This window comes from Salvelinus alpinus, chromosome 2, assembly GCF_045679555.1.
Source record: "Salvelinus alpinus chromosome 2, SLU_Salpinus.1, whole genome shotgun sequence".
NCBI lineage: Eukaryota > Metazoa > Chordata > Actinopteri > Salmoniformes > Salmonidae > Salvelinus > Salvelinus alpinus.
In genome coordinates this window covers 119,969,537-120,107,090 of record NC_092087.1, presented here as the reverse complement: position 1 = coordinate 120,107,090, position 137,554 = coordinate 119,969,537, and the positions used below count along the sequence as shown (strand labels likewise).

The following is a 137,554-nucleotide window of genomic DNA, read 5'->3' as shown; positions in this document are numbered from 1 at the left end:
CAGGTCCAATCTGAAGGGTGACTGAAAGCACAATGGATAGAAATCATAAACTGTTGAGAATAAATCTTCTAAAAGTAAGTCTCACAAGTGATAAAAAAAACGTTTGTTCATTCTGGGGCTAACTCTCTTGATATGTAATGAGGCTATCTTCTTGGTAGTATAACCTATATGCTGTAAAAACAGATTGATATGATTTATAGTTGGAAAAGTGGGCATAATTAATTGAGGGCTAAGATTAAATGTATTTCCTTATGTTCATATACCCCAGGCTGGGACGCTCCAAGCTAGTGCTGGAGAGCACGTAATTCAGACAGATGTCCATTCCGCTGGCCATGATGGACTAAGCCTGCCAGCCCTGGTAGACTGCCCCCAGGACAGCCCTCGAAAGGTAAGAAACAGCTTTTAGTTCTGTTGCAAAACGTCTGGTTGTAAAGGAGGCCAGTTGGTTGCAATCTAGTAATATGACGGGTTGAAAACCAGTTTAAAACGAGATAATAACGCCATTACGACACATGGACCACCTACCAGTTAGAACTAATAGTATTGGAATTCAGATTTTAATTCTGATTGTAATTCTAAGGTTATGATGTATAGTTGGAAAAGTGGGCATAATAATGGAGGGCTTAAGTTAAATGTATTTCCTTATGTTCCTATACCCCAGGCTGGGACCCTCCAAGCTAGTGCTGGAGAGCAAGTGTTCCAGACAGATGTCCATTCCGCTGGCCATGATGGACTAAGCCTGCCAGCCCTGGTAGACTGCCCCCAGGACAGGCCTCGAAAGGTAAGAAACAGCTTTTAGTTCTGTTGCAAAACGTCTGGTTGTAACGGAGACCAGTTGGTTGCAATCTAGTAATATGACGGGTTGAAAACCAGTTTAAAACGAGATAATAACGCCATTAAGACACATGGACCACCTACCAGTTAGAACTAATAGTATTGGAATTCAGATTTTAATTCTGATTGTAATTCTAAGGTTAAGCCTTATGTGACATGTCACTCAGTACCATCATGCCTATGGTGAAAAATGCGGTTTCTATGGTGATATGATTTCCCCACTGTTGTTATTTGCCTCAGAACCTTGTGCCGAAGCCCCCGCAAGGCCCCAGGCCCAGCCGAGAGACCAATATAGCAAAGGCAGAAAAGAAGGCCAGAGAGGCTATCAAGGCTAGAAGGGCTAGGGAGGCTAAGGCAGGGGTGAAAAAACTAAGCCGCCAAGTAGTTGGTGTGTTGGCACTGCCTCAAACTCTTCTATCTCGAACAACCAGTTACAGTGAGTATTGATCTCCACTTCCAAAATACTTGGATTTATTGATAGAATTCTAAAACGATATATGGTGGAAGGATCAACTAATGTCTATGATCCTCTTTCTGTAGGTGTCCTGCCAGCTATCAAGAAGGGCACTAAAGTTACTAAAATGGAGACAACAGGTGGGTGTTGGTGACACAGTGTTTGTTCCTGATTATACAACTTCAATAGAATCGTTTCCGTGGTTACTAGCTTGTTCGGTGGTAATTCTGACTGTCTTCTGTTTCAGAACTCCTATGTCCCTTGACACCTGATGGGGAGATAATGATGACGACCACCCATGCAGCACGGGCAGCTCCTTCCCAGACCCTGGAAGAAGAGGTGGGGGGAGCTGAGGTCTCCGAGATGAGTGACAGCTCCCTGATGCCCACCAAGAACAGGCAGGACTCCCTGGAGAAGATTCCCTGCCTCCTACCAGGCAAGGAGGACATCCTCCTTCGCAGCACTCCCTGTGCCACGGTCATGAGCCCCCAGACTCTGAAGTTTATTCTCCATGGCATCATGTGCCGACTGGAGGCCTCAGACTCCCCCCAGACAAGGAGGGCCAATGACCCCTTCAGGCTGATGAAGGATCTCTTTGTGGAGGTCCAGCATGCCCTGAAGAATGCTGACATCTCTGTCGTCTTTGGCCTGGAGGAGAGCATCCAATTCAGTGGGGAGGATGCGGTGAAGGCCATCGTGAAGACTGCGGCTAAAAGATTGTCTCTGCGTTCGGACTCCAACCGGGCCCAACTGCGTGCCGCACGCTCTGGTAGCGAGGGAGCCATCGGGTGCATGGCGGACACCATCACACAAGTCATAGATGACTATTCAGAGAACTGGAGTTCCGACGGCCATTTTGGAGCCAGGAGGAGCCGTGCTAGTGGGAGATCACACTCCTCAACCTCCTCAAGGAGTGACGTCACCCTCACCGAGGAGCTCCTGGCTTGGAGGGAAACCCTAGAAGAGGACCTAGAGGAGATGGCTGATGACAGCACTGGTTTGGAAAAGACCAGTGTAAGCTCAGCCATCACTGAGAAGTCCCAGGTAATTAGCTACCTTGCTGAAAGCACCAAGCCCATCAGCAGCGCCCTCTCCACAGACCTCAAGGACATCACCTCCACACAGGTGAGACAGCCAAGAACCAGTAGATCGTTTAGTTATTTGGGCTGTTTGATTGTGAGGCATCAACTCATTTCTGTTTCTCTCTCTACTAAGAAGAAAGAGAAGGAAGAGGCTATGAAGAAAGAAGTGAGGAAGTCAGGAAAGAAGAAGCGAGGAAATAACAAGGACCAGAAGAAGAACAAGGTGTCTCCTCTTGGCAATGATAGTAAGTCCTCATTTCTGTCAGTCAGCATGTGCATCTGTCTTCAGCACACTATTGTAATGTAAGGACGGGAGACTATGATGAAGTTATCAGGGTCTTATTCATTAGCCACTAAATGGAAGACAACGGACTAAAACAGGGAGGAACTTTCTTGAACTTGCCAATAACAAATGCTTGTTTTTGTTTTCCGTTTCAAAATATTTTGCTACTGTGTACCCTAATGAACACGACCCTGATTTCATGCCCTGTTCTCTGTCACCTGTTCAGGTATTGTCGCTGCAGATGAGCCTAAGAAAAAACAGGCTCTCCTCCCGCGGATCACTGGCAAAACTATTTTGCTTCCCCTGCAAAAAAAACTGCAAAAAGTAACTGTGCAGAAGACGAGTTTGGGTAAACCCTGCTGCCACCTCCCCCAACCCATTTTCTAAAAAAAACTCTCAAAGCCAACAGAAGAGGGAGGGAGACAACACCCCCTACTCACAACTCATTTTATTACACCCCATTTAATTCAATAAACACAACTTGCAGCTATTTTGATCTTCTTCTTGTTGAGTTTTTTTTTACAGACCTACCTGCATGCTATAGATTCTTAAAGTCAATTTGCAGTCTACTGTCTACTACAGTATCATTGTTATGAGTATGTTCACTGTGCCAGTCATTATAGCCAGTATAGGCTATAATAATGCCCTAACCTAATTGCAATTGACATAATAAGAGTTACATTTGAATAATTAAAATAGATTTCATTCGATTAGATGAGTTTATTAGTCACATACATAGGGGTCGCAGATGTAATTGCAGGGTACAGTGAGATTCTTAAGATCTGAACTCCAACAGTGCAGGTCAAAAAGATAAGTGAATGAAACAATAATAACAATAATAATAATATGCATAATATATACATATTTATTTACAACATTTACAAACCAACAGCCTGCATTCATCCAGTTTGTATAAAGTATGATAGATGTGTGACATGAAGCTATATGGGGCATTTTGGGCATAGGCATAACAATGACTGTCTTGGACAAATAGACATCTGGCTTAAAACATTTATTCATTCATGGGCAATATGTGTGCCTGCCCTGATCATATCAGCTTACTACATCTGTCTTCCCTCACCAAACCCACCAATGATTTGATTTATTTGACTATAATCATTTGATTGGTCCATATTATTGACACTAAATAGATGTTACGTTAACCGTAGCTGTTAAAAGTCCAATAGTGGGAGTGTGCAGACTGATGACGGCGCGACTTTAATTTCGGACTATTTCAGTTATGACCAACAGAGGGCAACATTTATCCATAAAATACGACAAAACCTCACTGAACCAAAGTGAATTGGGTTACATTGTAAACATTTTTTAGATATCGAATGTGATCAGAAACAATGCATTAATTTCCCGGAGTGGTCGCTCTGTGCTTTTGTAGTTGACGTAATAGAAGCCTGTGACGTAAACGAACTCAAGAAAACGTTCAGTGCGCTACTTTTGGCTCAGTTGAGTTGATGCTTTGCAAAGGACAGTCATCCCCATGTTCAAATAAATCACTTTGAGTGGACAAAGGAAAAATTCTGTGTGAGTACAGCAAAATTGGCCAAGATGTTGTAAAAAAAAAAGTGAAATGTATTTTAAAATGTATTTGTTTATAAAAAAAATGTCAGGTCCAATCTGAAGGGTGACTGAAAGCACAATGGATAGAAATCATAAACTGTTGAGAATAAATCTTCTAAAAGTAAGTCTCACAAGTGATTAAAAAAAATGTTTGTTCATTCTGGGGCTAACTCTCTTGATATGTAATGAGGCTATCTTCTTGGTAGTATAACCTATATGCTGTAAAAACAGATTGATAGGATTTATAGTTGGAAAAGTGGGCATAATTAATTGAGGGCTAAGATTAAATCTATTTCCTTATGTTCATATACCCCAGGCTGGGACGCTCCAAGCTAGTGCTGGAGAGCACGTAATCCAGACAGATGTCCATTCCGCTGGCCGTGATGGACTAAGCCTGCCAGCCCTGGTAGACTGCCCCCAGGACAGCCCTCGAAAGGTAAGAAACAGCTTTTAGTTCTGTTGCAAAACGTCTGGTTGTAAAGGAGGCCAGTTGGTTGCAATCTAGTAATATGACGGGTTGAAAACCAGTTTAAAACGAGATAATAACGCCATTACGACACATGGACCACCTACCAGTTAGAACTAATAGTATTGGAATTCAGATTGTAATTCAGATTGTAATTCTAAGGTTATGATGTATAGTTGGAAAAGTGGGCATAATAATGGAGGGCTTAAGTTAAATGTATTTCCTTATGTTCCTATACCCCAGGCTGGGACCCTCCAAGCTAGTGCTGGAGAGCAAGTGTTCCAGACAGATGTCCATTCCGCTGGCCATGATGGACTAAGCCTGCCAGCCCTGGTAGACTGCCCCCAGGACAGCCCTCGAAAGGTAAGAAACAGCTTTTAGTTCTGTTGCAAAACGTCTGGTTGTAACGGAGGCCAGTTGGTTGCAATCTAGTAATATGACGGGTTGAAAACCAGTTTAAAACGAGATAATAACGCCATTACGACACATGGACCACCTACCAGTTAGAACTAATAGTATTGGAATTCAGATTTTAATTCTGATTGTAATTCTAAGGTTATGATGTATAGTTGGAAAAGTGGGCATAATAATGGAGGGCTTAAGTTAAATGTATTTCCTTATGTTCCTATACCCCAGGCTGGGACCCTCCAAGCTAGTGCTGGAGAGCAAGTGTTCCAGACAGATGTCCATTCCGCTGGCCATGATGGACTAAGCCTGCCAGCCCTGGTAGACTGCCCCCAGGACAGGCCTCGAAAGGTAAGAAACAGCTTTTAGTTCTGTTGCAAAACGTCTGGTTGTAACGGAGACCAGTTGGTTGCAATCTAGTAATATGACGGGTTGAAAACCAGTTTAAAACGAGATAATAACACCATTAAGACACATGGACCACCTACCAGTTAGAACTAATAGTATTGGAATTCAGATTTTAATTCTGATTGTAATTCTAAGGTTATGATTTATAGTTGGAAAAGTGGGCATAATAATGGAGGGCTTAAGTTAAATGTATTTCCTTATGTTCCTATACCCCAGGCTGGAACCCTCCAAGCAAGTGCTGGAGAGCAAGTGTTCCAGACAGATGTCCATTCCGCTGGCCATGATGGACTAAGCCTGCCAGCCCTGGTAGACTGCCCCCAGGACAGCCCTCGAAAGGTAAGAAACAGCTTTTAGTTCTGTTGCAAAACGTCTGGTTGTAACGGAGGCCAGTTGGTTGCAATCTAGTAATATGACGGGTTGAAAACCAGTTTAAAACGAGATAATAACGCCATTACGACACATGGACCACCTACCAGTTAGAACTAATAGTATTGGAATTCAGATTTTAATTCTGATTGTAATTCTAAGGTTATGATGTATAGTTGGAAAAGTGGGCATAATAATGGAGGGCTTAAGTTAAATGTATTTCCTTATGTTCCTATACCCCAGGCTGGGACCCTCCAAGCTAGTGCTGGAGAGCAAGTGTTCCAGACAGATGTCCATTCCGCTGGCCATGATGGACTAAGCCTGCCAGCCCTGGTAGACTGCCCCCAGGACAGGCCTCGAAAGGTAAGAAACAGCTTTTAGTTCTGTTGCAAAACGTCTGGTTGTAACGGAGGCCAGTTGGTTGCAATCTAGTAATATGACAGGTTGAAAACCAGTTTAAAATTTGATAATAACGCCATTAAGACACATGGACCACCTACCAGTTAGAACTAATAGTATTGGAATTCAGATTTTAATTCTGATTGTAATTCTAAGGTTATGATTTATAGTTGGAAAAGTGGGCATAATAATGGAGGGCTTAAGTTAAATGTATTTCCTTATGTTCCTATACCCCAGGCTGGAACCCTCCAAGCAAGTGCTGGAGAGCAAGTGTTCCAGACAGATGTCCATTCCGCTGGCCATGATGGACTAAGCCTGCCAGCCCTGGTAGACTGCCCCCAGGACAGCCCTCGAAAGGTAAGAAACAGCTTTTAGTTCTGTTGCAAAACGTCTGGTTGTAACGGAGGCCAGTTGGTTGCAATCTAGTAATATGACGGGTTGAAAACCAGTTTAAAACGAGATAATAACGCCATTACGACACATGGACCACCTACCAGTTAGAACTAATAGTATTGGAATTCAGATTTGAATTCTGATTGTAATTCTAAGGTTAAGCCTTATGTGACATGTCACTCAGTACCATCATGCCTATGGTGAGAAATGCGGTTTCTATGGTGATATGATTTCCCCACTGTTGTTATTTGCCTCAGAACCTTGTGCCGAAGCCCCCGCAAGGCCCCAGGCCCAGCCGAGAGACCAATATAGCAAAGGCAGAAAAGAAGGCCAGAGAGGCTATCAAGGCTAGAAGGGCTAGGGAGGCTAAGGCAGGGGTGAAAAAACTAAGCCGCCAAGTAGTTGGTGTGTTGGCACTGCCTCAAACTCTTCTATCTCGAACAACCAGTTACAGTGAGTATTGATCTCCACTTCCAAAATACTTGGATTTATTGATAGAATTCTAAAACGATATATGGTGGAAGGATCAACTAATGTCTATGATCCTCTTTCTGTAGGTGTCCTGCCAGCTATCAAGAAGGGCACTAAAGTTACTAAAATGGAGACAACAGGTGGGTGTTGGTGACACAGTGTTTGTTCCTGATTATACAACTTCAATAGAATCGTTTCCGTGGTTACTAGCTTGTTCGGTGGTAATTCTGACTGTCTTCTGTTTCAGAACCCCTATGTCCCTTGACACCTGATGGGGAGATAATGATGACTACCACCCATGCAGCACGGGCAGCTCCTTCCCAGACCCTGGAAGAAGAGGTGGGGGGAGCTGAGGTCTCCGAGATGAGTGACAGCTCCCTGATGCCCACCAAGAACAGGCAGGACTCCCTGGAGAAGATTCCCTCCCTCCTACCAGGCAAGGAGGACATCCTCCTTCGCAGCACTCCCTGTGCCACCGTCATGAGCCCCCAGACTCTGAAGTTTATTCTCCATGGCATCATGTGCCGACTGGAGGCCTCAGAGTCCCCCCAGACAAGGAGGGCCAATGACCCCTTCAGGCTGATGAAGGATCTCTTTGTGGAGGTCCAGCATGCCCTGAAGAATGCTGACATCTCTGTCGTCTTTGGCCTGGAGGAGAGCATCCAATTCAGTGGGGAGGATGCGGTGAAGGCTATCGTGAAGACTGCGGCTAAAAGATTGTCCCTGCGTTCGGACTCCAACCGGGCTCAACTGCGTGCCGCACGCTCTGGTAGCGAGGGAGCCATCGGGTGCATGGCGGACACCATCACACAAGTCATAGATGACTATTCCGAGAACTGGAGTTCCGACGGCCATTTTGGAGCCAGGAGGAGACGTGCTAGTGGGAGATCACACTCCTCAACCTCCTCAAGGAGTGACGTCACCCTCACCGAGGAGCTCCTGGCTTGGAGGGAAACCCTAGAAGAGGACCTAGAGGAGATGGCTGATGACAGCACTGGTTTGGAAAAGACCAGTGTAAGCTCAGCCATCTCTGAGAAGTCCCAGGTAATTAGCTACCTTTCTGAAAGCACCAAGCCCATCAGCAGCGTCCTCTCCACAGACCTCAAGGACATCACCTCCACACAGGTGAGACAGCCAAGAACCAGTAGATCGTTTAGTTATTTGGGCTGTTTGATTGTGAGGCATCGACTCATTTCTGTTTCTCTCTCTACTAAGAAGAAAGAGAAGGAAGAGGCTATGAAGAAAGAAGTGAGGAAGTCAGGAAAGAAGAAGCGAGGAAATAACAAGGACCAGAAGAAGAACAAGGTGTCTCCTCTTGGCAATGATAGTAAGTCCTCATTTCTGTCAGTCAGCATGTGCATCTGTCTTCAGCACACTATTGTAATGTAAGGACGGGAGACTATGATGAAGTTATCAGGGTCTTATTCATTAGCCACTAAATGGAAGACAACGGACTAAAACAGGGAGGAACTTTCTTGAACTTGCCAATAACAAATGCTTGTTTTTGTTTTCTGTTTCAAAATATTTTGCTACTGTGTACCCTAATGAACACGACCCTGATTTCATGCCCTGTTCTCTGTCACCTGTTCAGGTATTGTAGCTGCAGATGAGCCTAAGAAAAAACAGGCTCTCCTCCCGCGGATCACAGCCACCCTGGCAAAACTATTTTGCTTCCCCTGCAAAAAAAAACTGCAAAAAGTAACTGTGCAGAAGACGAGTTTGGGTAAACCCTGCTGCCACCTCCCCCAACCCATTTTCTAAAAAAAACTCTCAAAGCCAACAGAAGAGGGAGGGAGACAACACCCCCTACTCACAACTCATTTTATTACACCCCATTTAATTCAATAAACACAACTTGCAGCTATTTTGATCTTCTTCTTGTTGAGTTTTTTTTTACAGACCCACCTGCATGCTATAGATTCTTAAAGTCAATTTGCAGTCTACTGTCTACTACAGTATCATTGTTATGAGTATGTTCACTGTGCCAGTCATTATAGCCAGTATAGGCTATAATAATGCCCTAACCTAATTGCAATTGACATAATAAGAGTTACATTTGAATAATTAAAATAGATTTCATTCGATTAGATGAGTTTATTAGTCACATACATAGGGGTCGCAGATGTAATTGCAGGGTACAGTGAAATTCTTAAGATCTGAACTCCAACAGTGCAGGTCAAAAAGATAAGTGAATGAAACAATAATAATAATATGCATAATATATACATATTTATTTACAACATTTACAAACCAACAGCCTGCATTCATCCAGTTTGTATAAAGTATGATAGATGTGTGACATGAAGCTATATGGGGCATTTTGGGCATAGGCATAACAATGACTGTCTTGGACAAATAGACATCTGGCTTAAAACATTTATTCATTCATGGGCAATATGTGTGCCTGCCCTGATCATATCAGCTTACTACATCTGTCTTCCCTCACCAAACCCACCAATGATTTGATTTATTTGAATATAATCATTTGATTGGTCCATATTATTGACACTAAATAGATGTTACGTTAACCGTAGCTGTTAAAAGTCCAATAGTGGGAGTGTGCAGACTGATGACTGCGCGACTTTAATTCCTGACTATTTCAGTTATGACCAACAGAGGGCAACATTTATCCATAAAATACGATAAAACCTCACTGAACCAAAGTGAATTGGGTTACATTGTAAACATTTTTTAGATATCGTATGTGATCAGAAACAATGCATTAATTTCCCGGAGTGGTCGCTCTGTGCTTTTGTAGTTGACGTAATAGAAGCCTGTGACGTAAACGAACTCAAGAAAACGTTCAGTGCGCTACTTTTGGCTCAGTTGAGTTGATGCTTTGCAAAGGACAGTCATCCCCATGTTCAAATAAATCACTTTGAGTGGACAAAGGAAAAATTCTGTGTGAGTACAGCAAAATTGGCCAAGATGTTGTAAAAAAAAAAGTGAAATGTATTTTAAAATGTATTTGTTTATAAAAAAAATGTCAGGTCCAATCTGAAGGGTGACTGAAAGCACAATGGATAGAAATCATAAACTGTTGAGAATAAATCTTCTAAAAGTAAGTCTCACAAGTGATTAAAAAAAATGTTTGTTCATTCTGGGGCTAACTCTCTTGATATGTAATGAGGCTATCTTCTTGGTAGTATAACCTATATGCTGTAAAAACAGATTGATAGGATTTATAGTTGGAAAAGTGGGCATAATTAATTGAGGGCTAAGATTAAATCTATTTCCTTATGTTCATATACCCCAGGCTGGGACGCTCCAAGCTAGTGCTGGAGAGCACGTAATCCAGACAGATGTCCATTCCGCTGGCCGTGATGGACTAAGCCTGCCAGCCCTGGTAGACTGCCCCCAGGACAGCCCTCGAAAGGTAAGAAACAGCTTTTAGTTCTGTTGCAAAACGTCTGGTTGTAAAGGAGGCCAGTTGGTTGCAATCTAGTAATATGACGGGTTGAAAACCAGTTTAAAACGAGATAATAACGCCATTACGACACATGGACCACCTACCAGTTAGAACTAATAGTATTGGAATTCAGATTGTAATTCAGATTGTAATTCTAAGGTTATGATGTATAGTTGGAAAAGTGGGCATAATAATGGAGGGCTTAAGTTAAATGTATTTCCTTATGTTCCTATACCCCAGGCTGGGACCCTCCAAGCTAGTGCTGGAGAGCAAGTGTTCCAGACAGATGTCCATTCCGCTGGCCATGATGGACTAAGCCTGCCAGCCCTGGTAGACTGCCCCCAGGACAGCCCTCGAAAGGTAAGAAACAGCTTTTAGTTCTGTTGCAAAACGTCTGGTTGTAACGGAGGCCAGTTGGTTGCAATCTAGTAATATGACGGGTTGAAAACCAGTTTAAAACGAGATAATAACGCCATTACGACACATGGACCACCTACCAGTTAGAACTAATAGTATTGGAATTCAGATTTTAATTCTGATTGTAATTCTAAGGTTATGATTTATAGTTGGAAAAGTGGGCATAATAATGGAGGGCTTAAGTTAAATGTATTTCCTTATGTTCCTATACCCCAGGCTGGGACCCTCCAAGCTAGTGCTGGAGAGCAAGTGTTCCAGACAGATGTCCATTCCGCTGGCCATGATGGACTAAGCCTGCCAGCCCTGGTAGACTGCCCCCAGGACAGGCCTCGAAAGGTAAGAAACAGCTTTTAGTTCTGTTGCAAAACGTCTGGTTGTAACGGAGACCAGTTGGTTGCAATCTAGTAATATGACGGGTTGAAAACCAGTTTAAAACGAGATAATAACACCATTAAGACACATGGACCACCTACCAGTTAGAACTAATAGTATTGGAATTCAGATTTTAATTCTGATTGTAATTCTAAGGTTATGATTTATAGTTGGAAAAGTGGGCATAATAATGGAGGGCTTAAGTTAAATGTATTTCCTTATGTTCCTATACCCCAGGCTGGAACCCTCCAAGCAAGTGCTGGAGAGCAAGTGTTCCAGACAGATGTCCATTCCGCTGGCCATGATGGACTAAGCCTGCCAGCCCTGGTAGACTGCCCCCAGGACAGCCCTCGAAAGGTAAGAAACAGCTTTTAGTTCTGTTGCAAAACGTCTGGTTGTAACGGAGGCCAGTTGGTTGCAATCTAGTAATATGACGGGTTGAAAACCAGTTTAAAACGAGATAATAACGCCATTACGACACATGGACCACCTACCAGTTAGAACTAATAGTATTGGAATTCAGATTTTAATTCTGATTGTAATTCTAAGGTTATGATGTATAGTTGGAAAAGTGGGCATAATAATGGAGGGCTTAAGTTAAATGTATTTCCTTATGTTCCTATACCCCAGGCTGGGACCCTCCAAGCTAGTGCTGGAGAGCAAGTGTTCCAGACAGATGTCCATTCCGCTGGCCATGATGGACTAAGCCTGCCAGCCCTGGTAGACTGCCCCCAGGACAGGCCTCGAAAGGTAAGAAACAGCTTTTAGTTCTGTTGCAAAACGTCTGGTTGTAACGGAGGCCAGTTGGTTGCAATCTAGTAATATGACAGGTTGAAAACCAGTTTAAAATTTGATAATAACGCCATTAAGACACATGGACCACCTACCAGTTAGAACTAATAGTATTGGAATTCAGATTTTAATTCTGATTGTAATTCTAAGGTTATGATTTATAGTTGGAAAAGTGGGCATAATAATGGAGGGCTTAAGTTAAATGTATTTCCTTATGTTCCTATACCCCAGGCTGGAACCCTCCAAGCAAGTGCTGGAGAGCAAGTGTTCCAGACAGATGTCCATTCCGCTGGCCATGATGGACTAAGCCTGCCAGCCCTGGTAGACTGCCCCCAGGACAGCCCTCGAAAGGTAAGAAACAGCTTTTAGTTCTGTTGCAAAACGTCTGGTTGTAACGGAGGCCAGTTGGTTGCAATCTAGTAATATGACGGGTTGAAAACCAGTTTAAAACGAGATAATAACGCCATTACGACACATGGACCACCTACCAGTTAGAACTAATAGTATTGGAATTCAGATTTGAATTCTGATTGTAATTCTAAGGTTAAGCCTTATGTGACATGTCACTCAGTACCATCATGCCTATGGTGAAAAATGCGGTTTCTATGGTGATATGATTTCCCCACTGTTGTTATTTGCCTCAGAACCTTGTGCCGAAGCCCCCGCAAGGCCCCAGGCCCAGCCGAGAGACCAATATAGCAAAGGCAGAAAAGAAGGCCAGAGAGGCTATCAAGGCTAGAAGGGCTAGGGAGGCTAAGGCAGGGGTGAAAAAACTAAGCCGCCAAGTAGTTGGTGTGTTGGCACTGCCTCAAACTCTTCTATCTCGAACAACCAGTTACAGTGAGTATTGATCTCCACTTCCAAAATACTTGGATTTATTGATAGAATTCTAAAACGATATATGGTGGAAGGATCAACTAATGTCTATGATCCTCTTTCTGTAGGTGTCCTGCCAGCTATCAAGAAGGGCACTAAAGTTACTAAAATGGAGACAACAGGTGGGTGTTGGTGACACAGTGTTTGTTCCTGATTATACAACTTCAATAGAATCGTTTCCGTGGTTACTAGCTTGTTCGGTGGTAATTCTGACTGTCTTCTGTTTCAGAACCCCTATGTCCCTTGACACCTGATGGGGAGATAATGATGACGACCACCCATGCAGCACGGGCAGCTCCTTCCCAGACCCTGGAAGAAGAGGTGGGGGGAGCTGAGGTCTCCGAGATGAGTGACAGCTCCCTGATGCCCACCAAGAACAGGCAGGACTCCCTGGAGAAGATTCCCTCCCTCCTACCAGGCAAGGAGGACATCCTCCTTCGCAGCACTCCCTGTGCCACCGTCATGAGCCCCCAGACTCTGAAGTTTATTCTCCATGGCATCATGTGCCGACTGGAGGCCTCAGAGTCCCCCCAGACAAGGAGGGCCAATGACCCCTTCAGGCTGATGAAGGATCTCTTTGTGGAGGTCCAGCATGCCCTGAAGAATGCTGACATCTCTGTCGTCTTTGGCCTGGAGGAGAGCATCCAATTCAGTGGGGAGGATGCGGTGAAGGCTATCGTGAAGACTGCGGCTAAAAGATTGTCCCTGCGTTCGGACTCCAACCGGGCTCAACTGCGTGCCGCACGCTCTGGTAGCGAGGGAGCCATCGGGTGCATGGCGGACACCATCACACAAGTCATAGATGACTATTCCGAGAACTGGAGTTCCGACGGCCATTTTGGAGCCAGGAGGAGACGTGCTAGTGGGAGATCACACTCCTCAACCTCCTCAAGGAGTGACGTCACCCTCACCGAGGAGCTCCTGGCTTGGAGGGAAACCCTAGAAGAGGACCTAGAGGAGATGGCTGATGACAGCACTGGTTTGGAAAAGACCAGTGTAAGCTCAGCCATCTCTGAGAAGTCCCAGGTAATTAGCTACCTTTCTGAAAGCACCAAGCCCATCAGCAGCGTCCTCTCCACAGACCTCAAGGACATCACCTCCACACAGGTGAGACAGCCAAGAACCAGTAGATCGTTTAGTTATTTGGGCTGTTTGATTGTGAGGCATCGACTCATTTCTGTTTCTCTCTCTACTAAGAAGAAAGAGAAGGAAGAGGCTATGAAGAAAGAAGTGAGGAAGTCAGGAAAGAAGAAGCGAGGAAATAACAAGGACCAGAAGAAGAACAAGGTGTCTCCTCTTGGCAATGATAGTAAGTCCTCATTTCTGTCAGTCAGCATGTGCATCTGTCTTCAGCACACTATTGTAATGTAAGGACGGGAGACTATGATGAAGTTATCAGGGTCTTATTCATTAGCCACTAAATGGAAGACAACGGACTAAAACAGGGAGGAACTTTCTTGAACTTGCCAATAACAAATGCTTGTTTTTGTTTTCTGTTTCAAAATATTTTGCTACTGTGTACCCTAATGAACACGACCCTGATTTCATGCCCTGTTCTCTGTCACCTGTTCAGGTATTGTAGCTGCAGATGAGCCTAAGAAAAAACAGGCTCTCCTCCCGCGGATCACAGCCACCCTGGCAAAACTATTTTGCTTCCCCTGCAAAAAAAAACTGCAAAAAGTAACTGTGCAGAAGACGAGTTTGGGTAAACCCTGCTGCCACCTCCCCCAACCCATTTTCTAAAAAAAACTCTCAAAGCCAACAGAAGAGGGAGGGAGACAACACCCCCTACTCACAACTCATTTTATTACACCCCATTTAATTCAATAAACACAACTTGCAGCTATTTTGATCTTCTTCTTGTTGAGTTTTTTTTTACAGACCCACCTGCATGCTATAGATTCTTAAAGTCAATTTGCAGTCTACTGTCTACTACAGTATCATTGTTATGAGTATGTTCACTGTGCCAGTCATTATAGCCAGTATAGGCTATAATAATGCCCTAACCTAATTGCAATTGACATAATAAGAGTTACATTTGAATAATTAAAATAGATTTCATTCGATTAGATGAGTTTATTAGTCACATACATAGGGGTCGCAGATGTAATTGCAGGGTACAGTGAAATTCTTAAGATCTGAACTCCAACAGTGCAGGTCAAAAAGATAAGTGAATGAAACAATAATAATAATATGCATAATATATACATATTTATTTACAACATTTACAAACCAACAGCCTGCATTCATCCAGTTTGTATAAAGTATGATAGATGTGTGACATGAAGCTATATGGGGCATTTTGGGCATAGGCATAACAATGACTGTCTTGGACAAATAGACATCTGGCTTAAAACATTTATTCATTCATGGGCAATATGTGTGCCTGCCCTGATCATATCAGCTTACTACATCTGTCTTCCCTCACCAAACCCACCAATGATTTGATTTATTTGAATATAATCATTTGATTGGTCCATATTATTGACACTAAATAGATGTTACGTTAACCGTAGCTGTTAAAAGTCCAATAGTGGGAGTGTGCAGACTGATGACTGCGCGACTTTAATTCCTGACTATTTCAGTTATGACCAACAGAGGGCAACATTTATCCATAAAATACGATAAAACCTCACTGAACCAAAGTGAATTGGGTTACATTGTAAACATTTTTTAGATATCGTATGTGATCAGAAACAATGCATTAATTTCCCGGAGTGGTCGCTCTGTGCTTTTGTAGTTGACGTAATAGAAGCCTGTGACGTAAACGAACTCAAGAAAACGTTCAGTGCGCTACTTTTGGCTCAGTTGAGTTGATGCTTTGCAAAGGACAGTCATCCTCATGTTCAAATAAATCACTTTGAGTGGACAAAGGAAAAATTCTGTGTGAGTACAGCAAAATTGGCCAAGATGTTGTAAAAAAAAAAGTGAAATGTATTTAAAAATGTATTTGTTTATAAAAAAATGTCAGGTCCAATCTGAAGGGTGACTGAAAGCACAATGGATAGAAATCATAAACTGTTGAGAATAAATCTTCTAAAAGTAAGTCTCACAAGTGATAAAAAAACGTTTGTTCATTCTGGGGCTAACTCTCTTGATATGTAATGAGGCGATCTTCTTGGTAGTATAACCTATATCCTGTAAAAACAGATTGATAGGATTTATAGTTGGAAAAGTGGGCATAATTAATTGAGGGCTAAGATTAAATCTATTTCCTTATGTTCATATACCCCAGGCTGGGACGCTCCAAGCTAGTGCTGGAGAGCACGTAATCCAGACAGATGTCCATTCCGCTGGCCGTGATGGACTAAGCCTGCCAGCCCTGGTAGACTGCCCCCAGGACAGCCCTCGAAAGGTAAGAAACAGCTTTTAGTTCTGTTGCAAAACGTCTGGTTGTAAAGGAGGCCAGTTGGTTGCAATCTAGTAATATGACAGGTTGAAAACCAGTTTAAAATTTGATAATAACGCCATTAAGACACATGGACCACCTACCAGTTAGAACTAATAGTATTGGAATTCAGATTTTAATTCTGATTGTAATTCTAAGGTTATGATGTATAGTTGGAAAAGTGGGCATAATAATGGAGGGCTTAAGTTAAATGTATTTCCTTATGTTCCTATACCCCAGGCTGGAACCCTCCAAGCAAGTGCTGGAGAGCAAGTGTTCCAGACAGATGTCCATTCCGCTGGCCATGATGGACTAAGCCTGCCAGCCCTGGTAGACTGCCCCCAGGACAGCCCTCGAAAGGTAAGAAACAGCTTTTAGTTCTGTTGCAAAACGTCTGGTTGTAACGGAGGCCAGTTGGTTGCAATCTAGTAATATGACGGGTTGAAAACCAGTTTAAAACGAGATAATAACGCCATTACGACACATGGACCACCTACCAGTTAGAACTAATAGTATTGGAATTCAGATTTGAATTCTGATTGTAATTCTAAGGTTAAGCCTTATGTGACATGTCACTCAGTACCATCATGCCTATGGTGAAAAATGCGGTTTCTATGGTGATATGATTTCCCCACTGTTGTTATTTGCCTCAGAACCTTGTGCCGAAGCCCCCGCAAGGCCCCAGGCCCAGCCGAGAGACCAATATAGCAAAGGCAGAAAAGAAGGCCAGAGAGGCTATCAAGGCTAGAAGGGCTAGGGAGGCTAAGGCAGGGGTGAAAAAACTAAGCCGCCAAGTAGTTGGTGTGTTGGCACTGCCTCAAACTCTTCTATCTCGAACAACCAGTTACAGTGAGTATTGATCTCCACTTCCAAAATACTTGGATTTATTGATAGAATTCTAAAACGATATATGGTGGAAGGATCAACTAATGTCTATGATCCTCTTTCTGTAGGTGTCCTGCCAGCTATCAAGAAGGGCACTAAAGTTACTAAAATGGAGACAACAGGTGGGTGTTGGTGACACAGTGTTTGTTCCTGATTATACAACTTCAATAGAATCGTTTCCGTGGTTACTAGCTTGTTCGGTGGTAATTCTGACTGTCTTCTGTTTCAGAACCCCTATGTCCCTTGACACCTGATGGGGAGATAATGATGACGACCACCCATGCAGCACGGGCAGCTCCTTCCCAGACCCTGGAAGAAGAGGTGGGGGGAGCTGAGGTCTCCGAGATGAGTGACAGCTCCCTGATGCCCACCAAGAACAGGCAGGACTCCCTGGAGAAGATTCCCTCCCTCCTACCAGGCAAGGAGGACATCCTCCTTCGCAGCACTCCCTGTGCCACCGTCATGAGCCCCCAGACTCTGAAGTTTATTCTCCATGGCATCATGTGCCGACTGGAGGCCTCAGAGTCCCCCCAGACAAGGAGGGCCAATGACCCCTTCAGGCTGATGAAGGATCTCTTTGTGGAGGTCCAGCATGCCCTGAAGAATGCTGACATCTCTGTCGTCTTTGGCCTGGAGGAGAGCATCCAATTCAGTGGGGAGGATGCGGTGAAGGCTATCGTGAAGACTGCGGCTAAAAGATTGTCCCTGCGTTCGGACTCCAACCGGGCTCAACTGCGTGCCGCACGCTCTGGTAGCGAGGGAGCCATCGGGTGCATGGCGGACACCATCACACAAGTCATAGATGACTATTCCGAGAACTGGAGTTCCGACGGCCATTTTGGAGCCAGGAGGAGACGTGCTAGTGGGAGATCACACTCCTCAACCTCCTCAAGGAGTGACGTCACCCTCACCGAGGAGCTCCTGGCTTGGAGGGAAACCCTAGAAGAGGACCTAGAGGAGATGGCTGATGACAGCACTGGTTTGGAAAAGACCAGTGTAAGCTCAGCCATCTCTGAGAAGTCCCAGGTAATTAGCTACCTTTCTGAAAGCACCAAGCCCATCAGCAGCGTCCTCTCCACAGACCTCAAGGACATCACCTCCACACAGGTGAGACAGCCAAGAACCAGTAGATCGTTTAGTTATTTGGGCTGTTTGATTGTGAGGCATCGACTCATTTCTGTTTCTCTCTCTACTAAGAAGAAAGAGAAGGAAGAGGCTATGAAGAAAGAAGTGAGGAAGTCAGGAAAGAAGAAGCGAGGAAATAACAAGGACCAGAAGAAGAACAAGGTGTCTCCTCTTGGCAATGATAGTAAGTCCTCATTTCTGTCAGTCAGCATGTGCATCTGTCTTCAGCACACTATTGTAATGTAAGGACGGGAGACTATGATGAAGTTATCAGGGTCTTATTCATTAGCCACTAAATGGAAGACAACGGACTAAAACAGGGAGGAACTTTCTTGAACTTGCCAATAACAAATGCTTGTTTTTGTTTTCTGTTTCAAAATATTTTGCTACTGTGTACCCTAATGAACACGACCCTGATTTCATGCCCTGTTCTCTGTCACCTGTTCAGGTATTGTAGCTGCAGATGAGCCTAAGAAAAAACAGGCTCTCCTCCCGCAGATCACAGCCACCCTGGCAAAACTATTTTGCTTCCCCTGCAAAAAAAAACTGCAAAAAGTAACTGTGCAGAAGACGAGTTTGGGTAAACCCTGCTGCCACCTCCCCCAACCCATTTTCTAAAAAAAACTCTCAAAGCCAACAGAAGAGGGAGGGAGACAACACCCCCTACTCACAACTCATTTTATTACACCCCATTTAATTCAATAAACACAACTTGCAGCTATTTTGATCTTCTTCTTGTTGAGTTTTTTTTTACAGACCCACCTGCATGCTATAGATTCTTAAAGTCAATTTGCAGTCTACTGTCTACTACAGTATCATTGTTATGAGTATGTTCACTGTGCCAGTCATTATAGCCAGTATAGGCTATAATAATGCCCTAACCTAATTGCAATTGACATAATAAGAGTTACATTTGAATAATTAAAATAGATTTCATTCGATTAGATGAGTTTATTAGTCACATACATAGGGGTCGCAGATGTAATTGCAGGGTACAGTGAAATTCTTAAGATCTGAACTCCAACAGTGCAGGTCAAAAAGATAAGTGAATGAAACAATAATAATAATATGCATAATATATACATATTTATTTACAACATTTACAAACCAACAGCCTGCATTCATCCAGTTTGTATAAAGTATGATAGATGTGTGACATGAAGCTATATGGGGCATTTTGGGCATAGGCATAACAATGACTGTCTTGGACAAATAGACATCTGGCTTAAAACATTTATTCATTCATGGGCAATATGTGTGCCTGCCCTGATCATATCAGCTTACTACATCTGTCTTCCCTCACCAAACCCACCAATGATTTGATTTATTTGAATATAATCATTTGATTGGTCCATATTATTGACACTAAATAGATGTTACGTTAACCGTAGCTGTTAAAAGTCCAATAGTGGGAGTGTGCAGACTGATGACTGCGCGACTTTAATTCCTGACTATTTCAGTTATGACCAACAGAGGGCAACATTTATCCATAAAATACGATAAAACCTCACTGAACCAAAGTGAATTGGGTTACATTGTAAACATTTTTTAGATATCGTATGTGATCAGAAACAATGCATTAATTTCCCGGAGTGGTCGCTCTGTGCTTTTGTAGTTGACGTAATAGAAGCCTGTGACGTAAACGAACTCAAGAAAACGTTCAGTGCGCTACTTTTGGCTCAGTTGAGTTGATGCTTTGCAAAGGACAGTCATCCTCATGTTCAAATAAATCACTTTGAGTGGACAAAGGAAAAATTCTGTGTGAGTACAGCAAAATTGGCCAAGATGTTGTAAAAAAAAAAGTGAAATGTATTTAAAAATGTATTTGTTTATAAAAAAATGTCAGGTCCAATCTGAAGGGTGACTGAAAGCACAATGGATAGAAATCATAAACTGTTGAGAATAAATCTTCTAAAAGTAAGTCTCACAAGTGATAAAAAAACGTTTGTTCATTCTGGGGCTAACTCTCTTGATATGTAATGAGGCGATCTTCTTGGTAGTATAACCTATATCCTGTAAAAACAGATTGATAGGATTTATAGTTGGAAAAGTGGGCATAATTAATTGAGGGCTAAGATTAAATCTATTTCCTTATGTTCATATACCCCAGGCTGGGACGCTCCAAGCTAGTGCTGGAGAGCAAGTGTTCCAGACAGATGTCCATTCCGCTGGCCATGATGGACTAAGCCTGCCAGCCCTGGTAGACTGCCCCCAGGACAGGCCTCGAAAGGTAAGAAACAGCTTTTAGTTCTGTTGCAAAACGTCTGGTTGTAACGGAGACCAGTTGGTTGCAATCTAGTAATATGACGGGTTGAAAACCAGTTTAAAACGAGATAATAACACCATTAAGACACATGGACCACCTACCAGTTAGAACTAATAGTATTGGAATTCAGATTTTAATTCTGATTGTAATTCTAAGGTTATGATTTATAGTTGGAAAAGTGGGCATAATAATGGAGGGCTTAAGTTAAATGTATTTCCTTATGTTCCTATACCCCAGGCTGGAACCCTCCAAGCAAGTGCTGGAGAGCAAGTGTTCCAGACAGATGTCCATTCCGCTGGCCATGATGGACTAAGCCTGCCAGCCCTGGTAGACTGCCCCCAGGACAGCCCTCGAAAGGTAAGAAACAGCTTTTAGTTCTGTTGCAAAACGTCTGGTTGTAACGGAGGCCAGTTGGTTGCAATCTAGTAATATGACGGGTTGAAAACCAGTTTAAAACGAGATAATAACGCCATTACGACACATGGACCACCTACCAGTTAGAACTAATAGTATTGGAATTCAGATTTTAATTCTGATTGTAATTCTAAGGTTATGATGTATAGTTGGAAAAGTGGGCATAATAATGGAGGGCTTAAGTTAAATGTATTTCCTTATGTTCCTATACCCCAGGCTGGGACCCTCCAAGCTAGTGCTGGAGAGCAAGTGTTCCAGACAGATGTCCATTCCGCTGGCCATGATGGACTAAGCCTGCCAGCCCTGGTAGACTGCCCCCAGGACAGGCCTCGAAAGGTAAGAAACAGCTTTTAGTTCTGTTGCAAAACGTCTGGTTGTAACGGAGGCCAGTTGGTTGCAATCTAGTAATATGACAGGTTGAAAACCAGTTTAAAATTTGATAATAACGCCATTAAGACACATGGACCACCTACCAGTTAGAACTAATAGTATTGGAATTCAGATTTTAATTCTGATTGTAATTCTAAGGTTATGATTTATAGTTGGAAAAGTGGGCATAATAATGGAGGGCTTAAGTTAAATGTATTTCCTTATGTTCCTATACCCCAGGCTGGAACCCTCCAAGCAAGTGCTGGAGAGCAAGTGTTCCAGACAGATGTCCATTCCGCTGGCCATGATGGACTAAGCCTGCCAGCCCTGGTAGACTGCCCCCAGGACAGCCCTCGAAAGGTAAGAAACAGCTTTTAGTTCTGTTGCAAAACGTCTGGTTGTAACGGAGGCCAGTTGGTTGCAATCTAGTAATATGACGGGTTGAAAACCAGTTTAAAACGAGATAATAACGCCATTACGACACATGGACCACCTACCAGTTAGAACTAATAGTATTGGAATTCAGATTTGAATTCTGATTGTAATTCTAAGGTTAAGCCTTATGTGACATGTCACTCAGTACCATCATGCCTATGGTGAAAAATGCGGTTTCTATGGTGATATGATTTCCCCACTGTTGTTATTTGCCTCAGAACCTTGTGCCGAAGCCCCCGCAAGGCCCCAGGCCCAGCCGAGAGACCAACATAGCAAAGGCAGAAAAGAAGGCCAGAGAGGCTATCAAGGCTAGAAGGGCTAGGGAGGCTAAGGCAGGGGTGAAAAAACTAAGCCGCCAAGTAGTTGGTGTGTTGGCACTGCCTCAAACTCTTCTATCTCGAACAACCAGTTACAGTGAGTATTGATCTCCACTTCCAAAATACTTGGATTTATTGATAGAATTCTAAAACGATATATGGTGGAAGGATCAACTAATGTCTATGATCCTCTTTCTGTAGGTGTCCTGCCAGCTATCAAGAAGGGCACTAAAGTTACTAAAATGGAGACAACAGGTGGGTGTTGGTGACACAGTGTTTGTTCCTGATTATACAACTTCAATAGAATCGTTTCCGTGGTTACTAGCTTGTTCGGTGGTAATTCTGACTGTCTTCTGTTTCAGAACCCCTATGTCCCTTGACACCTGATGGGGAGATAATGATGACGACCACCCATGCAGCACGGGCAGCTCCTTCCCAGACCCTGGAAGAAGAGGTGGGGGGAGCTGAGGTCTCCGAGATGAGTGACAGCTCCCTGATGCCCACCAAGAACAGGCAGGACTCCCTGGAGAAGATTCCCTCCCTCCTACCAGGCAAGGAGGACATCCTCCTTCGCAGCACTCCCTGTGCCACCGTCATGAGCCCCCAGACTCTGAAGTTTATTCTCCATGGCATCATGTGCCGACTGGAGGCCTCAGAGTCCCCCCAGACAAGGAGGGCCAATGACCCCTTCAGGCTGATGAAGGATCTCTTTGTGGAGGTCCAGCATGCCCTGAAGAATGCTGACATCTCTGTCGTCTTTGGCCTGGAGGAGAGCATCCAATTCAGTGGGGAGGATGCGGTGAAGGCTATCGTGAAGACTGCGGCTAAAAGATTGTCCCTGCGTTCGGACTCCAACCGGGCTCAACTGCGTGCCGCACGCTCTGGTAGCGAGGGAGCCATCGGGTGCATGGCGGACACCATCACACAAGTCATAGATGACTATTCCGAGAACTGGAGTTCCGACGGCCATTTTGGAGCCAGGAGGAGACGTGCTAGTGGGAGATCACACTCCTCAACCTCCTCAAGGAGTGACGTCACCCTCACCGAGGAGCTCCTGGCTTGGAGGGAAACCCTAGAAGAGGACCTAGAGGAGATGGCTGATGACAGCACTGGTTTGGAAAAGACCAGTGTAAGCTCAGCCATCTCTGAGAAGTCCCAGGTAATTAGCTACCTTTCTGAAAGCACCAAGCCCATCAGCAGCGTCCTCTCCACAGACCTCAAGGACATCACCTCCACACAGGTGAGACAGCCAAGAACCAGTAGATCGTTTAGTTATTTGGGCTGTTTGATTGTGAGGCATCGACTCATTTCTGTTTCTCTCTCTACTAAGAAGAAAGAGAAGGAAGAGGCTATGAAGAAAGAAGTGAGGAAGTCAGGAAAGAAGAAGCGAGGAAATAACAAGGACCAGAAGAAGAACAAGGTGTCTCCTCTTGGCAATGATAGTAAGTCCTCATTTCTGTCAGTCAGCATGTGCATCTGTCTTCAGCACACTATTGTAATGTAAGGACGGGAGACTATGATGAAGTTATCAGGGTCTTATTCATTAGCCACTAAATGGAAGACAACGGACTAAAACAGGGAGGAACTTTCTTGAACTTGCCAATAACAAATGCTTGTTTTTGTTTTCTGTTTCAAAATATTTTGCTACTGTGTACCCTAATGAACACGACCCTGATTTCATGCCCTGTTCTCTGTCACCTGTTCAGGTATTGTAGCTGCAGATGAGCCTAAGAAAAAACAGGCTCTCCTCCCGCGGATCACAGCCACCCTGGCAAAACTATTTTGCTTCCCCTGCAAAAAAAAACTGCAAAAAGTAACTGTGCAGAAGACGAGTTTGGGTAAACCCTGCTGCCACCTCCCCCAACCCATTTTCTAAAAAAAACTCTCAAAGCCAACAGAAGAGGGAGGGAGACAACACCCCCTACTCACAACTCATTTTATTACACCCCATTTAATTCAATAAACACAACTTGCAGCTATTTTGATCTTCTTCTTGTTGAGTTTTTTTTTACAGACCCACCTGCATGCTATAGATTCTTAAAGTCAATTTGCAGTCTACTGTCTACTACAGTATCATTGTTATGAGTATGTTCACTGTGCCAGTCATTATAGCCAGTATAGGCTATAATAATGCCCTAACCTAATTGCAATTGACATAATAAGAGTTACATTTGAATAATTAAAATAGATTTCATTCGATTAGATGAGTTTATTAGTCACATACATAGGGGTCGCAGATGTAATTGCAGGGTACAGTGAAATTCTTAAGATCTGAACTCCAACAGTGCAGGTCAAAAAGATAAGTGAATGAAACAATAATAATAATATGCATAATATATACATATTTATTTACAACATTTACAAACCAACAGCCTGCATTCATCCAGTTTGTATAAAGTATGATAGATGTGTGACATGAAGCTATATGGGGCATTTTGGGCATAGGCATAACAATGACTGTCTTGGACAAATAGACATCTGGCTTAAAACATTTATTCATTCATGGGCAATATGTGTGCCTGCCCTGATCATATCAGCTTACTACATCTGTCTTCCCTCACCAAACCCACCAATGATTTGATTTATTTGAATATAATCATTTGATTGGTCCATATTATTGTCACTAAATAGATGTTACGTTAACCGTAGCTGTTAAAAGTCCAATAGTGGGAGTGTGCAGACTGATGACTGCGCGACTTTAATTCCTGACTATTTCAGTTATGACCAACAGAGGGCAACATTTATCCATAAAATACGATAAAACCTCACTGAACCAAAGTGAATTGGGTTACATTGTAAACATTTTTTAGATATCGTATGTGATCAGAAACAATGCATTAATTTCCCGGAGTGGTCGCTCTGTGCTTTTGTAGTTGACGTAATAGAAGCCTGTGACGTAAACGAACTCAAGAAAACGTTCAGTGCGCTACTTTTGGCTCAGTTGAGTTGATGCTTTGCAAAGGACAGTCATCCTCATGTTCAAATAAATCACTTTGAGTGGACAAAGGAAAAATTCTGTGTGAGTACAGCAAAATTGGCCAAGATGTTGTAAAAAAAAAAGTGAAATGTATTTAAAAATGTATTTGTTTATAAAAAAATGTCAGGTCCAATCTGAAGGGTGACTGAAAGCACAATGGATAGAAATCATAAACTGTTGAGAATAAATCTTCTAAAAGTAAGTCTCACAAGTGATAAAAAAACGTTTGTTCATTCTGGGGCTAACTCTCTTGATATGTAATGAGGCGATCTTCTTGGTAGTATAACCTATATCCTGTAAAAACAGATTGATAGGATTTATAGTTGGAAAAGTGGGCATAATTAATTGAGGGCTAAGATTAAATCTATTTCCTTATGTTCATATACCCCAGGCTGGGACGCTCCAAGCTAGTGCTGGAGAGCACGTAATCCAGACAGATGTCCATTCCGCTGGCCGTGATGGACTAAGCCTGCCAGCCCTGGTAGACTGCCCCCAGGACAGCCCTCGAAAGGTAAGAAACAGCTTTTAGTTCTGTTGCAAAACGTCTGGTTGTAAAGGAGGCCAGTTGGTTGCAATCTAGTAATATGACGGGTTGAAAACCAGTTTAAAACGAGATAATAACGCCATTACGACACATGGACCACCTACCAGTTAGAACTAATAGTATTGGAATTCAGATTGTAATTCAGATTGTAATTCTAAGGTTATGATGTATAGTTGGAAAAGTGGGCATAATAATGGAGGGCTTAAGTTAAATGTATTTCCTTATGTTCCTATACCCCAGGCTGGGACCCTCCAAGCTAGTGCTGGAGAGCAAGTGTTCCAGACAGATGTCCATTCCGCTGGCCATGATGGACTAAGCCTGCCAGCCCTGGTAGACTGCCCCCAGGACAGGCCTCGAAAGGTAAGAAACAGCTTTTAGTTCTGTTGCAAAACGTCTGGTTGTAACGGAGACCAGTTGGTTGCAATCTAGTAATATGACGGGTTGAAAACCAGTTTAAAATTTGATAATAACGCCATTAAGACACATGGACCACCTACCAGTTAGAACTAATAGTATTGGAATTCAGATTTTAATTCTGATTGTAATTCTAAGGTTATGATTTATAGTTGGAAAAGTGGGCATAATAATGGAGGGCTTAAGTTAAATGTATTTCCTTATGTTCCTATACCCCAGGCTGGAACCCTCCAAGCAAGTGCTGGAGAGCAAGTGTTCCAGACAGATGTCCATTCCGCTGGCCATGATGGACTAAGCCTGCCAGCCCTGGTAGACTGCCCCCAGGACAGCCCTCGAAAGGTAAGAAACAGCTTTTAGTTCTGTTGCAAAACGTCTGGTTGTAACGGAGGCCAGTTGGTTGCAATCTAGTAATATGACGGGTTGAAAACCAGTTTAAAACGAGATAATAACGCCATTACGACACATGGACCACCTACCAGTTAGAACTAATAGTATTGGAATTCAGATTTGAATTCTGATTGTAATTCTAAGGTTAAGCCTTATGTGACATGTCACTCAGTACCATCATGCCTATGGTGAAAAATGCGGTTTCTATGGTGATATGATTTCCCCACTGTTGTTATTTGCCTCAGAACCTTGTGCCGAAGCCCCCGCAAGGCCCCAGGCCCAGCCGAGAGACCAATATAGCAAAGGCAGAAAAGAAGGCCAGAGAGGCTATCAAGGCTAGAAGGGCTAGGGAGGCTAAGGCAGGGGTGAAAAAACTAAGCCGCCAAGTAGTTGGTGTGTTGGCACTGCCTCAAACTCTTCTATCTCGAACAACCAGTTACAGTGAGTATTGATCTCCACTTCCAAAATACTTGGATTTATTGATAGAATTCTAAAACGATATATGGTGGAAGGATCAACTAATGTCTATGATCCTCTTTCTGTAGGTGTCCTGCCAGCTATCAAGAAGGGCACTAAAGTTACTAAAATGGAGACAACAGGTGGGTGTTGGTGACACAGTGTTTGTTCCTGATTATACAACTTCAATAGAATCGTTTCCGTGGTTACTAGCTTGTTCGGTGGTAATTCTGACTGTCTTCTGTTTCAGAACCCCTATGTCCCTTGACACCTGATGGGGAGATAATGATGACGACCACCCATGCAGCACGGGCAGCTCCTTCCCAGACCCTGGAAGAAGAGGTGGGGGGAGCTGAGGTCTCCGAGATGAGTGACAGCTCCCTGATGCCCACCAAGAACAGGCAGGACTCCCTGGAGAAGATTCCCTCCCTCCTACCAGGCAAGGAGGACATCCTCCTTCGCAGCACTCCCTGTGCCACCGTCATGAGCCCCCAGACTCTGAAGTTTATTCTCCATGGCATCATGTGCCGACTGGAGGCCTCAGAGTCCCCCCAGACAAGGAGGGCCAATGACCCCTTCAGGCTGATGAAGGATCTCTTTGTGGAGGTCCAGCATGCCCTGAAGAATGCTGACATCTCTGTCGTCTTTGGCCTGGAGGAGAGCATCCAATTCAGTGGGGAGGATGCGGTGAAGGCTATCGTGAAGACTGCGGCTAAAAGATTGTCCCTGCGTTCGGACTCCAACCGGGCTCAACTGCGTGCCGCACGCTCTGGTAGCGAGGGAGCCATCGGGTGCATGGCGGACACCATCACACAAGTCATAGATGACTATTCCGAGAACTGGAGTTCCGACGGCCATTTTGGAGCCAGGAGGAGACGTGCTAGTGGGAGATCACACTCCTCAACCTCCTCAAGGAGTGACGTCACCCTCACCGAGGAGCTCCTGGCTTGGAGGGAAACCCTAGAAGAGGACCTAGAGGAGATGGCTGATGACAGCACTGGTTTGGAAAAGACCAGTGTAAGCTCAGCCATCTCTGAGAAGTCCCAGGTAATTAGCTACCTTTCTGAAAGCACCAAGCCCATCAGCAGCGTCCTCTCCACAGACCTCAAGGACATCACCTCCACACAGGTGAGACAGCCAAGAACCAGTAGATCGTTTAGTTATTTGGGCTGTTTGATTGTGAGGCATCGACTCATTTCTGTTTCTCTCTCTACTAAGAAGAAAGAGAAGGAAGAGGCTATGAAGAAAGAAGTGAGGAAGTCAGGAAAGAAGAAGCGAGGAAATAACAAGGACCAGAAGAAGAACAAGGTGTCTCCTCTTGGCAATGATAGTAAGTCCTCATTTCTGTCAGTCAGCATGTGCATCTGTCTTCAGCACACTATTGTAATGTAAGGACGGGAGACTATGATGAAGTTATCAGGGTCTTATTCATTAGCCACTAAATGGAAGACAACGGACTAAAACAGGGAGGAACTTTCTTGAACTTGCCAATAACAAATGCTTGTTTTTGTTTTCTGTTTCAAAATATTTTGCTACTGTGTACCCTAATGAACACGACCCTGATTTCATGCCCTGTTCTCTGTCACCTGTTCAGGTATTGTAGCTGCAGATGAGCCTAAGAAAAAACAGGCTCTCCTCCCGCGGATCACAGCCACCCTGGCAAAACTATTTTGCTTCCCCTGCAAAAAAAAACTGCAAAAAGTAACTGTGCAGAAGACGAGTTTGGGTAAACCCTGCTGCCACCTCCCCCAACCCATTTTCTAAAAAAAACTCTCAAAGCCAACAGAAGAGGGAGGGAGACAACACCCCCTACTCACAACTCATTTTATTACACCCCATTTAATTCAATAAACACAACTTGCAGCTATTTTGATCTTCTTCTTGTTGAGTTTTTTTTTACAGACCCACCTGCATGCTATAGATTCTTAAAGTCAATTTGCAGTCTACTGTCTACTACAGTATCATTGTTATGAGTATGTTCACTGTGCCAGTCATTATAGCCAGTATAGGCTATAATAATGCCCTAACCTAATTGCAATTGACATAATAAGAGTTACATTTGAATAATTAAAATAGATTTCATTCGATTAGATGAGTTTATTAGTCACATACATAGGGGTCGCAGATGTAATTGCAGGGTACAGTGAAATTCTTAAGATCTGAACTCCAACAGTGCAGGTCAAAAAGATAAGTGAATGAAACAATAATAATAATATGCATAATATATACATATTTATTTACAACATTTACAAACCAACAGCCTGCATTCATCCAGTTTGTATAAAGTATGATAGATGTGTGACATGAAGCTATATGGGGCATTTTGGGCATAGGCATAACAATGACTGTCTTGGACAAATAGACATCTGGCTTAAAACATTTATTCATTCATGGGCAATATGTGTGCCTGCCCTGATCATATCAGCTTACTACATCTGTCTTCCCTCACCAAACCCACCAATGATTTGATTTATTTGAATATAATCATTTGATTGGTCCATATTATTGACACTAAATAGATGTTACGTTAACCGTAGCTGTTAAAAGTCCAATAGTGGGAGTGTGCAGACTGATGACTGCGCGACTTTAATTCCTGACTATTTCAGTTATGACCAACAGAGGGCAACATTTATCCATAAAATACGATAAAACCTCACTGAACCAAAGTGAATTGGGTTACATTGTAAACATTTTTTAGATATCGTATGTGATCAGAAACAATGCATTTATTTCCCGGAGTGGTCGCTCTGTGCTTTTGTAGTTGACGTAATAGAAGCCTGTGACGTAAACAAACTCAAGAAAACGTTTAGTGCGCTACTTTTGGCTCAGTTGAGTTGATGCTTTGCAAAGGACAGTCATCCTCATGTTCAAATAAATCACTTTGAGTGGACAAAGGAAAAATTCTGTGTGAGTACAGCAAAATTGGCCAAGATGTTGTAAAAAAAAAAGTGAAATGTATTTAAAAATGTATTTGTTTATAAAAAAATGTCAGGTCCAATCTGAAGGGTGACTGAAAGCACAATGGATAGAAATCATAAACTGTTGAGAATAAATCTTCTAAAAGTAAGTCTCACAAGTGATAAAAAAACGTTTGTTCATTCTGGGGCTAACTCTCTTGATATGTAATGAGGCGATCTTCTTGGTAGTATAACCTATATCCTGTAAAAACAGATTGATAGGATTTATAGTTGGAAAAGTGGGCATAATTAATTGAGGGCTAAGATTAAATCTATTTCCTTATGTTCATATACCCCAGGCTGGGACGCTCCAAGCTAGTGCTGGAGAGCAAGTGTTCCAGACAGATGTCCATTCCGCTGGCCATGATGGACTAAGCCTGCCAGCCCTGGTAGACTGCCCCCAGGACAGGCCTCGAAAGGTAAGAAACAGCTTTTAGTTCTGTTGCAAAACGTCTGGTTGTAACGGAGACCAGTTGGTTGCAATCTAGTAATATGACGGGTTGAAAACCAGTTTAAAACGAGATAATAACACCATTAAGACACATGGACCACCTACCAGTTAGAACTAATAGTATTGGAATTCAGATTTTAATTCTGATTGTAATTCTAAGGTTATGATTTATAGTTGGAAAAGTGGGCATAATAATGGAGGGCTTAAGTTAAATGTATTTCCTTATGTTCCTATACCCCAGGCTGGAACCCTCCAAGCAAGTGCTGGAGAGCAAGTGTTCCAGACAGATGTCCATTCCGCTGGCCATGATGGACTAAGCCTGCCAGCCCTGGTAGACTGCCCCCAGGACAGCCCTCGAAAGGTAAGAAACAGCTTTTAGTTCTGTTGCAAAACGTCTGGTTGTAACGGAGGCCAGTTGGTTGCAATCTAGTAATATGACGGGTTGAAAACCAGTTTAAAACGAGATAATAACGCCATTACGACACATGGACCACCTACCAGTTAGAACTAATAGTATTGGAATTCAGATTTTAATTCTGATTGTAATTCTAAGGTTATGATGTATAGTTGGAAAAGTGGGCATAATAATGGAGGGCTTAAGTTAAATGTATTTCCTTATGTTCCTATACCCCAGGCTGGGACCCTCCAAGCTAGTGCTGGAGAGCAAGTGTTCCAGACAGATGTCCATTCCGCTGGCCATGATGGACTAAGCCTGCCAGCCCTGGTAGACTGCCCCCAGGACAGGCCTCGAAAGGTAAGAAACAGCTTTTAGTTCTGTTGCAAAACGTCTGGTTGTAACGGAGGCCAGTTGGTTGCAATCTAGTAATATGACAGGTTGAAAACCAGTTTAAAATTTGATAATAACGCCATTAAGACACATGGACCACCTACCAGTTAGAACTAATAGTATTGGAATTCAGATTTTAATTCTGATTGTAATTCTAAGGTTATGATTTATAGTTGGAAAAGTGGGCATAATAATGGAGGGCTTAAGTTAAATGTATTTCCTTATGTTCCTATACCCCAGGCTGGAACCCTCCAAGCAAGTGCTGGAGAGCAAGTGTTCCAGACAGATGTCCATTCCGCTGGCCATGATGGACTAAGCCTGCCAGCCCTGGTAGACTGCCCCCAGGACAGCCCTCGAAAGGTAAGAAACAGCTTTTAGTTCTGTTGCAAAACGTCTGGTTGTAACGGAGGCCAGTTGGTTGCAATCTAGTAATATGACGGGTTGAAAACCAGTTTAAAACGAGATAATAACGCCATTACGACACATGGACCACCTACCAGTTAGAACTAATAGTATTGGAATTCAGATTTGAATTCTGATTGTAATTCTAAGGTTAAGCCTTATGTGACATGTCACTCAGTACCATCATGCCTATGGTGAAAAATGCGGTTTCTATGGTGATATGATTTCCCCACTGTTGTTATTTGCCTCAGAACCTTGTGCCGAAGCCCCCGCAAGGCCCCAGGCCCAGCCGAGAGACCAATATAGCAAAGGCAGAAAAGAAGGCCAGAGAGGCTATCAAGGCTAGAAGGGCTAGGGAGGCTAAGGCAGGGGTGAAAAAACTAAGCCGCCAAGTAGTTGGTGTGTTGGCACTGCCTCAAACTCTTCTATCTCGAACAACCAGTTACAGTGAGTATTGATCTCCACTTCCAAAATACTTGGATTTATTGATAGAATTCTAAAACGATATATGGTGGAAGGATCAACTAATGTCTATGATCCTCTTTCTGTAGGTGTCCTGCCAGCTATCAAGAAGGGCACTAAAGTTACTAAAATGGAGACAACAGGTGGGTGTTGGTGACACAGTGTTTGTTCCTGATTATACAACTTCAATAGAATCGTTTCCGTGGTTACTAGCTTGTTCGGTGGTAATTCTGACTGTCTTCTGTTTCAGAACCCCTATGTCCCTTGACACCTGATGGGGAGATAATGATGACGACCACCCATGCAGCACGGGCAGCTCCTTCCCAGACCCTGGAAGAAGAGGTGGGGGGAGCTGAGGTCTCCGAGATGAGTGACAGCTCCCTGATGCCCACCAAGAACAGGCAGGACTCCCTGGAGAAGATTCCCTCCCTCCTACCAGGCAAGGAGGACATCCTCCTTCGCAGCACTCCCTGTGCCACCGTCATGAGCCCCCAGACTCTGAAGTTTATTCTCCATGGCATCATGTGCCGACTGGAGGCCTCAGAGTCCCCCCAGACAAGGAGGGCCAATGACCCCTTCAGGCTGATGAAGGATCTCTTTGTGGAGGTCCAGCATGCCCTGAAGAATGCTGACATCTCTGTCGTCTTTGGCCTGGAGGAGAGCATCCAATTCAGTGGGGAGGATGCGGTGAAGGCTATCGTGAAGACTGCGGCTAAAAGATTGTCCCTGCGTTCGGACTCCAACCGGGCTCAACTGCGTGCCGCACGCTCTGGTAGCGAGGGAGCCATCGGGTGCATGGCGGACACCATCACACAAGTCATAGATGACTATTCCGAGAACTGGAGTTCCGACGGCCATTTTGGAGCCAGGAGGAGACGTGCTAGTGGGAGATCACACTCCTCAACCTCCTCAAGGAGTGACGTCACCCTCACCGAGGAGCTCCTGGCTTGGAGGGAAACCCTAGAAGAGGACCTAGAGGAGATGGCTGATGACAGCACTGGTTTGGAAAAGACCAGTGTAAGCTCAGCCATCTCTGAGAAGTCCCAGGTAATTAGCTACCTTTCTGAAAGCACCAAGCCCATCAGCAGCGTCCTCTCCACAGACCTCAAGGACATCACCTCCACACAGGTGAGACAGCCAAGAACCAGTAGATCGTTTAGTTATTTGGGCTGTTTGATTGTGAGGCATCGACTCATTTCTGTTTCTCTCTCTACTAAGAAGAAAGAGAAGGAAGAGGCTATGAAGAAAGAAGTGAGGAAGTCAGGAAAGAAGAAGCGAGGAAATAACAAGGACCAGAAGAAGAACAAGGTGTCTCCTCTTGGCAATGATAGTAAGTCCTCATTTCTGTCAGTCAGCATGTGCATCTGTCTTCAGCACACTATTGTAATGTAAGGACGGGAGACTATGATGAAGTTATCAGGGTCTTATTCATTAGCCACTAAATGGAAGACAACGGACTAAAACAGGGAGGAACTTTCTTGAACTTGCCAATAACAAATGCTTGTTTTTGTTTTCTGTTTCAAAATATTTTGCTACTGTGTACCCTAATGAACACGACCCTGATTTCATGCCCTGTTCTCTGTCACCTGTTCAGGTATTGTAGCTGCAGATGAGCCTAAGAAAAAACAGGCTCTCCTCCCGCGGATCACAGCCACCCTGGCAAAACTATTTTGCTTCCCCTGCAAAAAAAAACTGCAAAAAGTAACTGTGCAGAAGACGAGTTTGGGTAAACCCTGCTGCCACCTCCCCCAACCCATTTTCTAAAAAAAACTCTCAAAGCCAACAGAAGAGGGAGGGAGACAACACCCCCTACTCACAACTCATTTTATTACACCCCATTTAATTCAATAAACACAACTTGCAGCTATTTTGATCTTCTTCTTGTTGAGTTTTTTTTTACAGACCCACCTGCATGCTATAGATTCTTAAAGTCAATTTGCAGTCTACTGTCTACTACAGTATCATTGTTATGAGTATGTTCACTGTGCCAGTCATTATAGCCAGTATAGGCTATAATAATGCCCTAACCTAATTGCAATTGACATAATAAGAGTTACATTTGAATAATTAAAATAGATTTCATTCGATTAGATGAGTTTATTAGTCACATACATAGGGGTCGCAGATGTAATTGCAGGGTACAGTGAAATTCTTAAGATCTGAACTCCAACAGTGCAGGTCAAAAAGATAAGTGAATGAAACAATAATAATAATATGCATAATATATACATATTTATTTACAACATTTACAAACCAACAGCCTGCATTCATCCAGTTTGTATAAAGTATGATAGATGTGTGACATGAAGCTATATGGGGCATTTTGGGCATAGGCATAACAATGACTGTCTTGGACAAATAGACATCTGGCTTAAAACATTTATTCATTCATGGGCAATATGTGTGCCTGCCCTGATCATATCAGCTTACTACATCTGTCTTCCCTCACCAAACCCACCAATGATTTGATTTATTTGAATATAATCATTTGATTGGTCCATATTATTGACACTAAATAGATGTTACGTTAACCGTAGCTGTTAAAAGTCCAATAGTGGGAGTGTGCAGACTGATGACTGCGCGACTTTAATTTCGGACTATTTCAGTTATGACCAACAGAGGGCAACATTTATCCATAAAATACGACAAAACCTCACTGAACCAAAGTGAATTGGGTTACATTGTAAACATTTTTTAGATATCGTATGTGATCAGAAACAATGCATTAATTTCCCGGAGTGGTCGCTCTGTGCTTTTGTAGTTGACGTAATAGAAGCCTGTGACGTAAACGAACTCAAGAAAACGTTCAGTGCGCTACTTTTGGCTCAGTTGAGTTGATGCTTTGCAAAGGACAGTCATCCTCATGTTCAAATAAATCACTTTGAGTGGACAAAGGAAAAATTCTGTGTGAGTACAGCAAAATTGGCCAAGATGTTGTAAAAAAAAAAGTGAAATGTATTTAAAAATGTATTTGTTTATAAAAAAATGTCAGGTCCAATCTGAAGGGTGACTGAAAGCACAATGGATAGAAATCATAAACTGTTGAGAATAAATCTTCTAAAAGTAAGTCTCACAAGTGATAAAAAAACGTTTGTTCATTCTGGGGCTAACTCTCTTGATATGTAATGAGGCGATCTTCTTGGTAGTATAACCTATATCCTGTAAAAACAGATTGATAGGATTTATAGTTGGAAAAGTGGGCATAATTAATTGAGGGCTAAGATTAAATCTATTTCCTTATGTTCATATACCCCAGGCTGGGACGCTCCAAGCTAGTGCTGGAGAGCACGTAATCCAGACAGATGTCCATTCCGCTGGCCGTGATGGACTAAGCCTGCCAGCCCTGGTAGACTGCCCCCAGGACAGCCCTCGAAAGGTAAGAAACAGCTTTTAGTTCTGTTGCAAAACGTCTGGTTGTAAAGGAGGCCAGTTGGTTGCAATCTAGTAATATGACGGGTTGAAAACCAGTTTAAAACGAGATAATAACGCCATTACGACACATGGACCACCTACCAGTTAGAACTAATAGTATTGGAATTCAGATTGTAATTCAGATTGTAATTCTAAGGTTATGATGTATAGTTGGAAAAGTGGGCATAATAATGGAGGGCTTAAGTTAAATGTATTTCCTTATGTTCCTATACCCCAGGCTGGGACCCTCCAAGCTAGTGCTGGAGAGCAAGTGTTCCAGACAGATGTCCATTCCGCTGGCCATGATGGACTAAGCCTGCCAGCCCTGGTAGACTGCCCCCAGGACAGGCCTCGAAAGGTAAGAAACAGCTTTTAGTTCTGTTGCAAAACGTCTGGTTGTAACGGAGACCAGTTGGTTGCAATCTAGTAATATGACGGGTTGAAAACCAGTTTAAAACGAGATAATAACACCATTAAGACACATGGACCACCTACCAGTTAGAACTAATAGTATTGGAATTCAGATTTTAATTCTGATTGTAATTCTAAGGTTATGATTTATAGTTGGAAAAGTGGGCATAATAATGGAGGGCTTAAGTTAAATGTATTTCCTTATGTTCCTATACCCCAGGCTGGAACCCTCCAAGCAAGTGCTGGAGAGCAAGTGTTCCAGACAGATGTCCATTCCGCTGGCCATGATGGACTAAGCCTGCCAGCCCTGGTAGACTGCCCCCAGGACAGCCCTCGAAAGGTAAGAAACAGCTTTTAGTTCTGTTGCAAAACGTCTGGTTGTAACGGAGGCCAGTTGGTTGCAATCTAGTAATATGACGGGTTGAAAACCAGTTTAAAACGAGATAATAACGCCATTACGACACATGGACCACCTACCAGTTAGAACTAATAGTATTGGAATTCAGATTTTAATTCTGATTGTAATTCTAAGGTTATGATGTATAGTTGGAAAAGTGGGCATAATAATGGAGGGCTTAAGTTAAATGTATTTCCTTATGTTCCTATACCCCAGGCTGGGACCCTCCAAGCTAGTGCTGGAGAGCAAGTGTTCCAGACAGATGTCCATTCCGCTGGCCATGATGGACTAAGCCTGCCAGCCCTGGTAGACTGCCCCCAGGACAGGCCTCGAAAGGTAAGAAACAGCTTTTAGTTCTGTTGCAAAACGTCTGGTTGTAACGGAGGCCAGTTGGTTGCAATCTAGTAATATGACAGGTTGAAAACCAGTTTAAAATTTGATAATAACGCCATTAAGACACATGGACCACCTACCAGTTAGAACTAATAGTATTGGAATTCAGATTTTAATTCTGATTGTAATTCTAAGGTTATGATTTATAGTTGGAAAAGTGGGCATAATAATGGAGGGCTTAAGTTAAATGTATTTCCTTATGTTCCTATACCCCAGGCTGGAACCCTCCAAGCAAGTGCTGGAGAGCAAGTGTTCCAGACAGATGTCCATTCCGCTGGCCATGATGGACTAAGCCTGCCAGCCCTGGTAGACTGCCCCCAGGACAGCCCTCGAAAGGTAAGAAACAGCTTTTAGTTCTGTTGCAAAACGTCTGGTTGTAACGGAGGCCAGTTGGTTGCAATCTAGTAATATGACGGGTTGAAAACCAGTTTAAAACGAGATAATAACGCCATTACGACACATGGACCACCTACCAGTTAGAACTAATAGTATTGGAATTCAGATTTGAATTCTGATTGTAATTCTAAGGTTAAGCCTTATGTGACATGTCACTCAGTACCATCATGCCTATGGTGAAAAATGCGGTTTCTATGGTGATATGATTTCCCCACTGTTGTTATTTGCCTCAGAACCTTGTGCCGAAGCCCCCGCAAGGCCCCAGGCCCAGCCGAGAGACCAATATAGCAAAGGCAGAAAAGAAGGCCAGAGAGGCTATCAAGGCTAGAAGGGCTAGGGAGGCTAAGGCAGGGGTGAAAAAACTAAGCCGCCAAGTAGTTGGTGTGTTGGCACTGCCTCAAACTCTTCTATCTCGAACAACCAGTTACAGTGAGTATTGATCTCCACTTCCAAAATACTTGGATTTATTGATAGAATTCTAAAACGATATATGGTGGAAGGATCAACTAATGTCTATGATCCTCTTTCTGTAGGTGTCCTGCCAGCTATCAAGAAGGGCACTAAAGTTACTAAAATGGAGACAACAGGTGGGTGTTGGTGACACAGTGTTTGTTCCTGATTATACAACTTCAATAGAATCGTTTCCGTGGTTACTATCTTGTTCGGTGGTAATTCTGACTGTCTTCTGTTTCAGAACCCCTATGTCCCTTGACACCTGATGGGGAGATAATGATGACGACCACCCATGCAGCACGGGCAGCTCCTTCCCAGACCCTGGAAGAAGAGGTGGGGGGAGCTGAGGTCTCCGAGATGAGTGACAGCTCCCTGATGCCCACCAAGAACAGGCAGGACTCCCTGGAGAAGATTCCCTCCCTCCTACCAGGCAAGGAGGACATCCTCCTTCGCAGCACTCCCTGTGCCACCGTCATGAGCCCCCAGACTCTGAAGTTTATTCTCCATGGCATCATGTGCCGACTGGAGGCCTCAGAGTCCCCCCAGACAAGGAGGGCCAATGACCCCTTCAGGCTGATGAAGGATCTCTTTGTGGAGGTCCAGCATGCCCTGAAGAATGCTGACATCTCTGTCGTCTTTGGCCTGGAGGAGAGCATCCAATTCAGTGGGGAGGATGCGGTGAAGGCTATCGTGAAGACTGCGGCTAAAAGATTGTCCCTGCGTTCGGACTCCAACCGGGCTCAACTGCGTGCCGCACGCTCTGGTAGCGAGGGAGCCATCGGGTGCATGGCGGACACCATCACACAAGTCATAGATGACTATTCCGAGAACTGGAGTTCCGACGGCCATTTTGGAGCCAGGAGGAGACGTGCTAGTGGGAGATCACACTCCTCAACCTCCTCAAGGAGTGACGTCACCCTCACCGAGGAGCTCCTGGCTTGGAGGGAAACCCTAGAAGAGGACCTAGAGGAGATGGCTGATGACAGCACTGGTTTGGAAAAGACCAGTGTAAGCTCAGCCATCTCTGAGAAGTCCCAGGTAATTAGCTACCTTTCTGAAAGCACCAAGCCCATCAGCAGCGTCCTCTCCACAGACCTCAAGGACATCACCTCCACACAGGTGAGACAGCCAAGAACCAGTAGATCGTTTAGTTATTTGGGCTGTTTGATTGTGAGGCATCGACTCATTTCTGTTTCTCTCTCTACTAAGAAGAAAGAGAAGGAAGAGGCTATGAAGAAAGAAGTGAGGAAGTCAGGAAAGAAGAAGCGAGGAAATAACAAGGACCAGAAGAAGAACAAGGTGTCTCCTCTTGGCAATGATAGTAAGTCCTCATTTCTGTCAGTCAGCATGTGCATCTGTCTTCAGCACACTATTGTAATGTAAGGACGGGAGACTATGATGAAGTTATCAGGGTCTTATTCATTAGCCACTAAATGGAAGACAACGGACTAAAACAGGGAGGAACTTTCTTGAACTTGCCAATAACAAATGCTTGTTTTTGTTTTCTGTTTCAAAATATTTTGCTACTGTGTACCCTAATGAACACGACCCTGATTTCATGCCCTGTTCTCTGTCACCTGTTCAGGTATTGTAGCTGCAGATGAGCCTAAGAAAAAACAGGCTCTCCTCCCGCGGATCACAGCCACCCTGGCAAAACTATTTTGCTTCCCCTGCAAAAAAAAACTGCAAAAAGTAACTGTGCAGAAGACGAGTTTGGGTAAACCCTGCTGCCACCTCCCCCAACCCATTTTCTAAAAAAAACTCTCAAAGCCAACAGAAGAGGGAGGGAGACAACACCCCCTACTCACAACTCATTTTATTACACCCCATTTAATTCAATAAACACAACTTGCAGCTATTTTGATCTTCTTCTTGTTGAGTTTTTTTTTACAGACCCACCTGCATGCTATAGATTCTTAAAGTCAATTTGCAGTCTACTGTCTACTACAGTATCATTGTTATGAGTATGTTCACTGTGCCAGTCATTATAGCCAGTATAGGCTATAATAATGCCCTAACCTAATTGCAATTGACATAATAAGAGTTACATTTGAATAATTAAAATAGATTTCATTCGATTAGATGAGTTTATTAGTCACATACATAGGGGTCGCAGATGTAATTGCAGGGTACAGTGAAATTCTTAAGATCTGAACTCCAACAGTGCAGGTCAAAAAGATAAGTGAATGAAACAATAATAATAATATGCATAATATATACATATTTATTTACAACATTTACAAACCAACAGCCTGCATTCATCCAGTTTGTATAAAGTATGATAGATGTGTGACATGAAGCTATATGGGGCATTTTGGGCATAGGCATAACAATGACTGTCTTGGACAAATAGACATCTGGCTTAAAACATTTATTCATTCATGGGCAATATGTGTGCCTGCCCTGATCATATCAGCTTACTACATCTGTCTTCCCTCACCAAACCCACCAATGATTTGATTTATTTGAATATAATCATTTGATTGGTCCATATTATTGACACTAAATAGATGTTACGTTAACCGTAGCTGTTAAAAGTCCAATAGTGGGAGTGTGCAGACTGATGACTGCGCGACTTTAATTCCTGACTATTTCAGTTATGACCAACAGAGGGCAACATTTATCCATAAAATACGATAAAACCTCACTGAACCAAAGTGAATTGGGTTACATTGTAAACATTTTTTAGATATCGTATGTGATCAGAAACAATGCATTAATTTCCCGGAGTGGTCGCTCTGTGCTTTTGTAGTTGACGTAATAGAAGCCTGTGACGTAAACGAACTCAAGAAAACGTTCAGTGCGCTACTTTTGGCTCAGTTGAGTTGATGCTTTGCAAAGGACAGTCATCCTCATGTTCAAATAAATCACTTTGAGTGGACAAAGGAAAAATTCTGTGTGAGTACAGCAAAATTGGCCAAGATGTTGTAAAAAAAAAAGTGAAATGTATTTAAAAATGTATTTGTTTATAAAAAAATGTCAGGTCCAATCTGAAGGGTGACTGAAAGCACAATGGATAGAAATCATAAACTGTTGAGAATAAATCTTCTAAAAGTAAGTCTCACAAGTGATAAAAAAACGTTTGTTCATTCTGGGGCTAACTCTCTTGATATGTAATGAGGCGATCTTCTTGGTAGTATAACCTATATCCTGTAAAAACAGATTGATAGGATTTATAGTTGGAAAAGTGGGCATAATTAATTGAGGGCTAAGATTAAATCTATTTCCTTATGTTCATATACCCCAGGCTGGGACGCTCCAAGCTAGTGCTGGAGAGCACGTAATCCAGACAGATGTCCATTCCGCTGGCCGTGATGGACTAAGCCTGCCAGCCCTGGTAGACTGCACCCAGGACAGCCCTCGAAAGGTAAGAAACAGCTTTTAGTTCTGTTGCAAAACGTCTGGTTGTAAAGGAGGCCAGTTGGTTGCAATCTAGTAATATGACGGGTTGAAAACCAGTTTAAAACGAGATAATAACACCATTAAGACACATGGACCACCTACCAGTTAGAACTAATAGTATTGGAATTCAGATTTTAATTCTGATTGTAATTCTAAGGTTATGATTTATAGTTGGAAAAGTGGGCATAATAATGGAGGGCTTAAGTTAAATGTATTTCCTTATGTTCCTATACCCCAGGCTGGAACCCTCCAAGCAAGTGCTGGAGAGCAAGTGTTCCAGACAGATGTCCATTCCGCTGGCCATGATGGACTAAGCCTGCCAGCCCTGGTAGACTGCCCCCAGGACAGCCCTCGAAAGGTAAGAAACAGCTTTTAGTTCTGTTGCAAAACGTCTGGTTGTAAAGGAGGCCAGTTGGTTGCAATCTAGTAATATGACGGGTTGAAAACCAGTTTAAAACGAGATAATAACGCCATTACGACACATGGACCACCTACCAGTTAGAACTAATAGTATTGGAATTCAGATTTTAATTCTGATTGTAATTCTAAGGTTATGATGTATAGTTGGAAAAGTGGGCATAATAATGGAGGGCTTAAGTTAAATGTATTTCCTTATGTTCCTATACCCCAGGCTGGGACCCTCCAAGCTAGTGCTGGAGAGCAAGTGTTCCAGACAGATGTCCATTCCGCTGGCCATGATGGACTAAGCCTGCCAGCCCTGGTAGACTGCCCCCAGGACAGGCCTCGAAAGGTAAGAAACAGCTTTTAGTTCTGTTGCAAAACGTCTGGTTGTAACGGAGGCCAGTTGGTTGCAATCTAGTAATATGACAGGTTGAAAACCAGTTTAAAATTTGATAATAACGCCATTAAGACACATGGACCACCTACCAGTTAGAACTAATAGTATTGGAATTCAGATTTTAATTCTGATTGTAATTCTAAGGTTATGATTTATAGTTGGAAAAGTGGGCATAATAATGGAGGGCTTAAGTTAAATGTATTTCCTTATGTTCCTATACCCCAGGCTGGAACCCTCCAAGCAAGTGCTGGAGAGCAAGTGTTCCAGACAGATGTCCATTCCGCTGGCCATGATGGACTAAGCCTGCCAGCCCTGGTAGACTGCCCCCAGGACAGCCCTCGAAAGGTAAGAAACAGCTTTTAGTTCTGTTGCAAAACGTCTGGTTGTAACGGAGGCCAGTTGGTTGCAATCTAGTAATATGACGGGTTGAAAACCAGTTTAAAACGAGATAATAACGCCATTACGACACATGGACCACCTACCAGTTAGAACTAATAGTATTGGAATTCAGATTTGAATTCTGATTGTAATTCTAAGGTTAAGCCTTATGTGACATGTCACTCAGTACCATCATGCCTATGGTGAAAAATGCGGTTTCTATGGTGATATGATTTCCCCACTGTTGTTATTTGCCTCAGAACCTTGTGCCGAAGCCCCCGCAAGGCCCCAGGCCCAGCCGAGAGACCAATATAGCAAAGGCAGAAAAGAAGGCCAGAGAGGCTATCAAGGCTAGAAGGGCTAGGGAGGCTAAGGCAGGGGTGAAAAAACTAAGCCGCCAAGTAGTTGGTGTGTTGGCACTGCCTCAAACTCTTCTATCTCGAACAACCAGTTACAGTGAGTATTGATCTCCACTTCCAAAATACTTGGATTTATTGATAGAATTCTAAAACGATATATGGTGGAAGGATCAACTAATGTCTATGATCCTCTTTCTGTAGGTGTCCTGCCAGCTATCAAGAAGGGCACTAAAGTTACTAAAATGGAGACAACAGGTGGGTGTTGGTGACACAGTGTTTGTTCCTGATTATACAACTTCAATAGAATCGTTTCCGTGGTTACTATCTTGTTCGGTGGTAATTCTGACTGTCTTCTGTTTCAGAACCCCTATGTCCCTTGACACCTGATGGGGAGATAATGATGACGACCACCCATGCAGCACGGGCAGCTCCTTCCCAGACCCTGGAAGAAGAGGTGGGGGGAGCTGAGGTCTCCGAGATGAGTGACAGCTCCCTGATGCCCACCAAGAACAGGCAGGACTCCCTGGAGAAGATTCCCTCCCTCCTACCAGGCAAGGAGGACATCCTCCTTCGCAGCACTCCCTGTGCCACCGTCATGAGCCCCCAGACTCTGAAGTTTATTCTCCATGGCATCATGTGCCGACTGGAGGCCTCAGAGTCCCCCCAGACAAGGAGGGCCAATGACCCCTTCAGGCTGATGAAGGATCTCTTTGTGGAGGTCCAGCATGCCCTGAAGAATGCTGACATCTCTGTCGTCTTTGGCCTGGAGGAGAGCATCCAATTCAGTGGGGAGGATGCGGTGAAGGCTATCGTGAAGACTGCGGCTAAAAGATTGTCCCTGCGTTCGGACTCCAACCGGGCTCAACTGCGTGCCGCACGCTCTGGTAGCGAGGGAGCCATCGGGTGCATGGCGGACACCATCACACAAGTCATAGATGACTATTCCGAGAACTGGAGTTCCGACGGCCATTTTGGAGCCAGGAGGAGACGTGCTAGTGGGAGATCACACTCCTCAACCTCCTCAAGGAGTGACGTCACCCTCACCGAGGAGCTCCTGGCTTGGAGGGAAACCCTAGAAGAGGACCTAGAGGAGATGGCTGATGACAGCACTGGTTTGGAAAAGACCAGTGTAAGCTCAGCCATCTCTGAGAAGTCCCAGGTAATTAGCTACCTTTCTGAAAGCACCAAGCCCATCAGCAGCGTCCTCTCCACAGACCTCAAGGACATCACCTCCACACAGGTGAGACAGCCAAGAACCAGTAGATCGTTTAGTTATTTGGGCTGTTTGATTGTGAGGCATCGACTCATTTCTGTTTCTCTCTCTACTAAGAAGAAAGAGAAGGAAGAGGCTATGAAGAAAGAAGTGAGGAAGTCAGGAAAGAAGAAGCGAGGAAATAACAAGGACCAGAAGAAGAACAAGGTGTCTCCTCTTGGCAATGATAGTAAGTCCTCATTTCTGTCAGTCAGCATGTGCATCTGTCTTCAGCACACTATTGTAATGTAAGGACGGGAGACTATGATGAAGTTATCAGGGTCTTATTCATTAGCCACTAAATGGAAGACAACGGACTAAAACAGGGAGGAACTTTCTTGAACTTGCCAATAACAAATGCTTGTTTTTGTTTTCTGTTTCAAAATATTTTGCTACTGTGTACCCTAATGAACACGACCCTGATTTCATGCCCTGTTCTCTGTCACCTGTTCAGGTATTGTAGCTGCAGATGAGCCTAAGAAAAAACAGGCTCTCCTCCCGCGGATCACAGCCACCCTGGCAAAACTATTTTGCTTCCCCTGCAAAAAAAAACTGCAAAAAGTAACTGTGCAGAAGACGAGTTTGGGTAAACCCTGCTGCCACCTCCCCCAACCCATTTTCTAAAAAAAACTCTCAAAGCCAACAGAAGAGGGAGGGAGACAACACCCCCTACTCACAACTCATTTTATTACACCCCATTTAATTCAATAAACACAACTTGCAGCTATTTTGATCTTCTTCTTGTTGAGTTTTTTTTTACAGACCCACCTGCATGCTATAGATTCTTAAAGTCAATTTGCAGTCTACTGTCTACTACAGTATCATTGTTATGAGTATGTTCACTGTGCCAGTCATTATAGCCAGTATAGGCTATAATAATGCCCTAACCTAATTGCAATTGACATAATAAGAGTTACATTTGAATAATTAAAATAGATTTCATTCGATTAGATGAGTTTATTAGTCACATACATAGGGGTCGCAGATGTAATTGCAGGGTACAGTGAAATTCTTAAGATCTGAACTCCAACAGTGCAGGTCAAAAAGATAAGTGAATGAAACAATAATAATAATATGCATAATATATACATATTTATTTACAACATTTACAAACCAACAGCCTGCATTCATCCAGTTTGTATAAAGTATGATAGATGTGTGACATGAAGCTATATGGGGCATTTTGGGCATAGACATAACAATGACTGTCTTGGACAAATAGACATCTGGCTTAAAACATTTATTCATTCATGGGCAATATGTGTGCCTGCCCTGATCATATCAGCTTACTACATCTGTCTTCCCTCACCAAACCCACCAATGATTTGATTTATTTGAATATAATCATTTGATTGGTCCATATTATTGACACTAAATAGATGTTACGTTAACCGTAGCTGTTAAAAGTCCAATAGTGGGAGTGTGCAGACTGATGACTGCGCGACTTTAATTTCGGACTATTTCAGTTATGACCAACAGAGGGCAACATTTATCCATAAAATACGACAAAACCTCACTGAACCAAAGTGAATTGGGTTACATTGTAAACATTTTTTAGATATCGTATGTGATCAGAAACAATGCATTAATTTCCCGGAGTGGTCGCTCTGTGCTTTTGTAGTTGACGTAATAGAAGCCTGTGACGTAAACGAACTCAAGAAAACGTTCAGTGCGCTACTTTTGGCTCAGTTGAGTTGATGCTTTGCAAAGGACAGTCATCCCCATGTTCAAATAAATCACTTTGAGTGGACAAAGGAAAAATTCTGTGTGAGTACAGCAAAATTGGCCAAGATGTTGTAAAAAAAAAAGTGAAATGTATTTTAAAATGTATTTGTTTATAAAAAAAATGTCAGGTCCAATCTGAAGGGTGACTGAAAGCACAATGGATAGAAATCATAAACTGTTGAGAATAAATCTTCTAAAAGTAAGTCTCACAAGTGATTAAAAAAAATGTTTGTTCATTCTGGGGCTAACTCTCTTGATATGTAATGAGGCTATCTTCTTGGTAGTATAACCTATATGCTGTAAAAACAGATTGATATGATTTAAAATTGGAAAAGTGGGCATAATTAATTGAGGGCTAAGATTAAATCTATTTCCTTATGTTCATATACCCCAGGCTGGGACGCTCCAAGCTAGTGCTGGAGAGCACGTAATCCAGACAGATGTCCATTCCGCTGGCCGTGATGGACTAAGCCTGCCAGCCCTGGTAGACTGCCCCCAGGACAGCCCTCGAAAGGTAAGAAACAGCTTTTAGTTCTGTTGCAAAACGTCTGGTTGTAAAGGAGGCCAGTTGGTTGCAATCTAGTAATATGACGGGTTGAAAACCAGTTTAAAACGAGATAATAAAGCCATTACGACACATGGACCACCTACCAGTTAGAACTAATAGTATTGGAATTCAGATTGTAATTCAGATTGTAATTCTAAGGTTATGATGTATAGTTGGAAAAGTGGGCATAATAATGGAGGGCTTAAGTTAAATGTATTTCCTTATGTTCCTATACCCCAGGCTGGGACCCTCCAAGCTAGTGCTGGAGAGCAAGTGTTCCAGACAGATGTCCATTCCGCTGGCCATGATGGACTAAGCCTGCCAGCCCTGGTAGACTGCCCCCAGGACAGGCCTCGAAAGGTAAGAAACAGCTTTTAGTTCTGTTGCAAAACGTCTGGTTGTAACGGAGACCAGTTGGTTGCAATCTAGTAATATGACGGGTTGAAAACCAGTTTAAAATGAGATAATAACACCATTAAGACACATGGACCACCTACCAGTTAGAACTAATAGTATTGGAATTCAGATTTTAATTCTGATTGTAATTCTAAGGTTATGATTTATAGTTGGAAAAGTGGGCATAATAATGGAGGGCTTAAGTTAAATGTATTTCCTTATGTTCCTATACCCCAGGCTGGAACCCTCCAAGCAAGTGCTGGAGAGCAAGTGTTCCAGACAGATGTCCATTCCGCTGGCCATGATGGACTAAGCCTGCCAGCCCTGGTAGACTGCCCCCAGGACAGCCCTCGAAAGGTAAGAAACAGCTTTTAGTTCTGTTGCAAAACGTCTGGTTGTAACGGAGGCCAGTTGGTTGCAATCTAGTAATATGACGGGTTGAAAACCAGTTTAAAACGAGATAATAACGCCATTACGACACATGGACCACCTACCAGTTAGAACTAATAGTATTGGAATTCAGATTTTAATTCTGATTGTAATTCTAAGGTTATGATTTATAGTTGGAAAAGTGGGCATAATAATGGAGGGCTTAAGTTAAATGTATTTCCTTATGTTCCTATACCCCAGGCTGGGACCCTCCAAGCTAGTGCTGGAGAGCAAGTGTTCCAGACAGATGTCCATTCCGGTGGCCATGATGGACTAAGCCTGCCAGCCCTGGTATACTGCCCTCAGGACAGCCCTCGAAAGGTAAGAAACAGCTTTTAGTTCTGTTGCAAAACGTCTGGTTGTAACGGAGGCTAGTTGGTTGCAATCTAGTAATATGACGGGTTGAAAACCAGTTTAAAACGAGATAATAACGCCATTAAGACACATGGACCACCTACCAGTTAGAACTAATAGTATTGGAATTCAGATTTTAATTCTGATTGTAATTCTAAGGTTATGATTTATAGTTGGAAAAGTGGGCATAATAATGGAGGGCTTAAGTTAAATGTATTTCCTTATGTTCCTATACCCCAGGCTGGGACCCTCCAAGCTAGTGCTGGAGAGCAAGTGTTCCAGACAGATGTCCATTCCGCTGGCCATGATGGACTAAGCCTGCCAGCCCAGGTAGACTGCCCCCAGGACAGGCCTCGAAAGGTAAGAAACAGCTTTTAGTTCTGTTGCAAAACGTCTGGTTGTAACGGAGGCCAGTTGGTTGCAATCTAGTAATATGACAGGTTGAAAACCAGTTTAAAATTTGATAATAACGCCATTAAGACACATGGACCACCTACCAGTTAGAACTAATAGTATTGGAATTCAGATTTTAATTCTGATTGTAATTCTAAGGTTATGATTTATAGTTGGAAAAGTGGGCATAATAATGGAGGGCTTAAGTTAAATGTATTTCCTTATGTTCCTATACCCCAGGCTGGAACCCTCCAAGCAAGTGCTGGAGAGCAAGTGTTCCAGACAGATGTCCATTCCGCTGGCCATGATGGACTAAGCCTGCCAGCCCTGGTAGACTGCCCCCAGGACAGCCCTCGAAAGGTAAGAAACAGCTTTTAGTTCTGTTGCAAAACGTCTGGTTGTAACGGAGGCCAGTTGGTTGCAATCTAGTAATATGACGGGTTGAAAACCAGTTTAAAACGAGATAATAACGCCATTACGACACATGGACCACCTACCAGTTAGAACTAATAGTATTGGAATTCAGATTTTAATTCTGATTGTAATTCTAAGGTTATGATTTATAGTTGGAAAAGTGGGCATAATAATGGAGGGCTTAAGTTAAATGTATTTCCTTATGTTCCTATACCCCAGGCTGGGACCCTCCAAGCTAGTGCTGGAGAGCAAGTGTTCCAGACAGATGTCCATTCCGGTGGCCATGATGGACTAAGCCTGCCAGCCCTGGTATACTGCCCTCAGGACAGCCCTCGAAAGGTAAGAAACAGCTTTTAGTTCTGTTGCAAAACGTCTGGTTGTAACGGAGGCTAGTTGGTTGCAATCTAGTAATATGACGGGTTGAAAACCAGTTTAAAACGAGATAATAACGCCATTAAGACACATGGACCACCTACCAGTTAGAACTAATAGTATTGGAATTCAGATTTTAATTCTGATTGTAATTCTAAGGTTATGATTTATAGTTGGAAAAGTGGGCATAATAATGGAGGGCTTAAGTTAAATGTATTTCCTTATGTTCCTATACCCCAGGCTGGGACCCTCCAAGCTAGTGCTGGAGAGCAAGTGTTCCAGACAGATGTCCATTCCGCTGGCCATGATGGACTAATCCTGCCAGCCCTGGTATACTGCCCTCAGGACAGCCCTCGAAAGGTAAGAAACAGCTTTTAGTTCTGTTGCAAAACGTCTGGTTGTAACGGAGGCTAGTTGGTTGCAATCTAGTAATATGACGGGTTGAAAACCAGTTTAAAACGAGATAATAACGCCATTAAGACACATGGACCACCTACCAGTTAGAACTAATAGTATTGGAATTCAGATTTTAATTCTGATTGTAATTCTAAGGTTATGATTTATAGTTGGAAAAGTGGGCATAATAATGGAGGGCTTAAGTTAAATGTATTTCCTTATGTTCCTATACCCCAGGCTGGGACCCTCCAAGCTAGTGCTGGAGAGCAAGTGTTCCAGACAGATGTCCATTCCGCTGGCCATGATGGACTAATCCTGCCAGCCCTGGTAGACTGCTCCCAGGACAGCCCTCGAAAGGTAACAAACAGCTTTTAGTTCTGTTGCAAAACGTCTGGTTGTAACGGAGGCTAGTTGGTTGCAATCTAGTAATATGACGGGTTGAAAACCAGTTTAAAACGAGATAATAACGCCATTAAGACACATAGACCACCTACCAGTTAGAACTAATAGTATTGGAATTCAGATTTTAATTCTGATTGTAATTCTAAGGTTATGATTTATAGTTGGAAAAGTGGGCATAATAATGGAGGGCTTAAGTTAAATGTATTTCCTTAATTTCCTATACCCCAGGCTGGGACGCTCCAAGCTAGTGCTGGAGAGCAAGTGTTCCAGACAGATGTCCATTTCGCTGGCCATGATGGACTAAGCCTGCCAGCCCTGGTAGACTGCCCCCAGGACAGCCCTCGAAAGGTAACAAACAGCTTTTAGTTCTGTTGCAAAACGTCTGGTTGTAACGGAGGCCAGTTGGTTGCAATCTAGTAATATGACGGGTTGAAAACCAGTTTAAAACGAGATAATAACGCCATTACGACACATGGACCACCTACCAGTTAGAACTAATAGTATTGGAATTCAGATTTTAATTCTGATTGTAATTCTAAGGTTATGATTTATAGTTGGAAAAGTGGGCATAATAATGGAGGGCTTAAGTTAAATGTATTTCCTTATGTTCCTATACCCCAGGCTGGGACCCTCCAAGCTAGTGCTGGAGAGCAAGTGTTCCAGACAGATGTCCATTCCGGTGGCCATGATGGACTAAGCCTGCCAGCCCTGGTAGACTGCACCCAGGACAGGCCTCGAAAGGTAAGAAACAGCTTTTAGTTCTGTTGCAAAACGTCTGGTTGTAACGGAGGCCAGTTGGTTGCAATCTAGTAATATGACGGGTTGAAAACCAGTTTAACATGAGATAATAACGCCATTAAGACACATGGACCACCTACCAGTTAGAACTAATAGTATTGGCATTCACATTTTAATTCTGATTGTAATTCTAAGGTTATGATATATAGTTGGAAAAGTGGGCATAATAATGCAGGGCTTAAGTTAAATGTATTTCCTTATGTTCCTATACCCCAGGCTGGGACCCTCCAAGCTAGTGCTGGAGAGCAAGTGTTCCAGACAGATGTCCATTCCGCTGGCCATGATGGACTAAGCCTGCCAGCCCTGGTATACTGCCCTCAGGACAGCCCTCGAAAGGTAAGAAACAGCTTTTAGTTCTGTTGCAAAACGTCTGGTTGTAACGGAGGCTAGTTGGTTGCAATCTAGTAATATGACGGGTTGAAAACCAGTTTAAAACGAGATAATAACGCCATTAAGACACATAGACCACCTACCAGTTAGAACTAATAGTATTGGAATTCAGATTTTAATTCTGATTGTAATTCTAAGGTTATGATTTATAGTTGGAAAAGTGGGCATAATAATGGAGAGCTTAAGTTAAATGTATTTCCTTAATTTCCTATACCCCAGGCTGGGACGCTCCAAGCTAGTGCTGGAGAGCAAGTGTTCCAGACAGATGTCCATTTCGCTGGCCATGATGGACTAAGCCTGCCAGCCCTGGTAGACTGCCCTCAGGACAGCCCTCGAAAGGTAACAAACAGCTTTTAGTTCTGTTGCAAAACGTCTGGTTGTAACGGAGGCTAGTTGGTTGCAATCTAGTAATATGACGGGTTGAAAACCAGTTTAAAACGAGATAATAACGCCATTAAGACACATAGACCACCTACCAGTTAGAACTAATAGTATTGGAATTCAGATTTTAATTCTGATTGTAATTCTAAGGTTATGATTTATAGTTGGAAAAGTGGGCATAATAATGGAAGGCTTAAGTTAAATGTATTTCCTTATGTTCCTATACCCCAGGCTGGGACCCTCCAAGCTAGTGCTGGAGAGCAAGTGTTCCAGACAGATGTCCATTCCGCTGGCCATGATGGACTAAGCCTGCCAGCCCTGGTAGACTGCCCCCAGGACAGCCCTCGAAAGGTAAGAAACAGCTTTTAGTTCTGTTGCAAAACGTCTGGTTGTAACGGAGGCTAGTTGGTTGCAATCTAGTAATATGACGGGTTGAAAACCAGTTTAAAACGAGATAATAACGCCATTACGACACATGGACCACCTACCAGTTAGAACTAATAGTATTGGCATTCAGATTTTAATTCTGATTGTAATTCTAAGGTTATGATTTATAGTTGGAAAAGTGGGCATAATAATGGAAGGCTTAAGTTAAATGTATTTCCTTATGTTCCTATACCCCAGGCTGGGACCCTCCAAGCTAGTGCTGGAGAGCAAGTGTTCCAGACAGATGTCCATTCCGCTGGCCATGATGGACTAAGCCTGCCAGCCCTGGTAGACTGCCCCCAGGACAGCCCTCGAAAGGTAACAAACAGCTTTTAATTCTGTTGCAAAACGTCTGGTTGTAACGGAGGCTAGTTGGTTGCAATCTAGTAATATGACGGGTTGAAAACCAGTTTAAAACGAGATAATAACGCCATTAAGACACATAGACCACCTACCAGTTAGAACTAATAGTATTGGAATTCAGATTTTAATTCTGATTGTAATTCTAAGGTTATGATTTATAGTTGGAAAAGTGGGCATAATAATGGAGGGCTTAAGTTAAATGTATTTCCTTAATTTCCTATACCCCAGGCTGGGACGCTCCAAGCTAGTGCTGGAGAGCAAGTGTTCCAGACAGATGTCCATTTCGCTGGCCATGATGGACTAAGCCTGCCAGCCCTGGTAGACTGCCCTCAGGACAGCCCTCGAAAGGTAACAAACAGCTTTTAGTTCTGTTGCAAAACGTCTGGTTGTAACGGAGGTTAGTTGGTTGCAATCTAGTAATATGACGGGTTGAAAACCAGTTTAAAACGAGATAATAACGCCATTACGACACATGGACCACCTACCAGTTAGAACTAATAGTATTGGAATTCAGATTTTAATTCTGATTGTAATTCTAAGGTTATGATTTATAGTTGGAAAAGTGGGCATAATAATGGAAGGCTTAAGTTAAATGTATTTCCTTATGTTCCTATACCCCAGGCTGGGACCCTCCAAGCTAGTGCTGGAGAGCAAGTGTTCCAGACAGATGTCCATTCCGCTGGCCATGATGGACTAAGCCTGCCAGCCCTGGTAGACTGCCCCCAGGACAGCCCTCGAAAGGTAACAAACAGCTTTTAGTTCTGTTGCAAAACGTCTGGTTGTAACGGAGGCTAGTTGGTTGCAATCTAGTAATATGACGGGTTGAAAACCAGTTTAAAACGAGATAATAACGCCATTAAGACACATGGACCACCTACCAGTTAGAACTAATAGTATTGGAATTCAGATTTTAAATTTTAATTCTGATTGTAATTCTAAGGTTATGATTTATAGTTGGAAAAGTGGGCATAATAATGGAGGGCTTAAGTTAAATGTATTTCCTTATGTTCCTATAACCCAGGCTGGGACCCTCCAAGCTAGTGCTGGAGAGCAAGTGTTCCAGACAGATGTCCATTCCGCTGGCCATGATGGACTAAGCCTGCCAGCCCTGGTATACTGCCCTCAGGACAGCCCTCGAAAGGTAAGAAACAGCTTTTAGTTCTGTTGCAAAACGTCTGGTTGTAACGGAGGCTAGTTGGTTGCAATCTAGTAATATGACGGGTTGAAAACCAGTTTAAAACGAGATAATAACGCCATTAAGACACATGGACCACCTACCAGTTAGAACTAATAGTATTGGAATTCAGATTTTAATTCTGATTGTAATTCTAAGGTTATGATTTATAGTTGGAAAAGTGGGCATAATAATGGAGGGCTTAAGTTAAATGTATTTCCTTATGTTGCTATACCCCAGGCTGGGACCCTCCAAGCTAGTGCTGGAGAGCAAGTGTTCCAGACAGATGTCCATTCCGCTGGCCATGATGGACTAATCCTGCCAGCCCTGGTAGACTGCCCCCAGGACAGCCCTCGAAAGGTAACAAACAGCTTTTAGTTCTGTTGCAAAACGTCTGGTTGTAACGGAGGCTAGTTGGTTGCAATCTAGTAATATGACGGGTTGAAAACCAGTTTAAAACGAGATAATAACGCCATTAAGACACATAGACCACCTACCAGTTAGAACTAATAGTATTGGAATTCAGATTTTAATTCTGATTGTAATTCTAAGGTTATGATTTATAGTTGGAAAAGTGGGCATAATAATGGAAGGCTTAAGTTAAATGTATTTCCTTATGTTCCTATACCCCAGGCTGGGACCCTCCAAGCTAGTGCTGGAGAGCAAGTGTTCCAGACAGATGTCCATTCCGCTGGCCATGATGGACTAAGCCTGCCAGCCCTGGTAGACTGCCCCCAGGACAGCCCTCGAAAGGTAACAAACAGCTTTTAGTTCTGTTGCAAAACGTCTGGTTGTAACGGAGGCCAGTTGGTTGCAATCTAGTAATATGACGGGTTGAAAACCAGTTTAACATGAGATAATAACGCCATTAAGACACATGGACCACCTACCAGTTAGAACTAATAGTATTGGAATTCAGATTTTAAATTTTAATTCTGATTGTAATTCTAAGGTTATGATTTATAGTTGGAAAAGTGGGCATAATAATGGAGGGCTTAAGTTAAATGTATTTCCTTATGTTCCTATAACCCAGGCTGGGACCCTCCAAGCTAGTGCTGGAGAGCAAGTGTTCCAGACAGATGTCCATTCCGCTGGCCATGATGGACTAAGCCTGCCAGCCCTGGTATACTGCCCTCAGGACAGCCCTCGAAAGGTAAGAAACAGCTTTTAGTTCTGTTGCAAAACGTCTGGTTGTAACGGAGGCTAGTTGGTTGCAATCTAGTAATATGACGGGTTGAAAACCAGTTTAAAACGAGATAATAACGCCATTAAGACACATGGACCACCTACCAGTTAGAACTAATAGTATTGGAATTCAGATTTTAATTCTGATTGTAATTCTAAGGTTATGATTTATAGTTGGAAAAGTGGGCATAATAATGGAGGGCTTAAGTTAAATGTATTTCCTTATGTTGCTATACCCCAGGCTGGGACCCTCCAAGCTAGTGCTGGAGAGCAAGTGTTCCAGACAGATGTCCATTCCGCTGGCCATGATGGACTAATCCTGCCAGCCCTGGTAGACTGCCCCCAGGACAGCCCTCGAAAGGTAACAAACAGCTTTTAGTTCTGTTGCAAAACGTCTGGTTGTAACGGAGGCTAGTTGGTTGCAATCTAGTAATATGACGGGTTGAAAACCAGTTTAAAACGAGATAATAACGCCATTAAGACACATAGACCACCTACCAGTTAGAACTAATAATATTGGAATTCAGATTTTAATTCTGATTGTAATTCTAAGGTTATGATTTATAGTTGGAAAAGTGGGCATAATAATGGAGGGCTTAAGTTAAATGTATTTCCTTAATTTCCTATACCCCAGGCTGGGACGCTCCAAGCTAGTGCTGGAGAGCAAGTGTTCCAGACAGATGTCCATTTCGCTGGCCATGATGGACTAAGCCTGCCAGCCCTGGTAGACTGCCCCCAGGACAGCCCTCGAAAGGTAACAAACAGCTTTTAGTTCTGTTGCAAAACGTCTGGTTGTAACGGAGGCCAGTTGGTTGCAATCTAGTAATATGACGGGTTGAAAACCAGTTTAAAACGAGATAATAACGCCATTACGACACATGGACCACCTACCAGTTAGAACTAATAGTATTGGAATTCAGATTTTAATTCTGATTGTAATTCTAAGGTTATGATTTATAGTTGGAAAAGTGGGCATAATAATGGAAGGCTTAAGTTAAATGTATTTCCTTATGTTCCTATACCCCAGGCTGGGACCCTCCAAGCTAGTGCTGGAGAGCAAGTGTTCCAGACAGATGTCCATTCCGCTGGCCATGATGGACTAAGCCTGCCAGCCCTGGTAGACTGCCCCCAGGACAGCCCTCGAAAGGTAACAAACAGCTTTTAGTTCTGTTGCAAAACGTCTGGTTGTAACGGAGGCCAGTTGGTTGCAATCTAGTAATATGACGGGTTGAAAACCAGTTTAACATGAGATAATAACGCCATTAAGACACATGGACCACCTACCAGTTAGAACTAATAGTATTGGAATTCAGATTTTAAATTTTAATTCTGATTGTAATTCTAAGGTTATGATTTATAGTTGGAAAAGTGGGCATAATAATGGAGGGCTTAAGTTAAATGTATTTCCTTATGTTCCTATAACCCAGGCTGGGACCCTCCAAGCTAGTGCTGGAGAGCAAGTGTTCCAGACAGATGTCCATTCCGCTGGCCATGATGGACTAAGCCTGCCAGCCCTGGTATACTGCCCTCAGGACAGCCCTCGAAAGGTAAGAAACAGCTTTTAGTTCTGTTGCAAAACGTCTGGTTGTAACGGAGGCTAGTTGGTTGCAATCTAGTAATATGACGGGTTGAAAACCAGTTTAAAACGAGATAATAACGCCATTAAGACACATGGACCACCTACCAGTTAGAACTAATAGTATTGGAATTCAGATTTTAATTCTGATTGTAATTCTAAGGTTATGATTTATAGTTGGAAAAGTGGGCATAATAATGGAGGGCTTAAGTTAAATGTATTTCCTTATGTTCCTATACCCCAGGCTGGGACCCTCCAAGCTAGTGCTGGAGAGCAAGTGTTCCAGACAGATGTCCATTCCGCTGGCCATGATGGACTAATCCTGCCAGCCCTGGTAGACTGCCCCCAGGACAGCCCTCGAAAGGTAACAAACAGCTTTTAGTTCTGTTGCAAAACGTCTGGTTGTAACGGAGGCTAGTTGGTTGCAATCTAGTAATATGACGGGTTGAAAACCAGTTTAAAACGAGATAATAACGCCATTACGACACATGGACCACCTACCAGTTAGAACTAATAGTATTGGAATTCAGATTTTGATTCTGATTGTAATTCTAAGGTTATGATTTATAGTTGGAAAAGTGGGCATAATAATGGAGGGCTTAAGTTAAATGTATTTCCTTATGTTCCTATACCCCAGGCTGGGACGCTCCAAGCTAGTGCTGGAGAGCAAGTGTTCCAGACAGATGTCCATTTCGCTGGCCATGATGGACTAAGCCTGCCAGCCCTGGTAGACTGCCCCCAGGACAGCCCTCGAAAGGTAACAAACAGCTTTTAGTTCTGTTGCAAAACGTCTGGTTGTAACGGAGGCCAGTTGGTTGCAATCTAGTAATATGACGGGTTGAAAACCAGTTTAAAACGAGATAATAACGCCATTACGACACATGGACCACCTACCAGTTAGAACTAATAGTATTGGAATTCAGATTTTAATTCTGATTGTAATTCTAAGGTTATGATTTATAGTTGGAAAAGTGGGCATAATAATGGAAGGCTTAAGTTAAATGTATTTCCTTATGTTCCTATACCCCAGGCTGGGACCCTCCAAGCTAGTGCTGGAGAGCAAGTGTTCCAGACAGATGTCCATTCCGCTGGCCATGATGGACTAAGCCTGCCAGCCCTGGTAGACTGCCCCCAGGACAGCCCTCGAAAGGTAACAAACAGCTTTTAGTTCTGTTGCAAAACGTCTGGTTGTAACGGAGGCCAGTTGGTTGCAATCTAGTAATATGACGGGTTGAAAACCAGTTTAACATGAGATAATAACGCCATTAAGACACATGGACCACCTACCAGTTAGAACTAATAGTATTGGAATTCAGATTTTAAATTTTAATTCTGATTGTAATTCTAAGGTTATGATTTATAGTTGGAAAAGTGGGCATAATAATGGAGGGCTTAAGTTAAATGTATTTCCTTATGTTCCTATAACCCAGGCTGGGACCCTCCAAGCTAGTGCTGGAGAGCAAGTGTTCCAGACAGATGTCCATTCCGCTGGCCATGATGGACTAAGCCTGCCAGCCCTGGTATACTGCCCTCAGGACAGCCCTCGAAAGGTAAGAAACAGCTTTTAGTTCTGTTGCAAAACGTCTGGTTGTAACAGAGGCTAGTTGGTTGCAATCTAGTAATATGACGGGTTGAAAACCAGTTTAAAACGAGATAATAACGCCATTAAGACACATGGACCACCTACCAGTTAGAACTAATAGTATTGGAATTCAGATTTTAATTCTGATTGTATTTCTAAGGTTATGATTTATAGTTGGAAAAGTGGGCATAATAATGGAGGGCTTAAGTTAAATGTATTTCCTTATGTTCCTATACCCCAGGCTGGGACCCTCCAAGCTAGTGCTGGAGAGCAAGTGTTCCAGACAGATGTCCATTCCGCTGGCCATGATGGACTAATCCTGCCAGCCCTGGTAGACTGCCCCCAGGACAGCCCTCGAAAGGTAACAAACAGCTTTTAGTTCTGTTGCAAAACGTCTGGTTGTAACGGAGGCTAGTTGGTTGCAATCTAGTAATATGACGGGTTGAAAACCAGTTTAAAACGAGATAATAACGCCATTACGACACATGGACCACCTACCAGTTAGAACTAATAGTATTGGAATTCAGATTTTGATTCTGATTGTAATTCTAAGGTTATGATTTATAGTTGGAAAAGTGGGCATAATAATGGAGGGCTTAAGTTAAATGTATTTCCTTATGTTCCTATACCCCAGGCTGGGACCCTCCAAGCTAGTGCTGGAGAGCAAGTGTTCCAGACAGATGTCCATTCCGCTGGCCATGATGGACTAAGCCTGCCAGCCCTGGTAGACTGCCCCCAGGACAGGCCTCGAAAGGTAAGAAACAGCTTTTAGTTCTGTTGCAAAACGTCTGGTTGTAACGGAGGCCAGTTGGTTGCAATCTAGTAATATGACGGGTTGAAAACCAGTTTAACATGAGATAATAACGCCATTAAGACACATGGACCACCTACCAGTTAGAACTAATAGTATTGGAATTCAGATTTTAATTCTGATTGTAATTCTAAGGTTATGATTTATAGTTGGAAAAGTGGGCATAATAATGGAAGGCTTAAGTTAAATGTATTTCCTTATGTTCCTATACCCCAGGCTGGGACCCTCCAAGCTAGTGCTGGAGAGCAAGTGTTCCAGACAGATGTCCATTCCGCTGGCCATGATGGACTAAGCCTGCCAGCCCTGGTAGACTGCCCCCAGGACAGCCCTCGAAAGGTAACAAACAGCTTTTAGTTCTGTTGCAAAACGTCTGGTTGTAACGGAGGCCAGTTGGTTGCAATCTAGTAATATGACGGGTTGAAAACCAGTTTAACATGAGATAATAACGCCATTAAGACACATGGAGCACCTACCAGTTAGAACTAATAGTATTGGAATTCAGATTTTAAATTTTAATTCTGATTGTAATTCTAAGGTTATGATTTATAGTTGGAAAAGTGGGCATAATAATGGAGGGCTTAAGTTAAATGTATTTCCTTATGTTCCTATAACCCAGGCTGGGACCCTCCAAGCTAGTGCTGGAGAGCAAGTGTTCCAGACAGATGTCCATTCCGCTGGCAATGATGGACTAAGCCTGCCAGCCCTGGTATACTGCCCTCAGGACAGCCCTCGAAAGGTAAGAAACAGCTTTTAGTTCTGTTGCAAAACGTCTGGTTGTAACGGAGGCTAGTTGGTTGCAATCTAGTAATATGACGGGTTGAAAACCAGTTTAAAACGAGATAATAACGCCATTAAGACACATGGACCACCTACCAGTTAGAACTAATAGTATTGGAATTCAGATTTTAATTCTGATTGTAATTCTAAGGTTATGATTTATAGTTGGAAAAGTGGGCATAATAATGGAGGGCTTAAGTTAAATGTATTTCCTTATGTTCCTATACCCCAGGCTGGGACCCTCCAAGCTAGTGCTGGAGAGCAAGTGTTCCAGACAGATGTCCATTCCGCTGGCCATGATGGACTAATCCTGCCAGCCCTGGTAGACTGCCCCCAGGACAGCCCTCGAAAGGTAACAAACAGCTTTTAGTTCTGTTGCAAAACGTCTGGTTGTAACGGAGGCTAGTTGGTTGCAATCTAGTAATATGACGGGTTGAAAACCAGTTTAAAACGAGATAATAACGCCATTAAGACACATAGACCACCTACCAGTTAGAACTAATAGTATTGGAATTCAGATTTTAATTATGATTGTAATTCTAAGGTTATGATTTATAGTTGGAAAAGTGGGCATAATAATGCAGGGCTTAAGTTAAATGTATTTCCTTATGTTCCTATACCCCAGGCTGGGACACTCCAAGCTAGTGCTGGAGAGCAAGTGTTCCAGACAGATGTCCATTCCGCTAGCCATGATGGACTAAGCCTGCCAGCCCTGGTATACTGCCCTCAGGACAGCCCTCGAAAGGTAAGAAACAGCTTTTAGTTCTGTTGCAAAACGTCTGGTTGTAACGGAGGCTAGTTGGTTGCAATCTAGTAATATGACGGGTTGAAAACCAGTTTAAAACGAGATAATAACGCCATTAAGACACATAGACCACTTACCAGTTAGAACTAATAGTATTGGAATTCAGATTTTAATTCTGATTGTAATTCTAAGGTTAAGCCTTATGTGACATGTCACTCAGTACCATCATGCCTATGGTGAAAAATGTGGTTTCTATGGTGATATGATTTCCCCACTGTTGTTATTTGTCTCAGAACCTTGTGCCGAAGCCCCCGCAAGGCCCCAGGCCCAGCCGAGAGACCAATATAGCAAAGGCAGAAAAGAAGGCCAGAGAGGCTATCAAGGCAAGAAGGGCTAGGGAGGCTAAGGCAGGGGTGAAAAAACTAAGCCGCCAAGTAGTTGGTGTGTTGGCACTGCCTCAAACTCTTCTATCTCGAACAACCAGTTACAGTGAGTATTGATCTCCACTTCCAAAATACTTGGATTTATTGATAGAATTCTAAAACGATATATGGTGGAAGGATCAACTAATGTCTATGATCCTCTTTCTGTAGGTGTCCTGCCAGCTATCAAGAAGGGCACTAAAGTTACTAAAATGGAGACAACAGGTGGGTGTTGGTGACACAGTGTTTGTTCCTGATTATACAACTTAAATAGAATTGTTTCCGTGGTTACTAGCTTGTTCGGTGGTAATTCTGACTGTCTTCTGTTTCAGAACCCCTATGTCCCTTGACACCTGATGGGGAGATAATGATGACGACCACCCATGCAGCACGGGCAGCTCCTTCCCAGACCCTGGAAGAAGAGGTGGGGGGAGCTGAGGTCTCCGAGATGAGTGACAGCTCCCTGATGCCCACCAAGAACAGGCAGGACTCCCTGGAGAAGATTCCCTCCCTCCTACCAGGCAAGGAGGACATCCTCCTTCGCAGCACTCCCTGTGCCACCGTCATGAGCCCCCAGACTCTGAAGTTTATTCTCCATGGCATCATGTGCCGACTGGAGGCCTCAGAGTCCCCCCAGACAAGGAGGGCCAATGACCCCTTCAGGCTGATGAAGGATCTCTTTGTGGAGGTCCAGCATGCCCTGAAGAATGCTGACATCTCTGTCGTCTTTGGCCTGGAGGAGAGCATCCAATTCAGTGGGGAGGATGCGGTGAAGGCCATCGTGAAGACTGCGGCTAAAAGATTGTCCCTGCGTTCGGACTCCAACCGGGCTCAACTGCGTGCCGCACGCTCTGGTAGCGAGGGAGCCATCGGGTGCATGGCGGACACCATCACACAAGTCATAGATGACTATTCCGAGAACTGGAGTTCCGACGGCCATTTTGGAGCCAGGAGGAGCCGTGCTAGTGGGAGATCACACTCCTCAACCTCCTCAAGGAGTGACGTCACCCTCACTGAGGAACTCCTGGCTTGGAGGGAAACCCTAGAAGAGGACCTAGAGGAGATGGCTGATGACAGCACTGGTTTGGAAAAGACCAGTGTAAGCTCAGCCATCTCTGAGAAGTCCCAGGTAATTATCTACCTTTCTGAAAGCACCAAGCCCATCAGCAGCGTCCTCTCCACAGACCTCAAGGACATCACCTCCACACAGGTGAGACAGCCAAGAACCAGTAGATCGTTTAGTTATTTGGGCTGTTTGATTGTGAGGCATCGACTCATTTCTGTTTCTCTCTCTACTAAGAAGAAAGAGAAGGAAGAGGCTATGAAGAAAGAAGTGAGGAAGTCAGGAAAGAAGAAGCGAGGAAATAACAAGGACCAGAAGAAGAACAAGGTGTCTCCTCTTGGCAATGATAGTAAGTCCTAATTTCTGTCAGTCAGCATGTGCATCTGTCTTCAGCACACTATTGTAATGTAAGGACGGGAGACTATGATGAAGTTATCAGGGTCTTATTCATTAGCCACTAAATGGAAGACAACGGACTAAAACAGGGAGGAACTTTCTTGAACTTGCCAATAACAAATGCTTGTTTTTGTTTTCCGTTTCAAAATATTTTGCTACTGTGTACCCTAATGAACACGACCCTGATTTCATGCCCTGTTCTCTGTCACCTGTTCAGGTATTGTAGCTGCAGATGAGCCTAAGAAAAAACAGGCTCTCCTCCCGCGGATCACAGCCGCCCTGGCAAAACTATTTTGCTTCCCCTGCAAGTGCCATCACACAAACCGAAACAGGCAAAAGCCTACGTAATTACATCCTCAGAGAGTTCTTTGTAGCCTATACAACGCAGGTTATTTGTCCTTCAGATGTATTCTTTTTGCTAGTGAAGGCATGCTAAGGTTAACCCCAGAGGGAGGTTTCATATGGCGTTAATATAGAGCTGAATGAACACACAATCAACTGGTGACACAATGTTTCGATCAGTGCCCCAGAAAAGGGGATCTGGTTGGTTCATCTACTTTGGAAAAGTGAGGCTTAAACCAATCCCATGGACATCCCGTGTATCGTTTATGTGTATATTTTCTGTTAATGCCTAGGCAAATGCAAGGGCATCCGGGGTTATGTAAGTGTACATAGTTTAATCTGTTTGTAGTCCATTTGAGGTTAACGCAGCAGTGCTGGTGATCCTTTTAATCTGTATCTTATTGAATCACAGACCTGATCAGGGTCAAATCGGCCTAGCCCCCCTCCGACAATACACTCACTACCATTGCAGAATAAATTATTAGTCACATCGCAATTCCTTTGGAGGGAGGATGGTGGAAATGTGTATTTTAAAGCCATGTTCCCCTTGGTATTCATGGAAACGTGATTATCAGGAGGGCGCTTATAGCTAAACTAGGAATTCAGGAAGCAATTCTTGTTCTAAATGTGGTTGCGTTTAGGGAACTTGGGTATTCTGAGGGAGCTTCACCGGATGACATGATAATTCTAATTAGCCCAAATGTGTCTGGTCTTCATTCAAGCTTACCGTCAAAGCAACTTATTCATTAGATTCATCTCGGTTCTAGTTAACATCTGCTGTACAGGGCCTTGGACCGATATAATGAATGTAGATGAACTCAGCAAAAAAAGAAATGTCCCTTTTTCAGGACCCTGTCTTTCAAAGATAATTCGTAAAAATCCAAATACCTTCACAGATCTTCATTGTAAAGGGTTTAAACACTGTTTCCCATGCTTGTTCAATGAACCATAAACAATTAATGAGCATGAACCTGTGGAACGGTCTTTAAGACACTAACAGCTTACAGACGGTAGGCAATTAAGGTCACAGTTATGAAAACCTAGGACGCTAAAGAGGCCTGCCGATTGCCTCTTCAAAGTGCAATTTAGGGAGATGGGTTAATCTTTGTGTGTGTGTGTGTGTGTGTGTGTGTGTAAAACTGCTACTTTAAGTTTCAGAACATGTACATAACCACGAGTTATGAGAACCCCTTCCAACGTACATCCTGCATGAACTTGCGGCAGACAGGGCGGATCTCTTTGCTTAGGGTGGCGCTGAACATCATGCACTGCTTCTCGTGGGGTGTGAGCCTGAAGATGTCCTGAACATCACGCCTCATGTCTGAGGTAGAGACGATAGGAAAATATGGCCGTCACAAAAAAAGTCAACCCACTCAGCCTGATATCCGAGGACTACATAAAATGTAAATACTTTCCTATGTTTTGGCTAAATCCTTACTTAAGTCACACCCTCTATCACATTCTGTTCCAAGATCCACTACTACTTAGTATGACAGTGTATTAGAAGTGCATTGTAAGTGGTATGCTAGTAGGTACATTGGAACACATGTTTTAAATTGACCATTCATCTGTGACATTTCAACTTACTCCTTGCTCCCGACACTCACATCTGGCATCAGCCCCCCTGTCCTACTCACCCAGCTGCTCCAGCATCTTGTCACACTCGTCCAGGACAAAGTGCTTCACGTTCTTCAGGTTGAGGGTCTTGTTGCGGATGAGGGCCAGGATGCGGCCGGGTGTTCCCACCACAATGTGGGGGCAATTCTTCTTCAGCACGTCCTCGTCCTTCTTGATGGACAGGCCCCCGAAGAACACGGCTGCCTTGACAGTGGGCATGTACTTGGAGAAGCGCTCATACTCTTTGCTGATCTGGAAGGCCAGCTCTCGTGTGTGGCACATCACCAGCACAGACACCTGGTAGACAGAGAGAGAGGTATGGGAGGATGTTTAATACAGAGCTCTCTGGACAGCAGAGAAACAAAAAGCACACAAGATTATCCAATAGGATAGAAAAGCTGTGTAAACAGTGAGATTAAAAGGAGAACAAATTCAGACTGCAATTGGCCCAGCGTCATTACGGTTTGGCCGGGGTAGGCCGTCATTGTAAATAAGAATTTGTTCTTAACTGACGTGCCTAGTCCAAATAAAAGGTTAAATAAAGTTGGAGATTAGAAGTAAACACTTTCTTATGCAAGTATCCCCAGTTTCAGATTAAGCATATTCCTAAACTACAAAGCACTCAATGGATTCTCCATTGAAAGCTATTTTTAGTACAGGAGGTCTAGGCTTCAATGTAACAGCAATTCAGTTGCTGCTTCCACAATGTAGAGATTAATTTAATTATTCAACCACTCACCTGCCCGTCCACAGGCTCAATCTGCTGCAGGGTGGCCAGTACAAACACAGCCGTCTTGCCCATACCAGACTTGGCCTGGCACAGGATGTCCATGCCCAGGATGGCCTGTGGGATGCACTCGTGTTGGACTGAAAGACAGAAACGTAACTAGGGAAGTTAGTTAAGAACAAATTCTTATTTACAATGACGGCCTACCAAAAGGCCTCCTGCGGGGATTGGGGCCTGGGATTAATTTTTTTTTTTTTTTTTTAAATAGGACAATACACACATCACTACATAAAGAGAGACCTAAGACAAGAACATAGCAAGGCATCAACACATGACAACACAGCATGGTAGCAGCACAAAACATGGTACAAACATTGGGCACAGACAACAGCACAAAGGGCAAGAAGGTAGAGACAACAATACATCACACTGACAGTTGTGGCTGCTTTGTAAGAGTGTCCATGATTGAGTCTTTGAATGAAGAGATTGAGATAAAACTGTACAGTTTGAGTGTTTGTTGCAGCTCGTTCCAGTCACTAGCTGCAGAAAACTGAAGAGAGGAGCGACCCAGGGATGCGTGCGCTTTGGGGACCTTTAACAGAATGTGACTGGCAGAACAGGTGTTGCATGTGGAGGATGAGGGCTGCAATAGATATCTCAGATAGGGGAGGGGGAGTGAGGCCTAAGAAGGTTTTATAAATAAGCATCAACCAGTGGGTCTTGCGACAGGTATACAGAGGTGACCAGTTTAAGTATGATGTGATGCTTGAAGGGGCATGCATGTATAACTCATAGTCCGAGTCCCAAATAACAACCTATATATAGTGGATTACTTTCGACCAGGGCCCAGACACACACAGCACTAGTTTTGAACAAAGCCCTATCGGCCCAGCTCAATAGTGGTACACTATATCAGGAATAGGGTGCCATTTGACATACACAGAATGGACAAAGTCAAAAACAGTCCTTGGTTGAAGGTGGGCAGTGCCTGTGAGACTCACCTTCAGAGGGATGTTCAAAGCCAGTCAACAATGGCGCGGAGCAGCTCTGGTTTGAGCAGGAAGTCTCGGAAGCAGGAGCTGTGGATGGAGACGTAAGAGCCCTTTACCTCCTTCTTGCCCGCAGGTGTGGCGGTCTCCAAGGCAACCTGAGGCTCCTCATCCTCTTCATAGTCCAACAGCTCGTTGTCAACGTCGTTCTCTGCCATTCTAGAGAAGGGGTACTTGCATTAGTTGAAGCTAGGAAAGACTGGAGACTAGCTTGGGAGGGCTGTATCAACAATACAGTAAATTCATAAGGTTAATTGAAATGGCAATTCAATAATCTTTGTAAAATTCCTCACCATCTAACCTTAGTTATATTAAATGAGGATTCCAATTCAGTCTAAGACAGGATTCCAATTCAGTCTAAGACAGGATTCCAATCCCGTCTAACACAGGGTTTTCCCATATTCGGTCCTCGGGACTCCAAGGGGTGCATGTCCCCCGTCGAGTTTGGGAAACACTCGTCTAACGTGTATTCCTACATAGCATTAGCTATGTAATATTCATACGTGTAAACATACTGAATTGTAATTGGATGCATTTTACCGCCATATCATACTGTGCTATGATTGGTTAAGACCACCCAAATGGTTAGGTGATGGTCGTTTTGATCCTGGTTGGCGATACGTTAACATGCCAGTTATAGCTAGCTAATAAAGAGCTACGTTAAGAAATATCCTGTAGTACTGCATTTTATTATTTTGTACAAAGCGTGTAAAACAAGACATGGTGTCAGAGTAAAAGGTCTTAAAATATGGATTTTTCTGGAGTTCCTTCACCTCGAATGGACTGGGAGTCTACAAACTTACCTGATGCATGGTTTAAGTTCAAACAGCATGTGGAGCTGATGTTCACGGGTCCTCTGAGGGACAAAGGAGAAGGGTTAAAGTGCAGCTCCTCTGGATCGGTGAAAAAGGGAGAGATATTTACAACACATGGACACTTACCGAGGCTGAATCAAAGGTACTGAAAACATACCACGATCGTTTTGAAGCATATGTTGTGCCGAAGACCAATACGATATTCGCTAGGTACAAATTCCATGAGAAAGTACAGGGAGCTAGCGAGTCTTTTGAACAGTTTGTGACAGAGCTGCGTCTGCTTGTGAAAGACTGTGATGATGTAAACAAGGATGAGATGGTCAGGGACCGTATTGTATTTGGAATACACTCACCGCGAGTGAGAGAGAAACTTTTGAATGTTGGGTCTGAGGTAACGCTGGACAAAGCTATCGACATAACCAGATCTCACGAGCTAGCGCAGGCTCAGATGAAAACCATTTCGCGCGGTAGCACGAGCGCATCACGTGAACAAGCAGTGCACGCAGTCAGGCAGACGTCAAAGCACACCTCCGGTGAGCAGAGAGCGCGTTTTAGAACAGAGCGAAACATAACTCCAAAACAGAGCGACACAGACTCAAAACGCCCCAAAACATGTGGATATTGTGGATACAAAGTGCATGGCGAACAAGGAAATTGCCCAGCTAAAGGCAAACAGTGTACTAAATGTGGAAAATGGAATCACTTTGCAAAAGTGTGCAGAGCTTACCGTGGAAAAACAGTACACACTATGAGTGAAGATGAAATGTCAATCAAAAGAGTCAAACGCTGATGAACTGTTTATTGATTCAGTGACACAGACATCTGAGTGCGAGCTACAGCCCACCACGCGCAGACTGACTTGTTATGGTGGTGAACAGCTCCCAGTAAAAGGCACATGCACTTTCAAATGCAAATACAAGGAAAGTGACATGATGTTAAACTTTTATGTTGTTGACACTAGAGCACCTGCAGTGCTAGGTCTTAAAGCATGTTTAGACATGGACCTCATCAAGCTAGTTTTATCAGTGACAGCACCAGTAGAGACAGACAATGTACTGGAGGAGTTTGCTGATGTTTTTACAGGAATAGGATTATTCCCAGGAGAATGTACCATTCACCTTGACCCAGACGCAACCCCTGTGGTCTACCCACCGAGAAAGATTCTGCTTGCTCTCCGTGCAGAACCGACTGACTGGTGTTAGGGTTGCGTCAATTCAATCTGGTATAAGGACAAGTATGACAATGAGTCACTAATTGTATGCTATGTACTTTTTATTAACTAAGTAATAAATGGCAAATGCAATTTCCGTATATACGGGTTCACTGTAACATCACGCAGGATGAAAACAGAGAAGACACTTGTTACTGACAAAGACATTATAATAAATACTCATGACAGAGATAGTTCCCACTTCCGAGCCGGCCTGTCAGAGTAGAGACTGGGCGTGGTTTAGACTTACCCAGCCTATCGTTGGTGTTGGCGCTTTAAGCCAGTCCTGGCCCCTTAGCGCATGTGATGTCCCGACGCTGTTGCTGTGTAGATTACGCTCCTTCACCCCAGAGACTGAGGTCAGACAGCTCTGCAATATTGTCTGAGCTATTCGCACCTGTATACAATGGCCACTGTTCTCGCTCAAGGCTAACCAAAGCTTCCCAGCACACTTATCTGGGGCTAACTGTTACTTTCAGCACACACACACACACAGACACCCAGTCTCCCAGGCCAACAGTTACTAATATTCAATCACATGTGTTATAGTATTGGGTTATAGTGCATAATTCAGAACTTCACAGATGATCTTTGTGTGTATAGTTTATCTATTATTGTCTATTGTACACCATAGTCAGCAGTCTCCTGATTAACCCCCCTTCCTCTACACCCCTCCTGTGTCTCTGTAAGATTAGCAAAGTTTTGGTCACACAGTACGGCGCACACACATTTCACACTGCTTGTTCATATCTTATGCCCTTGTACAATGTTGCATACACACACATTCTCTAACAGTCAGGCTTCTGAGAATATTGTACAATGCAGGTTCACATGAGTCATAAATTCAAACTTTAATACATAGGATATTTTCTTGTTTATAGTTAGTTAAGCAAGCATGCTAAAAACCTTAAAGAACCCCACACTGGGTAAACGCCTTAGTGGTGGTGGAGAAACCACGCACAGGCAAGCTCAGAGTATGTCTCGACCCAAGAGATTTGAACAAGGCTATCAAACGCCCCCATTATCCTTTACCGACGCTAGATGGCATCACACACAAGCTAGCGGGAGCACGCTACTTCAGTGTCATGGACGCTAGATCAGGCTACTGGGCTATCAAGCTCACAGAAGAGTCATCTAAGCTCACAACATTCAACACACCGTTTGGACGCTACAGGTTCCGTCGCCTGCCTTTTGGGATTATCTCAGCCCAAAACGAGTTTCAGCGAAAGATCGACGAAGTGTACGAAGGCCTCGACGGAGTTGTGGCAATTGTGGACGACATCCTTGTCTATGGTCGAACCAAAGAGGAGCACGACCGAAAACCTCCGCGCGATGCTGCAAAGGTCCCGTGAGAGAGGAGTCCGGCTCAACCCCGAGAAGAGCACAGTCGGCGCTACAGAGGTCAGCTACTTCGGACATCTTCTTACAGCGACTGGAATCAAGCCAGTTCCACAGAAGATCTTAGCCATAAAAGAAATGGAGCCACCAAAGAACCGTGCAGAGCTGGAAACAGTGCTTGGCATGGTCAACTACTTAGCCAAGTTCGCACCCAGCCTCTCCAATGCTAATGCACCCCTGCGTCAACTGCTAAAGCAGTCCAGTGAGTTTCTCTGGGACAAGCAACACGACATTGCTTTCCAGAATGTGAAAGACTTGATCACGAGAGAACCAGGACCAATCCTTGCCTACTACGACCCCGACAAAGAGCTCAGACTCCAAGTGGACGCGTCGAAGTATGGACTAGGTGCCGTGCTACTGCAAGAAGGAAAGCCCATCGGCTACGCTTCCAAATCTCTTACAGACTGTGAAATCAACTACGCTCAAATTGAAAAGGAGCTCTACGCCATTCTGTTCGGAAAGTAAACGTTTCCATCAGTACATATATGGACGACAAGTCATTGTGGAATCCGACCACAAGCCCCTTGAGTCAATCATGAGGAAACCACTAGCCGCAGCCCCGCCAAGGCTACAGAGAATGATACTTCAACTACAAAAATACGAGTTCACAATCACTCACCGTCCAGGCAAAGACATCCCTGTCGCAGACACACTCGCCAGGAAGTTTCTTACCTATAAGGACAGCAGCCTCAGTGAAGGCATGGACATGCAAGTGCACACTGTGTACAGCAACTTATCAGTTAGTGACATAAAACTGAAGGAGATCCAAGCAGAAACAGAAAAGGACTCACAACTCACACAGCTGAGGAAAGTCATACAGGATGGATGGCCTGAGGAGAGGAGAAAATGGAGGAGAAAATGCCCTCAGAGCGTCTCAGAATTCTGGAACCATCGTGATGAACTATCACAGATCAACGGAATAATTTTCAAAGGAGAGAAAATCATTATTCCTACCAGTCTCAGAGAAGAGATTTTGACAAAGATCCATGCTGGACACATGGGCATGGAAAAGTGCAAACAGAGAGCACGGGACATTTTGTTTTGGCCCGGAATGTGCAAACAAATAGAGGACATTGTTGGTAAATGCGCCATATGTCTTGAACGACGCCCCTCAAACACCAAAGAGCCAAGGTTACCTCACTGTATCCCAGACCGACCCTGGCAGGTCGTGGCAACCGATCTGTTTACCTGGAACAACGAGGACTACATCGTAACAGTGGACTACTACAGCAGATACTTCGAACTCGACAAGCTTCACAGCACCACATCTGCAGCTGCATCTGCAGCATGGCATTGTAGAGACTTTAATATCTGACAATGGGCCCTGTTACAAATCAAATGAGTTTGAATCGTTCACAAAAGCATGGGAGTTTACACGTCACCACAAGCCCGCATTACCCTCAAAGTAATGGCCTTGCTGAAAAATCTGTGCAGATTGCTAAATCACTCATGGATAAAGCAAAAGCAGACAAGAGAGACCCCTACCTCAGTCTCCTTGAATACCGCAACACTCCAGTTGACAACTTCAAATCGCCAGCCCAGCTGTTGATGAGCCACAGACTTCGCTCAATTCTTCCCAGCACCAACCAGCAGCTACAACCTGAGGTCGTCAGCTACAAGGAAATGCATGAAAAACGTGCACAGAGACAACAACAACAAAAGCGATACTACGACAGGTCAGCTAGACCACTGCCACCACTGATCGACGGAGAGTCAGTTAGAATCCAGGAGCATGGCCTCTGGAAGCCAGCAGTCGTCATCCAGCCAGCTGACACTGAACGTTCATATCACGTCCGCACCGCAGAAGGAGCGGTGTACCGCCGCAATCGTCGTCACCTACTGAACACAAAAGAACAACACACTGATGAGATGAACTGTTCCCCTGAAAGAGAACGTGATGGACTAAACACACACACAGCACAACATACACCATACTTACCTGCAACACCACAAGAACTGTTGACTGACACAGAAGCATGCTCAGCATCATATCGCACAAGGTCAGGAAGAGAGGTCAAGCCCAGAGCTTTCCTAGACCTGTGAAATGTCAAAGGGTGTAGGCGGATCGCTGCCCTAAAAGAGTTCCAGACTGTAAACTTGTTATTGAAAGTTCACTTGAAATGCTTTGGTATTGTATTTGTTTGAAATGTTAAGATGTTATTTCTACAGTGAAAGCTGAGTTGCTGAGAATCCCTTTTTTGAAAATTAACAGTATGTTGGATTATTGTTTCAGAGTCTATGTTGATTCAGTTGGTATAGTATGCAATATAAATGGTTACTTACCTTGAGTTCAAACTGCAGAGCATGTTTTCAAAAGAAATGCTTAGAATATGTAAACATTTTTCTTTTGTTTTAAAAGAAGGGGGATGTAATATTCATATGTGTAAACATACTGAATTGTAATTGGATGCATTTTACCGCCATATCATACTGTGCTATGATTGGTTAAGACCACCCAAATGGTTAGGTGATGGTCGTTTTGATCCTGGTTGGCGATACGTTAACATGCCAGTTATAGCTAGCTAATAAAGAGCTACGTTAAGAAATATCCTGTAGTACTGCATTTTATTATTTTGTACAAAGCGTGCAAAACAAGACAAGCTAGGTAACGGCTAGGCTGTTAATAATGCTAGTAGCAGGCCGCACTCACACCGCCAAAGTTGGACAGAACGCAAAATGGGAAGCGAATACATTTGGCACATAATCATTACAATTTACCTAGCTAGAAACAAGGATTGGACCAGCGACCACCCAGTAACTCAGTTTACAGTAGTTAGCCAGTTGCCCGATCCAATCAAGTTGAACAAGGAATCATGCCTCACTCTCCGCACAAACAATGGCAGCCGCCGCCTCTCATTCAAACGTTGTGACAGCAAAGTGCTATAAAGGGAAATGGGTTTCAAATGCAAGGTGAATATTCAGAAATAACGTTGGCTCAAATGAATAACGAACAAGACATTTCTAGGGCCTAAATTGACCTAAAATGTAATTCTCGGAACCAACCTGCTTTTAGTTCTGTTGCAAAACGTCTGGTTGTAACGGAGGCTAGTTGGTTGCAATCTAGTAATATGACGGGTTGAAAAACAGTTTAAAATTAGATAATAACGCCATTTAGACACATGGACCACCTACCAGTTAGAACTAATAGTATTGGAATTCAGATTTTAATTCTGATTGTAATTCTAAGGTTATGATTTATAGTTGGAAAAGTGGGCATAATAATGGAGGGCTTAAGTTAAATGTATTTCCTTATGTTCCTATACCCCAGGCTGGGACCCTCCAAGCAAGTGCTGGAGAGCAAGTGTTCCAGACAGATGTCCATTCCGCGGGCCATGATGGACTAAGCCTGCCAGCCCTGGTATACTGCACCCAGGACAGCCCTCGAAAGGTAAGAAACAGCTTTTAGTTCTGTTGCAATACGTCTGGTTGTAACGGAGGCTAGTTGGTTGCAATCTAGTAATATGACGGGTTGAAAACCAGTTTAAAACGAGATAATAACGCCATTACGACACATGGACCACCTATTAGTTAGAACTAATAGTATTGGAATTCAGATTTGAATTCTGATTGTAATTCTAAGGTTAACCCTTATGTGACATGTCACTCAGTACCATCATGCCTATGGTGAAAAATGTGGTTTCTATGGTGATATGATATCCCCACTGTTGTTATTTGTCTCAGAACCTTGTGCCAAAGCCCCCGCAAGGCCCCAGGCCCAGCCGAGAGGCCAATATAGCAAAGGCAGAAAAGAAGGCCAGAGAGGCTATCAAGGCTAGAAGGGCTAGGGAGGCTAAGGCAGGGGTGAAAATACTAAGCCGCCAAGTAGTTGGTGTGTTGGCACTGCCTCAAACTCTTCTATCTCGAACAACCAGTTACAGTGAGTATTGATCTCCACTTCCAAAATACTTGGATTTATTGATAGAATTCTAAAACGATATATGGTGGAAGGATCAACTAATGTCTATGATCCTCTTTCTGTAGGTGTCCTGCCAGCTATCAAGAAGAGCACTAAAGTTACTAAAATGGAGACAACCGGTGGGTGTTGGTGACACAGTTTTTATTCCTTCCTTCCCCTTCTGAGACCGACAAGGAGCTTCAGGGCATAGCAGATCTGTCTGTGAGTAACATCCTGAAAAGGGCCCAGGACGACCTCTTATTTTCTGGTGAGGATAACCTGGAAAACACCCATCCAGACATCACTCTGACCGAAGAGAGGCTCTCCAGCATCTTCTCAGAGTTGTTCAGGGACGCCTGTGAGAGTGCCCAGGAGGCTGCCAGACGGATCCACCACATGAGGTCTGGAAGAGGCAACAACAGCCGGAATGGGAGATGCCCTGGGTTATCACGATGATCGAGCAAGGCAAGGAGGACATCCTCCTTCGCAGCACTCCCTGTGCCACCGTCATGAGCCCCCAGACTCTGAAGTTTATTCTCCATGGCATCATGTGCCGACTGGAGGCCTCAGAGTCCCCCCAGACAAGGAGGGCCAATGACCCCTTCAGGCTGATGAAGGATCTCTTTGTGGATGTCCAGCATGCCCTGAAGAATGCTGACATCTCTGTCGTCTTTGGCCTGGAGGAGAGCATCCAATTCAGTGGGGAGGATGCGGTGAAGGCCATCGTGAAGACTGCGGCTAAAAGATTGTCCCTGCGTTCGGACTCCAACCGGGCTCAACTGTGTGCCGCACGCTCTGGTAGCGAGGGAGCCATCGGGTGCATGGCGGACACCATCACACAAGTCATAGATGACTATTCCGAGAACTGGAGTTCCGACGGCCATTTTGGAGCCAGGAGGAGCCGTGCTAGTGGGAGATCACACTCCTCAACCTCCTCAAGGAGTGACGTCACCCTCACCGAGGAGCTCCTGGCTTGGAGGGAAACCCTAGAAGAGGACCTAGAGGAGATGGCTGATGACAGCACTGGTTTGGAAAAGACCAGTGTAAGCTCAGCCATCACTGAGAAGTCCAAGGTAATTAGCTACCTTGCTGAAAGCACCAAGCCCATCAGCAGCGCCCTCTCCACAGACCTCAAGGACATCACCTCCACACAGGTGAGACAGCCAAGAACCAGTAGATCGTTTAGTTATTTGGGCTGTTTGATTGTGAGGCATCAACTCATTTCTGTTTCTCTCTACTAAGAAGAAAGAGAAGGAAGAGGCTATGAAGAAAGAAGTGAGGAAGTCAGGAAAGAAGAAGCGAGGAAATAACAAGGACCAGAAGAAGAACAAGGTGTCTCCTCTTGGCAATGATAGTAAGTCCTCATTTCTGTCAGTCAGCATGTGCATCTGTCTTCAGCACACTATTGTAATGTAAGGACGGGAGACTATGATGAAGTTATCAGGGTCTTATTCATTAGCCACTAAATGGAAGACAACGGACTAAAACAGGGAGGAACTTTCTTGAACTTGCCAATAACAAATGCTTGTTTTTGTTTTACGTTTCAAAATATTTTGCTACTGTGTACCCTAATGAACACGACCCTGATTTCATGCCCTGTTCTCTGTCACCTGTTCAGGTATTGTAGCTGCAGATGAGCCTAAGAAAAAACAGGCTCTCCTCCCGCGGATCACAGCCACCCTGGCAAAACTATTTTGCTTCCCCTGCAAAAAAAAATGCAAAAAGTAACTGTGCAGAAGACGAGTTTGGGTAAACCCTGCTGCCACCTCCCCCAACCCATTTTCTAAAAAAACCTCTCAAAGCCAACAGAAGAGGGAGGGAGACAACACCCCCTACTCACAACTCATTTTATTACACCCCATTTAATTCAATAAACACAACTTGCAGCTATTTTGATCTTCTTCTTGTTGAGTTTTTTTTACAGACCCACCTGCATGCTATAGATTCTTAAAGTCAATTTGCAGTCTACTGTCTACTACAGTATCATTGTTATGAGTATGTTCACTGTGCCAGTCATTATAGCCAGTATAGGCTATAATAATGCCCTAACCTAATTGCAATTGACATAATAAGAGTTACATTTGAATAATTAAAATAGATTTCATTCGATTAGATGAGTTTATTAGTCACATACATAGGGGTCGCAGATGTAATTGCAGGGTACAGTGAGATTCTTAAGATCTGAACTCCAACAGTGCAGGTCAAAAAGATAAGTGAATGAAACAATAATAACAATAATAATAATGTGCATAATATACACATATTTATTTACAACATTTATAAACCAACAGCCTGCATTCATCCAGTTTGTATAAAGTATGATAGATGTGTGACATGAAGCTATATGGGGCATTTTGGGCATAGGCATAACAATGACTGTCTTGGACAAATAGACATCTGGCTTAAAACATTTATTCATTCATGGGCAATATGTGTGCCTGCCCTGATCATATCAGCTTACTACATCTGTCTTCCCTCACCAAACCCACCAATGATTTGATTTATTTGATTAAAATCATTTGATTGGTCCATATTATTGACACTAAATAGATGTTACGTTAACCGTAGCTGTTAAAAGTCCAATAGTGGGAGTGTGCAGACTGATGACGGCGCGACTTTAATTTCTGACTATTTCAGTTATGACCAACAGAGGGCAACATTTATCCATAAAATACGATAAAACCTCACTGAACCAAAGTGAATTGGGTTACATTGTAAACATTTTTTAGATATCGAATGTGATCAGAAACAATGCATTAATTTCCCGGAGTGGTCGCTCTGTGCTTTTGTAGTTGACGTAATAGAAGCCTGTGACGTAAACGAACTCAAGAAAACGTTCAGTGCGCTACTTTTGGCTCAGTTGAGGTGATGCTTTGCAAAGGACAGTCATCCTCATGTTCAAATAAATCACTTTGAGTGGACAAAGGAAAAATTCTGTGTGAGTACAGCAAAATTGGCCAAGATGTTGTAAAAAAAAAAGTGAAATGTATTTTAAAATGTATTTGTTTATAAAAAAAAATGTCAGGTCCAATCTGAAGGGTGACTGAAAGCACAATGGATAGAAATCATAAACCGTTGAGAATAAATCTTCTAAAAGTAAGTCTCACAAGTGATAAAAAAAACGTTTGTTCATTCTGGGGATAACTCTCTTGATATGTAATGAGGCTATCTTCTTGGTAGTATAACCTATATGCTGTAAAAACAGATTGATATGATTTATAGTTGGAAAGGTGGGCATAATTAATTGAGGGCTTAAGTTAAATGTATTTCCTTATGTTCCTATATCCCAGGCTGGGACCCTCCAAGCTAGTGTTGGAGAGCAAGTGTTCCAGACAGATGTCCATTCCGCTGGCCATGATGGACTAAGCCTGCCAGCCCTGGTAGACTGCCCCCAGGACAGGCCTCGAAAGGTAAGAAACAGTTTTTAGTTCTGTTGCAAAACGTCTGGTTGTAACGGAGGCCAGTTGGTTGCAATCTAGTAATATGACGGGTTGAAAACCAGTTTAAAATGAGATAATAACGCCATTAAGACACATGGACCACCTACCAGTTAGAACTAATAGTATTGGAATTCAGATTTTAATTCTGATTGTAATTCTAAGGTTATGATTTATAGTTGGAAAAGTGGGCATAATAATGGAGGGCTTAAGTTAAATGTATTTCCTTATGTTCCTATATCCCAGGCTGGGACCCTCCAAGCTAGTGTTGGAGAGCAAGTGTTCCAGACAGATGTCCATTCCGCTGGCCATGATGGACTAAGGCTGCCAGCCCTGGTAGACTGCCCCCAGGACAGCCCTCGAAAGGTAAGAAACAGTTTTTAGTTCTGTTGCAAAACGTCTGGTTGTAACGGAGGCCAGTTGGTTGCAATCTAGTAATATGACGGGTTGAAAACCAGTTTAAAACGAGATAATAACGCCATTACGACACATGGACCACCTACCAGTTAGAACTAATAGTATTGGAATTCAGATTTTAATTCTGATTGTGTCAGGACCCGGTGCGAGAAACAGTCACTTAATAATTGGCAGAACCCAGAAGATGAGGCAGACACAGCAGTACTAGAGATGGTGGTTTAATGAAAAATGGATATCCTCCAAAATACAACGAAAAATCCACAAAGTGGTAGAAAACAGCAGGGAAAAAACAAACCTCAAAAGACTACTCAAATAATAAACAAGAACAAAACCAGAGAACCTCTGGAAAATCCAACAAGAGAAAAGTCTATATAAAACAAGGCTTGGGCTGGGGCTGGGTGCTAACTTACAAACACTGAGCAAGGAACTAAGGAACACACAGGGTTTAAATACTAACAAGGGAATGACTTACAGGTGCAAACAATAATTGGAGCAAGAAAAACAAAAGGTACAAAAAAGGTGCAAGGGGGACATCTAGTGAACAAAACCTAAACAGTCCTGGCCAAAACCTGACAGAATCCCCCCCCTAGGAACGGCTCCTGACGTTCCTACCAGCCTTCTCAGGGTGGAGGACCCTGAACTGACGAATGAGGTCAGGGTCCAGTATGTCCTTGGCAGGAACCCAGGAGCGCTCCTCGGGACCGTAGCCTTCCCAGTCCACCAGATACTGCCAGGACCGCTGCACCCGGCGGGAATCCAGTATCCGGTGGACGGTATAAGCCGACTGGCCTCCGATGACACGGGGCGGAGGGGGAGGTCTGCCTGCCGGGATAAGGGGAGAAAAAACAACAGGTTTTAATAAGGAAATGTGAAATGTGGGATTGATCTTAAGGGATCTGGGTAAGTGCAGGCGAAAAGTAACGGGATTGACTCTCCTGGCAATCTTAAAGGGACCGATGAATCTCTGGGACAGCTTGCGAGACTCCACCCTTAGCGGTAAGTCCTTTGTTGAGAGCCATACTCTCTGGCCGGGGTACAGGGTAGGACCGGGACGGCGACGTCTGTTGGCTTGTCGCTGGTACTGCTGTGAGGAACGCAGAAGATTAAGACGGGCCTTCTTCCACGTAAGCCGACAGCGTCTGATGAACCTCGAGGCTGAAGGCACTCTGACTTCTGCCTCCTGGTCCGGGAACAATAGCGGAGCATAGCCAAACTGACACTCATGCGGAGACATACCAGTGGAGGAGGAGCACAAGGTGTTGTGCGCGTACTCGGCCCAAACAATGAAGGATGACCATGTGGACGGGTTGTTGGAAACCATACATCTGAGGGTGGTTTCCAGCTCCTGATTCATCCTCTCAGTTTGGCCGTTGGACTCCGGATGGTACCCTGAAGATAAACTGGCCGTGGCCCCTATGAGTTGGCAGAAGGCCTTCCAAAACCTTGAGGCGAACTGGGGACCTCTGTCGGAAACCATATCTTGCTGGATACCAAAGACTCGGAACACATGGTTAATCACCAACTCAGCTGTTTCCTTGGCAGAAGGTAATTTGGTCAAAGGAACAAACCTGGCCGCCTTAGAAAACCTGTCGATGATGACTAGGATAGTAGTATTACCATGGGACGGAGGAAGGCCAGTAATAAAGTCCAACGAGATATGGGACCAGGGTCGGTGGGGAATAGATAAAGGGTGAAGGAGTCCTTGAGGGCGGAGGTGAGAAGATTTGCCCTGGCAGCACACGGGACAGGCCTTGACGAAAGTGGCAACGTCTTCTTTTATGGTGGGCCACCAGAACTTACGCTGAATGAACTCCAAGGTGCGACCTACGCCCGGGTGACAGGTGAGGCGAGAGGAGTGCCCCCACAGAAGGACTTGGGATCTTGCTGCCTTGGGAACAAACAACCGATTAGCAGGACCTCCTCCAGGGCCCGGTTCGATGGCTTGAGCTTGTTTCACGGTATCCTCCACTTGCCACGAGATCGGAGCCACGATCTTAGCGGCCGGAAGGACAGTCTTGTCAGTATCTTCTCGAATGGCAGGAGAGTAGATTCGTGACAAGGCGTCCGGTTTGAGATTCTTCGACCCGGGTCTATAGGTGAGGATAAACTGAAATCGGCTGAAGAAAAGAGACCATCGAGCTTGTCTGGAGTTCAACCGCTTCGCCTGCTGGATATACTCCAGATTTTTGTGGTCCGTAAGCACTTGAAACGGTTGAGAAGCCCCCTCGAGCCAGTGTCTCCATTCCTTCAATGCCATCTTAACTGCTAGGAGTTCACGATCCCCCACATCGTAATTCCTCTCGGCCGGGGTAAGCCGGTGAGAGAAGAAGGCGCAAGGATGAAGCTTCTTGTCTTCACCCCTCTGAGACAGGACAGCTCCAACCCCAACCTCTGATGCGTCTACCTCCACCACAAAAGGTTCATCCGCCGTTGGTAGTGTCAGGATGGGAGCAGAGAGGATGCGCTGCTTGAGTCCTTGGAAGGCCGTCTCAGCTTCTCTTCCCCACAGAAACCTTGTGTTGCCACCCTTGGTTACAGCTGAGAGAGGGGCTGCCACCGAGCTGAAGTTCTTGATGAACTTGCGGTAAAAGTTGGTGAAGCCCAGGAAACGCTGAACTTCCTTAACGGACTTGGGGGTGGGCCAATCCGCTACCGCCCCTACCTTCTTGGGGTCCATCTGGACTCGACCGGGTTCCACTATAAATCCCAGGAATTGTACTCGAGAGGAATGGAATTCACACTTTTCCGGCTTAACGTACAAATGGCTGTCTAGGAGGCGTTTGAGCACTTGTCTGACATGCTTGGTGTGTTCTTGAAGGGAGCTCGAAAAGATGAGGATGTCATCCAAGTAAACAAACACGAAAATGTTAAGCATATCCCTAAGCACATCGTTTATGAGCGCTTGGAACACAGCCGGTGCGTTGGTCAGGCCGAAGGGCATCACCAAGTATTCGTAGTGACCAGTAGGCGTGTTGAAAGCGGTCTTCCACTCGTCACCGGGTTTGATCCGCACAAGATGGTATGCGTTCCGCAGGTCAAGCTTAGTGAAGACCACTGCTTCCTGGAGCAGCTCAAAGGCTGTGGCCATAAGGGGTAGCGGGTAGCGGTTACGGACGGTTATGGCATTAAGTCCCCGGTAGTCGATGCAGGGACGTAATCCCCCGTCTTTTTTGGCCACAAAGAAAAACCCTGCTCCCGCTGGCGAGGTGGATGGACGCATGAGGCCTGCTGCCAGAGAGTCCTTGATGTAGGTATCCATAGCAGCTCGTTCGGGAGGAGATAGGGAAAAGATCCGACCCCTGGGGGGGCAGGTGCCCGGAAACAGGTCGATGGGGCAATCGTAAGGTCTATGGGGTGGTAGTTTGGTGGCCCTCTGTTTGCTAAATACCGGTTTGAGGTCATGGTAACACTCGGGAACTCGGGACAGGTCGATGGATTCTAGAGACTCGGGAGGGGAACTCGGGGAACTTGGGAAGATACAAGTGGCTTGGCACGTAGGACCCCACTGCTTGATAGTGCCCACAGACCAGTCGATGTGAGGGTTATGGCTGTGAAGCCAGGGGTATCCAAGGACGAGAGGGAACTCGGAACACGAGGTCAGATGAAAGTTCATCACTTCCTGGTGTTGGGAAACTGAAAGTCGCAAGGGGGTAGTGACACGAGTGACAAGTCCAGATCCCAAAGGGCTTCCATCCAACGTAGTAACCCTTATGGGGTCACTTAGAGGTTCAGAGGGAACGCCATTCTCCTTCGCCCAGACACCATCCATGAAGTTACCTGCGGCTCCAGAGTCTACCAAGGCTTGAAGGGGAAGCTCGTGGTTGTCCCAGGAAAGGGTAACTGGAATGAGCAGGCGGGAGTTGGATGGATGGGAGGAGGTTATGTTTCCCGTTACAGTCCTCCCAGGCCTGCACGGGAGAGTGCATTTTCCCTGGAGCCCGGAACACGTGGAGAGGAAATGGCCCGGTTTGCCGCAATATAGACAGCATCGCTCCCTCATCCGGCGGTCTCTCTCAGCCTGGGAGATGCGTCCAACCTGCATGGGTTCCGGTGGAGTCAGCGAGGATAAAGGTGGAGACTCGGAGCTGGGACCGATAGGAGCTAGGGTGAGAGATCTACGGTTGAGCTCTCTCTCTCTCAGACGCTGGTCTATGCGTGAAGCCAACTTGATCAGGGACTCGAGGTTGTCTGGTGGTTCCCGAGTGGCCAGTTCATCTTGGATGGTGTCGGAAAGACCCTTCAAAAAGCACACTGTGAGCGCCTCGTCGTTCCAGCCACTCGCTGCTGCCACCGTGTGGAACTGGATGGCATAGTCCGTCACGCTGCGCCGACCTTGGCGGAGAGTCAGGAGCTGTTTGGCTGAGTCAGGACCGCTGGTAGGACCTTGAAACACTCGCTTGAATTCTTCAGCAAAGGTAGAGTAGCTGGCACAGCAGGGACTTTGGGCATCCCACACAGCAGTAGCCCAGGCTAGGGCTTTTTCCGACAGCAGGGTGATGATATATGCTATCTTGGACCGGTCGGTGGGAAACGACGAGGGTTGCAGCTCGAAGGAGAGAGAACATTGGGTGAAAAACCCCTTACAAACACTCGGATCACCTGAGAACCGTTGGGGAGGCGGCAGACGAGGTTCAGCCAGGGGGTTAACTGCCACGGGCACTTGAATCTGATGAACTGGAGCAGAAGCGGTTGCAGGAGAAAGTTGATCAGAAATCTGCTTTATGGAAGTCATCATCTCCGACAGAAGTTGAGAATGTCCAGCCAGTAAGGCCTCTTGCTGAACCAGAGCAGCTTCGTGACGTTGGACAGTCCCCTCGTGGTGGGACAGCATGGGAAAAAAGTCCTGGGTACTGGCTGCCTCTGGGTTCATATTAATGGCTCAGTGTTTCTGTCAGGACCCGGTGCGAGAAACAGTCACTTAATAATTGGCAGAACCCAGAAGATGAGGCAGACACAGCAGTACTAGAGATGGTGGTTTAATGAAAAATGGATATCCTCCAAAATACAACGAAAAATCCACAAAGTGGTAGAAAACAGCAGGGAAAAAACAAACCTCAAAAGACTACTCAAATAATAAACAAGAACAAAACCAGAGAACCTCTGGAAAATCCAACAAGAGAAAAGTCTATATAAAACAAGGCTTGGGCTGGGGCTGGGTGCTAACTTACAAACACTGAGCAAGGAACTAAGGAACACACAGGGTTTAAATACTAACAAGGGAATGACTTACAGGTGCAAACAATAATTGGAGCAAGAAAAACAAAAGGTACAAAAAAGGTGCAAGGGGGACATCTAGTGAACAAAACCTAAACAGTCCTGGCCAAAACCTGACAGATTGTAATTCTAAGGTTATGATTTATAGTTGGAAAAGTTGGCATAATAATGGAGGGCTTAAGTTAAATGTATTTCCTTATGTTCCTATACCCCAGGCTGGGACCCTCCAAGCTAGTGCTGGAGAGCAAGTGTTCCCGACAGATGTCCATTCCGCTGGCCATGATGGACTAAGCCTGCCTGCCCTGGTAGACTGCCCTCAGGACAGGCCTCGAAAGGTAAGAAACAGCTTTTAGTTCTGTTGCAAAACGTCTGGTTGTAACGGAGGCCAGTTGGTTGTAATCTAGTAATATGACGGGTTGAAAACCAGTTTAAAACGAGATAATAACGCCATTACGACACATGGACCACCTACCAGTTAGAACTAATAGTATTGGAATTCTGAGTTTAATTCTGATTGTAATTCAAAGGTTATGATTTATAGTTGGAAAAGTGGGCATAATAATGCAGGGCTTAAGTTAAATGTATTTCCTTATGTTCCTATATCCCAGGCTGGGACCCTCCAAGCTAGTGTTGGAGAGCAAGTGTTCCAGACAGATGTCCATTCCGCTGGCCATGATGGACTAAGCCTGCCAGCCCTGGTAGACTGCCCCCAGGACAGGCCTCGAAAGGTAAGAAACAGTTTTTAGTTCTGTTGCAAAACGTCTGGTTGTAACGGAGGCCAGTTGGTTGCAATCTAGTAATATGACGGGTTGAAAACCAGTTTAAAACGAGATAATAACGCCATTACGACACATGGACCACCTACCAGTTAGAACTAATAGTATTGGAATTCAGATTTTAATTCTGATTGTAATTCTAAGGTTATGATTTATAGTTGGAAAAGTGGGCATAATAATGGAGGGCTTAAGTTAAATGTATTTCCTTATGTTCCTATACCCCAGGCTGGGACCCTCCAAGCTAGTGCTGGAGAGCAAGTGTTCCAGACAGATGTCCATTCCGCTGGCCATGATGGACTAAGCCTGCCAGCCCTGGTAGACTGCCCCCAGGACAGGCCTCGAAAGGTAAGAAACAGCTTTTAGTTCTGTTGCAAAACGTCTGGTTGTAACGGAGGCCAGTTGGTTGTAATCTAGTAATATGACGGGTTGAAAATCAGTTTAAAACGAGATAATAACGCCATTAAGACACATTGACCACCTACCAGTTAGAACTAATAGTATTGGAATTCAGATTTTAATTCTGATTGTAATTCTAAGGTTAACCCCTATGTGACATGTCACTCAGTACCATCATGCCTATGGTGAAAAATGTGGTTTCTATGGTGATATGATTTCCCCACTGTTGTTATTTGTCTCAGAACCTTGTGCCGAAGCCCCCGCAAAGCCCCAGGCCCAGCCGAGAGGCCAATATAGCAAAGGCAGAAAAGAAGGCCAGGGAGGCTATCAAGGCTAGAAGGGCTAGGGAGGCTAAGGCAGGGGTGAAAAAACTAAGCCGCCAAGTAGTTGGTGTGTTGGCACTGCCTCAAACTCTTCTATCTCGAACAACCAGTTACAGTGAGTATTGATCTCCACTTCCAAAATACTTGGATTTATTGATAGAATTCTAAAACGATATATGGTGGAAGGATCAACTAATGTCTATGATGCTCTTTCTGTAGGTGTCCTGCCAGCTATCAAGAAGGGCACTAAAGTTACTAAAATGGAGACAACAGGTGGGTGTTGGTGACACAGTGTTTGTTCCTGATTATACATTACATTACATTTACATTTAAGTCATTTAGCAGACGCTCTTATCCAGAGCGACTTACAAATTGGTGCATTCACCTTATGACATCCAGTGGAACGGCCACTTTACAATAGTGCATCTAAATCTTTTAAGGGGGGGGGAGTGAGAAGGATTACTTTATCCTATCCTAGGTATTCCTTAAAGAGGTGGGGTTTCAGGTGTCTCCGGAAGGTGGTGATTGACTCCGCTGTCCTGGCGTCGTGAGGGAGTTTGTTCCACCATTGGGGGGCCAGAGCAGCGAACAGTTTTGACTGGGCTGAGCGGGAACTGTACTTCCTCAGGTGAGAGAAACAGATATACAACTTCAATAGGATCGTTTCCGTGGTTACTAGCTTGTTCGGTGGTAATTCTGACTGTCTTCTGTTTCAGAACCCCTATGTCCCTTGACACCTGATGGGGAGATAATGATGACGACCACCCATGCAGCACGGGCAGCTCCTTCCCAGACCCTGGAAGAAGAGGTGGGGGGAGCTGAGGTCTCCGAGATGAGTGACAGCTCCCTGATGCCCACCAAGAACAGGCAGGACTCCCTGGAGAAGATTCCCTCCCTCCTATCAGGCAAGGAGGACATCCTCCTTCGCAGCACTCCCTGTGCCACCGTCATGAGCCCCCAGACTCTGAAGTTTATTCTCCATGGCATCATGTGCCGACTGGAGGCCTCAGAGTCCCCCCAGACAAGGAGGGCCAATGACCCCTTCAGGCTGATGAAGGATCTCTTTGTGGAGGTCCAGCATGCCCTGAAGAATGCTGACATCTCTGTCGTCTTTGGCCTGGAGGAGAGCATCCAATTCAGCGGGGAGGATGCGGTGAAGGCCATCGTGAAGACTGCGGCTAAAAGATTGTCCCTGCGTTCGGACTCCAACCGGGCTCAACTGCGTGCCGCACGCTCTGGTAGCGAGGGAGCCATCGGGTGCATGGCGGACACCATCACACAAGTCATAGATGACTATTCCGAGAACTGGAGTTCCGACGGCCATTTTGGAGCCAGGAGGAGCCGTGCTAGTGGGAGATCACACTCCTCAACCTCCTCAAGGAGTGACGTCACCCTCACCGAGGAGCTCCTGGCTTGGAGGGAAACCCTAGAAGAGGACCTAGAGGAGATGGCTGATGACAGCACTGGTTTGGAAAAGACCAGTGTAAGCTCAGCCATTTCTGAGAAGTCCCAGGTAATTAGATACCTTTCTGAAAGCACCAAGCCCATCAGCAGCGCCCTCTCCACAGACCTCAAGGACATCACCTCCACACAGGTGAGACAGCCAAGAACCAGTAGATCGTTTAGTTATTTGGGCTGTTTGATTGTGAGGCATCGACTCATTTCTGTTTCTCTCTCTACTAAGAAGAAAGAGAAGGAAGAGGCTATGAAGAAAGAAGTGAGGAAGTCAGGAAAGAAGAAGCGAGGAAATAACAAGGACCAGAAGAAGAACAAGGTGTCTCCTTTTGGCAATGATAGTAAGTCCTCATTTCTGTCAGTCAGCATGTGCATCTGTCTTCAGCACACTATTGTAATGTATTGTAATGTATCAGGGTCTTATTCATTAGCCACTAAATGGAAGACAACGGACTAAAACAGGGAGGAACTTTCTTGAACTTGCCAATAACAAATGCTTGTTTTTGTTTTCCGTTTCAAAATATTTTGCTACTGTGTACCCTAATGAACACGACCCTGATTTCATGCCCTGTTCTCTGTCACCTGTTCAGGTATTGTGGCTGCAGATGAGCCTAAGAAAAAACAGGCTCTCCTCCCGCGGATCACAGCCGCCCTGGCAAAACTATTTTGCTTCCCCTGCAAAAAAAAAATGCAAAAAGTAACTGTGCAGAAGACGAGTTTGGGAAAACCCTGCTGCCACCTCCCCCAACCCATTTTCTAAAAAAAACTCTCAAAGCCAACAGAAGAGGGAGGGAGACAACACCCCCTACTCACAACTAATTTTATTACACCCCATTTAATTCAATAAACACAACTTGCAGCTATTTTGATCTTCTTCTTGTTGAGTTTTTTTTTACAGACCCACCTGCATGCTATAGATTCTTAAAGTCAATTTGCAGTCTACTGTCTACTACAGTATCATTGTTATGAGTATGTTCACTGTGCCAGTCATTATAGCTAGTATAGGCTATAATAATGCCCTAACCTAATTGCAATTGACATAATAAGAGTTACATTTGAATAATTCCCTCATTTTATATATTTTTTAGAGGGAATAAATCTCTAATGCACTATAGAGTATGCACGCCACTGTATGCAAGCCCCGCCTCCCCGCAGAATAAAGAATAGACATGAGTGGATCATTGCGGTTTCACTACAATGGGTACCTTAATTAAGCTAATTCATTGGCTTTAGACATGCCAATCATGCCTGTGTTGTAATCTGATTGGTGTGTGCACCACCTCGTGGCAAATGGTGTAGAAACGCTGTAGCACGCCATTCTGTTTATGATTTCTGTTAATGATTGACGCTGCTGTTTAAAGCTATTTTATTGTCTGCTTTATTTGTATTATAACATAGTTGGGGAGGACAGGGGAGAAAGGGTGGACAGCTGCCTGTCTAGTATTTGTCGCCTGTAGCTAGTTATAGGTCTTCTTGAGGAAGCGCCGACAGACGGACAGCTGCGCGACTTCGCATTTTCTAATAAACAGCAGCACGAGCGATGGCTTCGGCGTTGCATTTCTTACTGTATTTTTCATAAGGTGGCGAAGTCGACATTGTGAAGGTTTTATTCTGTGCTAGTTTCGTGGTTGCCGGCATGACATAGCAGCTACGAGCAAGAGCCGCTTCGATTATGGGAACATTCAGGTGGGCATTGCTGTTTTATTTATAAATGTATGTACATTTTTTTTACTGTTCTTGTTATAATTTCATGTGTCACATAAATATTTGTTATACATGTAGATGGATCGAGCGAAGTTTACGTTTCTGCTCCAAAACAAAGCACTGTGTATTTTTTTTTACATTGAGGAAGCCTTAATCTTCATCAGAGGTTACTCGGCGACAGCGGGGCTGATACTGCTTCATTTCTCTCTTGTCGAATTAATACAGTGGTCTTCATTTGCATATTTCCGGAAAGCGAATAGGCCCCTCAAATGGAAAGGCAAGCGAAAAAGAAAATAGCCGAAATAGGCTACAAACCCCGTAAATTTTTCTGTAGCCTACAGTTTTAGGCACAGAAATAAGAGGACACATTGTAGCCTCTTCGCTTGCGCGGCCTCCGTTGCATATATCGTTATACAATCGTTGCAATGTTTTGAATAGCCTTCTTCTGTCACATTGCACTGCAAGACATAGGATTGAACTGACATTTGAATTGGTGACAGATGCTGGAGCTGAAGCATCATCTGCAGCGCGAGAGCCTGTTGTACAGGTAGCAGCCATTGGCATAAGCATATTGGCCAGAAATCTGGGCTAAGTGCCATCACACAAACACAAACCGAAACAGGCAAAAGCCTACGTAATTACATCCTCAGCCAGTTCTTTGTAGCCTATACAACGCAGGTTATTTGTCCTTCAGATGTATTCTTTTTGCTAGTGAATGCGTGCTAAGGCCGTTAGAATATTGTAGTCAGAAATGGATGTCCCTTGGGATGGCTTTACTCCAAAAGATGAGAGCGAAAGATCTCAAACATTTTATTATGGAAGGGGTATTATGGCTGACTATAAAAAAAAGTGAAGTATTCTGCCCCAGGCATCTGCATTCAGTCTTTTTGGGGACTACTTTTCAAGGAATAAATAACTTTGCATTTCAGACTAATTATGGTTAATATTATAAACGCTAGAATAGAACAGACTAGAGACATGCACCACCAAGTGAAAGCGCTGGGTAGATTTCACCAGCACAGGGTGTGTTGAGTGAGAAATCAAGTCATTGCTTTTAGCCTTATCTAGGAAATGCACTCACCATACAGAGAGTGAAACTATCTAATCTTCACACATCCTCATGACCTTGTTTTGAAATACCAGATTACCACACACACGGATGGGACATTTGAACATTACAGCTCAGTAAAAGTGACAGTTGGCATTTTCAACCAGCTGTGTTAACCTCACTTCTTTCTCATCATCCCTGCTACTTGCTGTTGCTATGGCAATCCATGCTAAGGTGAACTGTGAATGAATGGTAAACTAATATGCCTTTGTGATGTTGTCAGATTAAGTCTTTGTGTTTTACACCGGCTTGGCTGTGGTGTGTTTCTGCCGTACAAAACTGCTGAATGCCACAATACGGACCGTAGTAGGAGGGAGGGATATCATAAACCTGTCCTGATGTCTGTGTCTGTCTGCCTGTCTGTCTCTGCATCTCTGAGGTTCTGTCTATCTGTTCGTCACACCGACTCTCTCACTGTGGTTGGTTGGTTGTAGCGATCAGCAGAGGCCTGCCCTGTGCTAAAGGTTCCACTCCATGATCCTGCTGTGCTGCTGACGCTGAGATACTGGGAGCAACTCCATGACCTGACATACCAAGTCTAAAACTCCAGTATCCTGCCCTACTGCAGCTACTACAAGCTCCCTTCTAGTCTGTTGTTCATATTATTTTGGAAGCACTTTACATTACAGCACGGAATAAAGCGGAAATAGAATGGTAACTAGTTAAATTTACTCACAAAGCAAACCATTATTTGCCCGGATGCTGTTATTGTGAATTGGAAACGTCTAGGAGCAACAACGGCTCAGCCGTGAAGTGGTAGGCCACACAAGCTCACAGAACGGGACCGCCGAGTGTTGAAAAAAATTATCTGTCCTCAGTTGCAACACTCACTACCGAGTTCCCAACTGCCTCTGGAAGCGACGTCAGCATAATAACTGTTTTTCGGGAGCTTCATGAAGGGGGGTTTCCATGGCCGAGCAGCCGCACACAAGCCTAAGATCACCATGAGCAATGCCAAGCATTGTCTGGAGTGGCGTAAAGCTTGCCGCCATTGGACTCTGGAGCAGTGGAAACGCATTCTCTGGAGTGATGAATCACGCTTCACCAGCTGGCAGTCCGACGGACAAATCTGGGTTTGGCGGAAGCCAGGAGTACGCTACCTGCCACAATGCATAGTGCCAACTAATGTTTGGAGGAGGAATAATGAATTGCCTGGGGCTGTTTTTCATGGTTCGGGATAGGCCCTTTAGTTCCAGTGAAGGGAAACCTTAACGCTACAGCATACAATGACATTCTATACGATGCCCTTTCCTGTTTTAGCATGACAATGCCTCCGTGCACAAAGGGAGTTCCAAATAGAAATGGTTTGCCGAGGTTGGTGTGGAAGAACTTGACTGGCCTGCACAGAGCCTTGACCTTAAACCCATCGAACAGCTTTGGAATGAATTGGAACACCGACTGCGAGCCAGGCTTAATCGCCCAGCATCATTGCCCGACCTCACTAATGCTTTTGTGGCTGAATGGAAGCAAGTCCCCGCAGCAATGTTCCAACATCTAGTGGAAAGCCTTCCCAGACGAGTGGAGGCTGTTATAGCAGTAAAGGGGGGACCAACTCTATATTAATTCCCATGATTTGTAATGAGATGTTTGACAAGCTTTTGGTCATGAAGTGTAGCATAAGAACACAACACAAGCCATGGCAAAATGTGTAGAATTGCAGGAAACTAGCTTAAACTGTAAAATGTTTTCTTTTCCCCATGGCAAAATGTCTAGAATTGCGAATAGCATTCAAATTTGTTTTAAAACAGCAACATTTTGTTTCTGCTGCCATGGGAGGGCCTCTAAAAATGTTGGTTGGAGAAGGCACTGTTGGCCACGCCTACTACCACGCCCCCCCATCTATTTCCCCACCTAGTCAGGTGAACAGGGCCTTGCCCTTTTATTGTGATAAACAAGCCCGGGCAACCATTTCACCAGAGCTGTTGTCTTGGTTGCACTTGTTTTCAAGGATCACTGGTGTCTGGTAATGTACAGGAATGATTCACCTCAGTTCACAGTTCACTCTCTCTGGGAGTATAATTAACGTCACCTCTCTATTGGCCCATTCCAGTGTATGTGGCAAACTATCCAGACCTGTTCTGAAACCCCAGAGGGAGGTTTCATATGGCGTTAATATAGAGCTGAATGAACACACAATCAACTGGTGACACAATGTACTGGGGCTATTGTACCAAAGTGGCACAGGTTTAATAGTAATAGGTCAGATGGTTTCTGTTTCACGCCACACTAACTATACTGGCCCCAGATCAGTTTCGATCAGTGCCCCAGAAAAGGGGATCTGGTTGGTTCATCTACTTTGGAAAAGTGAGGCTTAAACCAATCCCATGGACATCCCGTGTATCGTTTATGTGTATATTTTCTGTTAATGCCTAGGCAAATGCAAGGGCATCTGGGGTTATGTTGGTGTACAGTGTTTAATCTGTTTGTAATCCATTTGAGGTTAACGCAGCAGTGCTGGTGATCCTTTTAATCTGTATCTTATTGAATCACAGACCTGATCAGGGTCAAATCGGCCTAGCCCCCCTCCGACAATACACTCACTACCATTGCAGAATAAATGATTAGTCACATCGCAATTCCTTTGGAGGGAGGATGGTGGAAATGTGTATTTTAAAGCCATGTTCCCCTTGGTATTCATGGAAATGTGATTATCAGGAGGGCGCTTATAGCTAAACTAGGAATTCAGGAAGCAATTCTTGTTCTAAATGTGGTTGCGTTTAGGGAACTTGGGTATTCTGAGGGAGCTTCACCGGATGACATGATATTCTAATTAGCCCAAATGTGTCTGGTCTTCATTCAAGCTTACCGTCAAAGCAACTTATTCATTAGATTCATCTCGATTCTAGATAACATCTGCTGTACAGGGCCATGGACCGATATAATGAATGTATATGAACTCAGCAAAAAAAGAAACGTCCCTTTTTCAGGACCCTGTCTTTCAAAGATAATTCGTAAAAATCCAAATACCTTCACAGATCTTCATTGTAAAGGGTTTAAACACTGTTTCCCATGCTTGTTCGATGAACCATAAACAATTAATGAGCATGAACCTTTGGAACGGTCTTTAAGACACTAACAGCTTACAGACGGTAGGCAATTAAGGTCACAGTTATGAAAACCTAGGACGCTAAAGAGACCTTTCTACTGACTGAAAAACACCAAAAGAAAGATACCCAGGGTCCCTGCGGGACAGGTACAGGATGGCAACAACAACTGCCCGAGTTACACCAGGAACGCACAATCCCTCCATCAGTGCTCAGACTGTCCGTAATAGGCAGAGAGAGGCTGGACTGAGGGCTTGTAGGCCTGTTGAAAGGCAGGTCCTCACCAGACATCACCGGCCACAACGTCGCCTATGGGCACAAACCCACTGTCGCTGGACCAGACAGGACTGGCAAAAAGTGCTCTTCACTGATGAGTCGCGGTTTTGTCTCACCAGGGGTAATGGTTGGATTCGCATTTATCGTCGAAGGAATGAGCGTTACACCGAGGCCTGTACTCTGGAGCGGGATCGATTGGGAGGTGGAGGGTCTGTCATGGCCTGGGGCGGTGTGTCACAGCATCATCGGATTGAGCTTGTTGTCATTGCAGGCAATCTCAACAATGTGCGTTACAGGGAAGACATCCTCCTCCCTCATGTGGTACCCTTCCTGCAGGCTCATCCTGACATGACCCTCCAGCATGACAATGCCACCAGCCATACTGCTCGTTCTGTGCGTTATTTCCTGCAAGACAGGAATGTCAGTGTTCTGCCATGGCCAGTGAAGAGCCCGGATCTCAATCCCATTGAGCACGTCTGGGACCTGTTGGATCGGAGGGTGAGGGCTAGGGTCATTACCCCCCAGAAATGTCCGGGAACTTGCAGGTGCCTTGGTGGCAGAGTGGGGTAACATCTCACAGCAAGATTTGGCAGATCTGGTGCAGTCCATGAGGAGGAGATGCACTGCAGTACTTAATGCAGCTGGTGGCCACACCAGATACTGACTGTTACTTTTGAATTTGACCCCCGTTTGTTCAGGGACACATTATTCAATTTCTGTTAGTCACATACAAATATTCATACAAATGTTCATACAAATATTTACACATGTTAAGTTTGCTGAAAATAAACGCAGTTGACAGTGAGAGGACATTTCTTTTCTTTTTTTTATAATTCACTTTGTCAAAGAAGGTCAGGCTGTCATAGCCATGACGATTTTGGGTGACTAGGGGAGGTCAAGCATATTAGAGACAACGGTTAATATGCAGCCATTACAGAAACAGAGGGAATACATCAACAACAGTGACGTCAGAAGAGCACAGGGTTCATAATACTAACCCTAGACACCAGAGCGGGAGATGAACTGGGCACTACAAAGTGGACTACTTTTGACCAGGGCCATTCCCAAGTAGCGCACTATATAGATCATATTGTGCCATTTTGGATGCTGCCACAGTCGCATGCACTTGGATGTTGTGGCGTTGAGGAACAAGCCACGTGTCAGCGGACAGACGGGCATAAAGATGTAAATGAGATGTAGCAACAGCGAGGTTAGGGCGAACAGGAGGGATTGGCGTGTGGGGCTGCCCTTGATGTCAAGCATGGCCTGAGGGGGAGGCACAGGACGTACAAGGAGGGAGAGAGGGGAAGGGAGGGGTGGATTAGGGGTTCAGGGGGAGAAATGGGGGACAGGGAGGGCTGATAGTTGGGGGTACAATAGGTCTGTCTGTTGCTGTGGACAGTTGGCGCGAGGATAGGAAGTTCTGAGGCGCACACAGAATGCGATAATTGTGCACGCGGATAGCGGTTTACATACAAACTCATGCATAGGCACAACACAGTGCTCACATTGAAGCTGCCCCATTCACGGCAAGGGAGAAGCTGCTGTTTACACACACACACAACAGGGCTCACATTGAAGCTCCCTCGTGTGCTGGGTACAGCCTTTGGTCCCCCAAGGCTATCTCCATCTCCAGTACTCTGCAGTCCCAAGTTCACCATGGTGGTGTCTTAAATTGCACCCTATTCCCTATATAGTGCAGTACTTTTAACCAGGGCCCAAAGGGCTCTGATCAAAAGTAGTGCACTATATAGGGTGCCATTTGGGAAGCACAACATATCACTTCCAGACACACTAAATGGGAGGACTTCCGCATTCAGCTACATTCAGTTCCATTTTTTGTTTGTTTTGTCCTACCGTTACCCTTAGAGAGAGTTAATGTACTGATAGCGAGAGCAGCAATAGTCCCACATACTGCTGTAGTCTAGCATGACTCACAGAGTTTGGACTATAGCCTGGCTTCAATGACATTGCTGTATACCTCCTCTGGTGTACATCCAACTGTAGCTGGACTGGAATGATTCCTGGTGAGATGACCAATGGGGATGCCAGTAATTTAGGGGATTCGTTTGCAGAGGGAGACTAGTGTTATATTTTCATAGATTTTAAGATTATTTCTTGCATTTGGTTTCTTAAAAGGTAACTATTATGCATTTCCATCATCACAGTGAGCAGTCTTGAGGAATATCAAAGGTTAAAAGTGCAGTATTTATAGTGTCATAAGATTAGCTTTGATTAGGCTCCATATGGACAACTTTTCTCTGTTTCTATTGTTACATTGTTTTGTAGGAACTAGCTACGTGTCATTTCGAGGGAATATCGTGACGGTTTGAGGATGCTCGTTTGCCTGAGCTGCTGCTCTTCTGATGCAATTGGTCTCGTGCTAGTTAATGGCACTTTTGATTGGCCTCTCCCAGCGCATGAATGGCGTCCTTGTCCCTCCATCCCTCTGCAGTGTTTTCTCCCTTCAAACATAATTTTTTTCTTCTCTGGGCAGTTTTTCTGCTTTCCTTGTCATTGTCGCGCTTCAGTAGACATATGTATCGGTGTGACTATGGCGGATATTAAAACAGCTAGGATTTCTGTCTGGTGTGTGTGTGTGTGTGTTGTAGTCATAGAGCTGTTCAGCATTCCAATGGTGGCTAGCCCATTCCCCTCATCTCTCTCACTCTTGCAGATGTGCATAAGCCCTACCTTCTGGGATTCCATTTGTCAAATGTATGCTGAATTACCCTCGGCTTGGGGTTAGGTCTATCTCTCCTCTCCCTCCGAATTGGGGCCACCAGCTCGGCTGGACTCTGGCTTACCCAGTAATAGAGCTCCCATACATGATGCAGGCCAGGGCTGTGCTTCTGTCCATAGAAATATAATCACTAGAATGGAAATGCTATGAGGGTGCAGTCAAATTGCCATGGCCTGAGGTGTTTTACCTGTTCGAATAATTATATTTCTATAAGGCTGTCAGGGTTTTCTTTTTCATTCTAGTAATTATATTTCTATGGTGCTGCCTGGCTGTCACATACAGGAGTGGAAACACCATAGAACTAGAATGAGTTGAACAGAAAGCAACCCAAGCCACTGCAATTTGGCTGCACCCTCATGGGATTCTCATTCTTGTAATTCCATTTCTATGGTGCAGCTTGGCTGCCACAGACAGGAGTGCAGAAAGGAACTCCTGAGCAGTGTTGCTACCTTCATGGTTAAACAGTAGCAGCGGGACCTCTGGCTCTGGTTTATCACTGACAAATGGTTCCCCCCTATTGGTTTTGTGATTAGTAGCTACATTGTGCAGTGCACAGTCTGTTCTTGGCTTTACTAGAGGGAGGAGATAGGATAGTGGACTGAGAGAGCACCAGGCCTTGCCTACCCGGCCTCGCCTCACATAGGCCAGTAGAATGTTGCACATTGTGAACCACAGGCCTGAGTGCACGCACGCACGCACACACAAACAACAAACAAAACTTTCCTTATCAGAAAATGGGATTTCATGGGTTTAACCTCAGTTTAAATTGCCATTCTTTTTTTTTTGTCAATGGATTTGCATGAGAAAACAAACAATTATAAAATATAATACTTTGAGGAATGTTGTTTTGTATTTACATAGGCCATGTTGATATACTAGCAATCTGCAGAGCTATCTTTCTCAACACATCCTTTCTAGTTTGCTAATCCAATCACCTTTTAATGCACAGTCTCTTCCTGACAATATACTACGGCTAAGGGCTGCTGTTATGCACTACATAACGCAGAGGGTCAAGTTTCAGGAGCTCCTTTAGCACCTCGTACTCAGTGACTGCCTGCAGGGAGAAAGTTTGTTGCGGGGCAGGGGAAAAAAAGAGGGAGAAGCATCGGGGATAGTCACAGAAGGGGTGGGAGATGAGGAAATGTTGGACGGGCAAGGAGGCATGGCTGAGTCAAATAGGAATCCTGACTTAATGAAGTGGTGATTTAAAGAGCTCAGCCATGTGCTTCTTGTCAGTAACAACCACATCATCAACTTTAGGGGACATGGGCAGCTGCGAGGAGGAGGGTTTTCCAGAACTTCTTGGGGTTATACCCACAGAGAGAGAACTTCTAATTTTCTTTATGGGGGCGTGTTTGTTAACAATACCACCAAAAATATATAAAAAGAAGGTCCAGGTGTCTTTGAGAGAGGGGATCAAGCTGATTCTATACCATTTTACAGAGGCCAGTTCATGATGGAAGGCTTGCTAATTAAAGTTTTTTAGCAAGGGTTTATGACAAATCAGGACAGGTCGTTTCACTGCGCAGCCATTACAGAAAACACCAGACTGATACCTATCAGGATTGTTTGTGAAGATAACATCGAGGAGAGTAGCCTTTTCTGGGTGTTTGGAGTCATACCTTGTGGGATTGGTAATAATCTTAGAGATTTAGGGAGTCCCATTGCTTTAGGACTTAGTCAGGTGGTTTAAGCATGTCCCAGTTTAGGTCACCTAGCAGGACAAATTCAGACTTAGTGTAAGGGGCCAGGAGAGAGCTTAGGGCAGGTAGGGTACAGGCCGGTGCTGATGGAGGACTATAGCACCCAGCAACAGTCATCAAAGAGCTATTTGAAAGTTTAATACTTCAAACCAGCAAATCAAATTGTTTGGGGACAGACTTGGTGGAGACAACTGAGCACTGAAGGTGATCCTTGGTAAAGATTGCCACTCCGCCACCTTTTGGAAGATCTGTCTTGCCAAAAAAGGTTATAACCAGTAAGGTTATCAGTATTCAAAACACTCTCCTTAACCACCTCTCAGTAATGACCAACACATCACACCCTACCATACCCCGGTCTGTACATTATGCCCTGAATCTATCCTACCATCTATCCTACCACGCCCAGAAATCTGCTCCTTTTATTCTTTGTCCCCAACGCACAAAACGACCAGTTTTGATAGGCTTCAGCCATACCCTCATCCTACTCTGTTCCTCGGGTGATGTGGAGGTTAACCCAGGCGCTCTCATTTCTTGACTTCTGTAACCTTAAAAGCCTTGGTTTCATGCATGTTATCAGAAGCCTCCTCCCTAAGTTTGTTTTACTCACTGCTTTAGCACACTCTGCCAACCCTGATGTCCTTGCTGTGATTTTCATTTTCCGTCAAGATAGAACTGCCAAAGGGGGAGGAGTTGCAATCTACTGCAGAGATAGCCTGCAAAGTTCTGCCATACTTTCAAGGTCTATGCCCAAACAGTTCGAGCTTCTAATTTTAAAAAGGAATCTCTCCAGAAATACGTCTCTCACTGTTGCCGCCTGTTATAGACCCCCCTCAGCTCCCAGCTGTGCCCCGGACACCATATGTGAATTGATTGCCCTCCCATCTATCTTCAGAGTTCTTTCTGTTAGGTGACCTAAACTGGGATATGCTTAACAACCAGGCAGTCCTACAATCTAAGTTAGATGCCCTCAATCTCACACAAATTATCAAGGAACCCACCAGGTACAACCCTAAATCCATGAACATGGGCACCCTCATAGATATTATCCTGACCAACTTGGTTTGGCTTGGTTTTTGCTCTGACATGCACGGTCAACTGTGGGACCTTATATAGACAGGTGTGTGCCTTTCCAAATCATGTCCAATCAATTTAATTTACCACAGGTGGGCTCCAATCAAGTTGTAGAAACATCTCAAGGATGATCAATGGAAACAAGATGCACCTGAGCTCAATTTGAGTCTCATCGCAAAGGGTCTGAATACTTACAGTACCAGTCAGAAGTTTGGACACCAGCTCATTTGAAGGGTTTTTCATAATTTTTTACTATTTTCTACATTGTAGAATAATAGTGAAGACATCAAAACTATGAAATAACACACATGGAATCATGTAGTAACCAAAAAAGTGTTAAACGAATAAAAATCGATTTGAGATTCTTCAAAGTAGCCACCCTTTGCCTTGATGACAGCTTTCCACACTCTTGGCATTCTCTCAACCAGCTTCATGAGGTATTCACCTGGAGTGCATTTCAATTAAAAGGTGTGCCTTGTTAAAAGTGAATTTGTGGAATTTCTTTCTTTAATGCGTTTGAGCCAATCAGTTGTGTTGTGACAAGTTAGGGGTGGTATACAGAAGATAGCCCTATTTGGTAAAAGACCAAGTCCATATTATGGCAAGAACAGCTCAAATAAGCAAAGAGAAATGACAGTCCATCATTACTTTTAAGACATGAAGGTCAGTAAATCATGAATTTCAAGAACTTTGAAAGTTTCTTCAAGTGCAGTCGCAAAAAACAAAAAATGTGAAAATAAAGAAAAACCCTTGAATGAGTAGGTGTGTTCAAACTTTTGACTGGTACTGTATGGAAATAAGGTATTTCTGTTTTTTATTTTTTATTAATTAGCAAAAATGTCTACAAACCTATTTTCGCTTTGTCATTATGGGGTATTGTGTGTAGTTTGAGATTTTTTAAGTAGTCCATTTTTAGAATTGGGCTGTAAAGTAACATTTGGAAAAAGTCAAGGGGTCTGAATACTTTCCGAATGCACTGTATGTATGTATACTGAACAAAAATGTAAACGCAGCATGCATTCAAAGATTTTACTGAGTTATAGTTCATATAAGGAAATAAGTCCATTTGAAATGAATGAATTAGTCCCTAATCTCTGGATTTTACATGACTGGGAATACAGATGCATCTGTTGGTCAGATACCTTTAAAAAATAAAAAAAGTAGGGGTGTGGTTCAGAAAACCAATTAGGATATGCTGTGACCACCATTTGCCTCATGTAGCGCGACACATCTCCTTTGCATAGAGTTGATCAGGCTGTTGATTGTTTCCTGTGGAACACGCTGTCGTACACGTTGATCCAGAGCATTCCAAACATGCTCAATGGGTGACATGTCTGGTGAGTATGCAGGCCATGGAAGAACTGGGACATTTTCAGCTTCCAGGAATTGTGTACAGATCCTTGCGACATGGGGCCGTGCATTATCATGCTGAAACATGAGGTGATGGAGGCGGATGAATGGCACAACAATGGGCCTCAGGATCTCATCACAGTATCTCTGTGCATTCATTTTGGTAGAAAAATTAACATTAAATTCTCTGGCAACAGCTCTGGTGGAGATTCCTGCAGTCAGCATGCCAATTGCACGCTCCCTCAATTTGAGACATCTGTGGCATTGTGTCGTGTGACACAACTGCTCATTTTAGAGTGGCTTTTTATTGTCCCCAGCACAAGGTGCACCTGTGTAATGGTCATGCTGTTTAATCAGCTTCTTGATATGCCACACCTGTCAGGTGGATGGATTATCTTGGCAAAGGAGAAATGCTCACGAACAGGGATGTAACCACATTTGTGCCAAAAATTTTAGAGAAATAAGCTTTTTGTGCGTATGGATCATTTCTGGGATCTTTTATTTCAGCTCATGAAACATGGGACCAACACTTTACATGTTGCATTCATATTTTTGTTCAGTGTATGTCCTCATGCATATGTCCTCGTAATTCAAACGTCCTCTAAATTCACAACAGATTTGAGGAACCCTGATCCAATTGGCTCCGGCACCACCCTACCAGGTGACCCTACAGCGGGGGAGACGGGTAAGGAGACCCAGCCACAGCCTCCCCTGTCCAACATTGCATTGCACTGTGCCCACCTCCACCATGTCCACCCCCAGCGGCAGCCCCGAGAGAGAGTGCTCCACAGGGGGACCCAACCAGCTGGAGTGTCCCCCTTCCTCTCCCCCTGGCATGGACCATTCCATGGGAAGCCCCCTCCTCAGCCCGGACTCATCTTGCCAAGATGCCATGCTCTCGGCCCCCGCCGCCTCCCCCGCCGACTCGGAGAGCCTGAGCCCTGACGAACTAGAGCTGCTGGCCAAGCTGGAGGAGCAGAACAGGTGAGAAAGAGATGGGAACCGGGGTTCACATGTGTTGCACAGTAGCTACAGGTAAATGCCAAAACACCAACATAAAGTGTCTTTTAATAGAGGCGTCCCAAATGGCACCCTATTCCCTATGTAGTGCACTACTTTTGATCAGGTTCCAGACGAGCTCGGGTCAAAAGCAGTGCACTATATAGGGAAAAAGCTGCAATTTTGGACACACCCTCATTGTCCCTACTATCAGAGTAGCTGCTTTGGCACTGATAAGTATCTCAACAATAAGCCCAGTGCCAAGTCACTATCAGAGAGGTTTCAAGGTTCAGTAACTTGACCTAGTGGTGTTAAAGTTACTGCTGGTTCTTTGTGCTCTCCAGTGTTTTACATGACATTCTCCCACACGAGATTTTCTACTACATGGAGTAACAATTAAAAACGTTTCAAGTAACAGTCTAATTTAATGCAAAAGAGAATATAACATTACGCCTGAAAAGCTTAACATTATGGATTAACAATAAAAAGATCAAAGCAAGTAATGGAAACAAGACTAGTGTTGTGAAAGCATAAGTGGCTCTTGATTCACTCATATGACCCTTGTCTGACCTTTGACCCCTAACACCTTGACACCCACAACCCCCCCCTCAGACTTCTGGAGGCGGACTCAAAGTCGATGCGCTCGATGAGCGGCTCGCGGCGGAACAGCGGCTCGTCCCTTGTGTCAAGCTCCTCTGCCTCGTCCAACCTGTCCCACCTGGAGGAGGACACCTGGATCCTGTGGGGACGCATCGTCAACGAGTGGGATGAATGGAGACGCAAGAAGGACAAGCTGCTCAAGGTGAGGGTGGTGGATGAGTGATTGAGAGACTGATAGAGCAAAGGGAAGAGAGGGGAGAAGATGGAGAGATATGATAAATGAGGGGGAAAAGTGGTGTTGGAGGGCCAGTAGGAGGCACCCTTCCCCTTGGTCTAAAAAAAAAATATCCCAATGCCCCAGGGCAGTGAATGGGGACATTGCTCTGTGTAGGGTGCCTTCTTTCAGATGGGATGTTTAACAGGTGTCCTGACTCTCTGTGGTCACTAAAGACGCAAGAATGGTACTTATCGTAAGAGTAGGGGTGTTAACCCCGGTGTCCTGGCTAAGTTCCCAATCTGGCCCTCATAACATCACTGTCACCTTATCATCCCCAGCTTACAATTGGCTCATTCATCCCCCTCCTCTCCCCTGTAACTATTCCCCAGGTCGTTGCTGTAAATGAGAATATGTTCTCAGTCAACTTACCTGGTAAAATAAGGGTTAAATAGAAAAAGAGGAGATATGACATGGGAGTGGTGGGCAGAGGAGAGATGGATGGATGGGTAACGGAGAGGGTACATAGGGGTTAGGGGGGATAAGATGGAGAGCGGGGACAGAGGAGAGAGGACGAATAAGGGGGAGAGAGAGGACTGTAGGGAAGGTGAAAGTGAGAAGAGATGGATGAGATGGAAAGGTCAGAGTGCGGGGAAGAGCAGAGAAGATGGAGGGAGAACATTGAGGGAGAGAGCAGACAGAGCTAGGGAAAAGGATGGAAAAAGGGAGAGGGGAACAGCAGGAGAGATTAGAGAGGAGAAAATGGGAGCGAGGACAAGTGAGGACAGATCACAGATGGAGGGATAAGATAAGTGAAGATTAGAGACATATGAGATGACATAGATATTCAGTATAGGCTAGGATGTGGAGTTCTACAGTAAACTGAGAGTTTGATTCGTAATTAAACCTTTCTTTTCACCTCCAGGAGCTGATCCGCAAGGGCATCCCACACCACTTCCGGGCCATCGTGTGGCAGCTGCTTGGTAACGCCACAGACATGCCAGTGAAGAACCAGTATTCTGAGCTGCTCAAGATGTCCTCGCCCTGCGAAAAGCTCATCCGCCGGGACATCGCCCGCACCTACCCCGAGCATGAGTTCTTCAAGGGCCAGGACAGCCTGGGTCAGGAGGTGCTCTTCAACGTCATGAAGGTGAGGACATTTTCACCTTGAGCATGATTTTCTTTGTTGTTGGTGAACGTTGTCTCTTAGGTTTACTTGGACAAACAGAATAGATTTGGTATGATTAGTCCTTTTTGTACTATTTTGTTTTTATTTAACCTTTATTTAACTAGGCACTAGTGAGATTTGCAGTTGGATGAACAGTTAGAAGCAGTTACATCTGCATTGCTGGCTGTTTGGGGTTTTTGGCTGGGTTTCTGTATAGCTTTTTGTGACATCTGCTGATGTAAAAACGGCTTTATAAATACATTTGATTGATTGAGTTAAATGTGTATGTGAACTGTATGGGCCGGCTTCCCAGACACTGATGAAGCCTAGTCCTGGACTAAAAAGCATTGCAAATGGAGAATCTCTAAACTGAATCTGTGTCCGGGAAACCTCCCCAATGAGTATAGGTTTGTTTATATTGATTGATGTCTGTGTGTGCAGGCGTATTCTCTGGTGGACCGGGAGGTGGGCTACTGCCAGGGCAGTGCCTTCATCGTGGGCCTGCTGCTCATGCAGGTAACGTCTCTTCAGCAGCCCTCTAGTCTAGACATTCCCCTCTCTTGCTATCGCGCTACGTTGTGCTAAGTACGGAATTGTCCTGATTCTACCCTTTTTCGTTGCTTATACAGTATGAATAAATTACCTCTGAGCTCCTGATTAGTGTGAATGTACACAGTCACACAGCCTGACCCTGTCTCTCCTGCGCCCCTCTAGATGCCAGAGGAGGAGGCGTTCTGTGTGTTTGTGCGTCTGATGCAGGAGTACCGTCTGAGGGAGCTTTTCAAACCAACCATGGCTGAACTAGGCCTCTGTATCTACCAGTTTGAATACCTGCTGCAGGTAAATAAACTTTAGGACTTTATTCATCTCCATATGTCACGCTGGCCAATGTAGAAGGTTTCATGTGTCCCAAATGGCAACTTATACCCTATAAAGGGCACTACTTTTGACAAGGGCCAATAGGTCAAAGTAGTGCACTATGTAGGGAATATAGTGCCATTTAGGATGCATAATTGTCAAATAAACTAAAACCTTAAGGGCCTTGCAGGTGTCTGGGATTGAAATTTTAAAAAATTGCCTCAAATATCTGGTTTTACTTAAGTATGTATATGGTGTACTGTAGATGGGGAATAAGCACAGCTATTGCAATTATAGAGTTGTCCACTTTGGGGCAGCAAATAGATTCATACAGCACAGATTTGTTCTAGGTTAGTCCTTACATTTTTTATAGTACCACTTTGAAACCATTACAGGTTTGTAGCTTAACTAAAACCCCTATTATTATAAACTGGGTGGTTTGAGACCTGAATGCTGATTGGCTGACAGCCATGGTATATCAGACCGTATACCACGGCTTTTTTTACTGCTCTAATTACGTTGGATACCAGTTTATAATAGCAATAAGGCACCTTGGGGGTTTGTGATATATGTCCAATATACCAGGCACTCGTGCATAAGAACAGCCCTTAGCCGTGGTATATTGGCCATATACCACACCCCCTCGTGCCTTATTGCTTAATTAACTCCTCTCGTCTCTTCCCCTCTCATCCACCCTCTTTCTCTTCCTCTTTTCCCTCTCTCACCTTATCCCAACAGGAGCAGCTCCCGGAGCTGAACGTCCACTTCCGTTCTCAGAGTTTCCACACCTCCATGTACGCCTCCTCCTGGTTCCTCACTCTCTTCCTCACCTTCCTCCCCATGCCCGTTGCCACACGCATCTTTGATATCTTCATGTACGAGGTAAGAGACTCACCACTGGTGTCTTGTGTGAGAATGTGTTTGGGTGAACATACTTTGAAAAAAATCAACATAGTGGATCCCATAGACATTGTTTGATTTTAAATGTAACCTTTAATTACAGGTTGTTCTCATTAACATAAAATATATTCTACAAGAGAGTCTTGTGATGTAGCACTATGAGTGTGTTGACTTGAACTTTGATTCCCTGTCTTCAGGGTCTGGAGATTATATTTCGTGTGGGCATGGCCATTCTGCAGTACAACCAGACTGACCTCATCCAGCTGGACATGGAGGGCATGTCTCAGGTAACAACCACTAGGCCCCCCATAGGGTTCTGGTCAAAAGTAGTGGACAATATATGGTGCCATTTGGGATTAATCTCTTTTTTATTTTTTACTTAACTAGGCAAGTCAGTTAAGAACAAATTCTTATTTACAATGATGGCCTAGGAACAGTGGGTTAACTGCCTTGTTCAGGGGCAGATTAGATTTTTTTACCTTGTCATCCTGGGGATTCGATCTTGCAACCTTTCGGTTACTAGTCCAGCACTCTAACCACTAGCCTACCTGTCGTCCCAATAAAAGGCACTACAGCAGGGTTCCCCAATAAGCTGTTTCACCAGTAAGTAATTCAGCTTTAAGGGACCAAATTCGTCTAGTGGGTGATTTTATTTGGCCCCCCAGGTTTTCTGAGATTTTATTTAAACAAAAAAAAATCTTCCTTGGACATAAAAGACTGGAAAATTACCAGAACATGAGCTCAAAGTGATTTTAATTTAGGAAAAATGTTCCCAAGTATTCCCACTGATAAATGGAGGCATATGTGATTGTATCACAATGTAATTAAGATTTGAAATTCAAATTGTTTTGTCAATTACTATATCTGTTCTTTCGGTCAATTTGCAGTGTACAAATTATTTATAACTATGTTCCGGCTCCCCACCCATCCGCTCAAGGAAAAATCAGCACACAGCTAAATGTAATTGGGGACCCCTGCACTATAGTAAAATCATGAATTATCACTGTAGATAGACACAAGACTTGCTGGAGGCAAGAAAAACAAAAGGGTGAAATGAACCATTGTTTAAACATATGGTCATTTCTGAAGTGTCTTTACTTCAATTATCATGTGATACCCACTGGACGTATTATTCCCTTTCATAGTGTATTAACAGACATATCTTTCATAGTGTATTAACAGACATATTTTTCATAGTGTATTAGCAGACATATTTTTCAGAGTGTATTAACAGACATATTCTTTTTCAGAGTGTATTAATAGACATATTCTTTTTCAGAGTGTATTAATAGACATATTCTTTTTCAGAGTGTATTAACAGACATATTCTTTTTCAGAGTGTATTAACAGACATATTCTTTTTCAGAGTGTATTAACAGACATATTCTTTTTCAGAGTGTATTAACAGACATATTCTTTTTCAGAGTGTATTAACAGACATATTCTTTTTCAGAGTGTATTAACAGACATATTCTTTTTCAGAGTGTATTAACAGACATATTCTTTTTCAGAGTGTATTAACAGACATATTCTTTTTCAGAGTGTATTAACAGACATATTCTTTTTCAGAGTGTATTAACAGACATGTTCTTTTTCATAGTGTATTAACAGACATGTTCTTTTTCATAGTGTATTAACAGACATGTTCTTTTTCATAGTGTATTAACAGACATATTCTTTTTCATAGTGTATTAACAGACATATTCTTTTTCATAATGTATTAACAGACATATTATTCCTTTTCAGAGTGTATTAACAGACATATTATTCCTTTTCAGAGTGTATTAACAGACATTCTTTTTCATAGTGTATTAACAGACATATTCTTTTTCATAGTGTATTAACAGACATATTATTCTTTTTCATAGTTCATTAACAGACATATTATTCTTTTTCATAGTTCATTAACAGACATATTATTCCTTTTCATAGTGTATTAACAGACATATTAATTTTCATAGTGTATTAACAGACATTCTTTTTCAGAGTGTATTAACAGACATATTATTCCTTGTCAGAGTGTATTAACAGACATATTATTTTTCATAGTGTATTAACAGACATATTATTTTTCAGAGTGTATTAACAGACATATTATTTTTCAGAGTGTATTAACAGACATATTATTCCCTTTCAGAGTGTATTAACAGACATATTATTCCTTTTCAGAGTGTATTAACAGGACAGACATATTATTCCCTTTCAGAGTGTATTAACAGGACAGACATATTATTCCCTTTCAGAGTGTATTAACAGGACACAGATATTCTCGTTCAGAGTGTATTAACAGGACACAGATATTCTCGTTCAGAGTGTTTTAACAGGACACAGATATTCTCGTTCAGAGTGTATTAACAGGACACAGATATTCTCGTTCAGAGTGTATTCTATGAAGCTCTAACCATGTCTCTTCCTTCTCTCAGCACTTCCAGAAGGTGATCCCCCACCAGTTTGACAGCTGCCCAGACAAGCTGATCCTGAGGGCCTACCAGGTCAAATACAACCCCAAGAGGATGAAGAAGTAGGTTCTGCTTCTGATCATTGTTCATTAGAATAACAATACTGGCTTTAGGTTGTAGACTACAGTTAATATGGCCCAATGGGCCCTGATTTGTGGTGTTGTTACTATACAAAGCATACTTTCAGTTTAAGATTATTAGTTTCAGATTTATTTCCACACAGTCAAATGCATAAATGTAAAATGGAAACACGTTGTATGAATCTAACTCTACTAAAATGCTTTTATTTGCCAGGTTGGAGAAGGAGTACACCACAATCAAGAACAAAGAGATGGAGGAGCAGATAGAGATCAAGGTGTGTGTGTGTCTGTGTGCTCACGTGTCTAACTTCTTCTTTGAGCTAATCTATTAATAGACCAACATAATTTTTTTTCTTCTGTTTTACTTACAAAGTCCCCAATTTAAAAGCCTTGTATGACTAATACATGTTCCTAACTGTCTCTCTACCCGTCTTAAATACACATCCACAGAGGTTACGGACAGAGAACAGGCTTCTGAAGCAGAGGATTGAGACATTGGAGAAGGTAAGAGATGGAAACTTGGCTTCGAGTCAGACACTCACTTTAGCGCTAATGCGAATAAGGTTTATGATGGACAATAAAACACAACCAGAAACATGAAGCTAAAATATAGCCATGCCAACCAAGACTTATATCCTGTCACATTTACAGAATAAGTGAGGTGACTTAAGTTGTGAATGTACCTAAAGACAGAGATCATGTCTGTTGATTTTGTGTGCGTGAATGGATGATTTAAATGGATGGGCCTTATTCCAGACCGGAGCCACTGAGTCTCTCCTCCTTTTCCAAGTACTCTGGCTTTTCTTCCCCTCTTGCTTCTCTCCTGTTGTTCTCTGAGTAATGCTTGTTGTCTTTCTGTTCTCTTTTTTATTCCTTCTCTCACACAAACCCACTGCCACTCTTTCACTCTGTACTATGATTTCTTTCTTTCTCACCCTCCTATTTATTTTCTGTTGTCACATTTCCGTTACACGTTCGCCCTGTTCTTATCCTTCATTCCTCGTCTTTGTCTTTATTTCTCCCTATTCTCTCCTTATCCTCCTTTTCTTTTCTTATCTTCTTCCTCTCCTTCACTGGTGTTGTAGGAAAGTGCTGCTCTAGCAGACAGGCTGATACAGGTACAGTACTGGAAAACCATCTCTCCTCCTCTAACACCTTCCTTCCTCCTGCACTTCCTCTCTCTGTCTTCTTGACAGTGACCAATCAATGTCAATGCCTGACTGCTGCATGAGAGAATGTTTTGTTGGTCTGTCTGTCAGTCCGTCAGACCATGCTCCCCCTTGACCGCATGTGCGTCTATGTGTGTCCATGGCAGGAGCTCTAACACTAAGGCCTACAGCCTTGCATGTGGCTTGTGGAAACACAGGCACTGTTTTATGCCCTTTGTCATTTATTAGGATAGAAATGTCTTTGCAGGGTAATTACAGCCTAATAGGAATGGATACAGAAGAGCCATTTATATTCTACTCTGTCAACTCCTAATATCGAACCTCCAACAGTGAAAGTGTTAAAGCTAAGCCCCAATTCCCTCTAAATTCAAACCAACGTTGTCCATACCCCCCCCCCCCCCCCCTCAGACACATTCCCTATAACTGACACGGCCCCCTCTGGTCTCTGACCCTGTGTCTTCACTATTGCAGGGTCAGGTGACGCGGGCGCAGGAGGCGGAGGAGAACTATGTGATCAAGCGGGAGCTGGCGGTGGTGAGGCAGCAGTTCAGCGTGACCAATCAGAACCTGGAGAAAGCCCAGGACACCATTGGAGAACTGCAGCGGGAGAAGGTAAGGAATGATCTGGAGTCAGTGTGGGTGAGATATTGGGATGCTGCAGGGGCAGGGACTCAGATGTAGAACTGATCTAGAGTCAGGCTTTCACTCTGAGATTATGAGCAAAATTATCAAATACAAGTCTATTGCAATGGATAACAAGCTCTAAAAGTTACAAATTGGCAAAACATGTTTTTGATGTGCCAGTGACTGTTATGGAAAAATACCAGCATTAGGCTGTATAGTCTGTTGTTGCCCTTGTGGATTTTTTGGTTTTGTTCTTGTTTGGGGAACTGACTCATTCTGACAGTCTTCTGCTCGTAAAATATTGCCATCATTTTTTTGCAAATTTTACTTGTCATTTAAAAAATAATGACATTTTAAATCGATGACATTTGACAAATTCTTCGGCGAGAAAAAAAATAAAGGCTGGTGTTGGTGAGAACGGTGAAGTGTCAAAGTGAATTTCCCCAACTCAGTTTGTGTTGAGTTGTGACCTCAATCTAGCCAGAGTGACACAGTTAGTGGATGTTGGATGATAGACAGTATCGGTCTGCTTCATAATCAGTGATGTAAAGTACTACTTAAGTAGTTTTTTGGGGTATCTGTACTTTACTATTTATATTTTTGACAACTTTTACTTCACTATGTTCGTAAAGAAAAATGTGGTACTTTTTACTCCATACATTTTCCCTGACACCCAAAAGTACTCGTTACATTTTGAATGCTTAGCAGGACAGAAAATGGTCCAATTCGCACACTTATCAAGAGAACATCCCTGGTCATCCATACTGCCTCTGATCTGGCAGACTCACTAAACACAAATGCTTTGTTTTTAAATGATGTCAGAGTGTTGGAGTGTGACCCTGGCTATCTGTAAATGAATAAAAAACAAGAAAATGGTGCTGTCTGGTTTGCTTAATACAAGGAATTAAATAATTACTTTTGCTACTTAAGTATGTTTAAAACCAAATCCTTTTAGACTTTTACTCAAGTAGTATTTTACTGGGTGACATTTACTTTTACTCAAGTATTAGAATTTAGTACTTTTTCCACCACTGATCATAATTAATTGTCAAAATATGTCTGTGTATATACAATTTTAAAGAAAATATGTCTTAGTCAACTGCTGCAGTGTTATTATTCACATGTTATTCATACCATGTAACATACTAACAACATGTGTTTTCCAACCAGTTCACTATAATCTGTGTATGGATGTTTGTGATTTGTAAGTTTAGGATCAAGTTGATTATCGTCTTAACGTAAGTGTTTGGGTAGCGCTTTGATGATAGTGGAAAGGCTGGCCAACACTTTCTTAGTTTCTCTTCATGGGTTATATCTGAAAACTTCACTTAAAATACAGACACTGAATCACTACCAAAGTAACTGTTTGACGCTCACTTACAGCAATTCTGTGTGTGTTTTTAGGATGGTGTTGATTGTCAATGTATTGACTGTTTCTAATGTAGAATTATTGCTTTCAGTTGCCAGCAGAGCAACATCGTACATTATAAATCAAAACTAATTTTATTTGTCACATGCGCCGAATACTTACAAGCCCTTACCCAATAATGCAGTTTTAAGAAAATATTTACTAAATAAACTACAGTAAAAAAAGGAACACAATAAAATATCAACGGCGCTATATACAGGGGATACTGGTACCAAGTCAATGTGTGGGGGTACAGGTTAGTCGAGGCAATTATGGTAATTTTTTGATGCAGGTAGGGGTGAAATGACTATGCATTGATAATAAACAGCGAGTAGCAGCAGTGTAAAAACATGGGGGTGGGGGGGCCAATGCAAATAGTCTGGGTGGCCATTTGATTAATTGTTCAGCAGTCATATGGCTTGGGGGTAGAAGCTGTTAAGGAGCCTTTTGGACCTAGACTTGACATTTCGGTACCGCTTGCCGAGCAGTAGCGGAGGGAACAGTCTATGACTTGCGTGACTGGAGTCTTTGGCAATTTTTTGGGCCTTCTTATCCTGTAGTTCACGATCATTTCCTTTGTCTTGCTCACGTTGAGGGAGAGGTTGTTGTCCTGGCACCACACTACCAGGTCTCTGACCTCCTCCCTATAGGCTGTCTCATCGTTGTTGGTGATCAGGCCTACCACCGTTGTGTCGTCAACAAATTTAATGATGGTGTTGGAGTCGTGCTTGGCCACACAGTCGTGGGTGAAAAGGGAGTGTACAGGAGGGGACTAAGCACATACCCCTGAGGGGCCCCCGTGTTGAAGATCAGCGTGGCAGATGTGTTGTTACCTACCCTTACCACCTGGGGACGGCCCTTGGGGAAGTCCAAGATCCAGTTGCAGAGGGAGGTGTTTAGTCCCAGGTTCCTTAGCTTAGTGATGAGCTTCGTGGGCACTATGCCATTAAACGCTGAGCTGTAGTCAATGAACAGCATTCTCACATAGATGTTCCTTTTGTCCAGGTGGGAAAGGGCAGTGTGGAGTGCGATTTGAGATTGTGTCACCTGTGGAGCTGAGGCGGTATGGGAATTGGAGTGTGTCTAGGGTTTGCGGGATGATGGCGTTGATGTGAGCCATGACCAGCCTTTCAAAGCAGTTCATGGCTACCGAGGTGAGTGCTACGGGGCGGTAGTCACTGTATAGAGTTTGATGTTTGACCTGTTCTAAATCCATAGTGTTATAACATTGTGTTCATCCAGGGCTGGTGTTGTATGAGCCTTCTAATGTATAGATGTAGACAGACAGCCATGGTGAGGTGGACAATAGTGTGATGTTGAATGGGTAGACAGACAGACAATGCCTGTAGACCAGCTGGTCCAGTACAATAGGGGTTCAGTTATTCAATTGTGGCTGTGTGTTAGCAGCTGTGTGCCGCCTGTCCGCGTGTGCTAGTGTGTGCTAGTGTGTGTGGTATGCTACAGAACTACAGTGACTTTGTCTCAATGTGCACTGCATCATGTATGCAGAATGTTTTTTGTTGTTTAAAAAAAAATCTTTCTCACACACACACACACACACTATTTTAGTCTATTCAAACACGTGTGAGTCAGTCAGCGCTTGAATCCGTTTTGAATGCAAGTCCCCAACTACGGCAAAAATAAAAGATGATGTGTTTCTGTTAGTACATGTGTCAGGAACCACAACTCTTTCTACAGACGTTAGTTTCACCGTTTAAATTCAAAGGGTTTTATTGGCAGGGGAAACATGTTTACGTTGCCAAAGCAAATGAAATGGACAATAAACAAAAGTGAAATTAACAGAAATAAACAGTAAACATTACACTCACAAAAGTTTCAAAGGAATAGAGACATTTCCAATGTCATATTATGGCTGTGTACAGTATGTACAGTGTTGTAACAATGTGCCGTTTCTCTTCGTACTCAGACACAGCAGTCGCACTAATGTGAGTGCACGTCTCAACATTGTTTCCTTGACTGTCACCTCCTCCTCCATTTAGTCTTTCAACACCAGTGAACTGAGCTTAGATCTACTAGAATTGGGGCCATGGAGACAATCAGTGGTATAGGTGTGTGTGTGTGTGTGTGTGTGTGGTGTTGCTATGGAATTGGAGTTTCAGGTGTGGTCAGAGTGTGTGTTGTGCCTCCGATGACTAGCCTGGGTATATTACCAAGCCAGAAATCACACACCCCCACCTCTCACTTCACTCTCACATTGAAACTGAGTGGGTACTTTAATTCACAAAGAAAGAAAGGCCTTTATGCCATGCATACACATACAAAGATATTGGTTTGTCCCAACGTTCTCTCTCTATCTCACCAGCTCTCTCTTTCAGTCTCTTCTCTCTGAACTGCATCTAGTGAGAAACGGACATGTTTTTTGGGTTGGTTTCCCCCGTTTGCCAACCCACATCCCTTCTGTCCATCTCACCACAACTACCACAGCCACAGCTACACAGAGCCGTACTCCACATCTCTGTTTAGTACATCACTCATTTATCTGCTTGGGTGTACACAAATGAGGTGAATCTACCTGGTGGTTACACCGATAGACTTTGTAAGTGGTTCCCATTTCCATATCAATAGAAAACACAGCGCCGACATTCTTCTGACCCATCAATCAATCAAATGTATTTTAAAAAGGCAGTTTTACGTCAGCAGTGGCAAAGTGCTACACAGAAACTCAGCCTAAATTCCCAAACCGCAAGCAATGCAGATGTAGAAGCACGGTGGATAGGAAAAACTCCCTAGAAAGGCAGGAACCTAGGAAGAAACATAGAGAGGAACCAGGCTCTGAGGGTTGGCCAGTCCTCTTCTGACTGTGCTGGGTGGAGGATCTTTATCCTCTGATGCCTTAGTACACAGAGCAATTTGATTGATTGGTTGATATGTGTAGTGTCAGTTTGGGATTGGTCCCAGTGTGTTGCCTCAGTTTATAATTCGTCAATGTGTTGTGTCTCAGTACACAGAGCAGTTTGTGACCGGTCTGCAGACGCAGCTGGAGCAGTCCCGGCTGCAGGAGGCAGAGCTACTGGGAGCCCTCAAAGAGATGCAGGACAAAGTACTGGACCTAGAGAAGGTAAGAGAACACACCTGTGTACATGTGTGTGTGGTTATATCTGTGTGTTTGATATCTTTATCATGCGTGTGTGTTTGTGTTACAGAGGAGCAGCTCTCTGCCTGATGAGAACAACGTGGCCCAGCTGCAGGATGAGCTGAAGCTGGTGAAGCTCCGAGAGCTGGAGACACTGCACTCCTTCAGAGAGATGCAGGACACGGTGACCGAGCTCAACCAGCGCTGGCAGGTAAGTAACACACCACAGAGCAGAGAACTGTACAGTAGGGAACTGAAGGCTTGAGAAGGGGAGAGCATAGTAGAGGTGACTAGAAGGACAGTGCTTATGTAACAGTGTTGCTTCCGTCCCTCTCCTCACCCCAACCTGGGTTAGAACCAGGGACTCTCTGCACACATTGACAACAGTAACCCTCGAAGCATCGTTACCCATCGCTCCACGAAAGCCACGGCCCTTGCAGAGCAAGGGAAACAACTACTTCAAGGTCTCAGAGCGAGTGACTTTAGGGAGAGATAGATAGAGAACCGATGCACATTGGTTGTGGCTCTCTAACCTGTTCTTCATATCCGTTCCTCTCTCTCTCTCCAGCTCCACATGTCAAAAGGCGGCGGGGGTGGAGGTCACTGGAAGGAATCCCCCAAGAAGAACGCCCTGAACGAGCTGCAGGACAAGCTGATGGGGGTGCGTCTGAGAGAGGCCCAGGCCCAGGCTGAACTCAGGGAGGTCAAACTCCAAGCCATACAGCTGGAGAGCCAGGTCAGTGGAGGAACTTTAGCCTGATGCCAAATCTGTTTGTGCTCTATCTAAATAAAAGCGATCCATTGTGTGTTATTTCCTTAGTCTGATCCCAGGTCTGTCTCACGTAACAATGACCATAGGAGTTGGCAAGACGGCACAAACCGTGCTGGGACCAGCCTAGGGAAATAAATCGTATTGGCTCACATTTCTAATGGAGACTTTCATTAGGCCTAAATGACTAAGGGGTAACTCATACATTAAATACTATGTGGAAATGGTAGATAAATGCCAAGTTTGGCAGAAAACTGGCAGTTTCATTAAATAGTACCGCAAAACACCAGTCTCAACGTCAACATCCCGACTCCGGGATTCTGGCCTTCTAGGCAGAGTTCCTCTGTCCAGTGTCTTGTGTTCATTTGCCCATCTTTAATCTTCTCTTTTTATTGGCCAGTCTGAGATATGGCTTTTTCTTTGAAACTCTGCCTAGAAGGCCAGCATCCCGGAGTCGCCTCTTCACTGTTGACTTTGTGACTGGTGTTTTGCGGGTACTATTTAATTAGGCTGCTAATTGAGGGCTTGTGAGGCTTCTGTTTCTCAAACTAGACACTCTAATGTACTTGTCCTCTTGCTCAGTTGTGCACCGGGGCCTCCCACTCCTCTTTTTATTCTGGTTAGAGCCAGTTTGCGCTGTTCTGTGAAGGGAGTAGTACACAGCGTTGTATGAGATCTTCAGTTTCTTGGCTATTTCTTGCATGGAATAGCCTTAATTTCTCAGAACAAGAATAGACTGACGAGTTTCAGAAGAAAGCTCTTCGTTTCTGGTCATTTTGAGCCTGTAATCGAACCCACAAATGCTGATGCTCCAGATACTCAACTAGTCTAAAGATGGCTAGTTTAATTGCTTCTTTAATCAGAACAACAGTTTTCCGCTGTGCTAACATAATTGCAAAAGTGTTTTTTAATGATCAATTAGACTTTTAAAATGATAAACTTGGATTAGCCAACACAACGTGCCATTGGAACGCAGGAGTGATGGTTGGTGATAATGGGCCTTTGTACGCCTATGTAGATATTCCATAGAAAATCTGCCGTTTCCAGCTACAATAGTCATTTACAACATTAATAATATCTGCACTGTATTTCTGATCAATTTGATGTTATTTTATTGGACAGAAAATGTGCTATTCTTTCAAAAACAAGGACATTTCTAAGTGACCCCAAACTTTTGAACGATAGTGTACATATACTGCCTCATCTTTTTGATTTATGGAAAGTACCTCGCTAAGTGTTTAACATTCAGTTCCACACTCATGTTTCTCACCCTGATGAGTGAGATGTTTGACTGTTGTGGTGGATTATTCACAGCTCTATACAACACCATAGGCCTACACACACACACATTTTCGTTACAGTTCATCACCTTGGGCCGCAGGTTGGCATTTATTGGGATGACTCATGTACTGGAGGCAGCGCTGCAGAGTGGTCACTAGCTGGCACAGCCAGTCATAATAGCAGATTTTAAACCTAACCTTAAATTAAGACCAAAAAGCTTATTTTCTTTTTTTTTCATGAATGTTTACAATATAGCCAATTTTGACTTTGCAGCCTGCCCATCTAGTGGAAATCAGTTTCACATAAGTAATGGATTGATGTCAAAGGTGATTTGTATGTCTGGAAGTACAAGTTGTTCGTTTCTCAAATTAGCGTTTCGCTACAAACAGATTATTTCTTGTTGAAACTTAGACAGACAGAGGCAGACCACTAATATCATATACAGTACCAGTCAAAGGTTTGGACACACCTACTCATTAAAGGGTTTTTATTTATTTAGACTATTTTCTACATTGTAGAATAATAGTGAAGACATCAAAACTATGAAATAACACATATGGAATCATGTAGTAACCAAAAACGTGTTAAACAAATCAAAATATATTTTATATTTGAGATTCTTCAAATAGCCACCCTTTGCCTTGATGACAGCTTTGCACACTCTTCAAATTCTCTCAACCAGCTTCACCTGGAATGCTTTTCCAACAGTCTTGAAGGAGTTCCCACATATGCTGAGCACTTGTTGGCTGTTTAACACTTTTTTTGGTTACTACATGATTCCGTATGTGTTATTTTATAGTTTTGACGTCTTCAATATTATTCTACAATGTAGAAAATAGTACAAATAAATAAATAACCCTTGAATGAGTAGGTGTCCAAACTTTTGACTTGTGCTGCACATTACATTTAAATACTTGTAATTTAGCAGACGCTAATCCAAAGTGACTAATTACGCTTTCAGTCTTCTGACAGTGTCCCCACTCTCTCTTCACCTTCAGAACCAGATTCACAGCAAGCTGATTGGGCGCCATGAGGTGGAGAGCGCCGCCATGCAGGAGAGGCTGCAGCAGCTGGCGGGCCAGAACAAGGGGCTGCAGGCCCAGCTCACAGAGATGAAGAGGAAACAGGCCGAGCTCGACTGCAAGGTGGGGTAGAGGCGGAGGGAAGGGGGAGGATGGAGGTAGCCAATGGTAGCGTTGATATGTGTGGAATAAGTGGGCTGCAGGTTAAGACCGGAGGGAGAGCAGGGATGAAGGCGCAGAAAGAGGGAGGGATGGAGAATGGAAGCGGGAGGAGAGGGGGAGTGGAGAAGGTATGGGGAGGATGGAGGAAGGTAGTGGAATAAGTGGACTGACTGCCAGGTGAGAAGAGAAGGTGGTGGGAGAAAGATAGATAAAGGAGAGGGTGGGGGAAATATAGATAAAGGAGAGGGTGGGGGAAATATAGATAAAGGAGAGGGTGGGGGAAAGATGGATAAAGGAGAGGGTGGGGGAAAGATGGATAAAGGAGAGGGTGGGGGAAAGATGGATAAAGGAGAGGGTGGGGGAAAGATAGATAAAGGAGAGGGTGGGGGAAAGATGGATAAAGGAGAGGGTGGGGGAATGATAGATAAAGGAGAGGGTGGGGGAAATATAGATAAAGGAGAGGGTGGGGGAAATATAGATAAAGGAGAGGGTGGGGGAAAGATGGATAAAGGAGAGGGTGGGGGAAAGATGGATAAAGGAGAGGGTGGGGGAAAGATGGATAAAGGAGAGGGGGGGGGAAAGATGGATAAAGGAGAGGGTGGGGGAAAGATGGATAAAGGAGAGGGTGGGGGAATGATGGATAAAGGAGAGGGTGGGGGAAAGATAGATAAAGGAGAGGGTGGGGGAATGATGGATAAAGGAGAGGGTGGGGGAAAGATGGATAAATGAGAGGGTGGGGGAAAGATGGATAAAGGAGAGGGTGGGGGAAAGATGGATAAAGGAGAGGGTGGGGGAAATATGGATAAAGGAGAGGGTGGGGGAAAGATGGATAAAGGAGAGGGTGGGTGTGAAAGATAGATAAAGGAGAGGGTGGGGGAAAGATGGATAAAGGAGAGGGTGGGGGAAAGATGGATAAAGGAGAGGGGGGGGGAGATGGATAAAGGAGAGGGGGGGGGAAAGATAGATAAAGGAGAGGGTGGGGGAAAGATGGATAAAGGAGAGGGTGGGGGAAAGATGGATAAAGGAGAGGGTGGGGGAAAGATGGATAAAGGAGAGGGTGGGGGAAAGATGGATAAAGGAGAGGGTGGGGGAAAGATGGATAAAGGAGAGGGTGGGGGAAAGATGGATAAAGGAGAGGGTGGGGGAAAGATGGATAAAGGAGAGGGTGGGGGAAAGATGGATAAAGGAGAGGGTGGGGGAAAGATGGATAAAGGAGAGGGTGGGGGAAAGATAGATAAAGGAGAGGGTGGGGGAAAGATAGATAAAGGAGAGGGTGGGGGAAAGATAGATAAAGGAGAGGGTGGGGGAAAGATGGATAAAGGAGAGGGTGGGGGAAAGATGGATAAAGGAGAGGGTGGGGGAAAGATGGATAAAGGAGAGGGTGGGGGAAAGATGGATAAAGGAGAGGGTGGGGGAAAGATGGATAAAGGAGAGGGTGGGGGAAAGATGGATAAAGGAGAGGGTGGGGGAAAGATGGATAAAGGAGAGGGTGGGGGAAAGATGGATAAAGGAGAGGGTGGGGGAAAGATGGATAAAGGAGAGGGTGGGGGAAAGATGGATAAAGGAGAGGGTGGGGGAAAGATGGATAAAGGAGAGGGTGGGGGAAAGATGGATAAAGGAGAGGGTGGGGGAAAGATGGATAAAGGAGAGGGTGGGGGAAAGATGGATAAAGGAGAGGGTGGGGGAAAGATAGATAAAGGAGAGGGTGGGGGAATGGAAGCAGCCCAGGGTGGCATTGATAAGTGTGCTTTGTGTGCGAGGCTGCAATTTAAACAGACTCTATTGCACAACTAGATGGACTAGTGTCTTTCACTCAGGCTTTGCGCCAGAGGTAATTTTTCTCTTTCTGTCTTTTCTCTTCTACCACCGTCTTCCCTCTCTCTGTAGAGTAAAGAGGAGGTGATGGCGGTGCGCTTGCGGGAGGCTGACACCATGGCCGCCATGGCTGAGCTCAGACAGAAGATGGCTGAGCTGGAGATACAGGTGGGGTGTTTGTACACAGATCTGAACTTGACTTCCATATTGAATGGATGTCATTGTCAAGTGTGTTTAGATTTCTTCTGGGTGGTATGTGTCCATTGGGGAGATCGTCTTCCCTGCTTCCTTGGCGTTGACTGTTCGGTTGTGTACGTACACGGGCGAGTATGTGTGCATCTCATCCACCTATCCCTGTCCTACAGACGGAGTAGGGTCTGATCCAGGGCCAGCTGAACCACTCTGACTCCAGTTTGTGTGTGTGTGTGTGTGTGTGTCTCATCCCTGTCCTACAGAAGGAGGAGGGTCTGATCCAGGGCCAGCTGAACCACTCTGACTCCAGGCAGTATATCACCCAGCTTCGAGACCAGATCGGAGAGCTCAAGAACGAGGTCACACACATTTAACGTTTAACAGTCATTTTGCAGACGCTCTTATCCAGAGCAACTTGAGTTCATACATTTTCATACTTTTTTTTTGTTGGTACTGGTCCACCCCGTGGGAATGGAACCCACAACCCTGGTGTTGCAAGCGCAATGCTCCACCAACTGAGCCACACGGGCCACCCCCCCCCCCCCACACACACACAAACACACACACCAGTAAAAGCCCTCATGTCTGGCGTTAGTTTATCCATTGAAACCCAGCTATGTAAATCGCATCCCCTCGTGCTTTTTGTATTTCTCTGAAATGATAGATGTTGGCCGCCACATAAAGCATGACATACTAGAATCACTACTCTGGCCTTCCTCTGTATGACATTTCCAACCACAGAACAGACGTACCCCCCTACCCCTTCAAAACCCCAGGCCTCAGAAAGAGAGCTATGAATGCGTGTGAGAACTAGACAACACTGATTCTCACATGCTTAAACACACACACACACAAACATAGCTGAACCACGTAATATACACTTGCTCATTCAGAGAGCGGCTTTGCGTGAGAAGGGAGTGATGGGACTGACTTGCCCTTTTCTGTTTACTAGTTCTTAGAGTGCATACTATTGGTTATATTCGTCATATGGAGCCTTTATGTAAAGAGTATCGAAACATTCGTGACAAAGTCAAAATTAGCCAGCAGTAATTTTCCGGTCTCAAAAATCTCAGGCATCTGTATTTTGCAAATGAATTCATGTTTTGGTGTTGGACCAGATCATAAGTAGAATTAGCATAAATGTTTTTAATTTTTTTTGTAACAGTTTAAGTTATGATTCTAAGGTGTTTGTCATACCAATGACTTGAATATTTGAATATTTGAATATTCAGATTTTGTCCCAGAACAATATGATACACTTCGAGAAGGGCTGAACTAGAATCAGATCTGTTTTTTTCCAGCCAGTATAGTGTACATGATTGAGCTCTTCTGTGTAAACCGAGACAGAAGAGGAAGAGGTGGGCGAGTGCCTAGTTATAGTGTTCCTATTGGTTAACCACTACCTTCCCCCTCCTACCAGCCTAACTCAGTACAAATCTCAGAGTTTTCTGTAAGTACTGAATCAGTGTTGTATCTACACATGCGCGCACACACACACACACACACACACACACACACACACACACACACACACACACACACACACACACACACTTACGCAGACACAGACATGTACTTGCTGAAGCATTTGGAGACCGGCTGTGGCTTGTCACGCAAGGGACACCCACAACACGTCATTGATGCAGGCTTCATATGTGATCGCATAGACACACACACACACACACACACACACACACACACACACACACACACACACACACACACACACACACACACACACACACACACACACACACACACACACACACACACACAGGTGAAGTGGTTGGTGCTTCAGCAGGTTCTTTCATAGTAAAACAGACTTCAACCTGTACTGGCAGCTGAAAATCCACAGGTACTCTGACTTTCTGTAAAGCTTATCGACAGATCTTATCAACATACCAGGTACTAGATTTAGAACACACCCACAAGGTTAAATCCAGTCTGATGTGCCTGTCACTGCAGGCTAGACCACCATACCAGGTTTCTATAGAAATGGGTCACTTTTCAACCAGTGTACACACTCTTCTCACCAACTGAAACAGCATCAAAAGCCTTTCTTTTTGCTATCAGTAATATCCTAGATGACTGTGATAATGATCCCCGGGTATGAATATCTTCTATAACATTATTTCTTTCTCTTTTAGATCAGGCAGCTCCGCGGGCAGCGCTCCAAGTTCGCCCCTAGTTCCCGGGACGGGGGCGGGGGCTACCCGGATCTGTGTCTAGCTAGCCCCTCGTCGGCCGGAGGCGACTACCTGAGCTCGGATGAGGACCTTCTCCCCAGCCCCATCCCCCCCAACGCCATGTACCCCGCCCTGCCCCACCCCTCGGCCAGGCTGGACAGCGAGGGCAGCACCGACAGCGAAGCAGAGGTCCACCCGGACCACCCCCACCACGGCCCCTCGCAGCAGCTCTACACTAGCATGGTGTGTGCTGAGGTCCTGGACAACTGAGCCATGGAGGTCCCTGGAACTCCCTGGTCCTGACCTAGACTACTAAAGATACTGTACTCTGCATCTCTTCAGTATTAGAGATGCTGTACTCACCCCAACTTTACTGTACTACTGTTCTCACCCTAAACTCCTACTCTAACCTGTAACGGACATCCTCCCCTCCTCCTTCGTGTTGGTGCCATGGTCTCTCCTCTTTTTGTCATTCTCTTCTCCATCTCCCCCTTTTACTTCTCTCTTTACTCCTATCTCTCTTCACTTATCCCTCTCTTTATCTCCCTCTCTCTCCCTCAATCTCTTTCTCCTCTCCGCACAGAAAGCCGAGAAAATCAAAAGGATAAAAAATTGACAACAACAAAAAACCTTTCAACTTTCAATACTCCAACCATACCACACAGCAGTGACTATGAGATGCACAGGACATCGCTTTGATGAAATGATTCCCCTCAAGTTTGGAAGGACTTCAATATGGACTTGGGATCGGTAAAAGATGAGATGGATGGATGACTTGTTGGGCTTGACCCTGCTCGTACTGTACTGTCCCATGAGCGAGATGTGGAACATGCTGTCTCCCTCCATCTCTTTCTCTTTCCTCCTCCTTTTCTCTCTCTCTCCATCTCTCTCTTTCTGTCATTCCATCATTCCAAGAAGACCCATTGGCCACCTGCACTGCCTGTTTACAATGGAAACAACCCTCCACTGTAACCTCACAATGCACACTTTTAAAAAATGAGAGCGAGAGGGAAGGAAGGAAGGATAGAGGTAGGAAAAGAGGAGTATGGTATGGACTTGTACACATCAATATCATAGGGATGTTACTAGATGACATCACATGCATAGATCAATATTAACAATGTACCTTACTGAAATATGTATGTTGTGTGTGTCTCAATGCCTTGCAAATGAAACAAGGCAAGTGAATTACGCTCATGTCAACCACAAAAAAATCTCCACGTTGCCAAATCTTTTTCTTTTTTTTCTGCTATTATTTACGTTGTTATTTATTTTAATATTTTTTTTTATATATCTATACAAATATAAAGATAGATACCAACGGCGGCCAAACTTTATACACGTTGAGTTCCCTTGGTCCTTTGTGCCAACTTGAATCCCGAGGCTGAGGTGTCAACGGACGGCGTCCATGACGATGCGTGCCAGAGAGACAGAACGAATACGCTGCTATGATTATCATTTTTTCTCCCAGTCTTCTTTTATGTTCTGTTCTATCTGCTCGACATGCAGTTGAACTTTGCACCCCTTAGGAATCAGATGCGAGTGCGAAAACTACTGTGAAGAAATTGTCGAACGGTTATGGCTATGCTTCATAATGATGTCTCTACCTATGACTTGTGAAATACCCACACGCATAAACAACTCCTTTTATAACCTATTTGAAATGTGTTAAGGCATTTTTAAACCCTAAAAGCAGATAACAACCCACAAGTGCTTGTAAGAGGACAGCAATGGCTCAGTCAATCATTCATTTTGTCTAACGGTAAGGCTAGAGGTTGACTAGTTTGTGACGGATTGCCATGTGTCCATCAAAAGGCTGTGTGAGTGTTGTGAAGGTGTTCATTTTGAGTTACGGGGGGGGGGGGGGGGGGGAAATGAGAATTTGTTGAAATTGACCGATCAGAGGTAAAAAAATATATATAATTTACGAGCTACAAGTGTACTGATCAGATCATCATAAATATCATGATCAAGTTGGACCAGGGTCATCACTCTCTCTGTTGTTCTGTTCTGTTGTTCTCGTCTCAGTCATGGTACTGCATGATGAATTACCAATACCTCTCCTTCCAGAACAGCCAACTGTGACAACACTTCCTCTTTCTACTGCCTGTTACCAATAGGATTTAGGGATGGATGGAAACATTCAGTTGAACGTGTTGACTGAAAATGTCTGACTATCTGATGCATGCTGTTACTACAGCTTCAGATGGCTAAAATGCACAGGTGTTATTAACAGACTGGGAGCAGTATTTTGCCTAGTATATACCTCACTGGCTAACTATGTGGCATATCATCCCAATAGTCTTGAATATATGACAAATGCTTGTTAGAATTAGCTTTAGCTCAGTCATTAGGAGTGGGGAGACTAATGCATCGGCTTGGTGTCATGTTTCCAAAGCATTCAAATGTTCTGTGTTTATATCAATGGGACAGAGTTGATCATGGGAATCGATGATGGCCGTCTAGAAAGAAGCTCCATGTGGTTGCTTTCCCAATGTCAAGGGAGAAAGGGTTCCATACAAACTCTATATAGATGGAAGGAAATGGAAAGAGCGTTGTCTTACTTGTGTGCAGACACTTCCCATATCACATTTCTACATTCTTACAACAGTGGAAGCGAAACGTATGGAATATTATTGAATTATACAATATGACAACCTGAACGAAAGCATTAATATAAATATATCACAATAATTCAGTTGATTTGCTGAGGCAGACTGCAGGGGATGTGTGGTAATATATTCAATAGGGTGTTATATAGATCCTAAGATTCTAGATATAGATTCTAGATATAGATCCTAAGATTCTAGATATAGATTCTAAATATAGATCCTAAGATTCTAGATATAGATTCTAGATATAGATCCTAAGATTCTAGATATAGATTCTAAATATAGATCCTAAGATTCTAGATATAGATCCTAAATATAGATTCTAAGATTCTAGATCTCCTCTTGACTTAAAGCAGTGAGTGCTGTTCTGGGAATATGGGAGTGGATGCTTGGAGTGGTTAGTGTAGCAAGCTAAGACCCTGTCTCATGTCAGTATTAGTGAGCACTTGTAAGGTTTCTTGGTAGTATTAAGGTACTGTATAATGCTATGCCACCAAGCCTATGCATCCCAACTTTGTATCATGCTTTCTGTTTTCTTATGTTCAAATTATGCCATGTACTCAGATTTGGTGTGTGCCTGGCTTTTGTCGCACAATGATGCTGGATGAAGGGGGAACCTGTCACCAACTGCCAAGGAAATAAGGGAGCTCCTCCAATGGGGTTCAACTGCCATGTAGCCCATCTTTCACTCGCTCAAGTATTACAAATAACCACCTTTTAGAGGTTAAACCAGTGCAGCAGCTGAAATCACTGTTGTCTGGTGTAACATCCTGGACCAGTCAGTTAAGGCATTACTTTAGCAATGGGAGGGAGTTCGGATGCCATGTGTTGTCAACCTGCGGTATAGTCTTGGTCAGTGGTGGAAAAAGTACTTGAGTCATACCTGAGTAAAAGTAAAGACACCTTAATAGACAGTTACTCAAGTAAAAGTGAGTCACCCAGTAAAATACTACTTGAGTAAAAGTATTTGGTTTTAAATATACTTAAATATAAAAGGTAAAGTATAAATAATTTCAAATTCCCTACATTAAGCAAACCAGACGGCATCATTTTCTTGCTTTTTTAATTTACTGATAGCCAGGGGCACACTCCAACACTCAGACATCATTTACTGATAGCCAGGGGCACACTCCAACACTCAGACATCATTTACTGATAGCCAGGGGCACACTCCAACACTCAGACATCATTTACTAATTAAGCGTTTGCGTTTAGTGAGTCCGGCAGATCAGAGGCAATGGGGATGACCAGGGATGTTCTCTTGATAAGTGTGAATTGGACAATTTTCCTGTCCTGCTAAGCATTCAAAATGTAACGGGTACTTTTGGGTTTCAGAGAAAATGTATGGAGTAAAAAGTACATTTTACTCCACTTAAATTCCTAAAGTTGTCAAATATAAATAGTAAAGTACAGATACCAAAAGAACTACCAAAGTAGTACTTTAAAGTATTTTTACTTAAGGACTTTACAGCACTATTAGACACTACCAGACAGTGTCTAATTTATACATAACACAAACACTATACTGCTGTTCAGAGATGGTGCTCGGACGCGGAGTTCCCCAGTGTTCCAACTACAACTGGTATAACTGTGACTAAAATACTTTTTGATACACATGAAGATGCCCTCTGATTCAGTATTTGTCATCCATGTAGTTTTATGATTAGCGTTGATATGGCTATTCTTTGATCTGAACTAAGATTATTTAAAAAAAACTTAGGGTGTGGCGAATGGTAGGGTTGTTTAAATCTTATATAGTGCCATAATGTAGGTAGATTTATACATAGTATATAAATTACATGTATATCAAATGCAATTTTCATAGACAGTTCAGCATTTTCACTCTGGTTTAGGGTGGTGTTCACCAAAAATATCTCAGGTGAAGGCCACTGTTGAGCTAGGACTGAAGGATCCCCAATATGTTTAAGATTTTTTTATTTTATAAATATAACAATGTTAGAATGAAACTGGAACACTATACATGCCATTGTCTGTGTCTCAAAGAAGAAAATAACAAAACATGGAGACTCCCCCTTATGGATGGTGTCCTCATGCATACCCTGGGTTGTATTCATTAGGGCACACAATGTAAAATATTTTTAAAACGTTCTGCAACAGAAAACAAAAATGTGTGTATCTTATTGGACAAGTCCATGAAGTCCCTCCCGGTTTCAGTCACTTTTCTTCCGTTTGGTGCCTCAAACACAACCCTGGTGTAGGACTTCTCTCATGTATGTAACAGCAGGTCGATATCCACTTTACTCCCTCCAACCTTGTTCACTCTCTCTTGCAATTCTACCAATGTGTTGTCAAGTATATTAATGACAGTAATAAAGATGATATTAATGACAATATTATGAAAACATTTCAGTGTTCTGTACTTGATGATGATGATGATGATGATATGAAATAAACATTGACACTACACATTCTCAGATGCCATGTCGAGGTGGTACGGTGTTGTTGTGCTGACTCGAGCGTTGTGTTGATTGTGTGCACCCCTGTCTTCATTTGGATATAAAATCCATTGTGATCTTCCATTGAACCCGTTATCCTCTCTGGCTCGCCGTCCCTCTCTCTTATCTTTCTCTGCCGTTCTGCTCATCACGACATTGGGTTACCAGTTCATTTCTGTTTGGGATTTCCCTCTCCATCGCTCTCTGCTCTAACCTCCATTTTGAAACCCCCTCCTGTCTCAACACTTGTGTGTGTCGACACTTTGCCGCACATTACTCAAGTGACCCCACCATCCTCCCCTCATCCAGTTTCTTGTTACTTGGTTTTCTCTTGCCTCACTTCTACACGTCTTCCTGTTTTGCGATCATGTGAATCATTTTGATATAACAATGAAGTAGACTGATTTAGAGATTTGTATACCAACCTCAAGTCAAAGAGGACATTTGGTCATTTGAAAGTGAAGCGATTAGAGCGAGTACATCTGGACTTGTTTGGTCCTATATACTGTAGCAAAGATTTTTAGTGCAGCAGAAAGGCCTGTTGCTCAGCAGTGGAGTCTGTCTGGTCTTTCTGAGGAAGCTCTGTGGTTGAGGTGGCTGCTGCTGAGTGGAACGGTGCTACAGACACGCTCTTCCCCATCAGTGTCATTGGACTTCACTGAACACAACATCTGAATACAGCTAAGAGCTTAAACTTGAGCATATAGGAAGATAGATTTTTACTGTAATGTTACACGATTTGAGCTTCCTGTTTAATTTCATTAGTTCACTAGTGGGAGATTCAGGAGAAAGGTAAACATTTTGGCATATCATATTTTGATATTTTATTTAAATTCATTTAGAATTTGAGCCAGAATGTATTTGTTCTGCCTATTTGCTTTGTGAAAGATTTGTATGCTTTTTAAAAAACGTTATCTGGTAAGTTTGTTTGAAACACTTTTTAGTAGTGAGGTTTTCAAATTTTCATTGCTAGCCATAAAGGCATAAATTACTTATTGCGGTCTTCAATTCCATCCTGCAATTAAGATTAGGAGTTTATTTTTGCTTTGTGCTTTCAGGAAATGATCATGTACAGTATCATCATCGTCTTTAAAATCAAAGCTCTGTTGTCATCTCACCAGGTGACTTGACTGAAGACATCATCTTCAAGACGGCTAGCTGCAGAGATTTGTCATTCCTCTTTTATAAGGTGAGTTTTTCTGCATTTACCGTACCAAATTAATTCGGCCAATGTGTTCAATCTAATCACCATTAATCTCCACCGGTGTATCTGCATCATACTTAATTATGCTATTTCAAATGCCACCCTGTATCTGCAAAATTACACAGTAGAAAGTGTTCTGTTTTATTTAGTGATCCATTGGCCCTTGGGCTAAAGATTGAACTATTCTGCCTAGTAACATAGAATACTTCAAATGAGAAATATTTGATATCTGAAGCTTTTAACCAGTACAGTATGAATCCAGCATAGGAAAATAAATCAAGTTTTAATATTTTCGGGAGCTTTATTGCCCCTAGTCTGTTATCTTGTTACGTCTTCAATGCTCTACTATTTGCCACCTGTAAGGCTGTGCAACCAGAGGGGAGAGAGCTCACAGGGTGAGTCGGGATAATACATAACGGTCTGCTGTGTTTGGTTGAATTTGGGTGGTAGTTGCTGTGGAATGGTTTCATAACACTGTGTGCTAGTATATGTGGCCACAGTTTATGCAGCAATCCAACCAAGCTCAAGAGTAAAATGAGTATGTGCAATGACTTGGCTGAGGCGATCTGCCTAGAGATGTCTCTGTAACATAACGGACATAACGGACATTTAATGCCAAATAAAATACCTCCTTTATGAATATATTGGGAAAACTCAGCTGGAAAATACTCTGTATTTCCATTCAGCATATTTGAACTGATTTCAGTATGGAGTTCGTTTTTATGGTTTCAAAATGTTGTCTGCATAATTTTAGTGTCAGTAAAACCCACAGTACTGTTACTTTAGGAGTGGTTGTGTGACCAGGGCCTGTACTCAGAAAGCATTTCCGATTAGGTGTGCTGATCTAGGATCAGGTCCCCCGTGGTCCTGTTATCCTATTCATAATGATCTGAAAACTGATCCTAGATCAGCACTTATACTCTGATAAGCTTTATGAATACGGCAGTGTAGTATGTGACCGTGTTAGTCAAAGCACTGCTGCCACCTACTGTATGTTGGTTGATATGAATAACACCTGGACTATTATGTCAATTTTCATGTACTCCATATTGCAGGGCCTTCTACTTCCCTTCCATTAGATTGAGTCTACAAAACCCTCTGTGCTCCTGCTGCTTCTCGCTTCCCCACCATGCCTCGCTCTTTCCTGGTGAGGAGGGGGGGCTCTCACCCTCTGCGCCCCAAAGCAGGTAGCCCCTGCTTGGGCACGACCCCGGTGCCAGTGGGTCCCTCAGAAACAGACAAGAGACAGTGGGGTACCCTTCAGGGACAGCCGTCACCAAAGAGTGCAGTGTCTCTAGTGACACACAATGAGGCCTACCCACCACAGCTCTCTCCACCTCCAGCCCTCCACCCTCCCTCACATAGTCCCCCTTACCTTCACCCCACCAGTCCCATGTCTTCAGGTAGGTGTTGAACACTGAGGCTCAGCTAACACAAGCTCATGTACATCTGCCAGATTTGTGTATTATTGTTCTCTCATAATCATTCATTATTATACAATGTTCATTAAAGTTAAGACTGAAACAGCAATGTGTTCAAGACCTAGAGATCAGTGATTGCTTGTAAGACGGGGCTAATTAATGTAACTTTTCAACCACCTGCTATTCCCCATCTAAAGGTGATAGAGCTGCGCTGCACCACCACTCTCCCTCCCAGTTGAACCCTGGCAGCCCTGCTGAGGAGGTGGGCTCTCCCCTCCTGGTAGAGACCCGACACAGAGACTGTCCCCAGATCAGTGACCACAGGACCACTGGGACTGTATGTCCACTGTGTGGAAAGGTTAGTGGATGATCCCAAATCAGTTTTGTTATTCTATCCCTCTGACAAGTCGTCATTTGCAAATAATGATCTGTTCTTAATGTATTTACCTGTATAAATAAAGGTGAATTATTAAACATCAATCCTCTCCATCAAAAAGGGTTGATATTAGTTATAAGAGAAAGCTATGTTTGCTTCCATCATGGATAGTGAATAATTCTGACTCATTGGAATGCCACTGAGGTGATTGGATAGACCTACACACAGCCTTTTTATTAACCAAAGGTCAAAGTGCAGAAACTGAAGCCTGACGTGCTTTGATTGTCTATTCTGTTTTTGACTGGAAGACCAGTGTGAGGATTAAATTAAGATAATAGGTAAATTGTATTTACTGCACTGCTCTCCGCTTCTGCAAATCACATTAAAGTGTTTGTTTTCTTTTCAGAGTTTCTTTTCTTTCTCCAGTCTGGAGTCCCACGTCCACAAGTCCCATGGTGGCAGACACAAGCAGTCATCAGCACACATCAAGACCCACAGTCAGCCGTACGGCAATAGGTCAGACCTGGGTTTGAGCTACAGGGTCAAGGTAGGAATAACGCACCTAATAACGCCAATAAAGGTCTGTTGCCTGCCACATTACATGTATAATAAAGGGTTTTAAAGCAGGTTTGGGGTCAGGTCTATTATAATCAGATCACATTGTGACGTCATGATGCGGCACAAAAGTTCCATCCCACCTGAGAAGGCTGATATTGCGGGCATTTGTTTTTCATACAGCTCTTACAGAAAAAGGGCATTATCATAATTTCACAATTTCAGAGTGTTATTTCCACCTCATAGTGTGGAAATATCATTAAAAAAAATGGAAATTAAGTTATTAACTACTGTTCTACTAAGATATATGGAATTGTTTTAAGTTCATACCAAGGATCATTTAGCTATTTGATTTTGAATTTTAAGACTCATTGAAAATATATATTTTTTGTCTTTACTGTCATTAGGCCATACAAACGCATTGAATAACAGATTCACTGCATGGAACAACAGATAATCCCCCAAAAATATAAAAATGAAGTTTGTTCTGCGGTGTCTCTCCTATATCTGAGAGATTTAAGAAAGATCAGGATTATTTTTTATAAAAAAAAAAAAAATTATATGTGTATTTAACCCCATATTTTGGACATGAAATAGTCTCCATATATACTTCCATACATTTTTTTCAGCTGGTACCAGGGGACCTTCAGACGAGTCTTGTGAGCATCCTAGAGAAAAACATGTACATGTTCGTGAGAGTCTCATCTTTCCATAGAGGGGTCAAAATAGTTTGTAGGACATTCGGGAACACTACAGACGATTTTGTGAGAAGACCGATTTTCAAGATGTCTCCTGGTCTGACAAACACCGCTCTGGCTCTGTCACCTTTCACCTCAGATGTGAAAGTGCAACATCGGCGGATGTGGTGGATTGAGACGCATCCAATGCGGGGAGTTCTAAGAGTTTGATGCTAGTTATAAACTATATACAGGAAAAACACCACAGGATACCCTATTCATTACTATATGGCCTAAACTTGTTTTTGTTTGGTGTAAAAAATAAAGATTCATAAAAATTCTCATGAAACTGTGAACCCAATAAATATTTATTTTCACAAAATATATGGCCATATATGCTTTGTTCTCATGTGTTTCAGGAGCGTACTTTTGGCTGTAAGGTGTGTGGGAAAGTGTTCAAGCGCTCCTCCACCCTATCCACTCACCTGCTAATCCACTCTGACACGCGACCCTACCCCTGTCAATACTGTGGCAAAAGATTTCACCAGAAATCTGATATGAAAAAACACACCTTCATTCACACAGGTGAGTCGATATTTATTTTCTGGAAATAGGGATCTTGTCACGTTCGAAACGTATTAACTATTTTTAATATTTTTAAAAAACCAATGGGAGTGGTAGGGGCATGTGGTGCCTGTTAAAAATGAAAGTGACCGCATGCCAGAGTCCGGCGACGTGGGAAGTGATTTGGCCTTTTTAAAATAAATAAATTAAACAGCCACTGCATGCCCCTACCACTCTCATTGATTTGGATTAAGTTAGCTGAAATTTGTAGTGGCTGTTTAATTAAAGACAACCGAACCATGCATTACAGTTTATCCTGCCTCACTTTCAGGGTGAAGAACCATCTAACATTAAGTTATAAAAGAGTGAACTTCCCCTTTAATACAGTATGTCCCCTCTGCCCTTCTATTCCAGGTGAAAAGCCCCATGTGTGCCAGGTGTGTGGCAAAGCCTTCAGCCAGAGCTCCAACCTCATCACCCACAGTCGTCAGCACAGTAGCAACCAGCCCTACCATTGCCTCTATGGCTTCCAGCGCAAATAGGACCTGAGACAAAACCAGAAGAACCACCTTTAGGTCAAGACCCTGGCTAAGAGCTGATCTGAGCTCAGTTTTCACAACCGGGAGAACCACTGTACATAGATAGCAACTCAAACACCCTCACATGGTCATAGCTGACCCCAGATAATGTTTTCATTATAAGGGGCACCACTGGACAAGCTAAACAGAAGCTGGGGATGGATGGAAGAAGGGAAGGATGCTACACAAAAAATTCTAACGAACATTTACCTTGACTGTAGTTGAATCCCAACTGTATATTTTGCCTACATATATATATCTGTTTTTTCAGTGTCATCATAGGGTCATATCTGAAAATATGTTGAAAACACCTTTGAAACATTCCAATCCCATTTATATTCCAAAGTATCGCTTTCTTAAGTGTGTGCATTAAAAATGGTTGTTATCCACTTTCAGATTTGGATAACAACAAGATATTATTGTTATGAATGAATGATCATTGGTTTTTTAGTGATCAAACTCCCTTGCTTTTTAATGATTTACCTCTCGGGGTGGTTTTAAAGGTATGTCACTTTGAGATAAAAGTGTGCAACGTCCGCGTAGGTCCTCTGCAATTCTCTGGAAATGAATCATTATCTTCATTCTCTTTAATTCTTTGGAACCAAAACATTTACCTGGATTTAAATACCTGTGATGGGCTGAGAAAGCCCCCTCTCTATCAGCGATACCCTATAAAAGCACAGCCAAAAGCACTGCACTAAAACACCTGATCCCTTCGACCTTCAAGCCCTCCACTGCACCACAGAGGAAGAACACCCAGACACAGGTAAATACATCATTTAAAATACATGCTTTAGGTTTAGGTTTTAAAATCACTATTGGCCTTATTGTGACCTCATCCCCAGGCTTAATTGCTACAGAGAGAGAGCCGGCTGGGGACAAGATTAGCCTCATGGTGACATACCTGAGCAGGGATGACTTAAGGACCTTACAGTTATGTTATGTGTATGGGGTACATTACAGTGATGGATCAGTCATTCAAAAATCATGTTAACCACTGTTAATGCACACATAGCGAATCAATGTAATTTATAAATTCGATTTGAAGTAAATGTTTTGTCCTGAACTAATTTAAGCTTGCCATAACAAAGGGGGTGAATACTTATTATAGGTACTGTCTGTAGTGTAACATCCTGATTGTGGTACTGTTTATAGTTGTCTACTATTTTAATTCAAATTCAATAAATTAATTGGAATGGGAATTCTCAAATGAACACTGATTTGACACCCAGCCTGATCTCGTTTCAAGACTTAAAAACAGTTTTAATCAGTATACAGACCAAGACATCACAAAGACATATGTACTGCCAGTTTATGCAATGAGTGGTGACTGACACTGAATAAAAATGTCAGTATCTTCAATGCATGTTGTACCGTGCTTTCCATTTACATTTGGAGCATCTCATTGTCTCTCTTCATCGCACCCTCTTTCTCTGTCCCTCTCCATCGTAGCAACAATGGGTTAAGGAAAGAGTACTCCAGCTTCATGCACAGACAGCCATGACGACAGCCATGACATATCAGGCGTAAACGTATCAGACCAAAGCATATAAGGTGGTAAGGACGATATTTCAACTGGCAAATCACCAATCAGGCCGGTATGTAACCTAGTCCAGCAGGAGGGACTCTTATATAAATTCAAACATTTATATTTTATTATTATAAGACACATTTCTATGACATTTCAAAGAATAAAAAAGTACATGTCCATATACAGTGAGCTCCAAAAGTATTTGGACAGTGACATTTTTTGTTATTTTGGTTTTGTACTCCAACACTTTGGATTAGAAATTACACAATGATTATGAGGTTAAAGTGCAGACTGTCAGCTTGAATTTGAGGGTATTTTCATCCATATCAGGTGACCCGTTTAGAAATTACAGCACGTTTTGTACATAGTCACCCCATTTTAGCGGACCAAAAGTATTTGGACAAATTTACTTATGTGTATTACAATAGTACAAAGTTGAGTATTTGGTCCCATATTCATAGCACGCAATAACAACATGAAGCTTGTGACCACAAACATGTGTTGGATGCATTTTCTGTTTGTTTTGGTTGTGTTTCAATTTTTTTTGTGCCCAATAGAAATTAATCATTAAAAAAATATATATATATTATTTCACCTTTATTTAACCAGGTAGGCCAGTTGAGAACAAGTTCTCATTTAAAACTGCGACCTGGCCAAGATAAAGCAAAGCAGTGCGACAAAAAAACAACAACACGTGGGATAAACAACAGTACAGTCAATAATACAATAGAAAAATATATATATCGTGTGTGCAAATGGAGTAAGTAGGTAAGGCAATAAATAGGCCATAGTAGCGAAGTAATTACAATTAGCATTAACACTGGAGTGATAGATGTGCAGATGATGATGTGCAAGTAGAAATACTGGTGTGCAAAAGACCAGGAAAAAACAAATATGGGGATGAGGTAGGTAGTTGGTTGGATGGGCTATTTACAGATGGGCTGTGTACAGCGATCGGTAAGCTGCTCAGATAGCTGATGGTTAAAGTTGGTGAGGGAGATATAAGTCTCCAACTTCAGCGATTTTTGCAATTCGTTCAAGCAATTGGCAGCAGAGAACTGGAAGGAAAGGCGGCCAAATTAGGTGTAGGCTTTGGGGATGACCAGTGAGATATACCTGCTGGAGCGCGTGCTACGGGTGGGTGTTACTATAGTGACCAGTGAGCTGAGATCAGGCAGAGCTTTACCTAGCAAAGACTTATAGATGACCTGGAGCCAGTGGGTTTGGCGACGAATATGTAGCAAGGGCCAGCCGACAAGAGCATACAGTGGTGGGTGGTATGTGGGGCTTTGGTGACAAAACGGATGGCACTGTGATAGACTGCATCCAGTTTGCTGAGTAGAGTGTTGGAGGCTATTTTATAAATGACATCGCCGAAGTCGAGGATCGGTAGGATAGTCAGTTTTACGAGGGTATGTTTGGCAGCGTGAGTGAAGGAGGCTTTGTTGCGATATAGGAAGCTGACTCTAGATTTCATTTTGGATTGGAGATGCTTAACATGAGTCTGGAAGGACAGTTTACAGTCTAGCCAGACACCTAGATATCTGTAGTTGTCCACATATTCTAAGTCAGAACCGTCCAGAGTAGTGATGCCAGTCAGGTGGGCGGGCGGGTGCAGGCAGCGATCGGTTGAAGAGCATACATTTAGTTTTACTAGCATTTAAGAGCAGTTGGAGGCCACGGAAGGAGTGTTGGCATTGAAGTTTATTTGGAGGTTTGTTATGTGTCCAAAGAAGGCCCAGATGTATACAGAATGGTGTCGTCTGCGTAGAGGTGGATCAGAGAATCACCCGCAGCAAGAGCGACATCATTGATATATACAGAGAAGAGATTCGGCCCAAGAATTGAACCCTGTGGCACCCCCATAGGGACTGCCAGAGGTCCGGACAACAGGCCCTCCGACTTGACACACTGAACTCTATCTGAGAAGTAGTTGATGAACCAGGCGAGGCAGTCATTTGAGAAGCCAAGGCTGTTGAGTCTGCCGATAAGAATACGGAGATTGACAGAGTCGAAAGCCTTGGCCAGGTCAATGAAGACGGCTGCACAGTACTGTCTTTAATCGATGGCGGTTATGATATCGTTTAGTACCTTGAGCGTGGCTGAGGTGCACCCGTGACCAGCTCGGAAACCGGATTGCACAGTGGAGAATGTACGGTGGGATTCGAAATGGTCAGTGATCTGTTTTGTTAACTTGGCCTTCGAAGACTTTAGAAAGGCAGGGCAGGATGGATATAGGTCTGTAACAGTTTGGGTCTAGAGTGTCTCCCCCTTTGAAGAGGGGGGTGACCACGGCAGCTTTCCAATCTTTAGGAATCTCGGATTATAAAAAAGAGAGGTTGAATAGACTAGTAATAGGGGTTGTAACAATGGCGTTGGATAATTTTAGAAAGAGAGGGTTCAGATTGTCTAGCCCATCTGATTTGTACAAGTCCAGGTTTTGCAACTCTTTCAGAACATCTGCTATCTGGATTTGGGTGAAGGAGAAGCTGGGGAGGCTTGGGCAAGTAGCTGCGGGGGGTGCGGGGCTGTTGGCTGGGGTTGGGGTAGCCAGGAGGAAAGCATGGCCAGCCGTAGAAAAATGCTTATTGAAATTCTCGATTATCCGGGGTTTATCGGTGGTGACAGTGTTTCCTAGCCTCAGTGCAGTTGGCAGCTGGGAGGAGGTGCTCTTATTCTCCATGGACTTTAGTGTCACAAAACGTTTTGGAGTTAGAGCTACAGGATGCAAATTTCTGTTAGGAAAGCAAAGGCTAGCTTTTTCAAACTGACTGTGTGTATTGGTTCCTGACTTCCCTGAAAAGTTGCATATCGCGGGGACTATTCGATGCTCTTGCAGTACGCCACAGGATGTTTTTGTGCTGGTTGAGGGCAGTCGGGTCTGGAGTGAACGAAGGGCTATATCTATTCTTAGTTCTACATTTTTTAGAAAGGGGCACCATAAGATGGTGAGGAAATTACTTTTAAAGAACAACCAGGCATCCTCTACTGACGGGATGAGGTCAATAGCCTTCCAGGATACCAAGGCCAGGTCAATTAGAAAGGCCTGCTCGCAGAAGTGTGTTAGGGAGCATTTGACAGTGATGAGGGGTGGTCGTTTGAATGCGGACCCATAACGGATGCAGGCAGTGATCGCTGAGATCCTGATTGAAAACAGTGGTGTTTTTGGAGGGAAGTTGGTCAGGATAATATCTATGAGGGTGCCCATGTTTACGGATATAGGGTTGTACCTGGTGGGTTCCTTGATCATTTGTGTGAGATTGAGGGCATCTATCTTAGATTGTAGGACGGCCGGGGTGTTAAGCATATCCCAGTTTAGGTCACCTAACAGAATGAGCTCTGAAGATAGATGGGGGGACAATCAATTCACATATGGTGTCCAGGGCACAGCTGGGAGCTGAGGGGGGTCTATAACAGGTGGCAACAGTGAGAGACTTATGTATTGTGTCATTTGCAGTATAATATTTTTCTTCCTCCTCCTTTTTGTGGTGTCATTACGTCAATTGTCCCCAAGGTCTTAGCGCCTGTCTTAAAAGACACACCCTCTCCCATTAGCCCTCAAAATAAGTTGACACTTCTGATTACGTATCATGACGTCTGACGAGTTTACACTTGCAGGGCAAGGGGTGAGGGAGGAAGGAATTCATTTTAAATGGATCGCCCTTGCCCGGAAATTCGTCACTTGTTCGTCTCGCGACGATTGTTTTCAGCCATTGGTAGCTTGTGGGTGTTTTTATATGCGCTACTGTCAATTAAGATTGCATGTCTACTTATATTAACAATATAATTATTAATATTCACTTACTGTATGATAGCAAATGAATTAGCTCACTAACATTAGCCTGCCTAGCTGGAACATCTGAAAAAATAAAATGTTTTATTTATACAATTTCCAAAAGCTAACCAAACAAAACATAACTTTGACTAGATGTGTTTGTGCCGTCATGTGCATTAGTAGCACAATTTCTAACTTATTTACATTCGTTTTAACTTACACTTGTATGTTTACTCCATATTGACGTCGAGGTGTTAAGTCTTAACGGATGTACAATCATCGCAAATTGAATTATGGGGCGTTTCAGGCCCCGAAGTGAACATAATTGTACACTCGCAAACTCGATCAAAAACGAGGGCTGAGGGGCTTATGTTGCGAACTTCCCTTGATTGGCTAATCATTTGGACCGACGACAAAGATAGCCGTGGGGATTCCCCCAAGGGCATAAGGCGAGGGTAAGTGGAGGAGGGTGTTTTGAGTTTGAAACGCAGCCTTCCTCTCCTCTTCAAAGGCATGCAATTCGGTTGGTCCCCGTGTCAGAAGTATAGAGCGATTGGTACAGCCAGTACTGCTTAGTTCCCAAGAGTGATGTAACGTTGAGCCTCATCCTGGACTTGCTTGTTTTAAACAAGCACCTCAAGGTTTGTAAGATCAAAATGCTCACAGTTCTCGGGCTATTGCAGTCGGTGTTCCCAGCGATTGGTTCACGCCCATAGATGTGAAGGAATGCATATTTTAATGTGGTTATATTTCCTCCCCACTGAAAGTTTAGAAAGTTTAATTTCGAGTGTGTGGCCTATAGGTTTCTTCTCCTGCCTTTGCTATGGTGGTGGAGGTGGCTTTGGCACCGGTGTGGTGCCAAGGGATCAGTGTATTGGCCTATCTGGAAGATTGGTTGGTCGTACTGGAGTCGAAGGAACAGGTGAAGCTCCACACTGCCATGCTGGTTTCCCATATTCAGTCTCTGGGGTTCATAGTGAATCACAAGAAAAGTTGTTTGATTCAGTTTCTGGGTCTCGTTCTGGATTCGGTTCTGAATCGATTGTTTTTGTCCCAAAAGAGGGTCGCATTCCGTCTCTGTCTGGCACGGTATCAGCTGGGGCACCCTGTGCCTTATTGCTTAAGCCTGCGGTTATTGGGTCTGATGGCCTCTGATAGTTGTGATTCCTCTGGGACTTATGTTGATGCGTCTGTTTCAGCGCTGGGTGATTGCTACGCATCTGGATGCATCTCGCCATTGCCATCGGTTGCTCAAAGTATCCTTGTCGTGCCTAAGGGCGTTGACTCTTTGGAGGGACCCGTGACTAGTGTAGCAGAGGGTTCTCATGGGCCGGGTAGTGTCCCACAGGGTGATCACAACAGACACATCCTTACTGGGATGGGGAGCACTGTGTGTTGGCTACTCGGAACAGAGGGATTTGGTCAACAGCGCAAAGGGCGCTGCATATCAATTACCCAGAGCTACTGACTGTTTGCTAGCGCTGAGGCGTTTCCTTCTGATGTTTGAGGGCCAGCATGTGTTGGTTCAGTCCGACAACAGGACAGCGGTGGCGTACATCAACAGGCAGGGGGGGACGTGGTCTGTCTCTCCTAAACCTGGCCCGTTATCTGCTTGTATGGAGCAATGCCATTTCCTGTCGCTCAGGATCTTCCCGGATCTCTCAACGTGGACGCTGATCTACTTTCCAGGGAGGTCCTATCTCTACATAGTAGCGACTGTACCCTTCGGTTTTTACCCAGACATGGGTCCGGTTCGGCAGGACCGTCTTCTTCACATTGAGGGATCAGGGCACTCCGGTGGGAGCGGATGCTTTGGTGTATCAGTGGTGGCTCGCAGTTGTCCCGGACAACCATGGTTCCCAGAGATCATCTGCCTGTTGGGCGGGGACCCGTGGAGGGTTCCATGTCGTCTGAGCTATTGTTCCAGGTGCACAGAAGAGTTTGGCATCCACGGCCATAGATATGGGATCTGTGGGTTTGGCCCCTGAAAGGTTGAATTCGACAGCCAGGGATTTATCCTTGAACGTAATTGACTATACAGTTGGCACGTGCACCCTCTACGAGAGGGTTTAAACATATAAGTGGCAGGCGTTTGAAGGTTTTCTGTGGGTTTGAGCCTCGGGCTGCTGTGGTTCATCCACTCTGGGCGATGCTATGCAGCACACGTGCACTTTACCAAGTCACGACAGGTGTTCTGCAGTTCCTTGTACAAGTTCTGACATTTCAGGCTCGCATAGTAAGTATTCTTGGAACCGTGGGATCTATGGACTTGGGCTGCAGTGGCAACGTGTCTGTGCGCATAGTCAAGTTGCAGCCGGTTCTGGTTCCCTATATGGGGCTCTGACCGTTCAGGTTTCTCGGGTATGTATTAGGGGAAAAGGTGGCTTTTGTATCCCCTTTTTTGGAGGTTGGGGCCTCCTAGCTTGGTACCCTCTGAGCCGGCTTGGGGTGTGATTGTATGTCCCCATATTATATTATACCGAGTGACCGACTGAAAGGGAACGTACAGTTATGAATATAACTACTGTTCCATGAAGGAGGGAACAAGGTTTGGGCTCGCTGAAGAGCGGTACTGAATTGAGGAAATGAATACGAGCCCCGGTATTTTAGCCAGGAAGGCTGGCTTACGAGGGCGGGCTCGGCATCCATTGGCCCAGTTGGGCGTGATTTCTTCAGGTGAATATGATTGGTTGTTGACTCCCCCTAGTATGGTATACCTCATTCACAGGAGGTTGGTGGCACCTTAATTAGGGAGAACGGGCTCGTGGTAATGATGGGAGCGGAATCAGTGGAATGGTATCAAATACATGAAAGACATGGTTTCCAGGTATTTCATGCCATTCCATTTGCACCATTCCTGCCATTATTACGAGCCGTTCCCCCTCAGCAGACTCCACTGACCTCATTCCCATTCATTAGAACAGTAGTTCTATTCATAACTGTACATGTTAAAGCAGGGTTGGGGTGAATTCCATTTTAATTCGGTCATCGAAATGGTTTTGACCCCAACCTTGGTTCCAAGTAGATACACAATATCACATATTTCATTAATTGTATTATCACCAGGACTGTTTATTAAGGTTTTGATGCCAGTTAAACTATATACAGGAAAACACACCACAAGCAGACCCTATGCATGACTAGATGGCCTATAACAGGGTTATTGAACTCTTACCCTATGAGGTCTGGAGCATGCTGGTTTTCTGTTCTACCTGATAATGAATTGCTCACACCTGGTGTCAGGTCTAAATCAGTCCCTGATTAGAGGGGAACAAAGAAGAAATAGTGTGGAACTGGCTTTAAAGTCCAGAGTTGAGTTCGAGTGGCCTACACTTTATGACCTATATTAGTTTGTTTTGGTGTATTTGTAAAAAAGGATTAATTTAATTTCATATGCAACTGTGATTGAAATTAATGTGACAACCCAATAAATAAAATGTTCAACAAAATATGGCCTATATGCTATGTTCTCATATGTTTCAGGAGCGTACGTTTGGCTGTAAGGTGTGTGGGAAAGTGTTCAAGCGCT

General features: G+C 43.8%; 14 protein-coding genes and 1 pseudogene across 21 annotated transcripts; 14 read left to right on the top strand and 1 right to left on the bottom strand.

Moving 5' to 3' along the window:
• Positions 1–32: 32 nt before the first annotated feature.
• On the top strand, positions 33–3,143 carry LOC139542398 (uncharacterized). Its single transcript, XM_071347798.1, has 8 exons — positions 33–74; positions 269–388; positions 662–781; positions 1,075–1,270; positions 1,375–1,428; positions 1,536–2,413; positions 2,507–2,615; positions 2,880–3,143. Exons 1-8 carry the CDS (start codon positions 33–35, stop codon positions 3,038–3,040), a joined length of 1,680 nt encoding a protein of 559 aa, XP_071203899.1. The 3' UTR covers positions 3,041–3,143.
• A 4,177-nt stretch (positions 3,144–7,320) lies between these two features.
• On the top strand, positions 7,321–9,000 carry LOC139568479 (uncharacterized). 2 transcript variants are annotated; one of them, XM_071390322.1, is made up of 3 exons: positions 7,321–8,261; positions 8,355–8,463; positions 8,728–9,000. In XM_071390322.1, exons 1-3 carry the CDS (start codon positions 7,419–7,421, stop codon positions 8,895–8,897), a joined length of 1,122 nt encoding a protein of 373 aa, XP_071246423.1. In that variant the 5' UTR covers positions 7,321–7,418; the 3' UTR covers positions 8,898–9,000. The 2 variants fall into 2 exon arrangements, with proteins under 2 accessions (XP_071246423.1, XP_071246421.1); XM_071390320.1 differs by having other exon boundaries at positions 8,352–8,463.
• A 1,155-nt stretch (positions 9,001–10,155) lies between these two features.
• On the top strand, positions 10,156–14,848 carry LOC139542391 (uncharacterized). Its single transcript, XM_071347784.1, has 12 exons — positions 10,156–10,197; positions 10,393–10,512; positions 10,786–10,905; positions 11,179–11,298; positions 11,572–11,691; positions 11,965–12,084; positions 12,358–12,477; positions 12,771–12,966; positions 13,071–13,124; positions 13,232–14,109; positions 14,200–14,311; positions 14,576–14,848. The coding sequence occupies exons 1-12, from the start codon at positions 10,156–10,158 to the stop codon at positions 14,743–14,745; spliced, it is 2,172 nt and encodes a 723-aa protein (XP_071203885.1). The 3' UTR covers positions 14,746–14,848.
• Positions 14,849–16,002: 1,154 nt separating this feature from the next.
• LOC139542386 (uncharacterized) lies at positions 16,003–19,121 on the top strand. Its single transcript, XM_071347770.1, has 8 exons — positions 16,003–16,044; positions 16,238–16,357; positions 16,631–16,750; positions 17,044–17,239; positions 17,344–17,397; positions 17,505–18,382; positions 18,473–18,584; positions 18,849–19,121. The coding sequence occupies exons 1-8, from the start codon at positions 16,003–16,005 to the stop codon at positions 19,016–19,018; spliced, it is 1,692 nt and encodes a 563-aa protein (XP_071203871.1). The 3' UTR covers positions 19,019–19,121.
• A 1,154-nt stretch (positions 19,122–20,275) lies between these two features.
• LOC139542380 (uncharacterized) lies at positions 20,276–24,180 on the top strand. Its single transcript, XM_071347757.1, has 10 exons — positions 20,276–20,317; positions 20,511–20,630; positions 20,904–21,023; positions 21,297–21,416; positions 21,690–21,809; positions 22,103–22,298; positions 22,403–22,456; positions 22,564–23,441; positions 23,532–23,643; positions 23,908–24,180. Exons 1-10 carry the CDS (start codon positions 20,276–20,278, stop codon positions 24,075–24,077), a joined length of 1,932 nt encoding a protein of 643 aa, XP_071203858.1. The 3' UTR covers positions 24,078–24,180.
• Positions 24,181–25,334: 1,154 nt separating this feature from the next.
• On the top strand, positions 25,335–28,846 carry LOC139542377 (uncharacterized). The gene is made up of 9 exons (XM_071347744.1): positions 25,335–25,376; positions 25,570–25,689; positions 25,963–26,082; positions 26,356–26,475; positions 26,769–26,964; positions 27,069–27,122; positions 27,230–28,107; positions 28,198–28,309; positions 28,574–28,846. The coding sequence occupies exons 1-9, from the start codon at positions 25,335–25,337 to the stop codon at positions 28,741–28,743; spliced, it is 1,812 nt and encodes a 603-aa protein (XP_071203845.1). The 3' UTR covers positions 28,744–28,846.
• A 1,154-nt stretch (positions 28,847–30,000) lies between these two features.
• Positions 30,001–33,905, top strand: LOC139542373 (uncharacterized). Its single transcript, XM_071347731.1, has 10 exons — positions 30,001–30,042; positions 30,236–30,355; positions 30,629–30,748; positions 31,022–31,141; positions 31,415–31,534; positions 31,828–32,023; positions 32,128–32,181; positions 32,289–33,166; positions 33,257–33,368; positions 33,633–33,905. The coding sequence occupies exons 1-10, from the start codon at positions 30,001–30,003 to the stop codon at positions 33,800–33,802; spliced, it is 1,932 nt and encodes a 643-aa protein (XP_071203832.1). The 3' UTR covers positions 33,803–33,905.
• Positions 33,906–35,059: 1,154 nt separating this feature from the next.
• Positions 35,060–39,357, top strand: LOC139542369 (uncharacterized). The gene is made up of 11 exons (XM_071347716.1): positions 35,060–35,101; positions 35,295–35,414; positions 35,688–35,807; positions 36,081–36,200; positions 36,474–36,593; positions 36,867–36,986; positions 37,280–37,475; positions 37,580–37,633; positions 37,741–38,618; positions 38,709–38,820; positions 39,085–39,357. The coding sequence occupies exons 1-11, from the start codon at positions 35,060–35,062 to the stop codon at positions 39,252–39,254; spliced, it is 2,052 nt and encodes a 683-aa protein (XP_071203817.1). The 3' UTR covers positions 39,255–39,357.
• Positions 39,358–40,511: 1,154 nt separating this feature from the next.
• LOC139542364 (uncharacterized) lies at positions 40,512–44,416 on the top strand. Its single transcript, XM_071347703.1, has 10 exons — positions 40,512–40,553; positions 40,747–40,866; positions 41,140–41,259; positions 41,533–41,652; positions 41,926–42,045; positions 42,339–42,534; positions 42,639–42,692; positions 42,800–43,677; positions 43,768–43,879; positions 44,144–44,416. The coding sequence occupies exons 1-10, from the start codon at positions 40,512–40,514 to the stop codon at positions 44,311–44,313; spliced, it is 1,932 nt and encodes a 643-aa protein (XP_071203804.1). The 3' UTR covers positions 44,314–44,416.
• A 14,985-nt stretch (positions 44,417–59,401) lies between these two features.
• LOC139568475 (uncharacterized) lies at positions 59,402–62,598 on the top strand. Of its 2 annotated transcripts, XM_071390315.1 has the most exons (5): positions 59,402–59,814; positions 59,919–59,972; positions 60,080–60,957; positions 61,051–61,159; positions 61,424–62,598. In XM_071390315.1, exons 2-5 carry the CDS (start codon positions 59,960–59,962, stop codon positions 61,552–61,554), a joined length of 1,131 nt encoding a protein of 376 aa, XP_071246416.1. In that variant the 5' UTR covers positions 59,402–59,814; positions 59,919–59,959; the 3' UTR covers positions 61,555–62,598. The 2 variants fall into 2 exon arrangements, with proteins under 2 accessions (XP_071246416.1, XP_071246415.1); XM_071390314.1 differs by lacking the exon at positions 59,402–59,814 and having other exon boundaries at positions 59,869–59,972.
• A 93-nt stretch (positions 62,599–62,691) lies between these two features.
• On the bottom strand, positions 62,692–65,129 carry LOC139568478 (ATP-dependent RNA helicase DDX39A-like; annotated as a pseudogene).
• Positions 65,130–65,268: 139 nt separating this feature from the next.
• LOC139568476 (uncharacterized) lies at positions 65,269–75,307 on the top strand. 4 transcript variants are annotated; one of them, XM_071390316.1, is made up of 6 exons: positions 65,276–65,898; positions 71,633–71,752; positions 72,046–72,241; positions 72,346–73,413; positions 73,505–73,613; positions 73,878–75,307. In XM_071390316.1, the coding sequence occupies exons 4-6, from the start codon at positions 72,694–72,696 to the stop codon at positions 73,985–73,987; spliced, it is 939 nt and encodes a 312-aa protein (XP_071246417.1). In that variant the 5' UTR covers positions 65,276–65,898; positions 71,633–71,752; positions 72,046–72,241; positions 72,346–72,693; the 3' UTR covers positions 73,988–75,307. The 4 variants fall into 4 exon arrangements, with proteins under 4 accessions (XP_071246420.1, XP_071246417.1, XP_071246418.1 ...); XM_071390319.1 differs by having other exon boundaries at positions 65,269–65,898; positions 73,505–73,964; XM_071390317.1 differs by lacking the exon at positions 72,046–72,241.
• Positions 75,308–82,732: 7,425 nt separating this feature from the next.
• On the top strand, positions 82,733–85,239 carry LOC139551659 (uncharacterized). The gene is made up of 5 exons (XM_071362939.1): positions 82,733–82,937; positions 83,042–83,095; positions 83,539–84,416; positions 84,510–84,618; positions 84,868–85,239. The coding sequence occupies exons 2-5, from the start codon at positions 83,083–83,085 to the stop codon at positions 85,035–85,037; spliced, it is 1,170 nt and encodes a 389-aa protein (XP_071219040.1). The 5' UTR covers positions 82,733–82,937; positions 83,042–83,082; the 3' UTR covers positions 85,038–85,239.
• Positions 85,240–85,578: 339 nt separating this feature from the next.
• Positions 85,579–119,933, top strand: LOC139568473 (EVI5-like protein). Of its 2 annotated transcripts, XM_071390310.1 has the most exons (20): positions 85,579–85,963; positions 97,893–98,260; positions 98,888–99,077; positions 100,015–100,239; positions 100,699–100,773; positions 100,972–101,097; positions 101,854–101,997; positions 102,213–102,302; positions 104,439–104,536; positions 104,769–104,829; positions 105,005–105,058; positions 105,640–105,672; positions 106,195–106,335; positions 110,718–110,834; positions 110,920–111,060; positions 111,418–111,585; positions 113,898–114,044; positions 115,971–116,066; positions 116,354–116,449; positions 118,238–119,933. In XM_071390310.1, the coding sequence occupies exons 2-20, from the start codon at positions 98,025–98,027 to the stop codon at positions 118,544–118,546; spliced, it is 2,547 nt and encodes an 848-aa protein (XP_071246411.1). In that variant the 5' UTR covers positions 85,579–85,963; positions 97,893–98,024; the 3' UTR covers positions 118,547–119,933. The 2 variants fall into 2 exon arrangements, with proteins under 2 accessions (XP_071246411.1, XP_071246412.1); XM_071390311.1 differs by lacking the exon at positions 105,640–105,672.
• Positions 119,934–123,739: 3,806 nt separating this feature from the next.
• LOC139568474 (zinc finger protein Gfi-1b-like) lies at positions 123,740–129,490 on the top strand. Of its 2 annotated transcripts, none has more exons than XM_071390313.1 (7): positions 123,740–124,136; positions 124,466–124,533; positions 125,604–125,951; positions 126,167–126,327; positions 126,752–126,892; positions 127,997–128,162; positions 128,556–129,490. In XM_071390313.1, the coding sequence occupies exons 3-7, from the start codon at positions 125,678–125,680 to the stop codon at positions 128,681–128,683; spliced, it is 870 nt and encodes a 289-aa protein (XP_071246414.1). In that variant the 5' UTR covers positions 123,740–124,136; positions 124,466–124,533; positions 125,604–125,677; the 3' UTR covers positions 128,684–129,490. The 2 variants fall into 2 exon arrangements, with proteins under 2 accessions (XP_071246414.1, XP_071246413.1); XM_071390312.1 differs by having other exon boundaries at positions 124,403–124,533.
• Positions 129,491–137,554: the final 8,064 nt, after the last annotated feature.

What these genes read in the sequence shown, in the direction of transcription:
- LOC139542380 (XM_071347757.1), top strand. Translation starts at nt 20,276, where the DNA reads ATGGATAGAAATCATAAACTGTTGAGAATAAATCTTCTAAAA. An exon ending in TGAGAATAAATCTTCTAAAA is followed by an intron (nt 20,318 to 20,510) that starts GTAAGTCTCACA and finishes CATATACCCCAG; the next exon opens with GCTGGGACGCTCCAAGCTAG. An exon ending in CCCAGGACAGGCCTCGAAAG is followed by an intron (nt 20,631 to 20,903) that starts GTAAGAAACAGC and finishes CCTATACCCCAG; the next exon opens with GCTGGAACCCTCCAAGCAAG.
- LOC139551659 (XM_071362939.1), top strand. An exon ending in AGGACATCACCTCCACACAG is followed by an intron (nt 84,417 to 84,509) that starts GTGAGACAGCCA and finishes TCTACTAAGAAG; the next exon opens with AAAGAGAAGGAAGAGGCTAT. An exon ending in GTCTCCTTTTGGCAATGATA is followed by an intron (nt 84,619 to 84,867) that starts GTAAGTCCTCAT and finishes TCACCTGTTCAG; the next exon opens with GTATTGTGGCTGCAGATGAG.
- LOC139542369 (XM_071347716.1), top strand. Translation starts at nt 35,060, where the DNA reads ATGGATAGAAATCATAAACTGTTGAGAATAAATCTTCTAAAA. An exon ending in TGAGAATAAATCTTCTAAAA is followed by an intron (nt 35,102 to 35,294) that starts GTAAGTCTCACA and finishes CATATACCCCAG; the next exon opens with GCTGGGACGCTCCAAGCTAG. An exon ending in ATCTCGAACAACCAGTTACA is followed by an intron (nt 37,476 to 37,579) that starts GTGAGTATTGAT and finishes CTCTTTCTGTAG; the next exon opens with GTGTCCTGCCAGCTATCAAG.
- LOC139542377 (XM_071347744.1), top strand. Translation starts at nt 25,335, where the DNA reads ATGGATAGAAATCATAAACTGTTGAGAATAAATCTTCTAAAA. An exon ending in TACTAAAATGGAGACAACAG is followed by an intron (nt 27,123 to 27,229) that starts GTGGGTGTTGGT and finishes CTTCTGTTTCAG; the next exon opens with AACCCCTATGTCCCTTGACA. An exon ending in AGGACATCACCTCCACACAG is followed by an intron (nt 28,108 to 28,197) that starts GTGAGACAGCCA and finishes CTCTCTACTAAG; the next exon opens with AAGAAAGAGAAGGAAGAGGC.
- LOC139542398 (XM_071347798.1), top strand. Translation starts at nt 33, where the DNA reads ATGGATAGAAATCATAAACTGTTGAGAATAAATCTTCTAAAA. An exon ending in CCCAGGACAGGCCTCGAAAG is followed by an intron (nt 782 to 1,074) that starts GTAAGAAACAGC and finishes TATTTGCCTCAG; the next exon opens with AACCTTGTGCCGAAGCCCCC. An exon ending in ATCTCGAACAACCAGTTACA is followed by an intron (nt 1,271 to 1,374) that starts GTGAGTATTGAT and finishes CTCTTTCTGTAG; the next exon opens with GTGTCCTGCCAGCTATCAAG.
- LOC139542373 (XM_071347731.1), top strand. Translation starts at nt 30,001, where the DNA reads ATGGATAGAAATCATAAACTGTTGAGAATAAATCTTCTAAAA. An exon ending in CCCAGGACAGGCCTCGAAAG is followed by an intron (nt 30,356 to 30,628) that starts GTAAGAAACAGC and finishes CCTATACCCCAG; the next exon opens with GCTGGAACCCTCCAAGCAAG. An exon ending in CCCAGGACAGCCCTCGAAAG is followed by an intron (nt 30,749 to 31,021) that starts GTAAGAAACAGC and finishes CCTATACCCCAG; the next exon opens with GCTGGGACCCTCCAAGCTAG.
- LOC139568476 (XM_071390317.1), top strand. Translation starts at nt 72,694, where the DNA reads ATGCCCTGGGTTATCACGATGATCGAGCAAGGCAAGGAGGACATCCTC. An exon ending in AGGACATCACCTCCACACAG is followed by an intron (nt 73,414 to 73,504) that starts GTGAGACAGCCA and finishes TCTACTAAGAAG; the next exon opens with AAAGAGAAGGAAGAGGCTAT. An exon ending in GTCTCCTCTTGGCAATGATA is followed by an intron (nt 73,614 to 73,877) that starts GTAAGTCCTCAT and finishes TCACCTGTTCAG; the next exon opens with GTATTGTAGCTGCAGATGAG.
- LOC139542364 (XM_071347703.1), top strand. Translation starts at nt 40,512, where the DNA reads ATGGATAGAAATCATAAACTGTTGAGAATAAATCTTCTAAAA. An exon ending in CCCAGGACAGCCCTCGAAAG is followed by an intron (nt 42,046 to 42,338) that starts GTAAGAAACAGC and finishes TATTTGCCTCAG; the next exon opens with AACCTTGTGCCGAAGCCCCC. An exon ending in GTCTCCTCTTGGCAATGATA is followed by an intron (nt 43,880 to 44,143) that starts GTAAGTCCTCAT and finishes TCACCTGTTCAG; the next exon opens with GTATTGTAGCTGCAGATGAG.
- LOC139568475 (XM_071390314.1), top strand. Translation starts at nt 59,876, where the DNA reads ATGGTGGAAGGATCAACTAATGTCTATGATCCTCTTTCTGTAGGTGTC. An exon ending in TACTAAAATGGAGACAACAG is followed by an intron (nt 59,973 to 60,079) that starts GTGGGTGTTGGT and finishes CTTCTGTTTCAG; the next exon opens with AACCCCTATGTCCCTTGACA. An exon ending in GTCTCCTCTTGGCAATGATA is followed by an intron (nt 61,160 to 61,423) that starts GTAAGTCCTAAT and finishes TCACCTGTTCAG; the next exon opens with GTATTGTAGCTGCAGATGAG.
- LOC139568479 (XM_071390320.1), top strand. Translation starts at nt 7,419, where the DNA reads ATGATGACTACCACCCATGCAGCACGGGCAGCTCCTTCCCAGACCCTG. An exon ending in AGGACATCACCTCCACACAG is followed by an intron (nt 8,262 to 8,351) that starts GTGAGACAGCCA and finishes CTCTCTACTAAG; the next exon opens with AAGAAAGAGAAGGAAGAGGC. An exon ending in GTCTCCTCTTGGCAATGATA is followed by an intron (nt 8,464 to 8,727) that starts GTAAGTCCTCAT and finishes TCACCTGTTCAG; the next exon opens with GTATTGTAGCTGCAGATGAG.
- LOC139542391 (XM_071347784.1), top strand. Translation starts at nt 10,156, where the DNA reads ATGGATAGAAATCATAAACTGTTGAGAATAAATCTTCTAAAA. An exon ending in CCCAGGACAGCCCTCGAAAG is followed by an intron (nt 11,692 to 11,964) that starts GTAAGAAACAGC and finishes CCTATACCCCAG; the next exon opens with GCTGGGACCCTCCAAGCTAG. An exon ending in AGGACATCACCTCCACACAG is followed by an intron (nt 14,110 to 14,199) that starts GTGAGACAGCCA and finishes CTCTCTACTAAG; the next exon opens with AAGAAAGAGAAGGAAGAGGC.
- LOC139542386 (XM_071347770.1), top strand. Translation starts at nt 16,003, where the DNA reads ATGGATAGAAATCATAAACTGTTGAGAATAAATCTTCTAAAA. An exon ending in TGAGAATAAATCTTCTAAAA is followed by an intron (nt 16,045 to 16,237) that starts GTAAGTCTCACA and finishes CATATACCCCAG; the next exon opens with GCTGGGACGCTCCAAGCTAG. An exon ending in AGGACATCACCTCCACACAG is followed by an intron (nt 18,383 to 18,472) that starts GTGAGACAGCCA and finishes CTCTCTACTAAG; the next exon opens with AAGAAAGAGAAGGAAGAGGC.
- LOC139568473 (XM_071390310.1), top strand. Translation starts at nt 98,025, where the DNA reads ATGTCCACCCCCAGCGGCAGCCCCGAGAGAGAGTGCTCCACAGGGGGA. An exon ending in AAGCTGGAGGAGCAGAACAG is followed by an intron (nt 98,261 to 98,887) that starts GTGAGAAAGAGA and finishes CCCCCCCCTCAG; the next exon opens with ACTTCTGGAGGCGGACTCAA. An exon ending in AGGCCGAGCTCGACTGCAAG is followed by an intron (nt 114,045 to 115,970) that starts GTGGGGTAGAGG and finishes CTCTCTCTGTAG; the next exon opens with AGTAAAGAGGAGGTGATGGC.
- LOC139568474 (XM_071390313.1), top strand. Translation starts at nt 125,678, where the DNA reads ATGCCTCGCTCTTTCCTGGTGAGGAGGGGGGGCTCTCACCCTCTGCGC. An exon ending in CACCAGTCCCATGTCTTCAG is followed by an intron (nt 125,952 to 126,166) that starts GTAGGTGTTGAA and finishes CCCCATCTAAAG; the next exon opens with GTGATAGAGCTGCGCTGCAC. An exon ending in GTTTGAGCTACAGGGTCAAG is followed by an intron (nt 126,893 to 127,996) that starts GTAGGAATAACG and finishes CATGTGTTTCAG; the next exon opens with GAGCGTACTTTTGGCTGTAA.